The sequence below is a fragment of the Paramisgurnus dabryanus genome, chromosome 17 (assembly GCF_030506205.2).
Source record: "Paramisgurnus dabryanus chromosome 17, PD_genome_1.1, whole genome shotgun sequence".
NCBI classification, from domain to species: domain Eukaryota; kingdom Metazoa; phylum Chordata; class Actinopteri; order Cypriniformes; family Cobitidae; genus Paramisgurnus; species Paramisgurnus dabryanus.
Genome location: NC_133353.1, coordinates 10,390,332 through 10,524,263, shown reverse-complemented (window position 1 = coordinate 10,524,263; position 133,932 = coordinate 10,390,332). Strand labels below are relative to the sequence as shown.

General features: G+C 36.5%; 4 protein-coding genes and 1 long non-coding RNA gene across 10 annotated transcripts; 2 read left to right on the top strand and 3 right to left on the bottom strand.

The window, feature by feature from the left end:
* Positions 1-53,654: 53,654 nt before the first annotated feature.
* On the bottom strand, positions 53,655-55,405 carry LOC135727359 (uncharacterized). The gene is made up of 4 exons (XR_010525269.2): positions 55,272-55,405; positions 55,002-55,080; positions 54,329-54,431; positions 53,655-53,912 (listed from the first exon to the last, which is right to left on the bottom strand). It is a non-coding gene; the product is annotated as an uncharacterized lncRNA (long non-coding RNA).
* A 15,378-nt stretch (positions 55,406-70,783) lies between these two features.
* Positions 70,784-83,791, top strand: cdk1 (cyclin dependent kinase 1). Of its 2 annotated transcripts, none has more exons than XM_065297383.2 (8): positions 70,784-70,913; positions 71,444-71,483; positions 71,654-71,810; positions 72,855-72,978; positions 73,061-73,231; positions 77,705-77,868; positions 78,126-78,267; positions 83,286-83,791. In XM_065297383.2, exons 2-8 carry the CDS (start codon positions 71,447-71,449, stop codon positions 83,397-83,399), a joined length of 909 nt encoding a protein of 302 aa, XP_065153455.1. In that variant the 5' UTR covers positions 70,784-70,913; positions 71,444-71,446; the 3' UTR covers positions 83,400-83,791. The 2 variants fall into 2 exon arrangements, with proteins under 2 accessions (XP_065153455.1, XP_065153454.1); XM_065297382.2 differs by having other exon boundaries at positions 70,785-70,913; positions 71,435-71,483.
* Positions 83,792-88,854: 5,063 nt separating this feature from the next.
* Positions 88,855-99,778, bottom strand: tmem26a (transmembrane protein 26a). Of its 4 annotated transcripts, none has more exons than XM_073812334.1 (6): positions 99,345-99,778; positions 97,152-97,215; positions 96,514-96,597; positions 92,739-92,947; positions 90,418-90,497; positions 88,855-89,951 (listed from the first exon to the last, which is right to left on the bottom strand). In XM_073812334.1, exons 1-6 carry the CDS (start codon positions 99,533-99,535, stop codon positions 89,647-89,649), a joined length of 933 nt encoding a protein of 310 aa, XP_073668435.1. In that variant the 5' UTR covers positions 99,536-99,778; the 3' UTR covers positions 88,855-89,646. The 4 variants fall into 4 exon arrangements, with proteins under 4 accessions (XP_073668435.1, XP_073668436.1, XP_073668433.1 ...); XM_073812335.1 differs by having other exon boundaries at positions 96,514-96,594; XM_073812332.1 differs by having other exon boundaries at positions 97,152-97,248; positions 99,345-99,776.
* Positions 99,779-107,814: 8,036 nt separating this feature from the next.
* Positions 107,815-111,420, top strand: LOC135727361 (Schwann cell myelin protein-like). 2 transcript variants are annotated; one of them, XM_073812440.1, is made up of 8 exons: positions 107,815-107,898; positions 108,037-108,090; positions 108,310-108,660; positions 108,926-109,255; positions 109,541-109,837; positions 110,748-110,838; positions 110,921-110,939; positions 111,033-111,420. In XM_073812440.1, the coding sequence occupies exons 2-8, from the start codon at positions 108,039-108,041 to the stop codon at positions 111,108-111,110; spliced, it is 1,218 nt and encodes a 405-aa protein (XP_073668541.1). In that variant the 5' UTR covers positions 107,815-107,898; positions 108,037-108,038; the 3' UTR covers positions 111,111-111,420. The 2 variants fall into 2 exon arrangements, with proteins under 2 accessions (XP_073668541.1, XP_073668540.1); XM_073812439.1 differs by lacking the exon at positions 107,815-107,898 and having other exon boundaries at positions 107,966-108,090.
* A 2,297-nt stretch (positions 111,421-113,717) lies between these two features.
* On the bottom strand, positions 113,718-125,734 carry phyhipla (phytanoyl-CoA 2-hydroxylase interacting protein-like a). Its single transcript, XM_065297384.2, has 5 exons — positions 125,386-125,734; positions 118,541-118,734; positions 118,116-118,290; positions 116,915-117,032; positions 113,718-116,571 (listed from the first exon to the last, which is right to left on the bottom strand). The coding sequence occupies exons 1-5, from the start codon at positions 125,483-125,485 to the stop codon at positions 116,034-116,036; spliced, it is 1,125 nt and encodes a 374-aa protein (XP_065153456.1). The 5' UTR covers positions 125,486-125,734; the 3' UTR covers positions 113,718-116,033.
* Between the last annotated feature and the right edge of the window lie 8,198 nt (positions 125,735-133,932).

The following is a 133,932-nucleotide window of genomic DNA, read 5'->3' as shown; positions in this document are numbered from 1 at the left end:
ATCAAGGAGCAACTGATTGTAGACATTTAAAAGATCTGATAAATAAGAAGGCGCCACCCTGTTTTAAATCTTAAAAGAAATAACAAAATCTTAAAATCAATCCTAAAACAAACCAGTCGAGGGAGCATAAAATTGGTGTAGGCTAATATGCTCACACATTTTTGCACCAGCTAGGAGCCAAGCTGCTACTTTTTGGACCAACTGTATAAGCGATGAAGAGACTGACTGGTCCAGTCTCTTACAAACTTAGTGAGTGGTCACTTTTGGCTTGCGCTCGGTCTGGCCTGGTTCTCTATGCTCTAGAACCACTGTTTTGCTACAAACATAATTCAAAATGGTCCATTTACCCATCAGACTGGGCAAACAGCCAAACACGTATTTAATCGAACACAATTTTAAAAGAAATACAAACACATGCATACTGTACAGTGTACACACACACTATGCCACCAGTCAAAACCTTTTTATTCATCCATTTAAACTAGGGATGCATAATGATTAATCACGCCTAATCTATGGTAGAATAAACGTTTTTGTTTACAACATATACTGTATGTGTGTGAACTGTGTATATAACAATTAATTTTATGTCTAATGTCTAATTTTTTAAATAAATAAATAATATATGTATATATATATATATACATATATATATATATATACATATATATATATATATATATATATATACATATACATATACATATATATATATATATATATATATATATATATATATATATATATATATATATATATATATTATCCGCCAATATTCCAGTACTTTTAGACCACAGCACAATGAAGTGACCACACATATCCTGAAAAGCTTTATTCATAACTCATTAGCACAACACAAGGAGAGGGTGTTTCCTTTTGCCAGATTCACAGATGTGATCACCATTTACTCATTAGCTTATTCACAGATACCACGTGAATTTGTTTTATTTCTCCCAAGTGTACTTGTGTTCCTGTAGCTGTGGTTTTCTGCTCCCTGGGGACCATGTGCACATCCCCAGCTCACAAGTATCACCAAAGAGACCATTTCCACTCACATGGGGGAATTACTCACGACGCAATATGTACTGAGCTGTTGAACCGATGACCTCTGCAGTTAACCACCTGCACAGTAGGCTACACTACAAATCACACACATGCATCCTTAGCATTTCCTGTCTGATCATCCCAAACATCAATTACATCAGACAGATCAGATCAATCAAAATGAGTGACATTTTTTACAATAAAAAACAAGCACAAAAAAAAAAACCCTAAACTAATCTAAATTAAAACTATCAGATAAAGCAGTCGTTATGACTTGTTACAACCTCTGCGTGTTAGGTCGACAGTTGAAAAGTGTTGCATACAGAAATAAGTGAGCCTTGGACCAGTTTAAAGGCGAGTGCACAATGTTTGAAAGCCAATGTTGATATTTGAAATTACCTAAACATACACATACATGTAATTTAATGCCCTTCCCGATCTAACTATTAGTAAAATGAATAATTTAATCGTAAATAAAAGGACATGATAACCTATTGACCTTTAAGTGGACGATTTCATCCGGGACGATCCCTCGCTCACGTGCACAGTGAACAGTACAGGGAGGATATCCTGAAGGCGACATTAAGCGAAGCGTTATGCTTGTTATTTACTTATTATTATTATTTCATAAGAATGACGTGAAGAGAGCATGAATAGCTTTTGTGTATACTGCTAGGTTTAACTTCTTGAATGTTAGATGCAAGTAACGTTGGCTACAGCAGCTAAACGTCTACACGCATACAAAACAATGGTGCATGCATGGTCACTCACTTTGTTCTTGCTGTTTGGAGGGGAAAGATTCACAGGCTTCGAGGGGTCTGGTTCTTGACTAAAAACCTCATACTATTGTAACACGTATAGTGTCATAAAAAGAGTAAACAGGCTCATATTGATTTTCTAATCTTCTGAATTATCCTTAAAATTGTTGTTTTATTATTATTTAGTAAAAAACAGGATTAGAATAGAATTATATTTAAAATATGACAAAAAATCCACAGTAGCCTGTTAACCTAATGTCTGGTGATATTATTATCACAAAACTGCATACTGTAGACTCGCACACACACAACTCTGTCTATATCGATTTTTCCGTCTCTGTTTGCAATGAAAATAAAAAATGATATTAGACTTAAAATGGTCTTTTCTATTCTGTTTAGCTTTTTTATGTGCATTCATATTGATATGTGTGTCAGCAAGGTATGTCCCATGTGCCGTTTTTATACTTTGAGCACCTGCCCCTCCAATGATTTCTGCATGGTCCTGCCTCTCATATATTGTGAAAACTGACAAGGTGTATTAAAGATCAAAAAATTATTTTAAACTGGGATGTATAATTATATTATAATATTGTTAAAATGTTTTTACACCTTTGCATACCTTTATCTTTCATATTAGACACCCAGATGTTCAAAAAGAACAGTCTGAAGCTGTTGTGTGTCTTGCAGTCTTCACTTATCGCCACTCATCATGGTATTTACAGTGGTGCTCTACCGGCCTCTTGTGGTTTAAATGAGAAAACCATGTAAAATGTAGCTACAATCTAGAGCAGGGGTCTCCAACCTTTTTGTGAGCAAGGGCTACCACAATGGATAAAACAATCTAGAGGGATATTTTTTATAATTATATACTCAAAACATTTTATTTTACTTGTTGATATGTTTTATCATTGTTTAAAATGTTAATAATTTAAACATAAAAGAAGCCAAGCTAATATAAAATATGCAATAAATAAATATTACAATTGAGACTATTAATAGAATGTGCTTTGGCGGGCACCTCACAGACTCTGTGCGGGCAACCTGGTGCCCACGGGCACCATGGTGGAGATCACAGATCTACTGTGAAATTTTTTTTGTTTCGATTAAAGCTTTGGCCAATGCAAAGTGTTAAATTATTAATGTATAGTACGCTCTTCACACTACTGATTTAACCGAATGGCAAACAACTGATACAATGTTAGCTTTAAATTATACTTGAATTATAACACTATATAATAATACATTTTCTCTTTAAAAGGCACTTTCATTAACTGAGCAATGCTTTGGGTTTGTCTGTGAAGCCCACCAGCCAATCACAGCTGTTGCAGAATAATCATAGAGAACCTTTGATATCTACACAAAAGGGTAAGAAAAAAGTTTCTTTAGACCATAAAAAGGTAAGAAAAAAAAGATTCTTTTAAGAACCGTTGACTCATTTTGGGATCCAAAAACCTTTCAACATCTTATTTTTAGAAGTATGGGCTAAGTAAAGCACGCGTGTCAGATGCAGATGTAAGCTGAACAACTGGTGGTTATTACTGTATGTTAATGCTTTCAAGATTATCATAACCTTTTAATGAACTTATTAATAATAAAAAAAATTAAAAACAGAGTTATCTCTTTTTGGAACCAAACTCTTCATTTTATAAGAAGTTACTATAAAATGAAGAGCGTGGTTCAAAAACGAAATAAATCCATTTTTAAAATTTTGGTCAAAACATTTTTATTATTATTTTATCATGTTTTTATTGTGTTTTATTGTGGTACTAAATAAACAAACCAACTGCAGTTTGATTCATATTTATTGGAAGGGACAATCAAAAAACAAGATTTTTTTAAACTTTTTGAAAAATGATTTTTCTCGTTTTGGAACCAAATTCTTAATTTTATAATAAGTTACTGTAAAATGAAAAGTTTGGTTACAAAACGAGATAACTCAGTTTTTAATTTTTTTTGTCAAAACATGTTTATTATTTTTTTATCATGTTTTTATTGTGTTTTATTGTGCTACTAAATAAACAAACCAACTGCAGTTTGATTCATATTTATTGGAAGGGACAATCAAAAAACGATTTTTTTTTTAAGAGTTTTGGAACCAAACTCTTCAAATATTTACAACTCTTACACAGCAGTCACTCTCTTGTTTAAAGGAGCATTTCATTAATCTTTATTGAAAGTATGTCATATTTGTAGTCAAAATGTAACATACATTTTGAATTTGGTGAATTTGACAGAGAAAAGGGGTGTTTGTTTTCTCACCCCCTCAACAAAGATATTGGACTTCCTTCTTTCAATGATGCAAAATGATGATTTTTACATCATTGAAAGAAGCGAGTGCGACACTGAAATCTGTATTTCTCCTGTCTCAGGGGCAACTGAGGAAATTATGCAAGACCATTCAAAAACATGACTGGGGTTCTAGCTATACAAAGCTTAATGCAAATGGGTGTGCCTTTAAACCAAGCAAACTTGGAACTGAGCATGAGACATACTATACATTTGCAAATACATTTTCAAAGTTTACATTTTCTACTTAATGTGGACATTTGAACACACATTTTCAGTAGGTTTGAAACTTCTGCACGGGTCAGAACACCTTTTTTGTAATACCTATTCATATCACTTTTACCCCAGTTTCGTTTCACAGAGACAGATGTAGTGTGTCTGTGTGTCGTCTCTAGTGAGATGCTCTGTGTTTGAGTAATGAGAAGGTTAAGTCCTTGCTACAGACAGACCTGCTTTTCTCTAACATTATACAGAAAGAAAATGTGTGGACTGCCCTTTACGCTCCCTTTGTTTTAATCTTTTCAAAAAGCAATCCAGGTCATTCAGCACATCTCTCTTTCACTCTTTTTCTCTTCTCCTGTGAGAGTTGACACGTGACATTAACTCTCTGGCTCTGTATGCTACCATAGTTAGCCCACATTAAAAATGTACACATATACACACAAAAACATCTATATATTCACACGTTGATGTGTAGAATGGAAAGCATTACCTTATTTCACCACAAGGGGACACAGTGAGCTAGAAAAGGTTATCGTTTTAGGATTATGCACTAAAATTAAAAAAGTACACGGTCAGAAATAAAGGTATAAAACTGTACCTTTTCTGTCACTGGGGCTGTACCCTAAGTCAGTGGTTCCCAAACTTTTTCAACGTGCGGCCCCCCTTGTGTACGGTGCATTCCTTCGCAGCCCCCCCAAAAGAAAATTTGTGACAAAAAACTGTTCTAAAACTCAACATTTTAATAAAAAAAAAAAACATTAAATTATACAAAAAAGTAGTGCTTTTGGTTAGTAGCCTTAATTTTTTAGGTTTAGTTACACAGAATTCATGATAAATTAATGTATTTCATAAAATGTCATAAAACTGGGGCCCCCCTGGCACCATCTCGCGGCCCCCCCAGTTTGAAAACCACTGCCCTAAGTTTCCATTTGGTTCCTTTACAGGAATACAAAACAGAAAAACATTTTGGAAGTAGATTACTGTACCTTTAGGACCTACATTGTTATAAAACAGTCAAAATATGTACCCTAGCTGTCAGTGGGGCAGCACCAATTAAAAAGGTAATATATGGACCATTAGGTACAGACATGTAAACATTTATTACCAACCAATATGTACCTTTGAGATACTAATATGTATTTTTCAGGTACTAATAAGCTCTCTTTGGTCCCAGTATGTACCTATGAGGTACTAAAAAGAAAGGTGCAAAGCTGTACTTTTTGAAAGGGTACAGCCCCAGTGACAGAAAAGATACAGTTTTATACCTTTATTTCTGACAGTGTAGGATTGCCTTAACATTTTTAATTTTAAAATTAAAACATTTAATTATATCCTAATTCTATTCGGTTCACCTAATAAATCGTCTACTGTTTGAAAGCAACTTTAATTTATTTATAATGCAGTTCTTTAGGTTCATATTTCTAATTTTAAAATGACAGAATTACTAATCCTAATTATATAATATTAATTCTCATTACCCGAAAAACCTACTTTTTGGGCTTCAAAGTTAGAATAAAAACAACACTATTAGCAATCGACTGAGTGGGTGGAATCACCGCTCAGGGAAAATCCAGATGAGCACTCATCCCACACAGTTACAGTAGCAACTGCAAGGTAGGATGGGAAAAATCACAGAACAGAAAAATGTAAATGTAAAGAATTGGCATGTAAAAGATCTTATACTAGCCTTTATTGAAAGTGACTTAGTTGCCAGTGTGTGGTAACCCATATTTGAAATGTGACCTCTGCATTTTACCCATCGAGGGAATAGTGAACACGCACATTGCAAGTTGTCAACACACGCGCACACACCCGGAGCAGTGGGCAGCTATCACTCCAGCACCCGGGAAGCAACTGGGTTTTAGGTCACTTGCTCTAGGGCACCACAGGCACAACCAACCAGTCGTGAGCCTCGAACCAGTAACTCTTGGTTACAAGCCTGACACTCTAACCATAGGCTACAACTTTCCCTATACTGTATATATCTGTGATCAGCTATAATATTGCTGTCACATGTTGATCAGTGTGTGGTTTATTAGCTCAAGCGGTCCACACATGAATCTATGGAATCCATCAGAGGCAGATCAAATAAATGGAGACAACATCCGTAAGTGCAACAGACCGGAACACAATAAAAAAGCAACAAAGTGCTGGGTTAAAACCATCCTCCTTTGCGTTAATGGCACCTTGCCTAAAATCTCTGATCTCAAGTTAGCCGGATAAATGATCCCTGCAAATGACTGCAATAAAAAGAGGCGAAGATCCTAAAACTGCACCCTGTAATTCTCACAAGTGGCCGGTTTTAAGCATCACCACACCAAATGGCAACATTAGTCCTTAGTGATATCAAGTGCTTTAAAAATGCTAAGCGGTGCTTTTTGCTTTGAAATTAACCTTTATTGTTAAAGTGGCAGAGTTTTTAATAAATCATGAGTGACGACCGTATTTGAGTGCAGTGTGAACTCAGTAACAGTGTGGGTTTAAATGACTTTACAGTTTTTTTCGATTGCTAAACGACAGTGGGCACAACTGGAGCTACATGTGCAAAACTCTAACTACAGTCTGCACTACCAAAAGTCACCTGAGCACAACTCTTAACATATGGCTCAAAACAGCTCCGTGCAGCCAAACACTAAACACAACCCTCACTGAGATAACACACACTGTCACTCACAACACACTGAGAGGAAAAACACTAACATCAAACACCAATACACAAAATACTAACTTTATATCTTTACAGTTTTAACAATTTCAGTGATGTCACACCAAGTAATGTTTTCTTTAAAGAATGATTTATTTTATTGATTTATCACAATATTTTTTTTAGAACATCATAATTTTTTAGGGTAAATGAAAATTAGCAGTTTGCTTCAGTTGTCTGTAGTAATTTACGGAATTACAGTAATGAGAAAAAAGGTAGAAACTTAAAGTACATGAAAGGTAATATTATATATAAATGAAATATATATATGAAATTGGAATTTATATTTATATGAAATTGCAATCAGCAGTGTTTGAAAGGCACAAGGCTGAAATCAATTGTGTTTTGAATGTGTGATTCACAGTTTTGACAGCAGTGTGTTAGCATTTGAACAAAGTGCTGTAAATCCACAGTGTTGTGCAGGTTGTGATTAAAGTCATGGAATAAGTGTGTAAAGTTTTGAAAACTGTGTTCAAGCAATGAAAAACGAACTAGAGTTTGGTCCACATGAACTGCTGCTGTGCAGACTGTAGTTAGAGTTTTGCACATGTGACTCCAGTTGTGCCCACTGGCGTTTAGCAATCGAAAAAAACTGTAAAACAACAAACAACTCTGTTCGTCAAAATCTCCCCTGCTCATTACTGATACAATTGAAGTTTAACCATAAAAAAACATTTAAATTGTGAGCACACCTGCACCTAAATGACAGGGTTGCCAGATCCACATAACAAAACATGCCCAATGGCCATTCAAAATTAGTCCAAAAGCATTCCAATGATTATAATCAGCCCAAATACCAACAACTAATTAATCAAATACTTCCATCTCTAACCAAAATAATTACATCAACCTGCTGAAACAGTTTAAAAGAAGCTCAATTCAGAACTCAGCCGAAAGGTCGCGGACCTGGCAACATAGCTAATCGATAACTCATCTGCTTGATATGTAAATGCTATTCTGATCAAGTGCACCTTTATGTTCTCTAACATATATAATCTCAATGAAAGCAGTACAAAGAATAATAAACATTAGATTAAATTAGTGAGTGCACGTTTTACAGCTTTCTGTTTTGTGTGTGTGTGTTTGTGTGCGTGTGTGCGTGTGTGTGTGTGTGTGTGTGTGTGTGTGTGTGTGTGTGTGTGTGTGTGTGTGTGTGTGTGTGTGTGTTTGTGTGTTTGTGTGCGTGTGCGTGTGTGTGCGTGTGTGTGTGTGTGTGTGTGTGTGTGTGTGTGTGTGTGTGTGTGTGTTTACCTGGTAATTATCACCAATTGTCCCCACAAAGATAGGAATACCAGTGTTTTTGTGACCTCGTGGGGACACTTTGATGTCCCCATGAGGAAACATGGTTATAAATCAAACAGAATGATGTTTCTTGAAAATCTAAGGTAGTAGAAAGTTTTCTGTGATGGTTGGGGTTAGGGAATGGGGTAGGTAAGGGGAATAGAATATACAGTTTGTATGGTATAAAATGCATTACGTCTATGGAATGTCCCCACAAAACATGGAAACCAGAATGTGTGTGTGTGTGTGTGTGTGTGTGTGTGCGTGCGTGCGTGCGTGCGTGTGTGCGTGCGTGCGTGTGTGTGTGTGTGAGTGAAACTTATCTGTGTGTGACCATATGTGTGTGCCCATCAGTGGGTCTGTATGCCATCTGTTTTCTTGTGCTGGCACAGTAGTTTCACTAAGCTGTCAATTTCACAGTCTTGATCCACACTCTTACAAGAGTGATATTTCACAGCGTCAGCTTAATAAACAACAAACAAAAACTTTAAGGTTATTAAAGAAATGTCTCATTCATAACGTATGACCTCAGCCCCAGTCCTCTGTACATGCATCTATACATGCATGTGTGCGTTTAGGCTGCCATTGCCTTCTTTTTCATATACTTTATGGTATTTGACTTTGGGGTCTGAACACACAGTTTTATATTACACAGTACACATACTCAGCTTAGCCGTGTCAATCTCTCTCTATCACAACTCTATCACGTTCGGCAGAGCGACGCATGAATCTTGTTCATTGCAAAGTGGGCATTTTCATCTACACAACAAAGTTGAGAAAAGTTCAATTTTATGCAAGTAATAGGCGAATTTCGGAAGCAAATATCAATGGGAGTAAAGCACTGGCGTTTACATCATCCATCTTTTGTCAGATACTGATAGGACGGTTATTTGTTTATAACTGTTACTAGGACAATCACAATTGGTAACGACTCCTAATGACCTCAAGAGACGAGTGACACAAAGGGCCCTATCTTGCACCCAGCGCAACTGACTTTGTCAGTGATGCATGTATCATTCATATTTTGCACCGGCGCACAGCGGGTTTTTCCCTCCACATACGCACGTCGGCAAACTAGGGAATGAACTTGCGCTCCCTGGGCGGTTCAGCGCAAAAAAGGAGGCGTGTTCCAGCGCAAACCATACCTGATGCAAGGAACTACACTAACCTTTTCCACTGGTGGCACTTGCGCTACCAACTTTTTCAGTTACTGGCGCAAAATATGATTTGGTCGGACATATTTTTTTCAAGTTATATTAAGGCGCTCTGGATAATAATGAACAATAATGAAACTGTATTGCATACAGATATGCCTTTTATTTTACTTGCCATCTTTTAAACCACATGCCGCCTTGTTTTCTTAAACGTTGCAGTGTCCCACAGATCTGAAATTTACTTGGTGGTGGTAGCCGGTGAAAAGGGCAATTATTACCCACTGATAATGGTCTACTATACATGTGATGTAGAACTAATAATGTGTACACAACACAATACTTTGATTCATTGAAAATTAATATTAATTTCACATTATATTTCATCAATCTAACCACCCCAAACTTTCTTTGCCATTAACAAAGCTGACACTGTTTGTCAAAGCACCACGAAAAGACTTACTGTTTTTGCACTGATATATGAAGCAATTAGACCCCTTTTATCAAACTCAATATAATACAATACTATGTATAGTATATTAATAGACAGTGCAGGTCTATAGATTATAAATGTGACTGATGTTATAATGGTTATAATTTCTATTAGAAAGGCACTTTTACGGCTTCTGCTCTATCTTTCTATTTCTCTCTTGCCGATTTAAAAAGCTTAATCCACTCATTATTTCAGATTTAAAAGTCTACTTGCTGTCCCGGTGACAGACTTTACATTGCTTTGCTCGTTCAGTGCAATTGGCTTGACATTAGCATTGCTTTTTGCTACAATCTCTGTCCAAACTTAATATGGATATGGTTTTAGAAAATATATGGTTAATTAATAATAAGATTATTAAAAAAATGTGAGAAAGAAAAAGCAGCGCGTGGTCGTAACAAGAACCATCGCCATAGAAACCGGAGGCACGCTGAAACTGCACTCGAGCTTTAGCGCAGTAGCGCTCATGGACGTTTTCCGATCGACTCGGGTTATAAACACAACATTAATCAGACTTGGGACCCAAAGTAATTAAACTAGGACCTAACCGGACACGACAGACCATTTAAAATATAAACCCGGAACCATACGAGTCCCGCGTCCTCAGTGAAGAAAGCCTCTGCTCAAGTTCAGAAACAAGGAAGACACTGCGCTTTGCGTCGCGTCCCACCCAATTCATTGAGAAACAGCGGAGCACGCAAACGCACACTGATAGGGAGAGATACGACGTGCTTTCACGCAAAATGAAGCCAACGTGTTGATGGCTCAGAGCACGTTATAAAACGTATTCTTAAGATCCACATTTCTGTTTTAATAAATGCTCATAGTAAATCATAGCATATTGTCTAAAACATTAGGTAGCACATTTGCGACCCATTAAAAATTAGGGTCGCAACGGCAGTTCAAAAGGTCGCATATGCGACCATTTTGGTCGCAGTGTAGCTCCCTGCTGATGCTATTTTGCAGTTTCAAAAAACAATTGCGCCACTGACCAGAAAAAAAAAACTAGTCTAAAGTCAGTTGCGCACTGCGCGTGGTTCATTATGCTATTTTAAGGGCGCATGCTTGACCATAATTTATAGCGTGCACAACGCGCACACACTTTGCTTATCTAATCTACACAGATGCAACAGTTATTTTTGCAAATCATAAATTGTTACAATAAAAAATATTAACACATGAGATAAGGGGAATCATAGTGGTGAGCATTGTGGTGATAGTTTTTATTTATTGTGTGGCTGCGTTAAAAAATTCTCATGCAAATAACGTTTAAAGTATTTTCATATTTGTTGTGTGGCTGTATTACGTTTATTTTATGTAAAGAATAATTAAAATGTTTTCATCAGAAACCTTAATGTATATAAACTTGATTTGTAAGAGTACTTTGGGGTTGGACCTTGCTTGCGTTTCTTGGGTCCGATTTCAAAGCCCCCAAACCCTTTCAGCAGTGAGGGTGGACGCAGCAATGTCCTCTGCTGGCGTCAGGTCCTGTGTAGAGGCAGATCCACCTACCGTTACACGGCGTGGCCGATTTATGCTGGCAAGCTTGGGATTCCCCCGTCTCCTGACATCATTGTAGCGCTTGGCGCAATGATGCTGATGCTAGCTGATGAGACAATTGTGGCTATTTCATCTCACGCCTGTTTAACCTACGCTGATTTGGGCGGGTTTCTCCTATCCCCATACAAAACAACTTCTCTGTCTTTGACTGCTCTTACAAGAACGTCGGTCTCCTCGGCTGTAAACCGCTCCTAGCGTGCGCCTGGTAAATCCGTCATAATAATAGCAACCCGCCATGGAACTTGCGCCCTTGCGTTTAAAGGGAATGTTGGATAGCGTTCTGATTGGTTTATTTGACGTTACGCCCAAACCACACCTATGAATAATGAACCTACTTCAGACCAACCCCTTATTGATTTGCGCCTGGCGCAAGAGTTATTTCTCCCGCCGGGAAAATAGCAACAGCGCCCAAGATCCGCCCACAAAGTCACTTGCGCGTTGCGCTTCGCACTTGCATTTCAGATCGTTAAAATAGGGCCCAAAGTGACAAAGTAAAAAAAAACTGTCCACGCAGCATCAGGCAGTTAACGTCTTTAGACAATTTTCTGATTCAGATTTCATGTCTCACAGGTAGATATTATTATTAGAAAGGGTTGATTTTACAAATGTAAAAAACTGTTTGTCCCCATGGTATGCGGCAAATGAGAATCTGACATCCCAGAATCCTCTCTGCCCTGCGGACAGTTTCTATTTCACAGAACTAAAGCTTCAGCTCTGTTAAACATTGAAGAAATGACACTGAATGGACTGAAATGTCAGTCTTTTCATACACCTGGTGCAATGTGATGTCAGGCGAGACACAAGTGGTTTCTATGGCTAGTTTCAGCCTGATGCAGTTATCATTTTCACGCTCAACGCCACATTGTTTATATAGCAAATGCACACCTATCTGTTTGCCCATGGGCATGCTGGTCTGAAAACAAGGTGTGTTCAGGCGCATTGTTGGCATGTTGAAATTTTGAGGCATTTGAAAACGATTGCATCATTGATCAACTAAAACCTGGTCTAAAGGCAATGGCACAGTATATTTTTTATAAAGGGTGCATTAGTTATATAGATGGGTACCCATTTGAAATAATGATAAATGCAGATCTGTTTCCTCTCTGGAAAAGCGTTCAGTCTGTGCTATTGCTAATTCCACCATGTAAATAGTGAATCTGCCATGGTGCAAGCGTGACTGTCTTTTAAAGGGAATGGGAGATAAGACTCTGACTGGTTTATTGCACGTTTTCCCCAAAACACATCCATGACTCATTAAAGGGACGCTCCACTTTTTTGAAAATATGCTCATTTTCCAGCTCCCCTAGAATGAAACTTTTAATTTTTACAGTTTTGGAATCCATTCAGCTGATCTCCGGGTCTGGCACTACCACTTTTAGCATAGCTTAGCATAATCCATTGAATCTGATTAGACCATTAGCAGTGATATTATGCACTGCCCGAAAATAGTCCCCTTGATAACTTTCAATAGCAGGGAACTATTTTCGGGCACTGCGTAATATCATTGCGCCTCCTGCAGTCATGTCACGGCAGCAAAATCCTTGATTATTACGCCGGAATGAGAGTATAGTTCCTAGCCATATCTGCCTAGAAAATCGCAACTTTTAATTTTTTGTCGATCTTAGTACAAGATGTAACTACAGAAGAGTCAAGTTTTAAATAGGAAAAATATTGAAACTCTTAACTCTAGGGGAGCTGAAAAATGAGCATATTTTCAAAAAGATGGAGTGTCCCTTTAAGAGAAATGCATAAATGTAATTGGCTGGCTCTACCTAGGTTATCTGCATAAGGCGATCTGATTGGCTGATGCAATCGCATTGGCACATAAAAAGTTGAGAAATGTTTAACTTCTGCCACGAGCAACAGCAGTGACGCGACGTTGACGGATCCACAATTCAGTTCGGCAATGCATGACGTAACCCATTAAAAGTAAATGAGAAGCATTAACGCTTACACATGTGTAAATGTACTTAGAAAATTAAAATAGGGGCCCCATGTCTGTCCTGATTCATCGTGGAAATTGACAAATAAAATAATATAACTGACATGGGGGCAGTTCATCTGTTTTCTCTTTATATTGTTTGTTTTTCTCATGATATTGCATCTTAGATTCAGTTTAGTACTGTTGTATAGCTTGTCTGGCTAATAATAGGGTTTTGTTCCCAGAACATCCCTTTGGTGTTCATCATAATGGTCTCGATTTTAGTGAGATTTGCCATCTTGTCATTTAGTGTTTTGCTGCGTCACAGATCAATTTGCTTATTTTAGGACACTGACTGTGACTCAGTGGCAGCTGGAAATAGTTAGCATGCACGGTAACAACAATCAAAGCGGGATAGAACAGCATTAGCGTACTAATTGCTAATCAGTTTAAAAGATCAAAGGATTTATTTTATCAGTAGTAGTGAAAGCAGAGACAGAAACATTTTCCTGCAGCTTGGTAGAGCAATTGCGTGGTCAGAGTAAGTAAAGGTTGTGGGTTTGATTCCCAAGGAACAAGTGTATAGTATGCATGTAAATGTTTAGCTTGCACTGTAAGTCACTTTGGATAAAAATGCCTGCCAAATGCATAATAAAGTTAATTTGCTAATCTGCATGTAGGACCATCTTAAGGTTATTCTGGATTCATAAATGCTGTCGGACGGTTCCGACATTGTGTGATTAAGCATGAAAGGCCATTGGCCTCTCCTTGCTTAACAAAATAAGCTTAAAATATCAGAAAATGTGCTGCAACAGAAGGCCATTTAAAGGTCCAGTGTGGGTTTTGCAGCAACTAGCGATGCAATTAGCAACAAATGCTAACAGAAACTACAGTAGCTGCCCCAGGACAGACAACATAGTGACGAAACGCTCTGTAGTACAGTTTGACCATTTAAGTGTGCAGGTCTTACGGCGTAGCCGTGACGGCTTAGGTTCTGCATCAGTTTTCATTTATACTTTTGCGTCGTTGTCTGCGTCGACGTGCAAACACGCGCGCGGACCGCTGGTAGGCTACGGATAGCCTACGCCGTAGCTACGGCATAGAACTTACGCATGACTATAAATTGGGCTTTAGGGGCTACTGAAGATACATGGTGCCGACTTGACCTCAACTACAGTGATACAAATATAATTTCTTATTAAAATGTCATTAAGTTTTAAAACTCTGATTAAATAGTTTTATAATGGTGTCATGAATATTCTTCAGTTCATAATGTTTTTTTTTTAGTTTAATAAAATAAAATTAATCATCCAATAATAATAATAATTAAAATTGTTAAAATTATATTTTATTGCATTTGGAGACCGGTTCAACTAAAATTAAATGAAAACAGTACAATAATGGGTTAAGCAAAGCAGTGTTGGGTCTATATAGCTGCAAAAACTGTTCATTGCGTTAAATAAATTAATTTAATATTTTGTTAGTTTTTTTCTTCTATGTCAGAAAACTGCATGAAAGTTCTGTTAGTTGTCAGTTTTTATGTATTGTGCAAATAGATAAAGTTAAGTATAATCTTTTGACGTGTCTGTTGCATTTTGTTAAGGTATTTAAAATTATTTGACATATTATTAACACTTAATGATATTTAAATGACAGTTTAATATAATATTAACCCATAACGTTAGGTAGTTTCTTGAGTTATATAATTATTTTGCTATGTCATGTTTATGACAAGTTATGTTGCATTGGTTTATGTCAAGTTGTCATAACAAAGACATTTCAAACCATCTTTGCGTCGAACAAATGACACTTAATGACAGTTGTCATAAATGTGCATAAAATCTCCTTCATGTTCATGACACGTGTTGTGTCAGTCTTATGACACCCCTTCAAGTAAAGTGTTACCAAAACGACTCATTCTGAGGTAATAAAAACAATACAGTTTATTATGTACACCAATGATAATATAGTATAAAGTTGTATATTATATTACATTTCTGTCAAGATATCCTTCTAAATGTCCCACATTGCGCCCCTTTAAAACTGGGCTGTCCATTTGAAATCTCATCATATTTATCACCTGTTAATGTATTTAATTTTTTTAGAAGTGAATGTTTATTATTATTTGTGTAAAAATAAATATAAAATCAAGCTTCTTATAATTCATACCTAATATAACATTTGTAGACACAACACAGGTAAAGATTTGTTAATAGTCATAATGCTGACAGAAGAAATTTTGCCTTTTAAAAAAAAAAACATCATCTGATCTGTGGCCATCATACTGTATCAAACACAGCAAAAACCTGTAAGACACAAATGACAATGAGAAGCTATTTTTAGTCCTACAGATTATCCTACTGACTAACTAAAAATAAAGCTTTTTAACATTTCAATTAGAGACAGTTTGATGAAAAACATAAAAATTAAGAAATGAGGAAAAAAATGAATCAAGTTTGTAACAGTAAGTGAAATAATGACATAACTGTGTTGCTTTTTTAGATTGTGTGAATTCAGGTGAATGTAATGAGATCACATAAACAAACATACAAACGCACACAAACAATCTGATGTTGTTAAAACAAATTGTGGGGTTCTGATCTGTATGATTGTTCAAATGTAAGAGAGAGACACAGGGCGAAAGAAAAAGGCGACTGCTGATCCTAAGCCCAAAACCCCGCCCTGGGGTCGCCAAGGCAACGGACACAGGAGAGTAACCAATGGCGACACAAATAGAGCACCATGAAAAACACTCTCACTAAGATAAGCTCTCATACACACACACACACACGCGCGCGCGCACATACACACACACACGCGCGCGCGCGCGCACACACACACACACACACACACACACTTACCAAATGCTAAGCACATTTCACACTATCATTAACAGCTTTAAATGAGAAATCACAATGCACTTACTCCCCCCATTCTCATTTTTAACCTTCTACACCAACAATATATTATCCAGACAACTCAAGATCATTTCTATCACCCTAGAAACAAACACATCCCAAAACCAGGTCAAAACTGTCTCTGCTTCCCACTTTCCCCCTTTATTTCCGTCTCACACAGTCTCCTACGCTGCTGTCTATCCATGTGTGACAGACTGCTTGTTTCAGCCCATGTGTCTGCATGTTTTCGGGTTAGTTTGCATTTATGTCTACTTAGACTTCATCTCATTTATTTATAACTACCAAGATGAATCTGAAGGCTTATGCAAGCTACAGTATGCGAGTTTGCAGATGTGTTTGCGTATTAAAATGATCAATAAATAATACATTTTGAGCACAAAGCTACAATGCTGTTCTTAAAAATGTTTACTAATGTGTTGCACTGAGAAAATAAGTAAATAGTAAATAAGCACATTTTAAGGTGAACTATTTCTTTAAGAAAGACAGATTAACATAAAACCCCCGAGAGAACAAATCATCAGCTCTGATGAGGAGATCCTCTGGATTACCAGAAGGCAATGGCACGCACATTAAAAAGCTGTTCAATTCTTCTGGTACATGCAGACATATGCAAACCCCTCTGAACAAATCTATTGCTACTTTTCATTCTCCAACAGTGCTTATTTCAGATCTCTGAGAAAGTAAAAAGCCCTTCACACAAACACGCACATGCACCAAAGTCTGATAATCTTAAATGAATAGCAATATTTCATTTGGGGCTTCTGACATGAACCTTTGATGATGACACTGAAGATAAATATCTATCCATCTTTCTCTCTATGTCTTCAAATTGCCTTTAATCACTGACCTCAAGTCAGTCTCTACCATAGCTCAAAGGCTAAATAAAGATGTGACTTAAATCAAAATCCCTGTTAAATTGATAGTTCGGTCAAAAATGATATTAAACCCATTATTTACTCACCCCCAAGCTGTCTGAGATACATATATCCATCATTTTTCAGACAAACACATTTTCAGTTATTTTAGAAAATGTTTTAGATCTTTCAGTTAATCAAAAAACTGAAAAAAAAGTGTGTTCAAGCAAAAAAAAATGTGCATCCATCCTTCACAAAATAAATCCAAATGGCTCCAGGATGATAAACAAAGGTCTTCTGAGGGTAATCTGCGCGGTGTTGTTGTAGAAATATCCAAATTTAAAACGTTATAAACGAAAATAACTAGCTTCCGGTAATGCCGCCATCTTAGTCACGTCCGCATTCAAGATGAGAGCGTACGAAGTTTATGGAGGGTTTTGTGCTGCTGTGTCCCCACCATTCGAATTTGTCATACGTCACTAAGAAAAGTTCGTACACTACGCTGATACTCTCTCATGTATACAAAGGAGTCTAAGATTGCGGCGTTACCGGAAGCTAGTTATTTTCGTTTATAAAGTTTAAAATTTGGATATTTCTACAACAAAACGGTGCAATTACCCTCAGAAGGCCTTTGTTTATCATCCTGAAGCCGTTTGGATTTCTTTTGTGAAGGATGGATGCACATTTTTTGGACTTGAAGGATGTGGCCCCCGTAACTTTACATTTGATTAAAGGCACACCATGGAACGTTTTGGCCACTAGGGGGTGCTAGACATGTTTTTTTACACGTCTAGCGCCCCTAGAGGCCACAAGCGCCGCAGCACTGTCGCAAAGGAAAGAAGACAACTCTTTAGGTCACAAAGTGTGCCTTCCAGCATGTCATATGAATATAATTTCATGGGTTTTATTTGATTTCAAACGCCAAAAGATTGCGTAGCTCACGTTTTCAAGCCAGTTTTTATGGTGGTCGCTTGGTTAAAGTTGATATAAAAAAAATATTGCCTCAAAGGGGAATCGAACCTAGATCGCCCATGTCCTAGGTCCATGATACCACCACGGCGCCACAGTGTCACATGATATAAGTCTCTTATAGCAATATATATATATATATATATATATATATATATATATATATATATATATATATATATATATATATATATATATATATATATATATATGCAAGCAATATAACATTACTAGTACAAAAGCATGAGGGCCAAGTCAGCATCGGTCAGAAACCCCTCCTCCTTCTTTAGTTCACACCAGCGAGCGAACGCTGGCCCAATATTGATCATCGTCCTTCTTTTTGTTCTGTCACTCTCCCGTTTTCTCTTTCTGGTCTCCTCCGACAAAACATTGGGTTTCTTTTTCTTAGTTGCTGCTTGGGCCATGACAAAAACATCAGGAAAATAAATAGCTGCGCTCTCACGTCCGAATTTGAGGAAGTGGCGTATGCCGTAAAGCAGATTTTTGTAGTTTTTTGTTTTGTGCTCGGGTTACTACCCGAAACCCCAAGTTTAAAAGTATGAGTAAAAGCGATACAGACCCCGTCAGGCTATGGTGGACATGTCATATAACCTATTTTAAGTCGATGTACCATCACAAGGGTCTTGAAAATATATTATGAAGGATGAAAAACTACAAAGTGTCACTTTAACTGAAAGATCTAAAACATTTTCTAAAATAACTGAAAATGTGTTCATTTGAAAAATGATGGACATATGCATCTCCGACAGCTTGGGGGTGAGTAAATAATCGGTTTAATATCATTTTTGGCCGAACTATCCCTTTAACATTTTTATTCCATCCATGAAGTGGTGGCAGATAAACTGATGTTTTCAGGGAATAACATTTGCCAGTGGTTCATTCATAATGGATCAATGTGATGTTCATACTGACATATTAAACATTATGATTTTTCTTTCTGTTCCCGGGACTACGCCTAATCAGTCAAAGCCACATTCTGTGCACTTAACGCTATTCGATCTCTCACATGCACACACATACACAAAAAGCTCAAAGAAAGATGAAGAGTTACGGCCCTCTCCTAAAAGCTCCATTACCACCAGAATGTAAGTGTCTGCAAGCATTTGGACATTCATGAATGTGTGCATCTGTGTTGACAGAGGAGATACTGAGGGTTTCTTGTAACTGAGCGATTCACCGCTACTCAGTCCAAAACTATACTGTAGAGTAAGTAGAGCCTTGGTGTAGTGCAGGGTATACACAGGTATACAAAGTATACCTACTTCCTTATTGGATGGCATGGAGTATACCCACTTCTATGTTTTAAAAATGGGGGCATAAAATTAAAAGTATACCCACTTCTCCAGGCACCACTACACTTCTGAAGTAGAGTACAGTACAGGAGTGCTATTTGTATGCACAAACCGTGTTTATGTAACCCCTTTTGCTCGTGTGGGAGTTCCTCATTAGTCCAACATAATACACCATTAGCACTGCCATTTCTTTTCCTCTAACTTCCCTTCTCTTTATGGGTGTGATCGATGGCTGAAGTACTTGTGCATTTGGTATGAGATGCTAAGTGATGGAATCTGGCCAAATGGTGGACTGTGGGCAAGAGAGTGAGTAGTGAAATATAGGCAGATATTTCTTCTTCATAGTCAGCTACATTAAAACCTTTAAATCTTCCTTCAGCATAATTTTATTCTGCTCTTATTCTCTCCTCTTATTCTCACTACATCTTTGACTGTCACTTTTACATGTAGCATCTGTCATATTTTGTCTATCTTTTCATTTAATCCTAGACTGATTTGATAATGGTGAAATCAGATCTCTGTGTGGGCTTTCCCATCTGTTTTCTTCAAACAAACATATACACTTGATAATAAAAGTTAAGGCAACTAGTGCTTGGAAGTCTTTACTTACAGTATGATTTTGCCTTTTGCATGTCGTTGTTACACCATAGGCATCGGAACTATTATATGTGGGTGGGACTGGGACAAGACGCAGTTATCATTTTTACATTCAGCATCACGTTGTTTGAATAGCAAATGCATTTGCGCCCATTTGTGCACCCATGGGCGTTCTGGTCTGAAACGAGGTGTGTTTGGGCGCATTGTTGGCGCGTTGCAATTTTTAGGCAACTAAACTACGCCATTGACCAACTAAAACTCGCTCTGAAGTCAACGGTGCAATATTGTTTTTGTTATTTAAAGAGTGCGTTAATAATATTTAAGGAATAATTGATGATGGCCATTAAATTATTTTGAAAAATATGATTTTTTTTTATGTTACCCCACTGATTTATTGTATATGATGACTTTGTACCTTTGGATATAATGAGATGAAAACCATTTTAAGTAATATTTAAAAAATGAGTGCTGAAATGCCTCTCCACATGTTTTTTTTTTTGCAAATTTGTAAATTATTCTTATAAAAATGTTTAGAAATTACAGTGATTATGCATCATACTTTATCAGCAATCAAAGCACTGCTTATTTTACTTATTACTCCATTACTGAAATAACGACGTTTAAAGAGAAGCTTTAATTACAAAAATAACCATTTCAATAAATAAATTTTTTACGTCAATCTTATACTGGTTGTCTTCTTTCTTTGCTTACAGTTTTTTTTTACAAACTCTGCCATGTAAATAGGCAATCTGCCTTGGCGCGAGCGCAACTGGCTTTTAAAGGGAGATGAGCCTCTTATTGGTTTATTGAAAGTTACGCCCATAACACACCCATTACTCATCATTACAAGAATAGGAACAACCCTTTTAGACTGTGCTCCAGGCGCATAGACCATTTTTTCCGTCGTTAAACTAGCAAAAGTGGATTTGGACACATCCTTAGACAACGCTATTACATTGTTAAGATAGGGGCCTAAGTCTTAAAGGGGACATTTCACAAGACTTTTTAAGTTGTCAAATTAATCTTTGGTGTCCCCAGAGTACATATGTGACGCTTTAGCTCTAGCTCCAGCTCCGTTTTTGGGTGTGTCCTTTAAAATGCAAATGTGCTAACTTCTGCACTAAATGGCAGTGTCATGGTTGGATAGTGGAGATTAGAGGGTGGTATTATCCCTTTCTGACACCACAAGGGGAGCTAAATTTCAATGACCTATTTTTCACATGCTTGCAGAGAATGGTTTACCAAAACTATTTCACATTTTCTGCGTTGATAGAAGCACTGGGGACCCAATTATAGCACTTTAACATGGAAAAAGTCAGATTTCCCCTTTAAACTCTGTTCTGTGTTTTTGCTACAGCTAGACTTCCATGCTGCTGTTTTCTCAAATTTATTTGGCCACTTGGCTCATTAAGAGTTCATTAAATTTAAACTCTATTTTGTGTTTTCATTAGCTTCGCATGCATTACTCCCGCGACACAACAACAAGGTAAACAAAGCTTTCAGGCTTTTTAGGCTGATATTTCCTTTAGACCTGACAGTTCATATTATAAATCATTATAAGCTTACTGTTATAATTTAGTAAGGTAAGGAGACAATATTTAACACTCAATATCTGAATTTTGTGCATTATTAGATTACAGCTTTAATATCAACAGCTACAGCAATAACTGCAACAGAACCCAGACTGTTAGCAAAAAATGGTCCCAAGCTGTCCCTAGGGCAGTACACTTTAAAAAGTTCCTAATGTGTACCATTTAGCTACAGATATGTACTGTATACATTTGGTACTAATATGCATTCTTTGGTACCAATATGTACTTCTGACTTAATAATATGACCTCAAAAATGTACCTTTTGAAAGGGTACCACCCCAGGCAGCTATGGGATCAATTTTTCTGGCACTGCCGCACTCAATTTCACATAATTTACAATCATAGCTATGAACACTATGATATAACCATTATGCATGGGGTGTGTCTCTAACCTCCAAGGGTGTTTCATTTGCACCTTCTCGCCATCATAGTAGAAATAAATGAAGTAAACTACATCCACAGCACACACACGCACATTGTGCTATATCCATTCCCAATAAACTCAAACATGTTCTGATTTATGGTTCTGGGCTAGTGTATAGCTCAGTGCTAGAGCATTGCGCGTTAGCAGCACAAAAGGTCATGGGTTCAAACCCAGCTAACACACATACTGATAAAAAATGTATGCACTGTAAGGGCTACTTTGGATAAAAGCATCTTCCAAATGCATAAATGTGAATGTAAAATATACAAATTTAAAGTGACCACACATAGGCAGGCTGGAAACTTGAGTCTGTCACTGGCGGAGCAACTGTGCATCAAAACAACTCATTATAAAGGCACAAACAGCTATGTTATTAGTGCTGGTTTAAATACACAGGGTGTGTAATGGAAAACCAGGTAAAGGTGTTACACACTGTATTTAAACTACTGAAGCCATTAAGTTAAAGCATAAAGTTAATCCGTCAATAACAGCTGCAAGGTGTGCGGGTACATGACTTCAACACACCTACAGTAACATTATCTTTTATTTCTTACATTTTTAACACTTTGTCCTTTGTCTGTTTAAAACTCCTCTCACAAATTGTTGAGTGGTTGAAGATTAGTGGGTAATGATTTTTGCTAGTAACCGAAGGTTAAACCTTTTGAGACCTCCCCTATCCCCAATGTGCCAGTGAGCAATTCACTTAACCCTGTGTCAGTCCTGAAAGACAGTTTATGTTGTAAGTTAACGTAGAAGGATAACGAATGAATGTAAATTGTTAAAAGACACCTGCTTTTTTGCCATTTTACTGTAAATTTGGCTTCAGCAATAATGTACAACGTGAAATAACACTGTAAGAGGTGCGAGGTATAGATACAGATGAATATTGACATATACTTATGTATAAAGAAAGCTATACAGTACAGCAATATACCTATGCATGCAATGTATACATGCATACTGTAGATAAATACTTTCCTGTACTGGAGTGTGTCAGGGGAAGTGTATTTAAATACTGAAGAGAAGTGTTTAAACTTAAATTTGCAGTACGGTCTGTACAAGGAGGTTGCAGACAATGCAAGCAGAAATACAGTATGTGCGTGATCTGAGCCAAAGTGCTTCATTGCTGATTAACCAAATGAAAGGCAATCTCAGTAGCCAAAATGCTTCATCAGCACACCAGACTGTTGCAGCTAATACTACATATTGTTTCCTAATAGATGCATGCACACACATCAGATAAATGTAAACTTGCACACATGCACACAGTACTACAATAGCACTTAAACATCCACTTGTCTATGTTATGATGAACTGTCAACTTTTTGTAAAACAGATCGAAGCTGTTTTAAAATGACTTCTAGCAAACACCTGTGACCACACATTTTATACTGATGTACCAAGTTCTTTCATTGCTTGGCATCCACACCCAGGTCAAAAAGACATAGTATTAAATGTGCTAAAAATATACTTAGTATACTAATTGAATTTTTAGTACATTTAATTCTTTTTGAACTACAACTGTAATGCACAGGCTCATGTGGCTTATTGCCCTTTGTCCGAAATTCCTTCCTTATTACTATGTAGTATGGAAAATTTCTATGTTTGGAATTAGTGTGTCCAAAACCTTATTATGCAAAAAGCAGTATACGAAAAATACTCAGATGGTCTTCTGCTTCCGCTGAGACTTCTCAATTTGCATAGGATAAACACTTTTGTATCCCATGAGGGCACGGGAGGCGAGCTGTCCAATTAAAAAGTTTATGAATTTAAAAATATTGGAAAACTATAAACCAAGCGATTGCTTTGATGCAGTGATCAAGTGATACAGTATACCAAAAATTATTCCCCATGATTAGATTGTACTTTAAAATAATTATTGGTAACATTTTACTTGAAAGGGTGTTCATAAGACTGACATAACAGCTTCATAATCATGACATGCCACTTGTCATTAAGTGTCATTTGTTCTATGTCATTTTTAATGCAAAGGTGACATTGTTTGAAATATCTTTATTATGACACCTTGACAAGACCAAGACAACATAGCTGACCACTTTTTACCAGTGATTAAAATTGAATTAGTTTTTATATTTGTATTAAGTATTAATAGTCTGTCAAATAGTTTTATAAAAGCGTCATGAATATTTTTCTTGCCCTCAACTACAGTACAAATATAATTTGTCATTAAAATGTAATTAAGTGTTAACTATTTCAAATATTCTTATAACAGCATCATCAATATTCTTCTGTTCATAATGATTTAAAGTTCCCTCCATGTGTTAGAGACATAAAATCAATTATCCAATAATATTAAAATGAGTTAAGCCATGCAGCGTTGAGTCCATATCATTAATTACAGTTAATTGCATTAAATTAATTAAATATTTTGTTAGTTTTTTCTTCTTTGTCAGACAATTACTGTACCCTCTGTATTGTGCACATACATAAAGTTAAGTATATTCTTTTCACATGTCTGTTGCATTTTTTTAATATATTTAAAGAAAAATATTCATGATGCTGTTTTGTAACTATTTGACTGAGTATTATCACTTAATGACATTTAAATGACAATTTAATGTAATGTTAGCCCATAAAGCTAGGTAGTTTCTTTAAGTTTGATAATTATTTTGCTATGTCATGTTTATGACAGATTTATGAAGTTATGATGTATTGGTTTTTGTCAAGTTGTCATAACAAAGACAGTTGTCATGCATAAAATCACTTGATGAGTGATTATGTAGAAAAAAATATATTTCTAATCAATTATGTTGATTAATATTAACTAGCATCCGCTCAATAGCCTGAAAGGTAGGGGAAATATATCAGTCCTCTAAGACTTGTCATGTGCCACTCTGTTCAGCATGGGGTCTGACATCTCTCTCTCTCTATTTCTCTCTCTTTCTCTATGACAGGTTTACAGTTTCTGTCATCTCTAATCTGTCTTGGGGTGCCTTTCAGCTGCTCTATATTTTTCTGGACTGGATTTTGGAACCATGTGTGTTGGATTCCCTTGCAGACATCGGAGAAGCTGAGAAAATCTGTCTGTTTGCTCAGTAGCAGGATTACGATTACAGAGAGAGCGAGAGAGAAGGTTTGGCTCGAGTATAAGAATCTCTTTTAACCTACATGTGCTCTACTGGCCTACCTGAGGAAGACCAGCGAAATTTAGAAATCTATTATTGATGGCCTGGCTTTAAATATGCATTATAAAACTGATGGATCTGACTCTAAATTGGATGAGCTATATAGTAAATGCAGATAAATTGACACCTGTGATCAAACATTTTATATTAATGCAAGGTTTCTAATTGCAAACATCCTGCATGTACTTACAGGATAATAAACTGTTTTTCAAATATTATAAAAGTTTAGGTTTTCCAGCAGTCAACAAATGCAAATGAATTCTGTGCAGTTATATTTAGCAAAGTGAAAATGTATGCATGTTGCTTCAGAGTGCATGATGTGCACGCCAACACATCTGTGGCTTGATGTGCACGTGAGAGCATACAGCATGTGTCTGCGCATGTGCAGTTTAGCAGACTGATGTATTGCCCTTCTCCTCACCCTCCTCTGCTCAAAGCTCCATGGCAACAGTTTCTCTATGGCTCTGTTATGATTTAGTGCCCCAAGCCCCTTTAAATACGTAGTCTCCATTCAGACTAACCCCCTCACCCCACCGGGGGTTACATCATCTCTCACTTTCATCCTCACTTTTTTATTCCCATGGATTCAGTCAGCATCAGGATCTGAATCTCTCTGCCTTCATCAAGAAGCTGTTTTCTTGATCCATATCTTACTAAAATATGTGCTTTTCCTTTCATCCATCCTTTCTTCCCTCTTTCTCTTCACTTCTCTTCCTGGCAAGTCTACTCTTTCTGCCTGGAGGTGTCTGATTTTCTGATCTCTCCAGCTAAAGGCTTCACAGCTGTGTTGCCATCAAACGCTAATCATCTTTGGAAGTCGCTGTGTGTTTGCCAGGCAAAAAAGACATGGTGGCAGAAATGAGGCACCACGCCCGATGCCAGCATCACACACAGTGAATACCCCCTACACACACACATATACATAAACAAATGGGTGCACAAACATTAATGCACATGTCACATACAAATGACAATCCACATAGTTGCAAAAACCTTTACTTAAAAAAAATGCACTTCTTTGGACAAGACAGTAACAGTAGTAAACATTGCAAAAATGAAAGTCATGATGTAAAAATGAAACTGAACCACTTATTAGGTCGCGCTGTGATCCATGTCACTGCCACATTCGGATTGTATTCAAGTCCAAGTACTCACAAGGGACCCAAGTTTGAATGTGAAACACATCGTCAGATTCATCTTGTGTGCACTTAGAAGATTTTGCTAAAACTTGACGTGGCGTTTAGCGGATTTTGGTATTTATGAATGGCCTGAGGCCGGGATTAGGATTAGGTTCTGTGGTTGTTAAACGTTCTTCATACAGCAATACAACGAACATTTTTATGGAGATGCGTATAAATAGCACGAAGTGTGAAACTTGTGCAATACATAAGCCTAAATTTCAATTTTGCGTGCATATGATATGGCAGTCCTTCCCATTCACTTAATACGGCACATCTTTTTGTATCATTTTATGTATTGGTTTCTCATTTTTTTACTATTTGATTCGTACGGATAACGACCCATGATTCGGCTCGCATGCGATTTGCGGATAAATACGCAGATTAAAATAGGGAAAGTTTATCATTTGCACGTGTTTCAAAAGCTTGCAAATGTTAACATTCAAGTGATTTTAAACAATTTAAACGCAGTTTTCTATATGCACAGATGTGTCAGTTCCAGCTCCAGTCGGACGTGATCATCCCTTCAAAGATCAGAACTCTTGATGTGTAAACCTTAGTATGAGACATAGCAGCGCAACTCTCTCTGTAGTCGATTAAAATACATTTGTTAAATACAGCAATGACAAACAACGTAACGTTTTTATGTGGAGCGACTGTTTATGCTACGCCATTTGCAATTCGCCCTCCGTCTCTGTGTGTGCGGGTGTTTAAGTGCACTCAGTAGTGCATACACGGAGAGACGCGTTTCAAAAATCAAGCAAGGTCACATACAAACAAATTGATTTCCTTTAGTATTCTTTTTCTAATAAAAACATTTGTTTATGTCTTAAGTTTATGTATAGATTAGGCAGAAACCAGGCTGTGCTTATCTTAAAGAGACAGTAACCTCAATTAGCCTACTTAAATCTGTGTCATTATTGTTAATCAAACAGCCCAAGACAAAGAGAAAATCACTTCTGTAGCTCTAAAAAATTATAATAATATTTAATTCATACAGTAAAGACAGTGTTATTGATTATTTAATTCGATTTCTGGATCTTGTGGTAATTTTAGACCTATAATTAATGTGCAAATTTGTTCTTATTTTAAATGTTTGTAATTTCTTTATTTGTTATTAGATTTTTTGCACCCATTTTTTGCTGATCCGAAAAATTATCAGATCCGTGCCTCAAAAAAATTTATGTGATCCGAACCTTAAGCACACCCCTACCCAATTCTAACCCCAACTCCAAGCGACCATGGCTTAAAAACAGACAAAAACATGGCGAAACCCTTATATTTTAAATAATGTCCTAAAGCAAATCCCAAATCTAACCCCAAACCCAAGCAAAATAGTTTAAGAAACAGAAAAAAATTGAGAAACCAATACATAAAACGACACAAAAACATATTTTTGGAACCCCCCTCCAATTTCATTATTCTTTAATTTGACAGTAGACAACATCGCACCGACACTGAGTGTGATCTTGGGTAACACCATAGCGACAAAAGACATGGGAGCTGTCACACGTGTGATGCTGTCTGTCTGTTGATTGGTCTGAACGCCTTGTTAAACATCAGTTTCTAAATTTAAACTAAAACTGAACGTATCAGTTCAAAGTGAAGAGCATGACGTCAACATATAAAAATATGCTTCTGATGATGGCTACCGCTGGTTTATGTCTTTGTGTCGGTCTGTCTTGTCTCAATCTCTCTTTCTTTCTCTTGTTTCCATGACTACAATCATTAACACATGGTTATCTCACAGTGTAGTAACAAAGCAGGCCAACGCACGCACATACACTCGCAAACCATTAAATCGCTCACAAAATGCCTTTCTTTGCCAAAACCTTTTACTAAAAGTGGGGGGAAATGATGCCTGTCTGCAGGGTAATGAAATATACTTTAAACTAATAGCTCGGTTTTGTTTTTGGCTTCTGTTTTTGCATTTAAGGATTGAAGACTACATACCATTTAACATTACTGAGGACATAACTGTTATGTTAATATAACTATATGACCCTTTCTGTGAAAATCCATCTAATATATTTTTTATTTTGTGTTTTTCTACATAAAATCATCATATATAATGTAAAGAACATATTTTCTGTGAAAATATAATACTGATATATTTTATATTAACCAAGTAAGACCAAGATTTAAATTAAAGTGAAATCAATGATTGAAAAAATGAGATTATATAGGACTTTAGCCTGGATTTTACAAACAAGGCCACATATGTACTTTATTGTGTATAACATGCCTTTAGTTTTTTAATCTTTCGTAATTATAAATCATCTCAACAAAGGAATCTCTAGGCACTATATGACTCACAAACACACGCAAGCATAGCCAAAAATGGAGGAGCCAATGGAAGAGAGAGTCAAATCTTTTAATTGTAGAGGTGTGTATAAGTGTAAGGGTGTGTGTGTTCCTTGGGGCCTTAAAGATACCATCAACCTCAAAGCCCAGAAGTACAGCTTTAAAGTATTACTGTCAAACATCAAACTGCACAAATACATACCAGACGTGTTGCCTTAAAAGTCAGTTTTGTATATGGTGTTGTATTTTAATATTTGCTTACGTAGTGCGTTCACAGTTGTTGTCTAAAGCACTTTTTGGTGTCCTAATGTTGTTTTCAAATTCTCCAAATACTGCATGATGGGACCTGTCAATCACTCTGCATTCCACATTACACAAACTCGTATATGGAGACACGTATGACCGCACTTAGTCGTAAACATGCACGCACAAACTTGCACTTATGGACACTCACTAAAGCATTCACAGGAGACGTAAACACAACTTAAATTCATCTTCCTAACTCTCAGGTTTGATAGATGGCCGTGCTGTCATGAATGCATGACCAATTGCACGTCCTTTCATCTCACACATGAACACGCACACAAATATTCAAAGACTATTGAACCTAACTAAAACTGTTTAACTGTCAGGCACCGTCAACCTTTTGAACTAAACCACACCCTCTACTAACCTTCTTTTGACAGCATACCAACAGCCATCAAAGAAAACATGGCTCACGGTTAAACACGCACCCAAATGCATGCACGCCCAATTTTGGTATAAGCTTACAAAATGTGTTTTTTAACCAAGCAACACATTTAATTAAACATATTTTTCTAAATGCTATGATTGACAGTCAACACAAATAACTGTAGAGTTTGCTTTGGTATAGCAATCTAGAGATCAATAGAAAAGCCAATACGGATCAATACAGAAAATAAAAAAACAATCAAAAACCAGGCACACACCTGTCCATTGGTTTTTCATCTCTCCGTGGATTTAAAGTATCTCATATTGCTTAATCAATTCATCATAACCCCATGAGCAAACAACAGGCAAAATAACCACAGCAGAAAATATTGCAATAACATCTTACCTTCTTTCCTTTCTTCTTGCGGTGCGCTGGTTTGGTGCTACTTTTCTCTTTGGCGTCTTCACTCATTTTGGGAACGCTGATCCTCTTAGACTCCCTGAGAGTCCCCCCTTATTCCACCATCCACTCCGATCCACATGAACCAGGTGGTGAAGTCCATTAAAGATCCAGTGATGCTGTTTGTTTAAGGGAGAGATGCTGGTAAGCTCACGCACGCACTTCAGTGAACTGTGTTCCAGAAGACTCGCCTTCTTTTGCTTGGTGTTCCCCAGAATGGGTGTGGAGAGATAGTGGAGAGTGAGAGAGAGAGATAGAGAAAGAGCGGGAGAAGAAAGGGGAGGAGGCAGAGAGACGGGGAGAGAGATAATGAAACGCTGATGGACCGACAGTTGGTTAGACATTTAGTAGTAGAACAGGGAAAGAAGATAAACAGAACACAAACATGTTCATGTTTTTATCTGTTAAGCACACCCACAAAAAGAGAGAGAGAGAAAGAGAGAGAGAGAGAGAGAGAGAGAGAGAGAGAGAGTATATGTTAAATAAGTGAAGAGAAGATCTAGACGAATAAAAATGAAATAATAAACAGAACATCAGTCCGATGGGAGATCAACTGAAGAACAGGAGAGAAAGAATGAGAGATGAAAGAGAGACACTGTAGATTGCTGCCAACATGGAGCTCATGTGCTCTTTGAGTATGTGCGCGCTTGCAAGTGTGTGCTGAGTGAAATATTAAATGTGACACCAAGACTCTGTGATGTGTGTGTGTACGTGAAGGGCTTGACCAGCATGCATCAGGTCCTTCCAGAAAATGAAGACTCCTCAATCTCAGTGCCAACAGATCAACTTACCTTGAGAGAGAGAGAGAGAGACATCAGAAACATTTATGTAGTGAAACATAAGCCATGTTTATTTTTAGTTTTTATATTAAAGGACACCTATGTTCCGATTCACAATTTTAAATTTCCTTTGGTGTAGGTGTGTATACATGTTTACGATATGCAAAAAGTACAAACCCCAAAGTAAATGATGACGTGAGTTATCATCTCCAACGTAAATCTCTTTTCTTGGACTACAACAAATACACGGCCTGCGTCCGAAACCCTGTACTACCATACTATATAGTAGGCAAAAAGCAGTAGGCGAACGAGTAGTAGGTCCGAAACCTCAGTATACATAAAAGGGTAGGCAGAATTACCGGGATTTTGCACTATTTCTGGCGAGATTCGGAGGTACGTATTCTTAAGTACTGTCCGAAACGGCCTACTTACCTAGGAGAAACAGTACGTGAACCGAGTAGTATGTCCGAATCGTCAGTATTCATAAAATGAGTAGGCGAGAAATTCCTGGATGCTCTACTGAGTCTGCCCAGATTCTGAAGCAAGCATCGGATGGACACTTATCTATCCCAGCTTGTCCATGATGTCATGGCAAAGCAATGCAATCGACATTACGACAGGAGACCAGCCAATCGGGTGATCTCGATACACAGGGCTGTTCCTCAGCACCCTGACTTCATGCACAGACCCAGGATTTCCTAGGATTGTTTAAGTTCATGCAGCATCACAAGAACCAACAGGTGGATGACATTAAAGTACAGCGAGAGTGATTCCAGAAATCATACGGAGAACTTAGATTTCGAGTCGTCCTCGCGGTATTGTGATGTCTTCCAACTTTCGGTTCTTGTGGTGCCGCATGAACTTGCTACGTCATAGGTCACATCATAACGTCAACATGTCGGATGATGTCCATACTAACGTGAATGTACGTACTGTGTTAGTCTTCGTTAAATAGCACTTTGATGTAGTCAACATATCAAAACCTTTGGCGATTTTAGGGGATTATTAATCTTCAGAGTTTTTAAAGATTTAACAGCACATCCGCAAAACATTTCAGAAACGCGAGATCAACAAACTAACTGGACATTAAAATAATAGCAGGCCTTATTAATTCCATTTATAAACATGTTGTTTCATATAAGTTGCCTATAAAGGCTATGAATGAAGGCTAATGAATTCTTTATTTCAAACAATTAAAAAATAAATTAAACAAAAGACAGCAACACATGAAATATCCATCAATAAAATAAAATATATAAAAATAAAAACAAGTTGTCAAAAGGAAAAGCCATTGGAGTCCATTTGCCAATATATCAATAGGCCTACATATTCTTAAAAAAATATATTTTATTTTTTATTTTGCCTTTACACTGACCACCTGCAGTACCCTCACGGACCACTAGTGGATGCATAAAGTTACTAAATCTTTGGCAATTTTACACTGCCAATAAAATGTTTTTTTGAACTATATATATATATATATATATATATATATATATATATATATATATATATATATATATATATATATATATATATATATATATAGCCGCAGAACAAATTGAGAGACCACTTCAAGATTAGAAGCCATAACATTCATCATATTCCGCCCTCGCACTGACCCATTTTTAAAGAAAGTAAATTTTTTAACATGACAAGGCATCTCTTATATATGCATGGATTTAGGTTACATCTTTTGTGTTAAGTAAAAGCAAATTATCTGTAACTTTAAAGAGTTCAGCTTAATATTCCATTGGTGATTTTCTGGCAGGTCCTTTTATTCCCATGGCATCCCTAAAACAATACTGGGAATATTAATTGACCATTAAAGGGATAGTTCTCCCAAAAATGCAAATTCTGTCATCATTTTCTTATCCTCATGTTTTTCTAAAACTGTATGAATTTCTTTTATCTGATGGACACAAAAGAAGATATTTTGATAAATATTGGTAATCACAAAATGTAAGCATTGACAGCTATAGTTGGAAAACTAATATTAAGGAAGTATTGTGATGACGAAGATATTTTGATAAAGTGTGGCAAGCACACAGTTAACGGTATCCATTGAATTCCATCATATTTGTGTTTTTTTTTACTATGGAAGTCAATGGTTATTTTCAGCTGTGTGCTTACCATCTTTTATACAAATTTCTTCTTTTGTGTTTATAAAAAAATTCATACATGTTTAGAACAACATGAGGATGAGAAAATGATGACAGAATTTTCATTTTTTAGTGAACTATCCCTTTAATAATAATAATAATAATAACCATCAGGTTAATTCATTTCCAGAATGCAACAAAACATCAAAGATAGTTAGAGAATCAAGGGTAATATTTTATTATACAGTCACTGAAAAACACACACTGATATCCATCTCATACATCCCCTAAATGTCTACTATTGATGCATAATTCTATCTCATGGCACAAAATGGAACAATATGTCCCATTGGATATCAAACAAAACAGGATTTTTTGGTAAAATCTGAGGCTGTCAGCAATATCGGCTCCATAGCAGTCTCCCTCTCTCCTTCACTTTCCCTTCTCTTCATTTGGATAAAAGATTAAAGAAAGAAGCATCAAAACAGAGCGATGAATACAGGGACAGGGTTGGAGGGAGGAGGGAAACTGGAGAAGAACGAGAGTTAGCGAGTGTGGAAGGAGAGGAGACGAAGTAGACACTAATCTGGTCACAGACTGCTGGGCTTGGCCAAGCAAAAGCTTCTAGGGCTATACAGTACATCACTGACAACATACACACACACACACATACACAAATGATCCACCATCCACAAAAACATGCATGCATAGTCTTTCTTTTTCTGTGGGATGCTGTGCGTCAGATTTTCTGTGGCACTGTGACTGACACATCTCGTATGAATAATACAAAATATATGTGCGTTTGAGTGTGATGCGCCCAGCTTTTGGCTGGGACGTGAGGGACTACCTCCAGTCAGCAGTGATCGATTCAGCTCTCAGGCACACACACCCAAAAATACATTGCCTTTTTGTTCTGCCCTCTGGTGGATGGCACCATAAATAATCTGTGTTCTGAGACTGAGGTGGCTGTCGCTCCTGTGATCAGCTTTCTGCGAGCTGTAGAGGAACTTGAAACAGCTTCAAAGACTGTCAAACCCAATCCTGGATCATGAACACAGAAGTAAATGAGCAGACATACTTGCTCTGTTCCAAAACATAGTGAACTGCCTACAGAGGCAACATTATGAGATTGCACAGCCAGCCTTTGAAAATGCTTTGCCAAAAGGTTTGCAAATGAATTAAGATTAATCCGAATGTACTTCATTTTGGCCAAGATCTGAGGCAGCATCTTGCTGAGAGGGCCAGCCAGATATTTTCATTAAAATATTTAAATGGTGCGAAAGAGAGAAACATTGATTATAAACTTAAATTGAAATGTAATTTTATTTAATACCACAATGTTTTTATTAAACATATTTAAGTATGTCGGAGCCAACAGTGTAGTGTACTGACATGTTGCTTTCGCACTTTCAGCGACCGAGTTCGATTCTCGGCCCGTGATCATTTGCCGATCCCATACCCATCTCTCCTCCCTTTACTTTCCTGTCCTCTCCTTACTCACTGTTAAATAAAGTCAAAAAATATAAATAAATATATATATTTATTTACACTTTTAAAAATGCTAGTTTACATCTATAGACAAACCAACACAATCTCATGCCAATCTGTACAAGGTGGCTCATTTGTATGTTTGATCTGCTTTCAAAACAGAGTTCTTCTAGAATAGATTATTTCTGATAACAAGCTAATAAATAAACAAGCAAAGTAAATTATCTTAGTTCAAATCATAGCTAAAGCATATCAACCATTACACTGAGCTAACATTACTGTCAGTGGCCGCTGGTGACTTCGAGGGCACACGATACTTTAGCTTGTCATTTGTGTGACTCGTCATGTCAAAATATGTGTTTGACGCGTGAACCATGCATCATGTGCCTTGTCAAAATACTGTATTTTCCGAAATAAAAGTCGCTCTGTAGTATAAGTCACATCAATCAAAAATGCATCATGAAGACAAGAAAAAAAACATATATAAGTCGCAGTGGACAATACGTTGCATTTATTTAGGAAATTATTTTACAAAATCTAAGCCAAAGAACAGACATTTAATCTGGAAAGGCAAGTTATTCTACTAAACAATAGCACACAGAACAACAGGCTGAATAGGTGTCCCTACGTTAACGTAATACAAACAGTTATTTACACGATACACAATAGCATACTGAACATACCTGGAAGGCTGAATAGGCTAAATAAACAGAACAAGCCAACACGGATCAAGTTTGCAGGCTTGTCATTCCACATCACTGAATCCATTGAATTACATAAATACAGGAGCAGCGTAGCAGACTCTTGCGGCTTTAGACGGTAATGTTGTCTCTTGGTTCATATATTACAAAATTTATTCATACTGACTTCGCACCTGACTAGAAGTCACAGAACCAGCCAAACTATGAAAAAAGTGAGACTAGTGCGGAAAGTATACATGTCTAAAGGGTTTATGATAAACTGATGCTTGCGTTTGCCAAAAACTCGCTTAATCTCATGTGTAATCAGAGTTTACTGTTAGTGTCTTGCGAGTATTTTGTGAACGTGAGTGTCTCTCTTATTATAAACCCTTTCAACGAGTGTGCACTAGGCACGTTTTTTGACAAGATGCAGGATGCACATGGTTCACATGACGCAACGAGCAAATATTTTGAAATGACGAGCAACATACATAGCAATTCATACTTACTTATAAGTTGCATCTGACTATAAGTCGCAGGACCAGCCAAACTATGAAAAAAGTGCCCCTTATAGTCCAGAAAATGCGGTAAGTGCCTGAAGCATACACGTCTAAAGGGTTTATGATAAAAGTGATGCTTGTGTTTGCCAGATACTCGCTTAAAGGCACACCGCGAAACTTTTTGGCCACTAGGGGGTTCTAGACATGTATTTTTCCACGTCTAGCGCCCCTAAACGCCACAAGTGCCACAGCACTGTCGCAAAGGAAAAGACAACAACTGTTTAGGTCCAAAACGTGCCTTCCAGCATGTCATATGAATATAATTTCATGGGTTTTATTTTTTCAAACGCCAAAAGATTGCGTAGCTTACGATTACAAGCCAGTTGTAAAGGTGGTCGTTTGGTTAAAGTTTATATAAAATATTACCTTAAAGGGGAATCGAACCCGGATAGCCCGTGTCGTAGGTCCATGACAAAAATATCAGGAAAATAAATAGTTGCACTCTCCTGTCCGAATTTGAGGAAGTGGAGGAAGTGACGTATGCCGTAAAGCAGATTTTTGTAGTTTTTTGTTTTGTGCTTGGGTTTCTATCCGAAACCATAATTTTTAAAGTACGAGTAAAAGCGATACAGACCACGCCAGGCTATGGTAGACATGTCATTCAACCTATTTTAGGTCGATGTACCAACACAAGGGTCTTGAAAATTTATTATGAAGGTTGAAAAACTACAAAGTGTCACTTTAATCTCGTGTTATCAGAGTTTACTGTTAGTATCTTACATGTATTTTGTCAATGTAAGCGTCTCTTTTATCATAAACACTTTTGATGCATGTGCAGCAGGCACGTATTTTGACAAGATGCATGATGCACATGGTTCACATGACGCCACATATATTTTGAAATGACAAGCAACATACATGACACTCCAAACACATATTTTGAATTTGTGCCCCTCGGAAGAGAAGTCGCCAGCCGCCACTGGTTACTGTGTAAAATGAATGTATGCATATGCGTATGAATATTAGCTACAGATCCTTAAATTTTTGTCTGGCTGCCAAATCCACACAGCAGTGATCCGTGCTCATTGTCTGCCTTCGTCTTTTGGAAACATTTGTATTTTTCACAAGGTATTTGTTCCAGAGATCAGTTTAGTCGCTAGCCAGACTGATAAACAAGCACACACCAAAAGTTAACTTTGGGCCAGGCGTGTAATCACTGCAACCAGTGTTGGGGAAAGTTACATTTAAAAGTAATGCATTACAATATTAAGTTACTCCCCAAAAAAGTAACTAATTGCGTTACTTAGTTACTTTTCATGGAAAGTAATGCTTGCGTTACTTTTAAGTTACTTTTGCGTTACTTTTTCTTACTTGATCTCTTTCAGGCCTTGTTTTTATGATCGCAAAAATGTCAAGCTCTGGTCTGCCATCTCTGTTTCTGACTCAAACTGTTTCCGCTCAGGCACACAGAGTGTGCATGATTCTACGTTAATATGTTCAGTTTAATTCAGTACATTATTTTATTTTTAAATTAAACTGAAAAGTAACTCGCATTACTTTTTTAAAAAAGTTACTCAAATATTAATGTGTACATTTATAAAGTAATGCGTTACTTTACTCGTTACTTCAGAAAAATAATATTATTATGTAATGCGCGTTACTTGTAATGCGTTACCCCCAACATTGACGGCAACACACGTGCTTCCGATGAAACCGCATAAATGGGATTACCGGGAAACATGTCTTGTTCTTTAACATCAACACAAAGCCATTTGATCGAAGAAGAAATCATGTTTACATCTTTGACAATGTTTCATCAATATCAAATAAATGTATGTGAGGTTCACAGCATAAAGTCTTCAGCTTAAGCAATTAGTGGAATCTAAAATATATAGTTTAATGTGTTTGCCATTTTGTTATAAACTTTAGAGACGTTCGTGAATGATGGCTGCACACATGTCTGTTATTGTGGAGACATGTGCACGCCCCAACATGACGTAATAAATACAAAGCGAAATGTTGTTGCTTTAAGTGTCAGTCATAACCTCTTGGACAGTCTTTGACCAATCAATATGCCCATGGTTCCCAAACCTTCAGCATGACATTTACCGAAAAACTGACATTTTCTATGTTAATTTAAACGAATGGTTGAGTTAGTTTATATTTTAACCAACCATGAGTTAAACGCAATTTTTAGTGTAGATAATTAAGTATTTTACATGCTTAATTTATCCAATATTAATATATAACTCGCTATTTTATGCCATATAAAGCATGTTGTTAGGGCAATTTAAAGATTTGAAGCATTTTGTAAGGTCAATCTAAACATTTAAGGCATGTTGTAAGGTAATTTAAACATTTAAAGCATGTTGTTAGGAATGCAAATCTAAATGAGTCTGAAGCTTACCTTGATTGCGACATCTTACAACATGTTAGTGCTGGAACGACATCTCTATCAACCGATCTGATTTTACAGATAAATGGGTAAGAAGAAAGGTTCAGGGCTTGATCAACATATTTGTCAACCATTTATATTTGGTATTAAGTACATGTTATGTTTCTAAAGGGTGTGGGGTAGACATATGGCACATTTGTTTGACAGAAATGTTGATCAAAGACGAACAGAAGATCCAGAAACACATCTTACTTTGTGCACTCGGTTTCTTTGTTTCTACAGTGAAAGAATGTGATGAATGTGTGTAATTAAATGCAGGTATGTGAAGGTTTGTGGTGGAGACACTTTTAATGGCACCACAAATTAGGGTGTTGCTCTAAACAGCAAGTACATCAGGTAATTATTAAAAATGTGGTGTGATTTATTATTATGATGTGCAACCTGTCAGACAAGAATCTTCTAGAACAGATAGACCTAAACATTAAGATTTGGATCATTTTGCTTAACAATTTTTACAAAATCTTTCTTACTGGTCTTGAAAATTTTTTTTTCATTTCTTTAAAAAAAAAAAAGAGTATCTGTCCCCACTCTCTTAGACTGTTTCCAGGATAAATCTTATTTAATCTGGTCATGTAAAAGCCACACCATAAGAAAAGTTGAACGAGCACAAGGTGTTTAAAAAGTACTACATTCCCATCTTTCTTTCATGAGTGTTGACACAGCCAGGCCAGTTGTGTGCACATTTCCCTTTAGTGTGCTGTTCTCATAGCTTGTGTTGCCGCTGACAGAACAGTTTAAATAAAACCCTCATTGACACAGTCGAATTCTGCTCAAGTCTTTTCTTTACGACATTGGGAAGCTTTGCAGTATGTAAATGCATCATGAATTTCAGCCCACTCAGTACGGTCACCTGGGCATCCCATTCGACAGTTGCCGTGACAACATGACTAATCATAAAACCAAGTGACACTCCATTCTGTTGTTCATTGGCCTTCGAGGCAGGACAAATGTGACTAATATATCCAAAACTAAATTATGTAATGTCAATGGATTTCCACAGACATTCAGATGCGTGGGGTTATAATTGCTCATCGTGATGCCCAGCAACCACAGACCGCTTCCCGTTTAATTTTTTATTCTTATTAAATTTTATAAATTTGTATAGTGTTTTTAATACATAGTATTTAATATATGGTATTTAAGTCTGCCCAGGGACAACCAACCGCTTCCGACTTTATAATATAGTATCTAAAATATAGTATATCCTTTATAGTATCAGCTATGTCTGGCTCTCTTTCAAAGGTTTTTTTCTCCAAAGGACAATTTTTCCCCAAAAAATAGTTTTGTTCTCCTGGGATTAATCTGACATTGGCTTAACTTAGAACTTTCTTCTATATGTTACATTACACCGCTTGCTAGTACTGCTTAGCCGCTGTACTTTGCTACTTTTGTTGTCCCTTGACTTTTCTGTGTTTCTCTTGCTTTTATTAATGTAAAGTGCTTTGGGATAATTGTGAAAAGCAACAAACAATTGACCTATGGCTAAGCCACGCCCCCAAACGCGATGAGCCAATTACAGTGCGCATGGCATTCCAATACGCTCGGACATTCTCTACTTACACAGCCATTGAAATGCATTGCAGTTAGTTAGTTTGCATTCATTTTTATATGTTTTTTCTTGTCATTTTACATTTTACACTACATGTATGCCCTACTCTCTTGACCCAGTGTTAGGTAAAAATGGGAAAACCTAGCCGTTGGGTTCAATTAATCTAGAAAATGTTTATCTTTGACCCAACAATGGGTTAAAACAACCCAGCATATTGGGCGGAAACAACAGCATATAAATAAAATATATGAAAATATCCCAGCATTGCTATAGACAAGGGGTGCCCAATCCTGCTCCTGTTGATCGACTGTCCTGCAAAGTTCAGCTCCAACCTAAATCCAACACAACTTAAGCAGCTAATCAAGGTCTTTAGGATCACCTGATAATTGAAGAAAGGTGTTTTTGATAAGAGTTGGATAGTCAATCACCAGGAGCAGGATTGGGCACCTCGGCTATAGACATACTGTAAAGACCAATAAAAAACATGTTGGCAGACTAATGTGAACTTGACTGTATCTCAGAGAGTTCTTCACTTTCAAAAACACTATCACCCCTAAAACAAACGCTTGCGCAAGACCACACCGTTTATGTCCTGTCTCATTGTTTGTGGAGGGGATTTGCAGTACACCAATGGGCACTACTTGGAACTGTCTTTGATTTTGCTTATTTCACTTCTTCTGCGTGAGTGCGTGTATCTAGAGCTTATTTCCCAAAGTGACCGTCTGGCTCTGCCTCAATGCTCTAGTGCCCTGTCAGCTCTGATAGAAACACATTTAAACTCCCTCTTTAAGACACACACATTTTCTATTTCTTCTTTTATGAACTTGCTCTTCACAAAAACTAATCCTCAATTGCTTTCATTGTATTAGAATTTGTCCATCTGTCAGCTTATATGAATGTCCTAACAACCAACCATGGTACCTTGTGAATGCTTATGAAAGAGTATGAATGTATGTTTGTGACTTTATATCTAAAGGATAGAATAACTTCAGCAACACAAAATGTATGACTACTACAGGTTTCATGAACAATCTGCCAATGGTCAGTCATACAGATAGTCCCACCTGGTACAGGCAATACATATACAAAAATATGCACAACTATACGTCAGATTATAAAACTTTAATGAAAATAACTGTGAACATTTGGTTTCATGTAGTGTGTCTAGAGGACAGGTGCTGATAGCCTCATTTACTTTTCTAATGCTGGTTCAAATATAGTTTGAGACATGGATTGGCCAATTACACAGTCTTTTGAGAGATTGAAAGGGAGAGGAAGAAATAACACATAATCGCAAGCCTGTCAAACTACGTTGCTACGGTGATCACTCCAACCCCATCACCATGGTTACACTCTCTTGCCAGCCCACTTGCACGCTTTTAGGAACCTGTGAATAATGTGTGATTCTCCTTTAACACCATCAGCCTGGGAGAGAGAGTCGTGTGAACAAGAGATAGATCTTACATCTTCTGGAACATCCGATGATGCAAGGGGTTAAAGCCACAAACCAGTGACTGTGCTTTTGCATTTCCAGGAAAAGAGATGTCATGGGTAACCATAGCAACAAGCATCACAAATAGATGGTGTGAGAAAAAATAACACGAAAGCTCCTTTTAGTTTCATTGGCATATTTTCGAACAAGAATGAGCTGATGCTTGCTTCACCATGGGGCCATCGAGTATTTCTAGTGACAGATTTGGTAGTTGATACATTTTATTATTTAGGCTAACATGAAGCTTGGCTTGCAAAATTTCCCAAATGGAATGAACGTTATGTGACGTTCCAAGCATTGTAATATGAAGCTCAAAAAACACTACGATGCACAAATTGTGATGGCTGGACAATGAAATAAGGCAAAATTTGGGCTGTCAGTGAACATTTCATCTTAGCCCAAAAATGTATGTCACAATTTGCACAAGGATGCAAAGAATGTGGCTCCAATTGCAAACTTTATTGAATTGTAATCCACAATCGTAAATCCATAAAACAGGGAGATGTTAAAAAACAGCCAACGATCCAAAAAAAAAATTCCATGAAACAACAGGAAAACCAACTGGAACTAGTGATGGGCGATTTCAAAACACTTATTCATAATGCCTCAAAACATTTACAAATCTTTTTTTTCAAATCAGTGGTTCGGAGCGTGTTTCATGTGATTTTAGAAAATGAGGCTTCATTACATCATAACTGTTGAGAAACATTTCGAAAATCCGATGGTTTACCACTAGGGGGAGTTTATCACAAATGGCCAGAGGAAGACACTACTTGAGTATTTTAGTTACATTTATCAAAGTGTTTGTCTTGGGAAAAAATTTACTTTACTAAAAAAGTGTTTTTTCGAAGAAAAACACGGATAAATACGAATACTTGAAAGTTCACTTTTATGTAGAAAGTAAAAATACTTAAGTAGTGTCCGCCGCTGGTAATGGCTTAATTAAATTAAATTATTTGTAGAAAAACCTTTGCAATTATTTTGTAAAAATTATTAAATGTTTAGACTGAGATCTTGCTTTTACAACATTTTCACCAGCAGTGTGTGCCAAATTTAGGTGTTTCGAGCGCTTTGAAAATGTTAATCATTTTTCAAAGCATTCAAAGTTTTGTTTCTCTGAACTGGGACTAGAACTGCAGAGTGACAAAAGCAATGAGTGAAAGCTGGGGCCCTGTCTCAAATGGTGCACTTCATGTGGACTTTCGGTCTTGTGGCCTTAAATTGCGCTTAGTCTTTATGTCCATAGGGTGTCTCATCTGTAATTTTTACGCTCCAAAGTATACTCATCAGCCCCTCCTTTGCATGCTTGATGCGGTCTTCGGCGAAGCCCACACTGCTGCAGGCTCCACGCAATTTACCTAACCAGAAGTCCTTGAGAAAGAGAAATCAGATGGTGGATGGGAGAAGTTGATGGGCAACTTATCTTCCTATTACCGGCCTAACACTCAAGTCTGTCTCAAAATACTACAGCGCCTATGGCCCTGTCCCAAATGGCACACTCCGGACTTGTGGACTTCCTCAGAGTACACAATTTGATGACATCATGTAGTTTAGATCAAGTAATGTAGTTGGGTACCCTTGACGCGAGTCCTGAGGGGGCACCAGAGTTTTAGGACTGACTCGAGCGTCACGCCGGAAATAGGAAAAGAAGTTGCCCATCAGTGGGAACTCCTCCCATCTGTCGTCTGATTGCTCTTTGGCAAGGACTTCTGGGTTGGTAAAGTACGTGAAGTCTGCAGCAGTGTGGGACCGCATAAAGAGTGCAAAGGGGGCGCTGATGAGCACACTTTGGAGGTAAAAATGACAGATGGGATACCCTACGAACTTGTAGACTAAGTGAGCACAAACAATTTAAGGCCACAAGACCAAAAGTCCACATGAAGTGCGTTTTTTGTGACAGGGCCCAGCCCTGCATTCCAGTTCGTTTTTTATGACCTTCCCTCGCTAACTTCCCTCAGTCTCGTTTACTCGGATGTACGTCATTCCTTACGTTGTACGAGTGCCCACTAATGCTGGAACACTTGAAGTAGGTTCTAATGGATCGCCCTAAGCCCTTGATATCATGGAAAGTGGAGACTCCATCATTTAAAGCGCGAGCTGCTGAAGTGACGTCACAATCGTGTTGCATTGTGGTATATGGAGCTGCCTGAAGTGTACATATGAAGTAGACTCGCTCCCTGTCTGTCCATACAAACTTCCCTCGTCCACTCGACGAAGTGGAACGCACTTCAAAATGGTGACAGGGATTCCCCTGGGAAGTGTTTAGAGAAGTTTGCAAGTGCGTGTCTACAACTCGAGTGGAACGCAGCCCATGACTGAGTTTAAATAGGCTGGGCTAACAAAGATAACTAGACACAGATGAGAGTGATTGGTGCTAATGAGATTGCAAAGGGTTATGGGAAATAGTGCAAAATGGTGTAGAATGCCCAAAAGGGGGGTGCCCTCTGGTGAGGCATGAGGACACTCCACCTGACGAATGTTACAGAAGGAAATAAAATAATAATAAAAAACAAATACCTATTAATCACTGTTGACTTTGCCTACATGATAGAATATCATTCATCTTTCAGGGTTATTTTGGCTAGAAGTGGGCTAATCATAGCCAAACTATATCAGGTCTATAGTTGACCTAATGAAATGACTGCTTGCTGAGGTTAAATCATAAAACCACCCTACCTGCAATGCTTTTCATGTGGAGGTCAAAGCGGCATGTGATGCCCGTGTTAAAAAGTGTGTTAAAGCCCTTACATGAGTCATGCGAAAGTCATTTCTCATAATCAGTGTCTAAACACAAGATTCTGCCTCCTCAGCCATACCACACACCTTTTAATTTAACCGTGCTATAATTCATCACAAACATTAGGGTAAAAAAATGCAAGCAGAACCCTGGCCAACTCGTAATGAGCAGAAGTTTTCAGAGAAAAGAAGTGGGTGGTCAATGTGGGAACCCTAACAAAGCCTTCCCAACCTGCTGACCTACAGCGAATACTACACAACTCTCTATCTCAGCTCTGAGCTACCTAATAATGCACTGTGTGTGAGTCCATGACAAGGGCAGGTGGATAATACAAGGACTAGGAAGGCTGAGCGCAGCAGAAGACAGAATGAAATCCACTGGTCTGTTCTGTCAAAGAGAGAGAGAAAAATGGAGATGAACGGAAAGGGGAGTCAGCTAAAGCTAGCTTGATTAATGTGCGCTAGCCAATGTGTTTGGTCAGGTCAGAGAACAGAATGGGGTTAAGACCTACAAACACACACACGGACCAGTGTTTAACAAGAGAAAAGATAAAACAGAAGTTAGACATCAAATAGAAAAAATTGGGGATCATGTACCAAGAACGCCAGATCCTACATGCTGCACAATGTTTCCTCTCTAACACACACTTCGTATCATATTTATCACATATGCACGTACGCACGGCGAAAGGAAACGCTGGAAAACACGCAACAAAACTTGAGCCTGCATGCATTGCATGCTGCGGGATTACTGAAGCGGAAATGACCTTTAAAAGAGGTCAAATGGACAAACCAATACGCAGAGGGAGTGAAAGCATGTGTTAATAGAGGTGTTGAAATTACTTCCGCTGATATGGGATAGTCAAAGCATTCAGAGAAAAAAGACACCAAACCACACAGTCATGCAGGCACTGAATATACACTAACTAGAAAGGCTCTCCAATGACCGTGGGTATGTCAATGCTGGCGTGTGAAAGAAAACAGCATGGGTAACAAAACCTGTTGAGCGGAAATGGACGCTGATACACACTGATGAATTTGTTCTGGGCATGACAGGCTTTCCTGAGTAGAGATGTTAAATGTTTGGAGGAGTTACACAGGTTTATTTTAGTCTGCTTGTCAGTAATGTTATGTAAGAAAGAACACCTGCTGTGAGAGCCTTTACATATTGACCACACACAAACCTTTTAATGTGCTGATATTTGTATAGCCTGCAGAAGCATTTTCCACTACAAAGACAATTTTGTGCAACATAAAGGTTCTGTGGATATTAAAGGTTTTTACATGAGATAAAAACATTTTTGGAACCTTTATTTTTAAGAGTAAAGTATAAGGCACATCAAAAAGGTTTCTTTTACAAAAACAATAAAACACATTAATTGTTTTTAATAACCCAGCAAGCAATTTTGAGTTACACAGACATCTAATAGTACTCCAAACACAGCCCAGACATCTAGGCTAAAGCAATTTGTGCTGTCAGTGAAAATTAAATAGATGTCTTATCATAGCCCAAAATGAATATCATACATCCATCCCAGACAGGGTTTAGATTAAAGGGATAGTTTACTGATTTTTTTTTTGTCAGCATTTTCTCAACCTCAAGTTGTTCCAAACTTGCATACAATTCTTTGTTCTGCAGAATACAGGGGAAGATACTTTCAAGCAGATCTGGGGCACCATTGACTCCCATGGTAGAAAAAAATAATACTATGCAGGGTTTCCCGCAGAAAATGTGTTAGTTAAGGTGGTAGGGTTGTGCCGGTGGGCGGGCCGGGGCGTGGAAATCAAAGGGGCGTACGTGTCATGATGAAAATATTTTTATTTAAAACACTCAAATTAAACTAAATTTTGAAGAAACTATGACAGAAAATGAACACATACTAGATTATTAATTAATTAAATGTTTTATCAACAGGCTAGTTATCCTCCAGACAGTGACGGACCATGTCTTTCTCTCATTTCGGCCATGTGGCGCGTGCCCGCTCGCCGTGTGAAGCGCGTCCACGCTATTCTCCGAGATGCACTTGACAGCCTTTTGTGCAACAAATTTTTTTTGGGATGACCTAGTTAAGGTGGTAGGGTATCCCAGCTTAGGTGGGCCGCCCCAACTGAAAAGTGCTGCGGGAAACCCTGCTATGGAGGTAAATGGTGCCTGTAATTATCTGTTTGGTCATACACATTTTTCAAAATATGTTAGTGTACAGCAGAACAAAGAAATTTATACAGGTTTGGAACAACGTGACGTAAGTAAATGATTAAAGAATTTCCGGGCCCTATTTTAAAAGGGTGTGTCCGAATCCACTTTTGCTAATTTATTGAAGGGAAGATTGGTTTGTGTGGCAAGCGCACAGTCTAAAAGCGTTGCTCATATTCTCGAAATGAGTAATGGGTGTGTTTTGGGGGTAACATGCAATAAACCAATTAGAGTCTCATCTCCCATCCCCTCTAAAAACCAGCAGCTCTCATGCCACGCTGATTCCCTATTTAGATGATGGAATTTATAAACTGAAAAATTAAGAAGATGAAAGACAACCAGTTTAACTAAACCCCTGGTCAGAGCCGTACACCACCCACTGGCAATATTTGAAAAATGCAAGAAAAGTGGGCAGACCCCAACGGAGATAGAGGGGACGAACTAAGCTCGTACCAAGTGTGTGGTGAGATCGTAACAAGGGCGTGGTGAGCTTGAACCTCCTTACGTCACAAGGTATTTTTTTGGACCCAACATCCAAAAGAAAAATTCAACTGCAGTAGCCACCGTTCAACCTGAAGAGGGCAGCTCTCAGACGTTTTTACACCATATATTGAAGAATTGAAACACTTTATATCCAAATGTCAAAAAACTTACTAAAATCAATGAACAGCACTAGTAAAGCATCATTCTTACAGATCATTAACTAAATCGTATTAAAAAAAACGTTTGTGTGCTGCTGCGCATCCGTGTATGATAAGCAAACGCACGTTGTCATCCTGTTTATAGGCATATATTACTAATGCACTAATTAAATAACAAAAAACAATATTGCGTCACTGACTTTAGACCAGGTTTAAGTTGGTCAGGGCGTAGTCTATTTTAGTTGCCTCAAAATAGCAAACCGCCAACAATGCGCCTGAACACACCTCATTTTCAGACCAGAATGACAATGGGGGCAAATGCATTTGCTATTTAATCAACATTGCGCTAAACGTGAAAATGATAATTGCGCCGGGTTGAAACTAGCAAAAAACACTTGCGTCCTGTTGTATGATAGGGCCCTTCACTTTTTGAGAACTATCCCTTTAACCCAGGACTGGACCTTAGTTATATTAGGACATTTTAGTAGTTTTTATAAACATACCTATCAAGAAACATTATTGCTATACATCTTGAATACAAAACAATGGCAATGATATACATTTTATGATGTGCAACCTGTTTTCAGTGAAGACAGCTTAAATATGGGACTAGACTTTAGCCCTGTCTGGGAAACCTGCCCCATTGCAAGTTATTTTGGGAGAAACAACAATTTTCAAGTTTTCTAAATTCAAGTTTATTTTGGCTAGTCAAGTGGGTTAGTCATAGTCGGACTATGTCAGAACTAGTTAACCTAGGGAAATGACGAAAGGTGCAGACCAGAGTTGTTCATTTATGTGCACAAAGTACTTTATATGTACTTTAGTATAAGAACGTCTAAATATTAGCTGTAAATACAAAAAATAAATGGTGCAAAATAGCACTAAAAGCTCATAATCATAAGGGAACAATTATTAAAGCAATAAGCCCCAAGAAGCAGTGGGTTACCAGTGCATTTTATAACAGCTAAGGGGCGTTGTTAGGCATGACGCGAAGCGGAGTACCTAAACCCCCTTAGCTGTTATAAAATGCACTGTAACCCCACTGCTTCGCGGGGGTTATTGCGTTTATAAAACGGTTACTTCATATGCATAACGTTAGTGGGATTTTATAAAATAAAACACAAATAAGCTGTAATTATATTTGTACAAATATTACTCTTCCACCAAACAAAGTAGTTCCTCAAAATCAAGTGTGATTGAAACAGAGCGCATGCCATTTCCAACTAACACAGACGCAGCAAAGACACAATGAAAATATGATTTAAGACTGTGGTGTTTATTTTATAAACTAACATTCATCTAATTCATACATTAACATTTATATCGTGCAACTGTTGAAGTGATGATCAAATATGCTTGGAAGCATGCTTAACTTTAACTCTTTCCCTGTCAGCGTTTTTTTTTTTAAGTTGCCACCCAGTTTTAGTTTAATGGCTTGCAGAAAAATTATCTTCTTTAAATAAACATAAAATATCAAATAAACAAACCTACCCAGTCTCACAAAGTTTCGTGATATAGTCACATATTTTTTGGATTCTTTTTTCGTGCTATTATCACGAAATTTCGTGTTTTTTCGTGATCGTATAACGAATTCCTGTTTTCGTGTGATTATCACGTATTGGTTACTCAACTGCTTTTTCCTATTTTTAAACCATTGTCGCTTCGGTTTAAGGTTAGATTTGGTGCTTGCATTAGAATGTCACTTTATATATTGGTTTATACAATTTTTTCTGATTTATTTTTTTATATGTCGCCTGGCGTTAGGGTTAGAGTTGGGTTTGGTTAGGGATGTCATTTTATGTAAATCTAACCCTAAACCGAAGCGACAATGGTAAGAAAATAGGACAAAACAGTTGAGTAACCAATACGTGATAATCACACGAAAACAGGAATTCGTTATTTGATCAGGAACAAACACGAAATTTCGTGATAATAGCACGGAAAAAATAATCAAAAAAATACGTGACTATATAACGAAATTTCGTGAGACTGGGCTGAAAAACACAGACCATACCGTTTCATCCTACCTTCATTTGTTCTCTTATCACCTAAGAGAATAATTCCATTTTTGTGAAGAACTTTTGTAAGAGATCAGATTCAAAGCCATCAAAACTGACAAGCTGAGTTTTCAGTGTTGAGTGAATGCGTTTAAGTTGAAAGTGTTTAAGTTGGGTAAGATCGCCATCTAGTGGATAATAGCGGACGTATGAACTTGAGTTAGAAACTCCTCAGACAACGTTTTCTCTTTATCGACGAGATGACTCAACAATATTTATTGACATTACTCTGGATATTGCCATTAATTGTGCAATTGTTGAAAAATTTAAAATATGATTAAAGACTGTGGTGTTTATTTTCATAAATCAGCACGCAGCAACAGTGGCGCAGTGATACGTATGTGATGCGGTCTGAACCGTGGGGTTACCGGGGTATTTTATCACGGCTTAGAACACTTTTCAAATAAATCAGAATGTAGAACCAGAACTGCCCGTTTTATAATAGCGCTTTTAAAATGGTCCCCCTGTAATTACAAGTTAAGTGAACCACGTTTGGTGCCATTAGAGTATATGTGACCCTGTGTGTAAAATCCCAGCTAGTCATTTTTGCGTACAGTTTTCTACATAAAATCATCCCACATAATGTAAAGAATTTAAATATTGGCTGAATAAAGGTATTGTCGAAGATTGAAATTAAAAACAATGACTATGAGACTTCAGCCTGGATTTCAAAGATAGGGGCACGTACTGTATTACACCCAACTTAAGGCAAATAATAGTTGTCAATATTTGTCAGAAAAACAGCATGCTGTGTATTCAAATTAACTTTTACATTAATTTAATTTTGTTATTTACATTTTTTTTTTTATTTACCCACAAGGGTGATAAGAAATTCTAGTCTCAATTGTGAGGCCAAGACAATACAATATTTCTATATATTACATTTTTATGCATTAATGAGAAACAGAGCAGAGAAAGTGAGATGCAGGATATCACGGTATATCTCATACACTTTAACCCACAGGCCATTTAATAAGATGGCTGTCATAATAAGGCTTGTTAGTATTATAGCTTCTTTACCTCAGGAACCTACGGATAAATGCAAATGCAGGAAACTCATATAAACATGCGTGGGGAATGAATGGGTGAGTGGGAGCAATAATATGCCTGTTAGCTAATAATTTCTGTTTAAGGTGTGCAATCATTTGTGTACTTTACTATGTGTGTGTGTGTGTGTGTATGCCAGATGAGACTGAAAACCAATAAGGTCACACTTGCTCAAGGTCACCCTGAGAAAACCATCTGATGGCAATCAAGACTCATCAAGACTGCCCTTCACTAAACCACACCTACTCTCACCCACTGCTCAACTGGGGATACAAAAACAAAGAGTGGTTGAGAAGGGAGAAAGAATACATCATGAAAAGACAAGTGTATGATTGCTGAAGAAATGTTCAGAGAGGAAATTCCCATGGCAACCATTGGAAACCACATGCTTTCACCATAGCAACTAAGCCTGGGCTGGAATGCTAATGTCAGAGTGTCTGCTGAGGGGAGGGAGGGAGAAAAAATGAACAACATTCAATACACAGTTCAGTATGTCCTGTAAATGTATATACTGCTATTTGTATAATAAATGCATACAGAACAGACATGTTAAGTGTATTTGATCATGGAAGATCATGGAATGGCTTAAACAATGTTTTTTTTTATAATAAGGCAATACACATAACCCAGTTAGATCACCTACATTTTTGTCCATTATCCAGATTTAACTTGGCATGTAAATGCCTTGTATGTTTACATTTTCACATCAAGACTAGCAAAAACCTAATTTCAAAACATCACACAGTTTTTTTTCCAATTCTGTATTGAATCTGTGTTAAAAGATCAAACATGAAGGTCATGTGAAACATTGAATCTAGGTGAGGGAATCCTCTTTGGTCCTGCTATTGTCCTACATATGACACATGCACACACACAGACGACACACACAAGCTCATTCTCACACGTTCAATCACAACCAACCCTCCCTTGCCCCAAAACCTCAGTGTGTCCTAAAAACTATTTGTAGCATTGCCCACTCTCCTGTCATTGGTTAACTAACCCCCTTTATTATGCCCTCCTTTTATTTATAGATGTCTGTGAGTTTCGTCGCCAAATTTCTACTTCTTCATGCATGCATGCTGGGGTGCGTTTCCCAGACAACGATGTAACTTTTTTTTTATTATTGAGTTGAATTGAATGAACAACAGACATCAATAAAACAAAAACTTGACAATAATAATACAAATACAGGGTATGCTAGGGGGAATTTACAATAGAATATTAAATAAAGTACACATTTTTAAAGTTTTCAGTGCCTTTTGCTTTAAAGAGAATCTTATAGAATCAATATACAGTTCCATTTCTTTTTTAAATAATAAATTTTTCCAGAGAATTTACATTTGTGAATATGAAATTTTGCTTACAGAATGATCAGATTAATAATGTAAACACTATTAGTATTATGATAGTCTCTTTGATTCTTGAAAATACCAAAAAGCACATATTTCCAAAATAATATAAAATCAACATCAATATTCTTAACAATAAACTCACAAACATTTTCCAAAAAGGGTTTTACAAGTGGGCAGTACCAGTATAAGTGAACCACAGTTTCTAAGCTGTGATTACAAAAAGTAAAATTTGTATCTATATCGCTTTTAAATTTCACAAGAAAATGTTTTGTTGGGTAGATCCTATGAATTAGTTTTGAATAAACTTCCTTTATTTTATTTGTTATTAAATACTGATTAGGAAGTAACCAAACCTTTTTCCAAACAATATCATCTGAGAACCGATTCCAGAACGAATGAACATAAGGCAATGATACAATATTTCTTTGAAATAAAGTTCTTAAAAATCTGTTATGAGAGTTAAACGACAAACATATCCTACCTTCATAGGTATTTACAATATTAGGTAGGGACCAACGTGTAGTATTTATTCTTGTTGTATATTTAAATAAAGTACAGATTTTAGGAGATATGGCATCAAAAACTTTGGCATAATCCTTTGGTGTTACAGGGATTTTATAAAAAGCCAAAAATTCGCCAAAAGTGAGAAGAAAACCATTAGAATTAAACAATTGATCTACCAGAATTATGCCATTCTTAAACGCTTATACACAATGTCCTTATTCCAGATATACCTATGCGGTGAGAAATTGTGCTTGTAGATTAAAGACCATGAAAGAAAAGCCTGGCGATGAAACTCAGCTAGTTTTACTGGTATTTTATCAGGATCGTAATTGCAACTAAGGAAAAACTGAAGGCCACCCAAGTTGGAAAAGACATAGGAGGGAATAAAATTCCAAATGGATTTGGGATTTCTGATGACAACGATGTAACTAGTTGCTGAACAACCATAGTACGATGCATCGTTGGAGAAACGAACTACCTTGTCACGAGTCACGACTGTTTCCCGAAAGCATAGTAACTTTGTCGCACATTCGTCGTTTGAACGATGTTGGTTTAACAACATAGTTGACGATGTCACGTGGGAGGTGAAATACTAATAAATCTGTGCAAATTGATTTAATGTCAGATTATTGCTGTAAATAACATATATTGCATCGGAAGACTGATTTTGTTATTGTGATTTAGTTATCTGGGGCCGGATTCACGAAACATTCTTACGAAGATTTTTTTCTTAAATGCCATTTTTTTCTTAAATTCAAACTTAAGAAAAAAGTTAAGAATATGTTGTATTCTCAAAAGTTCTTCTTAAGAATGTTCTTATTTTTTCACTTAGACGCGTATCACTGTATACGTATAAATTGGTTATCGTATTGGCGTTTCATCCACATGGATCCGGCGTTTTGGGAGACTGAATCCGCTATTTTTTGAAACCGGGTACTAAAGTGGATAAATCTGAAACCGACACCCTTGCGGTTTGTCTGTACAGCCAATCCATATATTTTGTGAAGCGAAAACGTCATCACATCACGTGTCGGAAGCGTCACACGTAACAGCAACAACAATAACGGCGGACTACGTGATTGTGTTCGTGCTACAGAAGCTACTAAAGCCTACTAGCTTTATTACAGCAAAACCTATTGCTTCTATGCAATTGTGGTGACCAACAAGCGATAATGGACAACACCATACGTTGGCTATGCGCATTCTCAAAGTCTTCTTCTCTGTGTATAGTGTATATCTGTGGCAGAATTACAGCACCCCATACTGGTCCGGCATATATACTACACCGCTTTCAGCCGGTTTCAGTGGTTTCGTGTTTACGGATTAAGGAAAAAAAATATCGGATAGGGAATGCACCGGCTTCGTGTGGACATAGCCTTAATTCACGCGCAAGTTCCCTCCTACGTCAGTCCTCCCAGGGATTCCCCAGGGTCTTAAAGCTTGTAGACTGCGCACATGCGCAGTTTTCAAATGCAGCGCTTTCATTCTGTTTGACGTAAAATAAAATTGTAATATATTTAGAATGGAAATGCTTCTAACGACAGGTCAAGAGCTGTCGTTCCAATGACACAAGTTAGCAATGCAGTTTGCGAATGTTCGTTTGAACGATGGTTTCGGGAAACACCAAATTGTTGAACAATGTTAGTAACGATGGAACTTAACGATGCTTTTGGGAAACACACCCCTGAACAGGAGCGAACAAGACGTCACGTGCACGTCACATGGATGGTAGTGCGGCTGTGCGTAATCACAGCTTCGCGGGTAAAGGAGAGGGGAGGGGTTAAGATCGTATTCTATTTAACACATTATACAAATGTATTTTATTTTTTTACATATGCTTTTTTCAATGTTCATTTTAATGAATACATATTACTACTTCTATTTAAATATAAAGATCTCATCTCATAAAAATTTAAAATCTTTTTCAGTTTGGGGGGGCCAATGGGGGGCAGTGACTTTGGGGGGGTGCAGCCCCTCCTGGACCCTTGGGGGTGCCACTGGCACTGTGACGAAACACAACCATGCTGGGAATAGCCAGGATGGTTTTATTTAATATGACTCAGATTGTGTTTGCATGGAGAAAGGAAGTCATTTAGACCCAGGATGCTAAGAGAGTTGGTAAATTATAACCAATTTAATTTTTAGATGCTTTTTCATATGTACTACTGCAGGTACATTGCAACAATTAGGTCTAATAGTATCATTTTTCATAAAGGCAAAAACAAACACAAATGTGCATTGCTGACATTTTATTTTCTCTGATTGTGGCAAGAACAAATAATCAATCTAATAATCTGTAATATCAGAGCAAAATATTTACGGATATGTTTATTATGTTTGATATATTACTGTATTTTCACAAAAACACAATGTATGGTCAAACATGTATATTACTTTTATTTAACTTTAACTTTATTTTGAAACTTATGTAATCAGAATCCTCCCCAGAAACCTCCAGAATCGTTTTTCATCCTCAGAATACATCACCTTCTCTGTTCCAACACATAAGATAAAAATTAAAATGATATCTTCTTGAAATTATATTGGGAAAAAATAATGTATATGCTGTATAACAATCTTTTATGACATACAGTTAATCGACTATAATTTAAAAATGAAATCTATCGAAATTATGTAATGTAGAGACTCAACCAATGGGATTGAAAACGTCACACTGTAAAATTAAAACTACAGTTTACTTTAGTAAAATTACATATGATCCATAAACACTCACAAACCACTAAACCCGCCCCATTACAATTTAAGATAAAAAAATAAAAAAATACATTTCTCAGCAAAACAGAAGCTATAACAACTATACTGCACTCAGAAGTGGGCCATATTTAATAGTCATAATTTAAAAGTGTCAACAGAACGATGTGCACACAAGTATATGACGCTAATGTACCTTGGGCAACACTTGGGCCCTGTGGTGAAACATACACAGGTGTAAGTTCCATCCTCCCAGGAAGTGTCATAGTTGTGGATAGCTCCATCCACGTCAACACATCCTGAAGAATCAATAGGAATGTTTTTAACTTAAATCTCATAAACAATACTGTTCCACTTTTTTATTAGGTGTCTTTAACTACTATGTACTTGCATAAGACAAATGTACAGTCTCCAAACTTTTTGTGAGCAAGATAAAACAATCTGGAGGGCTACTTTTTCGATATAATCTACTCAAAACCTTTTTGTTTCACTTGTTGATTTTATTTTATTGTACTTGTTGATAAGTTTTATCATTGTTTAAAATTTTAGCATAAATAAAAGAAGCCAATTTAATATAAAAAATATGTAATAAATAAATATTACAATTAAGGCTATTAATAGAATGTGCTTTGGCGGTCAACTCACAGACTCCGTGCGGGCAACTTAGGCACCATATTAAAGACCACTGTTATAGAGTATCTGCATTTTTATATTTTGATCCTCAGCCCACCCCCTAAAATGTACTCACATTTACAATGTATTAAATGTCTTTTCTTATATACAGTAAGTACTACATGTATTGAAAGACATAAAGTGGGACCCAAAATATAAACATTATTAACAAACATTAAACACAATCTTTTTGTTACCGTCATCCGTGAGGTCTAAATTGGGAGAGAAGCAGCCGTTACAGTAGAGCACTACTGTGGCCAACACAAACAGTTTGAACTGAAAGTGAGAACAAACAGAATCAGATATTAACAAAGAGATTGTTGTATACAAATATAAAATAGCATGTAAATAATTATTGAATAATGCATACACAGAACCGTTCCTAACTGTATCTATTCATACAGTTTTCTTTATCCTTTAATATTTTATCCTTAAGAAATCCAATATGAACCATAAAATGCAGTTACCATGTTGTGCAGAGATGTACCGAGCAATATGATATGCAAGACAAGATGAAGTTCGATTAAACACAGCAATTTAAGAACTTTTCACATAACCCTTTTCTCTTTCTCTCTCTCTTTATATATATATATTTTATGTGGGTGTGTGTGTGTGTGTGTGTGTTTATGTATATAACCACCACCACCCCTTTAATTGTCTAAGTTGTCTAATGAGATGCAATGTTCTTCTTGTGTTTGTGCACTCATGAGATGTTTTTTTAGTAGAAGTGAATAATGATTTATTGACTGTGACAGATCTTTAATTAAGCCTATGTAAATATACTGTAATGAACAACATCTTAATGTTTCGGTAACACTTTACAATACGGGTGCACTAATTAAGCATGAATTCTAATGCACAGATAATACTGAATTAATGTATTGCTAATGATTATCTAAGCTATTAATTAATGATAGTCTGGTTAAAATATTAGTTCATATATGAATTGTTATTAATTAAATATGTAATTGTGGATTAATTCCATCATCACTTCTTTTATTAACTAATAGTGTTAATTAATTTGTTAATTACCACAATGAGCCAAAGCCTTATATTTCAACTTCCAGATAATACAGGTAAACAAATATGCATTAATTAATTATTAATTACAGCATTAGTAGTGTTGTAATTAATACTATAACTAAATAATGAGCTAATAATGACGTGCCTCAACAAGTAAAGTCACAACATAATGATATATTTGCAAACCATTAGCTAATGATTAATTAATAATTAATGACCATCACTGGAGTTTATAAAGCTATTTATTAAACACTGGTTTCCAAAAACATTGCCAAAAACACATTTCCATAACACACTACATTTAGACACAACATTAAAACATGAAAAATAATAATATAAAATGAAATAATACAAAAAGAACCCTGATCAAAATTAGACAACACGTTCAAATACCTCACAGTTATCTGTGTTAATCTGGCACCCGTGCTAACACATAACACAAATGTACATTTTTAAGTCCAACCGTTTCAGTCTGTCAGTCGTAAATATTGGGTAGTAACAAACTCTGATAGAGAAAAAAAAACATGCACAGACAAATCCAAATTAAACCCTGTGGCTCGTGATGACACATCGATGTCCTAAGACACGAAACGATCGGTTTGAACAGTATTTATATACATTTTTAACCTCTTATACAATACTATCCCCAGAGCAACACGTGCCTTCACATGTCCGTTTTATTTATTTTTCACATCTCTGTCTTATTCATCTAATGTTTATGGTGGGTTGTGAAACAACTTTATAGGTGCATACTGCCACCTACAGTATCGGGAGCCCCGTATAGTTTATATGCGCCCTCACCCAATACAGTAGGTGGCCGTATGCACCTATGAAGTTGTTTCGAAACCCGCCATTAAACATTAGATGAACAAGACGGTGAAGTGAATGCACATGTTGCTCAGGGCTACGTTTCCCGATAATGTTGTCTCTTAGCGCGCTACGAAGACTCTTAAACCTTAGTTAAACCTTAACTACAGGTATACCTTTTGTAGTCGTGTTTCCTGAACTGTACCTTAGTGGGTTTCTTAAGGTATACTTTCTTACGTACGACGTACGACTGTCCATGGCGATGGTGCTGAATAGGTTGATATCGATTGCTCGACAATCAATAGTTCACTTTATGTAATAGGTACTTCGCTGCGTTATGAGAGAGCGGTGTTATTTATTAAAGAAACATTTCAGAAATTGTTCAAGTTACATTTATTAGGAATATCTGGTAAAAAATATTTCAAATTGCAAACAACTAAATATAAACCTTGTATATTTTATTTTATATCAAACCCATGCAAAACCCGCAACTTCATGTCCAAAAGTATCATGCATAAACTGCTCCAATGCATCCATTATTCCTTCACTTTAAAGGATAATTTATATTAGGGGTTCCCAATGCGTTGCACAGGGGAAGGTGGGTCGTGCAAGTCACCTGGCTTGGCTGTGCATTACACTTAAAATATGTAAAAACAAATTGTTGTTCATTAGTTCAAGCGTTTATTGTGCTTGTACACTGGATGCTCAAGCAGCACATTTACAATGCGGATAACGCTTAATGCACTTCTTAATTTTAAAAAGCATAAAAATTTTGTTTGTCATAGTACCTAGACAACTTTTTAGTTCTAGTTACCGAAACATGAGTTTGTAAATGCATATATTTACTGTAATATCATGTTGGGGTAATGATAATTTTTGATAATGATCATCTAAAAAAATGTAAATAATTCTGTAGAAAATATTTTTAAATCCTCTAAAAATAATGGTTATAGTAAGTTCAGACCTTTATCTAAGGTTGTTTTCACATATGTTGGTGCGCACCGTGGTGCGGCCTCGGAGCGCACCAAAATACATTGTATCATTTTTCAGTTAGTGCGGTCCGTGTTCACATATATATATTTTTTACTTTACTCGAGATGCCGCACCGTACACCATGTGACAACGGTCAGCGTTGTCATTGGTCTCTGACAGCTCTTACCGTCTCATGACCACCCCCACGTTTCCACGACAACCAGCCTGACAGGGAGAGCGCAGTTATCAAGATGTGGAGATAAACGATGCACGTCTTTGCAAAGTTTCTTTGCTTTAACGCGAAATTGCGTAGCTGTTCTATTAAAGCCTTTCTCACGGAGCCGTTTGCTAAAAAGCCCGTAATGTCACTATTTGTGTGTGGAGGACAGCTATGCATTTATAAAATCATCAGCTCAAACGTAAAGCAGACCGCGAATCTCTATGCAACGGACCAGGATAGGCTTGTTTGTTGTTAACCCACAATATAACACCCGGCTCACGTCACAACGGAAGCCCAGTGGCTCAAACATGTGGAGAACTTCCTGTATTTGGTTCGGCCCGAGGTCCAGCAGTGTTCACACCACAGGTGGGTCGCCCCAGAGTTCGGCAACAGCCGCTCCGAGACCACCTGTTTAGAGCGGTCTCGGAGCGGCCGTTTAGTGCGCACCCGAGTGCGGCTGTTGTGTTCACACTGACCCAAACGCACCGTACTCGGAGCGACACGTCATTTGGGCCGACCTAAAATTGGCTTCAATGTTTTTTTTTTTAAATCTTATGCTGGCTTCTAAAATCTGGATTTCGTGAGAATCACCCGCATCAGTGCCCTTTGTTTTGCCTCAAAATGCACACAAGTAATGTTTTAGTAAGGCATGTTTGTTAAAACTAGTTATATTTCCTAATTAAACTAAGGTCTAGTCCTGGCTTAAGCGTATACCCGTCCGGGAAAACACCCCACAGTGTTTTTTTTTTTTTTTTTTTTTTTTTTTTTTTTTTTTTTTTTTTTTTTTTTTTTCACGTCATTTTTTTTTTTTTTTTTTTTTTTTTTTTTTTTTTTTTTAATGCTTTATTAACAATAACAGATAGCATGTACAGTGCCATATATCATATAATAGAAAAAAATCCACATGCCTCAACAAGAAGGAATAAAAAGGAAGAGAAAAAAAAAGAGAAAAAAAGAAAAAACACAACAGGAGGGTACATAGTTAGATATACATTTTAGAGAAAGATATTAATTATATTATAACAATCCAAAGGATATTACAATGTAATTGAATACAGAAAATATACCTTATAGGTCAGCACCATTTATTATAATTTTACCTTTAAAATTATGTGAAAATGTTAAAGGAGGAGCATATATTAAACAATTTGATTGCTTTATTATTTTTTGATGTTGACATCACATCTACAAATAATTTAATCTCCTTTTTAAGCACCATAAAAATAGGTTTGCCTTTTGTAAACTTGCATTTATGAATGTGAAATTTACAAAGAAATAAAATAAAATTTATAATGAACTCAACATCTTTTAAGGAGTGATTCTTAATAAAATAGCCCAAGATCACATGTTTGTAGGATAACGAAAAGGTTTTTAAAATATTATCAGCAATAAAAAACTCCACATTGTTCCAAAAATTTTGGGTATATTGACAAGACCAGAATAAATGAGAGATTGTTTCAGTGGGGCATTCACAGAAAGAACATTTCAAATCAGTATCAACTTTAAATTTTTGTAGAAATACCTTTGTGGGATAAACTCTATGAATTAATTTATATGAGATTTCTTTAATCTTATTTGTAAGGAAAAATTTTTGAGGTAATTTCCAGACTTGGTTCCAATTTACATCATTAAAAAAGCTGTTCCAGTAAAAAATAATATAAGGCGTAGAAATAATCTCTCTTAAAAACAAGGATCTAATTTTATAATTGTTAGGCTTTAATCCAGAGAAACATATGGTGCCGATAGAGGTATGTTCAGGTCTAGGAGGACAGACAGAAAGTGAGGGTGTATATACACTACTTTTGAACAGCATCTGTACACCTGCAGGTATTGCCTTAGTAAGCATCTTGAATTCTTTCAATGTAATAGGTATTTTGTATCTTGAGATAAAGTCTGCAAATGTAAATAAATTCCCTTCATTATTAAATAACTGATTCACTAATAACAACCCATTACTAAACCAATTATTAAAAAATAAAGACTTATTTCTATTCAAAATATTGGCATTATTCCAAATAAGAAAGCTATGAGGGGAGAAGTTGTGTTTATAAATAAGACTCCAAGAAGTAAGAACTTGTTGATGAAATTTAGAAAGTTTGATTGGAAGTTTTTCAATTTTATAATTACACATCAATAGAAATTCTAAGCCACCAACACGAGAAAAGATAAACCGAGGAATTATATTCCAAATAGATGAAGAGTTTTTAAGGTATTGTCTTATCCAATTTATTTTAAAGTTACTATTTAGAGAGCTAAAATCAATAAAATTCAATCCTCCTTTATCATATGAATTCAGTATTACTGATTTTCTTATATAATGAATTTTATTTTTCCACAGGAATTTTGTTAACATACCGTCAATTAGTTTACAAGTGTGTTTGTCAACAGATATTGACTGAGCGACATATGATAATCGGGAGATGCCCTCCGCTTTGGTAAGCAGAACTCTGCCTTTGAGTGATAGATCTCTTAACAACCAATGGTTCAATACCTTACGTGTCTTTTCGATAATTGGTGTAAAATTTGAGGGGCATCTAGTTTTATCATCTTTGATTATTTTAATTCCCAAATAATTAACACTATCTCTTACAGGAATATTGCAAATTGAGGATTCCAGACAATTACCAACTGGGAGTAACTCACATTTGTTTATGTTAAGGCGAAGGCCTGAGGCTTTAGAAAAGGGCTCAAGAGTCTCTAATGCTATCGCAACCTGGGATGCATCCTTTAAAAACAAAACGGTGTCATCCGCTAACTGACTTATTACCACTTCAGTGTCATCAACAGTTATTCCTTTTACCGGGCTTTCTTTGATATGCAAATTTAGAAGTTCAGTAACTATCAGAAATAGGTATGGGGAGATTGGGCATCCCTGCCTGACTCCCCGATTCAAAGTAAATCTAGGAGAGGTACCACTACTAAGTTTGATAGAGCTATTGCAGTTAGTATAGAGCATTTTAATAGATCTGCAAAAGAAGTCACCAAATCCCACCTTGTGAAGGGTCTGTAACAAGAATTTATGTTCTAGGGAATCAAAGGCTTTGTAATAGTCTAAGAAGAGAATAAAATTATCTTTACAAAAAAATTCGGAATAATCTAGAAAGTCTAAGACCAGCCGTATATTATTAAAGATGTGCCTTTTTTGTAAGAACCCAGACTGACATTCATCAATTAAGTTATTTAGAGTACATTTTAATCGTTTTGATAAAACCAAAGCAATAATTTTATAATCGTTATTTAGCAAAGTAATTGGTCTCCAATTATCAATTAACAAGGGGTCTTTATTAGGTTTTGAAATTAACGTTATAAGTCCTTGACACAAAGTTGGAGGAAGCAAGGCTCTCTCTATACTCTCTTTGAAGACTTCAAGCAAAAAAGGGGATAAAAGTTTGCTAAAAGCTTTATAAAACTCGGCAGTTAGCCCGTCTGTTCCTGGAGACTTATTATTTTTCAACGAGTTAATTGCATCAGTAATTTCTTGTAAACTAAGAGGGGCTTCACATATATTGAATTCTTCATTATTAATTTGCTTAACATTATGTAATGACTCCAAAAACTCAGTAGCTGATTGTTGACAAAAGTTAGAAGCATACAAGTTACTATAAAATTCAGAACAAAAATGAGCAATAATTTTAGGGTCCTCTACAATATTACCTTTAATCCTCAATTTTTCAATGTGATTATTTTTAGCTTGCTGCCGTTCAAGTCTAAAAAAATAAGCCGAACTCTTTTCGCCCTCCTCAAGCCACTTCCTTCGAGACCTAACAAACGCTCCTTCAACCTTTTGTTTATAAATCTCTTCTAACTTAAGTTTCTGTGCAGTAAGTTCTGCTTTATCGACTTCTGATAATTCTTCTACCCTTTTGGAAACTAGAGTAGAAATTTTAAGTAAAATGCCATCCTCATTAGCTTTCCTCTTTTTAGCAAACTCACTACAGTATTTCCTAAAAAAAGAACCTACTTCAAATTTGAGCAGTTCCCAATTGCTACAATAATTTTCTTCAATCTTTGCTTTATTCCAGAAAGTCAATATAATTTTTTTTATGCCAGTGATTACTTCTTTATGTTGAAGTACTGAATTATTTAATTTCCAATATCCAGACTTTTGAACTAAATTTGCAGAAGAACTAAAGGGAATACTTATTGAGATAGCCTTGTGATCTGAAAATGGAGATGGTATTATATCAGTAACAATATTAACTAAATCCTTAGATGTAATCCAATAATCAATTCTTGACTGACTAGATAAAGAATTATTACTCCAAGTAAAACATTGTTGTGTTGGGTGAGATTTTCTCCATGTATCAATTAAAGAAAATGTCTCCATAAACGTAATTACATAATCAGGACTTAGCTTTCCAGCCTGAGGAGGCCATCTATCTAAGCTGTTGTCCAGAGCGACATTAAAATCACCTCCAAAGATCAGATAAGAGTTAGGATATATGGCTAACATATGAGTCACCCGTTCTCCTAATCTATCAAAAAATGCAGTATTTTCTCTTTGTGAGTTGAAACCATATACATTAATAAGGATACAGGTTGAGTTTAACGTTTCAAGGGCAAGTAAAATGTAGTGACCAGATTTATCACACTCAGAACTCAATATTTTTCCTTTAAAACGATTTTTCAAGATACAGACTCCAGCAGAGTGAGTAGTGCCGTGAGCGAACCATAAATCTAGTCCCCATTGTGACCTCCAGAAATTAACATCTTGAATATCCGAATGGCACTCTTGCATAAAACAAAAATCTGTATTAAAGCGCTTCAAATGCAAAAAAATAGCTTTCCTCTTAACAATGTTACGTAACCCTCTAACATTAAGAGAAACAATAGATAAAGACATAAACCAAAAAAATATAGAAAATAGAATGTTAATCCAGAAGATTCCTATAAAGAATTATAGCAAATCTTAAACAGTTAGAACAAGTAAATACCAGGATGAGAACAATCCCTTTTTGTGCAAAGAGAAAAAAAATTATATATATATATACACACATTTTACCTTTTCTTTTCTTCTACGTTTTACGTATTATTACCTCTTTTATAAATTTACAAATAAAAAACATTTGAACTGGAGTCTCAGTCTCATTCAAGTCTTCAAACAATATAAGGAATATCCTCCCTATAGAACGGTGAGGTTTTTATTCCCCTTTGTCTTTATTTTTTAGATTGCCTCTTTTATGATATATAAAAAAAAAACGTATGAACTGGGGACTCCATCTCATTCACGAAAAAAAGAGAGAATGAGGTAGAGTACCTCTGCACTGAAAGAGGCAATAAACATATATTTTCTTCCATTTATTCACCTTAAAACCAGTCGGGCATCCCTCGTAGTTTAAGTGGGTGGATGAATCTCAACGCCGTCTACAAAAGCACGTCCACCAACGAAGAAAGCTTTCTTGTTTTCCTTGCGTGCTTTTTCTACAGCAGGCCATAGTTTCAGTCTAGTTTCTCTGTCGGCGGGAGACAGGTCCTCGGAGATCCTCAGGTGGTTGTTCTTTAGAAAGTCTGCGTCTTTGGCAGCACGCCAGACAGCATCCCTGAAAAACCGTGATGTGAACTGAAATATAATTGCTCTAGGAGTGCTGCTTCCAGCTTTGAAACGACCGAGGCGATGAGCAACATCCACGACGTCGGGAAATTTGTCTTTATGCTGTGGCAAGAGACATTGACATATTTTGATGACCTCGTGACGAACATCCTCTCCATTTTTCTCTTGAATCCCCTGAATTCTTAAATTCCATCTACGGGAATAGCCCTCCAACAACGTTAGACGTTTTTCATGGTCCTCGGCAGACTTTTCAGCTTGCTTCAGTCGAGGTTTCATGGCATTGACGTCTGCGCAGATAAACTCGATCGTTTCCTTTAACTCTGAGATTTGTTTGGTGTTGACACTGACTTCTGCTTTCATTTCATTAATTACCTGAGAATTTTTTTCCACCAACTTCTCTAAAGTGTCTGATCTGACTTGGACCAGCCGAGAAAGGTCTGAGATCTGCGAGAGGATGACAGATGTATCTTTATCCACAATTCTGCGTTGTTTGGGGGCTGGTGATTCACAGGGAGTTTCGGGGAGACACGGAAATTCCTCTTCTGCCAGCATAATATCATCTGGATCATTACCCTGTTTAAGATAATCGTGCAAGTTGTCTTCAATTAAGTCGTTAGAAGAGATCTTCACAGAACTATCAGTCGCCTGCAAACAGCTGCTGTTTTTAGCCAGGTTAGCATGTGCAGTTGGTTCGGACTTTCCAGCTTTCTTTCCAGCACTTTTCCTTTTGTCTGAGCCACCCATTGTGGTCTTGGTGAATCACCGTAATATCAATGTGAGTTATCTTTCAAAATTTTCTTTGCAATAACGTTACGAAGGGTCTGTTAAATGATTAGGATTGCGAGCTCATCAAAACGCGTGCGTTCAAGGAGCCATCTTGCTTCTCCCCCACCCCACAGTGTTTGGCTTGTGTATTTAGAATTGTGTTGTATGCTCAAGGCACAAAATATACAATGATCAGCACAAACAGTGTATTTCTATGTTGCAAGTGCACCAATATTTAATATCCAGCAGTACGGGCCAGATATTCTCTGAGTGTAACTATGCAAACAAAGCAGTGGCATGCCAAAAAATAAAGATGAATCCAGCAACCGTTGATGGGAAACATTTACTCATACGTGTTTCAGCTCTCAGGGTTAAAGGCCTACACATATAATCCTGTTTTTTCCCTTTTTATAGTTTAAATATGAAGCTGCAGACGTTGACTACATTGGTATTTCCATTTTCAGTTGTGACCCACCAGTAAACGGCTGATACAATTGTATAATACAACAAAAAACTGCACTCCACATACAATGAGTAAAACTCTTTAGTGCTGTTCTTTGTACTCACATTCGGTGACAAAAATGTTGAGCATGGTGAGAACAACAGTGTGTCCACTGAACATGTAATCTCCACATGTATGTACACCAGTTAAAGACATGCCAAACCCAGTCCAGATGTCCAGTGCACGCTGCACTTTTGCCCAGGTATCACCATACACCTGTAACACACAGATATGCATATTCAAGTCCACATGTGTACACAGAACAGATAGATGATCGGTAGGCTTAACTGTGTTAGTTTGTGGTGGTTTAGGGATAATTATATAATTAGTAGTTTATCTGTTAATGTTTGTCCTTGAGTATGTACACACTGATAGGACAGTGCTTTATCAAAGTATCTGGAACGTACTGTAAAAGTAAATGTAGAGACAAATTTTGCGATTAGGGGTAGATAACTTTAAGCCTGAACATATGCATATTTAAAATGATTTGCTTACAAATCTTACGAACAACAGAATGCCCTTTAATTTGCGATTTACAACCGAATACAATAAATATATTGTGAATAAATAAAACTTTTCTGAAAGGGAAGGGTATGCATGCATACATAACTGATGACAAAAAAAAACAATCGAGTTTTGTACATTTCTTTTTACAAAGGTACAGATGCAAATAAGATTAGTATTTGATATTCCCAGTGCGACATTTCTTCAGAACTGCAAACAGAAATGTTAAGATCAACATGCTGTAAGGCCTAAAGCTGATAACTACAAAAACAACTCACGGATTGCAAATGCTTTAAGACAAACTATGCAAAATAGAAAGAGAGAGAGCATGCAAGATAGACTGAGGGTGTGTGTGTGTGAGAGAGAGGGAGAGAGGGCGAGAAAGAGAAAGAGTGCGTACGCATGCTTAGTGAATGAGACCCATTGGTTCTCAAACTTTTTCGGCGTGGGGCCCCTCTTGTGTACGGTGCATCCCTTCATGCCCCCCAAATAAAATGTATGACATAAAACATTCCCAAACTTAAAATTTGAATTAAACAAAACACATTAAATTATACAGTTAAGTGCAGTTGGTTAGTAGCCTTATTTTTCTGAGGTTTAATTACACAAAATGTATGGTAAAATAATGTATTCATAAAATGTAATTAAACTGGGGCCCCCAGGCACCATCTATGGGCCCCCAGTATAAGAACCACCGGTTTATTACAGCTTGGGGGAAGGACAGTTTGGTATCTCCAATTCACCTAACTTGCATGTTTTTGAAACCCGGAGCAAACCCACGCTGACACAGGGAGAACCATGCAAATTCCACAGAAAAAGGCCACCTGACATAGCCCCTGGGGTTCGTACCGGGATCTTCTTGCTGTGAGGCAACAGTGCTACCCACACTGAGCCACTCCGAAATAGATTCTTGCCCGTCATGGTTAGTTTACTAAAAAGCAACTTTTTGTCATGTTAGCCCAAAATGTTATGTCAAAAAACAGCATATTGTACATCTCTAAAAATAAAACATATGAATATGCCAAGGTACCCTGAAGCTAAACTACAGCTTTGCATGTTTATGTTGATATTCTCTCACTTGTTTAGTGCAAAATATCAAACCGGTCACTCAAGAGAGGAAAGGTTTGTATACGACTGAAAGTTCCTCACAGAAAACTTTTTTTTACTTTATAAGATTTACAATAAACTAATACTATATATTTTATAATTTTTTTCTGTAATTTCTTAATTTAGTATTGACTCCGTTTGTGTTTAACTCTTTCGCCGCCATTGACGAGATATCGCGTCAATCAAGAGAAAACGCTTCCCTGCCAATGACGAGATTTTCCGTCTTTCCGCAATACCGCTATTATCCACCAGGTGGCGCCCGCAACTTTTTAAACCCGGAAGTATTGCCTTATGGCAAGCGGCTGCATGTCCGTGTCTGTTTGAAAGATCGTTCTGAATGGGATCTCTATGAAAAGTCCGTCACATAAATGGAATTATCTCTGCTTTTTGCTCAAAATGTGGTGTTTTTGCAGAAACCTAACCATATTCAAAAGATCATTTAAAGAAGAACATTTTCTGGAAGGCATTAAACTTTGGTGAAAATCATGAAAAACGCTGGCGCTGGCTGACAACTTTTTTTTTTAAACGCTGGCGGTGAAAGAGTTAAATATATTTGAATATGTTGCCTGCTCTGAGTAAATTTACAAAAGAGGACTTCTTCTAAAAGATCTGCTTTTGTGTTTCAGAGAAGTTTGTAATGACATCGTCTCCTAAAATGATATTCACGTTGACACACAGACACACCAGATTTGTGTATGGTGTATCTGAAGGCTGTGTTACAGGTTCATTCAGGTGACATAATATGTCTGTCTCTCACCGCCATCAGTGAACATAAAAGGAAAACACCACCGTCTTTCAATATTTTACTATGTTTTGTAATAATAATAATAATAATAATAATAATAATACCTTACGCTTTTCTCAGTAAGCGCTTTACATATGAACAGGGGAATCTCCTCAACCACCACCTCAGGCACAGTTTGAAGTTTGAGAATGAGGGGGAGTAGTCAGGAGTGATGATGTTACTGTGCACTGAGGTCAAAGTGCTGCAAACTAAGTGCTCTTCCGCCATACAATATAGTTCTCATTTTTATCTGCTTAAAAAACAAACGCTTTAATTTGTGCCACCATACTTACTTTTGTAACCACTCATGTAACAGTATTTAAATAGGGAAAACATGGAAGTGTTTGGTGGCTTCCAAATTCATCCCTGTTTGGATCCTAAGGAATGAATGGGACTATTGGCTAAATGCGAACACATTCACAATGGGCTGTACAAAGATTAAGTGCATGCATTGAAAAAAGATAGTTATTCATTAATTTGTCTAAGTTGAGGTAAGAACAGTAAAAAATCTCATAAGTTATGCTGTCCTAGCATCATTCCTATTAGATATTTACCACTTTGGGAAAACCCTATTATACCTCATGGCATTGTTGATAATTCCTTAAAAGCATGGGTAAATAATGGTATAAAGATATTAAAAGACCTGTATCACAATGATTTTTTTATGAGCTTTGAATTACTATCCAAGACATATAAATTATCAAAACATAGTTTTTTCAAATATTTGCAAGTTAGACACTGGGTAAAAGAGATCACTTCCCAGACTTTTCCTAAGATTCCTATATCATCACCTTTGGAAAATATTATGATCAATAAAAATGTCTCCTCTCCAAGAGGCATCGTTTCTACAGGATATAGCACAATAACAACTAATTTTATGCCATTCGATAATGCAGGTTTGAAGCAGAGATGGGAAACAGACCTTAATTGTAAATATGACCTGGAAGAATGGGAGAATGTTATGGAAAATATGCAGACACTTTTAATATGTTCTAAACATAGACAAATACAATTCAATATTTTGCATCGAACATATTTTACTCCTTATAAACTTAATTTGCTAAATAATAGTAAATCTTCTAAATGTCAAAGGTGTAAAACATCTGAAGGCACCTTGCTTCATATGCTTTGGAACTGTCCTGTACTGAATGATTTTTGGGAATACATAATTGGTAATACTTCAAAGATTATAGGTATCCAAATTAGTAAAGATCCTCGAATTTGGATATTAGGAGATATTGATTTAATAGGTTGTTCTCATTATAAAAAGTACTTTTCACTCTTAGCAGGAACTGCCGGAAAAAAATGTATATTAGTGAACTGGAAGTCGATTCAACCCCCATCTAGACAGCAATGGACAAATGAACTTCTTTCATATTGCACCCCCGAGAAAATTCTTTTTAATGTTAGGAAATCTCCAAAGACTTTTGAAAAAATCTGGAACTCGTTTCTGGAACATTTACCTTCACTTACTGCAAATGAAAATTAATATTATTAATGTTTTTTTTGTTTTTTTTTTGTTTTTTGTTTTTTGTATAGGAAAAAAAATGAAGATTATGATCTTATGTGTATATGTTCTTTACATGCAATCTAAAAGAAAATAAAGCTTTAAAAAAAAAATAAAAAAAGAACAGTAAAATATTGAAACACTGTGGTGTTTTCCTTTAACAGGCTTGAGTTGTAACATGGGCAAAACCTTTTTAATTCCACTGATCTCTGGAAAACTTATGATGCCCTATAATGGATTTTGGTATTCAGATATTTTTAAATAATGTCACTGTAAAAATGATTGCTGACTAGCTCACTGTAAATTATTCCTTAAATGTAAACACATAGAATTCTATTGTTATGCAAAACTTTTACTGTATACATCAATGAAAAACACACCCATTATACATTTGTTTCCTCCCTTTTCATACATTCTTAGGGCTCCTCAAAACAGATTTTTAAAAGTAATTTTCCTTTAATCACTTTAATTAAAGTCTTCACCTCTGAGAATTTGGATTTGAAGAGATTTTATCCTAGAGACTAAGCCTCCTTATTTCTCTATAATTAGACTGGCTGGTTATGCTTCATTGGCCTTTGTTAGCTTGTTACTTGAGGGGTCTGAAACATGTAACATATGGAATGTAACATATGTAATAAATTTACATTTATTGTGGTGGATTTGTGCCGTAACATTTCAAATATAATACATATGCTTATGATGTAAAACTATATGTCCTTCACGATCATAGGAAGTGTAGGGGAAAGTGTAATTGATGTCACCCTGAATTTCACAACAGCGCCCTCACTGTTAGACGTCTGTTTTACACTTTAGTAAATAAAGTCCGACTGTGCCACCATATGGTCACATAAAGAGTTGCACTTCTGGTACTTTTTTCACTTCTGGTGCTTTTATCCAGTGGTTCTTAAAGTTTTTCGGCATGCGGCCCCTCTTGTATGGTGGCCCCCACAGCCCCACTTGTGCCCTTCGTGGCCTACCCAAATAAAATGTATAACATAAAACATTGTAAAACATTTTGTTTTTTTTTTAATAAAACAACAGTTATTAAAATATACAATGCAGTGCCTTTTTCTAAGGTTTAATTACACGGAATTCATGATATTTTAATGTATGTTATAAAATGTCATAAGGCCCCATGGCACAATCTCAGGGCCCCCAGTTTGAGAACCACTGCATAATCAATGGCATGAAAAGATGCCTTTAATAAAGCATTCTAACACTAATGTGGTAAAGCCTTTTAATAGGTCCACTTTAATTATAAATAGTATAAACATGCTGCTATTTTTAAACAAAAGTTTAATGGATAACAGATCAGGCCTGGTGTCAGTTCGTTATATAATCCAAAGCTCACAAACTTATAACCAACGCATATTATATAAAAGAAAGAATTAAAATTCATTTACAGCAGTTACATTTATGTTTTACATAAGTTACATCTTACGTGTTGAAAAGAACACTTTCTGTCGATGATTTCCAAATGTCAAAAATTATGAGTGAGTGTTATTTAATATTGATTTATTATTATAGACTTATGGGTTTGCTAAGTACATGAAAACCATTTTGATTTAAGTAATTGTGTGGTATTTCATTTAACTTCACATATCATGTTTGTTGTTTTTATATGTATTATTGTCTGTCTGTTTATTACATAGACTGTAAAAAGGTTTATTACATATCAGAAAATATTTTGAATTTATTTTTAAAAAACTGTTCACTTCTTTGAACTGATCAATAATCTTTCAAGGCAACTTATAGATAAAATTGAGACATGTTGTCCATGTTTACAGAAGGCAAATATTAACGTTTTACCTCAATAGCAAAACGAGAATACGAAAAATATCAATATGAAAAAATCTGTTTTCGTAACTGGACCAGTTTGAACAAACAAGACATGGTTGTCTTTATGTGGCGATGCGCAGACTCAAGTAGGATGACTTCAGAGTACCGCGAGAGCGATTTATAACCTGTGCTGAAGTAAAAAAAAAAAAAAAAAAAAAAAAAAAAACCTGTGCTGAAGTTCCGAATTCCTCTCGCGCTATTTTGATGTCATACGCTGCACATTCTGCACAGCACACATGCGCACACATTGCATTCATGCTTCCGTCACGTCACACGGTCAGTCCGCCTCTGCTCCCGCTTCAAACCGCCCTACCATCTGATTGGCCTGTTTGAAGGCCCACGATACCTCTGATTGGTCGCTTTTGAATTACGTCTCAGCGGCCAGTTTGAACCGAGGAACTTCATGTGCAACGAAACACACAAGGCAACCGCGAGCTCTTTCCTCCCTCAGAGACTTTACCAAGACATCTGAGGAAAAAGAGAAAGAAATCGGACATTCATCAATATTGCACGTACTTTCAAATAAAGGTAAGTTTTATTATATAGGCCGTTAAATAATATATTTTGATTATTTACACTTTTCAAACCCGCATAGGCCTAAAGGGCACAGACTCCTCCTGGGAACGTTAACTAACTTGTCAACTTTTTTTTACAGTTGTATATATAATCAAACATACATTTAATCTTTTAACATATGTGGTTGATTAAGTTCTGTTGCTGGTTAATGTGATTAAGGACTGTTAGTTTTACTTGTGTTTTAACTGTCGCATCTTGTGGTCACGTCGATAAATAATTAACTAAACAAACATGTTTCTTTATTATATTTTGTTGATGTTTGTCATGATGTGGCTAACTGTTTACAAAACATCAGAAAGGTTTCTGTAAATTTTATACTTCTAGATTTTAACTACAAAATCTTCAAATGTTCAAAAAGGAAAATTAAGTAAGTTAGGTTTTAGTTAAAGCAACAATAGTTACAGCGTACATGGCTGTTTATGTTTCATAATATCAATGTTTACCTTAAGGGATACTTTTGCTTTTTTATTTAGTGTTGCCAGAAAATGGATGACTATCTGAAGATAGAGAAAATTGGTGAAGGTAAGTTCAGTCGTTTGTCATTGTATTTTAGATTAATTATTTGTAAAACATTTGAGCATGACCATCTACTTTGGTTGGCCATTGTTTTTAGTTTCATTTACTAACAGTGTGCTCTATATTTGGGTCATAGTATTGCATTTTGTTAATCAGTTTTTGTGTGTGTTACTTAGGCACATATGGTGTAGTGTATAAAGGGAGGAATAAAACCACTGGACAGGTGGTGGCCATGAAGAAGATCCGTTTGGAAAGTGAAGAGGAAGGAGTGCCAAGCACTGCAGTCCGAGAGATCTCCCTCCTCAAAGAGCTCCAGCACCCCAATGTTGTACGGTAAGACTTTGAACACATTAGCAGAGCACAATTTTACATATTTACAAGAGTCTGATCACTGTTAGCATTTTGCTTTTAAATATCATCCTTCATATTGTCATGTGAGAGTGTTGTGACTGCTGTCAGACGTGTGCAAACAAATCTTTAATGTCATTCGTCGTATTAAAGGAATAGTCTACTCATTTTCAATATTATACTATGTTATTACCTTAACTAAGAATTGTTGATACATCCCTCTATCATCTGTGTGCGTGCACGTAAGCGCTGGGGCGCGCTGCGACACTTCGATAGCATTTAGCTTAGCCCCATTCATTCAATGGTACCACTCAGATATAAAGTTAGAAGTGACCAAACACATCAACGTTTTTCCTATTTAAGACGAGTAGTTATACGAGCAAGTTTGGTGGTACAAAATAAAACGTATCGCTTTTCTAAGCGCATTTAAAAGTGGAACTATATTGTATGGCGGAATAGCACTTTTGGGAGTACTTCGACTCGGCGCAGTAACACCCTCCCTCTCCCATTATGAGAGGGAGAAGGGGAGCGGACTTTTCAGGCGAGTCGAAGAACTCCCAAAAGTGCTGTTCCGCCATACAATATAGTTCCTCTTTTAAATCCGCTTAGAAAAGCGCTACGTTTTATTTTGTACCACCAAACTTGCTCGTATAACTACTCGTCTTAAATAGGAAAAATGTTGATGTGTTTGGTCACTTCTAACTTTATCTTTGATTGGTACCATTGAATGAATGGGGCTAAGCTAAATGCTATCGAAGTATCGCAGCGCGCTCCAGCGCTTACGTGCACGCACACAGATGATAGAGGGATGTATCAACTCTACTTAGTTAAGGTAATAACATAGTTTTATATTGAAAATGAGTAGAATATTCCTTTAATACTTTACATTTGCTCACAATTTTAAAGGGGAAGCATTTATTCCTTTGCACAAAACTAGTGTCACCAGTTTAAACTGGTTTTCAGAATAGCTGGCGCAGACTGGTGAATTACTACTATGATCACTCACATATGTCTTCTGGTTTCTTCCAGCCTGCTGGATGTTCTGATGCAGGAATCAAAGTTGTACCTAGTTTTTGAGTTTCTGTCCATGGATCTGAAAAAATACCTGGACTCCATCCCATCTGGCCAGTATATGGACCCCATGCTGGTGAAGGTGAGAAGAATTTTCTATGCCTATAGGGCAAGTTTTTTTTCTTTAAAAGATTGTTATCGGTAAGTGTTTGTTTTCTCTGTAGAGTTACCTGTATCAGATCCTGGAGGGCATTCTGTTTTGCCACTCTCGGAGAGTTCTGCATCGTGACCTAAAACCTCAGAACTTGCTGATTGATAATAAAGGTGTGATCAAGCTGGCAGATTTTGGGCTGGCACGTGCCTTTGGAGTCCCAGTCAGGGTGTATACACACGAGGTATGTACACAACTAATCCCAAAATAATGGGTTTTCACTAGGGATGCTCCGATCGATCGGCCGCAGATCGGTATCAGCCGATAACGGCATTAAATTATTTGATCGGTACTCGCTAAATTTGCCGATCTTTCTGTTTACTTTTGTCATCATAGGGCTCCTGAATGCAGCTGCAATTAAAGCCCTATTCGGACGAGATTAGTTTTACAGGGGGACCTCTGAGAAAATCGTGCTTCTCAGAGGTCCTCTGTGTTTTTAATCCCTTCCGGGCCATGTCTGTGTTTTTCTTTGACGACCTCCGTAAGAATTCCAGAGCAATTTATCTACTGTTTTTCGCCGAACTCAGAGGTCCTCTGAGAAATTTAATCCTGTCCGGATGCAACTGTCTGTGTTTGCCCGCAACATCTTTTGAAAACGCGGTTCATTTCGTGTTTTGACCAACGTGATCTGCCGTAAGGTCTTACTAATGCGCGTATATTGTATTTCCTGAGTCCTGTTCATTCAGATATGGATGTTTTTAAGCATTCGGCAAAATAAAATAATTAAATCAAGACGAGCTGAATATTAAACACTGTTAAGACTGGCCACTGTAATATCATTAACGTTATAAGAAACTCCGTTCAAAGTTGTTCAACTCCGGAATGGTAATGTTAATTAATAAAGATAATAAATTGTTATTAATCATTATTTCTTCATTTCTTTGGGTTTATTATAAGCAGACAGGTATATAAAACACGTAGGCTAACGTAACTTTAGGATTTGTATATTTTATTTTGATTTGTTAAAATTAAATTAATAAATTACATTCTGTCATAATTTTACATTTAAAGCAAAATATTAAACATTACAAACACGCGTTTCCAGAGCACGTGCTCTGCAACGCCCAAATGAAGAAACAGACACTCCCATCTCTGGAATACCCTGAGAATTTTAATCCCGTCCGAATCGATACATAAAATCACAGACGTCCTGGGGGAAACGTTGAAACTCAAACGTTGTTTGGAAAACTAATCCCGTCCGAATAGTGCTATAGGGCTCCTGAATGCAGCTGCAATTAAAGCCCTATTCGGACGGGATTAGTTTTACAGGGGGACCTCTGAGAAAATCGTGCTTCTCAGAGGTCCTCTGTGTTTTTAATCCCTTCCGGGCCATGTCTGTGTTTTTCTTTGACGACCTCCGTAAGAATTCCAGAGCAATTTACCTACTGTTGTTCGCCGAACTCAGAGGTCCTCTGAGAAATTTAATCCCGTCCGGATGCAAATGTCTGTGTTTGCCCGCAATATCTTTTGAAAACGCGGTTCATTTCGTGTTTTGGCCAGCGTGATCTGCCGTAAGGTCTTACTAATGTGCGTATATTGTATTTCCTGAGTCCTCTTCATTCAGATATGGATGTTTTTACGCATTCAGCAAAATAAAATAATTAAATCAAGACGAGCTGAATATCAAACACTGTTAAGACTAAACACTGTAATATCAGTAACGTTATAAGAAACTCCGTTCAAAGTTGTTCAACTCCGGAATGTTAATGTTAATTAATAAAGATAATAAATTGTTATTAATCATTATTTCTTCATTTCTTTGGGTTTATTATAAGCAGACAGGTATATAAAACACGTAGGCTAACGTAACTTTAGTAGGATTTGTATATTTTATTTTGATTTGTTAAAATTAAATAAATTACATTCTGTCATAATTTTACATTTAAAGCAAAATATTAAACATTACAAGCATGCGTATCCAGAGCATGTGCTCTTCTGCAACGCCCAAATGCATGAAACGGACACTCCCATCTCTGGAATAGCCTGCATCATTTTAATCCCATCCGAATCGGTACATAAAATCACAGACGTCCTGGGGGACACGTTGAAACTCAAACGTTGTTTGGAAAACTAATCCCGTCCAAATAGTGTTAAGAGACCATTTTTCACGTAGTTCGAGCATTTTTACAACCCGTTGCTTATGTGCGACGTGCAGATTTGGATTTCTCTCTTTTCCTTTACACAGATATGTGTATTTTCTATGAGGACGCACTCCGGCCCTAACAGCGCAACGCGTCTTCACGTCCCCCATCAAACAGCGTATACAACACATATCCATCACGGACAATTGAATCCTCATGCCAAAATTTTATTATTTGCATGCGTCTTAAAGTTTTGAGCATTAAAACTTTCATTTTCCTCACAGCTGCTCTTGTCTACGCACACACAGCAGCAGATTTCATCAGTGCACGTGTACAGAGTGATCTCTCTCACGTCTTAAAGCTACAGTAACCTAATTCATATCTATAAAATCTATGAATAAAATCACTCCCTGCTCTTCACTAAATAACTGTTGTACTTCATACAAATTTTTGTATATTTAATTCATACAGTAAAGACTGTGGAGTGTTTTATTTTCATTACTTTTAACAGACAAAAGCCTTTTTAAAGGCATTTTAAATTTCTCTTTGAAGAAGAAATGTTTGTTGTGCTTATTTATTTGATTATCTATTAAAAAATAATATACATAATTTCTGCCAGTAATATAACGAAGGCGACATCTGTGGTATTACTTTATCTAGAAAAAATGTTAACAGTTCCAGACATCAAAGAGCTTGCATATCAGCTTGAAAGATCGGCATTGGTATCGAAAGACAACAAATTGGTTGTGACCTGCAAAAATCCTGATCGGAGCATCCCTAGTTTTCACCGACACTGGGTTGACATGGTGATCTGAAGTTTTTATATTTATTGAGCAACCAGTTGCCTGTTAACATGAAGATGGTTAAACAAACTCAGGGTTATAGGATTAGTTTAGAGTTGGAAAACCAAACCAATGCGATAAGGCTGCTTATGAAACCACTATGAAGCACCTTATCAACTCTCGCTGTCAACTCAGGCTTTGATCTTAAACTTATGATTAATCCGCAAGCGTGTGCACATGAAAAAGTGACATTGGCACCAAAAAACCAATCGCTTTTAACATGGACAGATCATGCGCACATATTATATAAAGGGATAGTTCACCCCAAAATGATAATTTTATCATAAACCACTGTGTCATTCTAAACCACCAAGTGCTCCAATTTCAGAACACATTTTTGATGAAAACCGGGAGGCTTGTGACTGTCCCGTGGACTTCAGTTAGTTTCACAATTCTTTTCCCCAAAAAAGAAAAAGATATCGGAAAAAGGTCCATGTTCCATCAGTCATTCAATAATAATATTATGAAGCAACATGAACAATTCTGTGCGCGTGTTCAAAGGCCGTTCACGAGCATGCTGTGGCAGTTACCAATGTTTTTTTCCTGCTTTTTTATTTAAGCTATTATACAAACATTGTTAACAATACTTAAATAGCCCATATAAATTCGCAAATTACAATGCGTATTTGTGTCTGTACACTGGCAGCTACGTAAGCAGCATGCGCCATAGTCAGGTTGTGAACACGCTCCGAACAATCAAAGAGGATAACAAATTGTTGAATAAAATAATTTGTTTTGTTCTCTTTGCGCACAAGCGTTCTTGTCCCTTCAGTTCAAGAATTGTGAAACTAACTGAAGTCAATGGGACAGTCACAAGCCTCCCGGTTTTCATCAGAAATATCTAAAATTGTGTTCTGAAGACAATACGAGCACTTGGTGGTTAGGAATGACATGGGTAAGTGATTTATGATAAAATTATCATCATTATTAGGGTGAACTATCCCTTTAAGTATAAAAAAACTATTGCAGACACAATATTATATACTGTTTCACATAGTTTAACAATTAATAGTATTTTTATAGTTAACATACGCTAATACAAATGGTGAACAATCGACCAAAACATGCGTACTACACTTACTATAATAAAACTATGGTTCATTTTTCTAAGGGTTGGGCCGTAAATGTATACAGGAAAGAAACAAGAACATTAAAACTGTGAATTAGGCATGTCACACTCGTGTCACTGCTCACAGCTGATTGGCTGCATTTTTGTGCGTGATCTCTAATCCAGAACATAACCTGCCTCGGAGCTGGTTAGCCGTAGCATAAGTTACTATGCTTAAAGCTCAGGATACACTGCACGATTTTTGGCTATCCCAGACGAAATATTGCCATCATGAGACAATCGTTGTTTCTGTGATCGTGGCTCTTCATCTGTTGTCCTATGTCGTACAATAAGAAGGGTTCAAAGACGTCTGTTTACCACTAGCGCATGCTGGTGACGTTGCGCTAATGTGTGATGCAGCTGTCGAAGCCTCCTGTAAAATAGGAGTCATCATCGTACAGTCTACATGCTTGTCGTACTCAAGTTTAACCGCTCTTTATGATTTGTCTGATCGCATACAGTGAAATTATGCATATCTATATGGGTGCCATTTTGATGTATATCTATAGGTATAATTCTCTGTAAAATGTTAAGTCGTAATGCACACCAGTGCATTAAAATTACTGTCTGTGAATGTGGCTTTAAGGGACAAGGGGTTTACTGGTTGTTTTCAAATCAATGTACAGGTGGTGACATTGTGGTACAGAGCTCCTGAGGTCTTGCTGGGAGCCTCACGCTACTCCACACCTGTAGACGTCTGGAGTATTGGTACCATCTTTGCTGAACTTGCAACCAAGAAACCACTCTTCCACGGAGACTCTGAAATCGACCAGCTTTTCAGGATTTTCAGGTGCACACAAAATGGCCATCTGGCTAATGCACAAACAAGAGAACATTACTCATTTGGTTAGCAATAAAGTCTCAGTTTAGGCTGGTAAATGCAGATTTGTCCCCATTTAAATATACAGTTTGTATTTACAGTATAGCAGGTGATAAATTCAACTACTTGTGGCAACAAAGGTTGTTTTTTTTTGTTTTTGTTTTTTAATTCGGATATATTATAAAGTAAATGTATTTGTTGTTCTGTGATTTTATTTTCATGTTTAGGACTTTGGGAACCCCAAACAATGAGGTTTGGCCTGAAGTTGAGTCCCTGCCAGATTACAAGAACACTTTCCCAAAGTGGAAATCTGGGAATCTGGCCAACACAGTAAAGAACCTGGACAAGAATGGCATTGACCTGCTTATGGTAACGTCCTCACATACTGACATTCTATTTAATTATTTGAAGAGTTTTTCTAAAACGCAATCAATCCATTTTGACTAATTTCAGTAAAAATGTGTTTTCTATACCAAGAAAGTGACAAGATGAAAACCACTATTTTCTGTAACAAACTTTCACATAGCATCTTTAGGTTAGAAAAACAAAAGAAAATTCAAATCCATAATTTGATTTTCAATGATTTATTATAAAAACTGATTATTTTTTCCACAAAATGCAATAGATCCATGACAATTTTTTTTTCAAAATGCTATAAATTTATTGAATTAATATATAAATGTGCATTCATCTTTGCCATGTTATATTCATTTAGTTGACTAGTGGTATACACTGATTAAACATTAAAGGGGCCATGGCACAAGACTTTAAGATGTCAAATAAATCTTTGGTGTTTCCTAGAGCACATGTGTGAAGTTTTATCTCAAAATAACAAATAGATAATTTATTATAACATGTTAAAATTGACACTTTGTTGGTGTGTGCAAAAATGTGCCGTTTTGGGTGTTTCCTTTCAAATGCAAATGAGCTGATGAAGTGCAAACAATGATGGTGGTTTGTTGCAATTGAAACTCAATTGTGCTGTGAATTATTTTTTTCTCCCTCTTTTTCTATGCACTAAATGGCAGTGCTGTGATTGGATAGTACAGATTAAGGGGGCAGTATTATTTTAATAAGAGCTCCTTATGACATCATAAAGAGGGCCAAATTTCAACAACCTATTTTTGTATGTGCTTGTAGAGAATGGTTTACCAAAACTAAGTTACTGGGTTGATCTTTTTCACATTTTTTAGGTTGATAGAAGCACTGGGGACCCAATTATAGCACTTAAACATGGAAAAAGTCTGATTTTCATGCCATGGCCCCTTTAATGGCCTTAATCAAAACACTCACTTTGTCATATTAAGAACACTGTCATTGCTGCTGTTATATTTGGGACATCGTCGCTGATTTTTTTTTTTACAGCGATCAGCTGTACAAAGAACAATTCCCGCACACTATCTGCTTGCTGAAAAAATGTATTTAATGAAAGTTGCGTTGCAACGTTTCGATCAACTGATCTTCATCAGGCAACTGCAATTGTTACAAACATCATCAAATATAAATGGACAAATGTCCAATCACAATGTAGAAAAACAAATCACATGATAGGTGCATCATTCAAAATAGTCACATGATTACATCTCAATTCAATAATCTCATGATATCATTTAATATATGTAACCCGATACACAACTCATATGTAAGTCTAATACACAATTCAAAGCATCACATTAAAAAGTGCTTCATCATTTAACCCTAAAGGTGATAAAGTTTGAAGAGTATCGATCCAATAGAGTTCACGTCTCAGTAATAGTAAATCAATATCACCACCTCTAGGTGGCATATTCACCTTTTCAATTCCACAAAAGCGTAGTGAGGAAACATCATGATTAAGTGCATTAAAATGGGTCGCTACCGGGTAATTCATATCCTTTCTTCTGATTGAACTTTTGTGTTCACTAATTCTTAGCTTAAGTTGACGTGTTGTTTTTCCCACATATCCCAAACCACAAGGACAGCGTATCAAATAAATCACGTGTGTAGAGACACAAGTGATTACTGACTTAATGTCAAACTTTTTTCCGGTTCTAGGATGACTAAAAAAAGAAGTTTTGAAGGTGTTGTTACATTGTGCACAATTTCCACAGCGATAATTTCCATTAGGTAAAGGGCTGATTAATCTCTGTGAAGGACTCGGAGTATTCTTCTGAAATTGAGCATGTACAAGACAATCTTTTAAGTTCCTAGCCCTTCTAAATACAATCAATGGGGGATCTTGAAAAATGGCACTTAATTCTGAATCGGAAGACAAAAGGTGCCAATGTTTTTTGAGGATCGATCTAATCAGATGAGATTGAGAAGAATGGGTAGTAATGAAAGTGAAAGAATGTTTTTTAGATAATTTGGTCTTCTTTTTTAACAACTCAGAGCGTGTCTTAAGGAGAGTTACATTAAAAGCTTCGTCAATCCATTTAGAGGGATATCCCCGATCTAAGAATTTATTTTTCATAATTAAAGCCTTCTCTATGAAATCAGTGTCAGAATGGCAAATTCTTCTTAGTCTGAAGAATTGACTTTTTGGAAGGCCCTTTTTCAAAGCGATAGGGTGAAAGCTGTTGGCTAAAAGTAATGTGTTGCGATCAGTGTCTTTTGTGTATAGAGTCGTAATCAATTTCCCATCATTTTTCAAGACCCACATATCAAGAAAATGTACTTTTGTGTCATTGATCTCACAAGTGAATTCCAAATCCTCGATAAAGCTGTTCAAGATAGACACAAATTTACTAACATCATTTTGATTGCCCAAAAAAATACAAAACACATCATCAATATATCTGTACCATTTCAAGATCTGAGAAAAATATGGATTTTTTTCAGGATTACACACAAAACAATGTTCAAAATGACCCACAAACAAATTAGCGTAATTGGGGGCAAAAATCGAACCCATAGCTGTACCACTTATCTGAAGATAATAGTCTTTATCAAAGCTAAAATAGTTATATTTCAGAACATATTTAGCCATATCGATCAAAAAATCAGTCGGAGGTGTAACATCACTCCGTGTAGAAAGATAATACTTCAGGGCATCTAGTCCCTTCTCATGTGAGATGTTGGTATATAGACTAGTAATGTCCAAAGTCAGTAACAGAGCATTCTCAGGTAAATCATGTAATTCAGAAATCTTGTTGATAAAGTCAGTTGAGTCCCTAATGTAGGCAGGTAAGGCCTGTACATAAGGTTTGATGAAATAGTCCACATACTGAGCTCCTTAGCTCCTTTATCTCAGTATGTGGACTTTTTCTCAGATCTTGAAATGGTACAGATATATTGATGATGTGTTTTGTATTTTTTTGGGCAATCAAAATGATGTTAGTAAATTTGTGTCTATCTTGAACAGCTTTATCGAGGATTTGGAATTCACTTGTGAGATCAATGACACAAAAGTACATTTTCTTGATATGTGGGTCTTGAAAAATGATGGGAAATTGATTACGACTCTATACACAAAAGACACTGATCGCAACACATTACTTTTAGCCAACAGCTTTCACCCTATCGCTTTGAAAAAGGGCCTTCCAAAAAGTCAATTCTTCAGACTAAGAAGAATTTGCCATTCTGACACTGATTTCATAGAGAAGGCTTTAATTATGAAAAATAAATTCTTAGATCGGGGATATCCCTCTAAATGGATTGACGAAGCTTTTAATGTAACTCTCCTTAAGACACGCTCTGAGTTGTTAAAAAAGAAGACCAAATTATCTAAAAAACATTCTTTCACTTTCATTACTACCCATTCTTCTCAATCTCATCTGATTAGATCGATCCTCAAAAAACATTGGCACCTTTTGTCTTCCGATTCAGAATTAAGTGCCATTTTTCAAGATCCCCCATTGATTGTATTTAGAAGGGCTAGGAACTTAAAAGATTGTCTTGTACATGCTCAATTTCAGAAGAATACTCCGAGTCCTTCACAGAGATTAATCAGCCCTTTACCTAATGGAAATTATCGCTGTGGAAATTGTGCACAATGTAACAACACCTTCAAAACTTCTTTTTTTAGTCATCCTAGAACCGGAAAAAAGTTTGACATTAAGTCAGTAATCACTTGTGTCTCTACACACGTGATTTATTTGATACGCTGTCCTTGTGGTTTGGGATATGTGGGAAAAACAACACGTCAACTTAAGCTAAGAATTAGTGAACACAAAAGTTCAATCAGAAGAAAGGATATGAATTACCCGGTAGCGACCCATTTTAATGCACTTAATCATGATGTTTCCTCACTACGCTTTTGTGGAATTGAAAAGGTGAATATGCCACCTAGAGGTGGTGATATTGATTTACTATTACTGAGACGTGAACTCTATTGGATCGATACTCTTCAAACTTTATCACCTTTAGGGTTAAATGATGAAGCACTTTTTAATGTGATGCTTTGAATTGTGTATTAGACTTACATATGAGTTGTGTATCGGGTTACATATATTAAATGATATCATGAGATTATTGAATTGAGATGTAATCATGTGACTATTTTGAATGATGCACCTATCATGTGATTTGTTTTTCTACATTGTGATTGGACATTTGTCCATTTATATTTGATGATGTTTGTAACAATTGCAGTTGCCTGATGAAGATCAGTTGATCGAAACGTTGCAACGCAACTTTCATTAAATACATTTTTTCAGCAAGCAGATAGTGTGCGGGAATTGTTCTTTGTACATTTTGAGACTTTTTGTCGTCTTATCCTACGCACCTATCTATTGACTTCAGGTGTGCGACGCTAATTTGTTTACAGCGATCAGCTGTAAAATGTTTTGGTCCTGCTCAATTTTCATTAGCTTTGCGTAATATAATGGAACGTTTTTTATAAGATCCCCTGGGGTCGATGTTTAAGCATGACAGAAGCTTGGTGCTGTCGGCAGAACAAGCAACTGGCATTTTTCCATCTCCCGAGTGCCTCTCGGGTAAATTATTAGATGTTGATGGCTCTTTTCCGTCCCAGAAACCACCACAGGTTTATCAATGCCATCAAAGTATTACTTTGTTTGTTTGTTTGTTTGTTTGTTTGTTAATCACGAAGTACAAAATGGCATACGAAGTACAAAAGTACAAAGTAAGGAAAAACTCGGATTCTGTGAGTAACTCGCTGCCATTGTTGTTTACAATGTGTGGAATGGTGCGCTGTGATTTGTTGAGCGGATTCGTTGCATTCACAGAAAAGTAGGAGTGCCGTTTGAGTTTTGGAAAAACGGCAGATATTGTAATTTGCCTAAAATTAAGAATTTACTTTTAAATACTGACCTGATACAATACTGATTTTGGCGAGAACTCTTTTTTTTTTAAATTGTGTTTATTGCGTTTTGGAACAAAACTCTTCATTTGTTTTTATGTCCCTTTTGTCCTCACATCTTTATTTTAATTGTCTTTTTTTTTAGAAAACGCTGATTTATGACCCTCCTAAGAGGATTTCAGCACGGCAAGCAATGACGCACCCATATTTTGATGATCTGGATAAGAGCACTCTTCCCGCCAGTAACCTCAAGATATAGATACACCTCAAACTTGATCCCCCTGTTCGTGCCCACACACACATAATGATGCAGTGTGAGTTTAGGGGTTGAAGTGAATTAACTCTATGGAGATCTGGGAGCTGATGTGTAAATCCAGAATGTTAGTGTTGGTTTGATTCTGGAGGTGCTGATTCGCTCCTCGAATCTACAGAAATGCAATCTGAGTCCTTTGACACGCAATAATTAGCCTTAAGTTTGTTACTTGGGTGGTTATCTATTTTTGTTTGTCTGGTTTTTGTATGTCTTTTTCCTATCCTCTTTTATATGTTATATAAAACGCCCATTTTTGTAAATAAAACCTATTTTTTGTGGACCTGAAGTAAAATATTCAAAGAATAAACAGGTGTTCTTAATAAAGACCACATTGTAGGATCCCATTTTGGACTTGTGTCTTTTGTTTTCATGTATGTTGTGATAAAAGAAAATATGTTTTGTGAAATAGTTTAATATTTTATATAAAAATAAGAATAGATTGAGAAAGACGGCTCTCATTACTGTTGTGTAGTGTGGGTCTTTAGAAACATCTTGACCTAGCGGAAATGAGCTCAGTGTTTGATATAGGATCATGCTGTCCAGCATTCAACACTGCTTTGAAAGAGTTTTGGAGAACAACACTTGTCTCTTTCATTCAGCATGAAAGCGTGCTATTCTCCTGTTTTGGATTTCCACGGCCTTTCTTTTGACCTGAAAATATTGTTTGGTATTTGTGGGTATTCCCCATGACTATGCATCTGTACAATAATCTGTAAGCTGTTAAATAACAGCATTAGTTAAAGAGACTATTGATGTTTTCTGCTCTAAAACCCATAGTCGCTCTGTAAACACAAAGAAATCTTTCTTTATACTCACTCCAAATGTGATCTCACTGCATGATGTAAATGAGTGTGTGTGCCTTCACAAAATTAATATTCAAACAAAACTACACACTATACTGTTGCTGACCAGTTACAACTATGACAATTTAGTATTAATGTACATTACTGTATATCTTTACTCTGCTCTTCGGAACGCTTTGGTCTGATTGGCCAGTCACTGCATTTGCAGATTTTAATATCCCCCCAGTAAAACACGGTAAAGCCACGGTCACACTAGACTCAGTGGTGACCAACCCTGTTCCTGGAGATCTACTGTCCTGCAGAGTTCAGCTCCAACCCCAAACAAACACACCTGAACCTGGAAATCAAGCATTTCAGGGCTACCTAAAAATTAGAGTCAGGCAGCTAGCAGATAGTGAGGAGATGTTTACTGTATGTAACAAAAATGTTTTATGGCCTAAAATGCGCGAATTCCCTTAGAGCACCTTTAAGGTGATATGGAAAGTTTGTCGAAGACATGTATTCTCCATGCAATCTGCATAAGATGCACATTTAAATTGAAGAGCTTTTAGAATTCAACACGTAATAAAAATATTAGATTTAATCTTTTAGCGTTGTTATTTAAAAAATACATTATATAGAAATTATATTTTTAAAAATATAAAAACCAGCAATACTAGAAAAAAATATTACTCTGTGTGAAATAAGTTTCCTTTAAATCAACAAAGTTTTGTCTTTAGAATGTCAATTACAATGTGATGCGTGAAAGGTTTGCTTAGTAATTTTTATCTATTATATCAAAGATGTTACCCTGTCCCTTTCCTGTGACAAGATCATGCCAATGACCAAAAAAACTTTTTTGCACGTATTGCCACATAGCTTTATCTTCTTTACTACCCTTTTCTTTGCAGACTCAGCAGATGCAGACTTTCAGTTAATGTGGACTCCTGCTAGGTCTAATATTGCTGCAGTCAGAAATCAGTTATATAAAAATAATGACATTGAAGTAGACTTATTTAGGTGCAGGTAGTTTCTATGTGCATTGCTATCAGAAAGTTGCACTTTATAATCTTTTGATTTAGATTAACATTCACTTACTGCAAATCATACTTCATTTATTCTTGGTAACTGCTGAAAGTGTTGGTGTATTTATCTGCAACTGCACAAAAAAGGGGCAAACACCATCTTATAATAAATTACAAACAAAAAAGAGCCAAAAGTAAACTGGCTTTCCTCGCAAAAGGATAAAAATTGACATTATATTTGTTAAAAATTCAAATCAATATTTAATCCATTTGTATTCTATTTTTTTGCAATTCCCAAACAATAAGGGAGGTCATACAGTGACTTAAACTAAAAGCTTCATATGAAATCATGAGATAAATGAGAAGATTTCTGAAAACTGAAAAGAGACAGTGGACTTATATGGGCGTCTCTTCATAGATCTCCAGGAAATTGAACGAAGAAAGTTAAGTGATGTCATCAGTGTGTTTTTGATTTAAAAATAAGAGCTTTTTGTTAAACGGTAACACCAGTGATACAACTCCAGGAGACCACTACTTTCATTATGTATTTTATAATATTTCTTTAGCATTTTGTCTTTTAATGTAATTTACATCATATATTTGATAGTTATGGACACATGATTGTATTTTAAATGGAAGAAAACACAGTTTTTGATCTCAAAATAAAGCATTTTCCCTCTGTACATGACTCTGGGGATGAGCACTTCTGTGGTGCTTGGAATTCTAATTAATTTATAAAAATCAAATATTGCTACATTGATGGCTCAAGAAGGTGTAATTGTTCAAATAACATATTGTCTCATTTAAAAAAAAAAACATTTGTAACACTAATGGGTGTTTCAAGTGTAATATTTCTGTAAAGGCTAGGGACAGAAAAATGGACATTTCCGTAGAATGACCCAGGTCTTAATTTGGTATGTACACCGGTTCCCTAGTTTAAGTTTTCACAGCTATTTCCTGTTTCCTTTGTTGGTTAAAAATAGAAATCGCTAACTATGAAAAGCAGCAATAAAGTAATGTCCTAAGTGTTTTCTGGCTCTGTATCAGCAGATTTCTGGTTTTGCGTTAATTGCGTTAGAAAGATAGACTTTAAAGGCACCATGAAATGGAATTGGCGATTGTTTTTTTTCCCGTGGTGACGTATATCCGAGTGAAAACGGCTTTTGAAATGAAATAAGGCAGGGCTGGATTTGAATTCGTCCATGGAGAACTGTTTGGATCATTTAACTACCCTTTCGGGTTGTTAGTGTAAAAAAAGGCCCCTAAATTAAACAACTTTAAAAAATGTATTAGATTAATATTTTTTTTTACATAAATCTGGTAATCAACCTCAGTTCTGATCAAAACTACCAAATGTTTACAAAATTTCCATGATTTTAACTCTTTAATTGTCAAATTCATAAGTGATGTCACTGATTTGGGGGGAAAAACACAAGTTAACCGATTTTCTATATAAAAAGTGCTTTTTTTATTTTTTTACAGTTTTACAGGCTTTGATGCATTTTTAGTTTTTGTGCAGCATCAGTTTTTATTGTTTGACTCCCTCATTTACTGTTTAGCCCCATTGACTTCCATTATAACAACATTTTTTTGATTGCAGAGCCATGACACCTTATTATTCTTGATTCTTTTTTTCCTTTTGCCAAGAGGTCAAATTTGTCATTTTTACTGTTGATCAACATGTGGCACCATTAACCCTTTAGTAGGTCTGTGCAAAAAACAAAGCTTAATTTCTAGCTTGTACATTGAGTTATATGGAGTATAACAGCATATTAGCGAGAATGTGTGTGTGTGTGCGTGTGTTAATAAAATCTTTTCTGCATTAGATTGTGTGCACGTGTGTGTGTGTTCACTATTTCCAGCAGGATTTGCAGCATATCACTTGGTGCTCTCTGCAAGTGTGTCCACCACAACAGATGCAAGTGCTGACTGTTCACAAACACACACACACAAACACACACACACAAATATGCTGTTATACTCCATTTAACTCAATGTACAAGCCAGAAATTAAAGGAATAGTCCATTTTCTTAAAAGAAAAATCCAGATAATTTACTTACCACCATGTCATCCAAAATGTTGATGTCTTTCTTTGTTCAGTCGAGAAGAAATTATGTTTTTTGAGGAAAACATTGCAGGATTTTTTTCATTTTAATGGACTTCAATAGAGCCCAACATTTAATACTTAACTCAACACTTAACATTTTTTTTCAACGGAGTTTCAAAGGACTCTAAATGATCCCAAACGAGGCATAAGGGTCTTATCTAGCGAAACGATTGTCATTTTTCACAAGAAAAAAAAAAATGCACTTTTAAAGCACAACTTCTCGTCTAGATCCGGTCGTGATGCGCCAACGTGACCCCACGCAATACGTCATGACATCAAGAAGTCACAGAGGACGAAAGCGAAACTCCGTCCCAGTGTTTACAAGTGTGTTGAAAGAGGACCGTTCCTACGTTGTCAACTGATACTAATTAATGTCTTTGTGTCAGTTTATTGTTTACAATGGTCCGCAAATGTGCGTTTTATATATGTAACACGTGACCTCCCTTCGTCACTACGCATTTACGTTAGGTCACGCTGGACCGGATCTAGACGAGAAGTTGTGGTTTAAAAGAGCATATTTTTTATTTTTCTTGTCAAAAATGACAATCGTATTGCTAGATCAGACCCTTATGCCTCATTTGGGATCGTTTATAATCCTTTGAAACTCCGTTGAAAAAAAACTGTTAAGTGTTGAGTTAAGTATTAAATGTTGGGCTCTATTAAAGTCCATTAAAATGAGAAAAATCCTGCAATGTTTTCCTCAAAAAACATAATTTCTTCTCGACTGAACAAGGAAAGACATCTGTTTTTTGCACAGGTCTTCTAAAAGGGTTAATGGTGCCACATGGTGATCAACAGTAAAAATGACAAATTGTACCTATAAGCAAAAGGGAAAACCACCAACAAGCAAGAATGTATGATTATAGGGTGGTATGGCTTTGCAATCAAAAAATTTCATTTAATAGAAATTAATAAGGTAAACTGATTAGGGAGAAAAAAATAAAAACTGATGCTGCACAAAAACTAAAAATGCATCAAAGCCAATGTTTTTACCCATCTCTGACAAGCCCAAGACTATGAAAAGGGTCAAAAAAATCCAGTCTACCATCAGTTTTTATATTGAAAATCTGTCATTTTGTGGACGTTTTTTCGTCAAATCAGTGACACCACTTATGAACTTGGCAATTAAATCATGGAAATGTTGTAAGGATTTGGTAGTTTTGAACAGTACTGAGGGTGATTAACAGATTTTGTGAAAAAAAAAGGAAAAAATATTAATATGATACATTTTTACAGCTATTAAATTTTGTGCCTTTTTTGTACACAAACAAATTTGCCCATGGTAGATTGTTGAGTTTTTTGAAAAATGTCAAAGCATTTTTTCAAAATGTCAATATAAGATTTGTCACCAAAAATCATTCAATTTGCTGAACTACAGAGAAAGTTGTGGCAAAATTAAGACATAAATGGCCTCAACGACCCATAAGGGTTAAAGTTGGGTTGTGTTGCTAATTGCTGTGATCTTTTCCCGGACCCCGCCCACCTGCCATACCATATGACCAGAAGTAAAGAAAGTTTGTTTTGAGGAGGGGAGATTTGCATTTTTGATTAAAGATTATCAGGGCTCATGAATTTGTTTAAATAATGAAGCTCACGCATTAGTCATTTATAAAAAATATACCACAATATTACAAAACAAATGACAGTTTTTCATTTTAATTTCATGACGACTATAAGAAAAGTCTTGTTTTTTCTCATAATATAAAATAGCCATTAAAACCCAAGATAACAACGAGAGTCTACTGTACTGTCTTTGGTCTACTGTATGAATTGTCACATGGCAATTGCTGATTCCAAAAATGCAAATAACTGATCTCAGATCAGAATAACCTAACAACTATCAGAAAGTCATATCAGGGTGCGCATGTTGAAAAATAATCATGCATGGCAACACCCATACACACATGTGTGCTACAGATAGTTGTGTTCCAATGTGTTTCCTTGTTAAAATTTGAAAAACAAATGACTAAAGAATTTACTTTGACACTGATATATATATATATATATATATATATATATATATATATATATATATATATATATATATATAGCCTATAAAAATAGTAAAACACTAAACAACATACAAAGCGCTTAATAACAAGTTCACAAATTTAAAACGGGTACCCTTTAAATACACATGTAGTAGAATATATGGCCCTGTTTTGACAGAAACACAGTCCATTAAAGGTATAAAACTGCTCTTGTAACTGTGCTTCTAATATGTTTAAGCAATCCATCTTCCACATTTAACAAGATCCCTTGCTATTAGGGTAGTTGGTTATAACCCATTGTTTGTTGAGGGAGAGGAAGATGATGGTTTTGGTCTAAAATCTTGACATAAAACAAAGAGTCTGTAGAGAGTCAGGATGACCACTAGAAAGTTCTTAATAGTGAAGAAGAGCAACATTTGGTGGAACACATAATATTGTTTCATCACAACAAACCGCACCACAAGAAAGGGCCCATCCTGGATAAACAAACTCTCCACGATGTTCCAAATATCATTGCTGTGTCTTGACAATAGAAAATTACAACAGCCGTCTCCATCGTTCATCTCTACTGAGTTCTGTGGTGAAGTAACAACTGTAAAGTAACATACAAGGAAAAAAGTTGAACAGAACATTTGAATATGAAATCCTTAAAACAAACAAATGTTGTGTGAGTTCATTTTACAGTGGTTAGAAAAAGTCTGGGTATGAACTGCTCCTGTGTTTATTCACAGTTTTGTGATTTTTTCATAATGAAAAATCTAAAGAATTAGCAATGCAGATTTATTTTCACAGGTTCTGACCATGACTGTAGCTACACTGAACTCCTAAATCATAAAGATTGAGTGAGTTTAAAAGAGCTTGCTATAGTGATCCCGGTTAAAAAAATATTTTTGCTGGACCAGGATGAAAGATTAAGGATATCTGAGCCTTAAATACACCAGTATGCTCCTCTATTCAACTGAAGGATGCTGAACTATGTTTTGTGGATTGCACAACACATTTTGTGGGACTGTTAATTCAAAGCACATTTCACCCCAATTCAATAGATGAGCACTGACCTGCCAAATGGGAGGGAAACTGTAACATACTCCACGTCCAAACAGCCAAAATTATATACACCAGCTCTTGGTTTATCTCCCTACAACACACAAATACAGCGTACAATGTGTGTTATGGTTTGTATAAAATAATTCATTTGTATATCTATCCCTTAGAAGACATGGAAATCTATCTAAAGCACAAAAAGTAATCATCATAATTTTATTACAATGACCAGATTATCTGACGTCAACAAACAATCAACCTTAAAGGGGCACTCCACTTTTTTTTTGAAAATGTGCTTATTTTCCAGCTTCCCTAAAGTTAAACATTTGATTTTTACCTTTTTGGAATCCATTCAGCTGATCTCCGGGTCTGGTGCTAGCACTTTTAGCATAGCTTAGCACAATCCATTGAATTTGATTAGACCAGTGGTTCCCAAACTTTTTCAGCGTGCGGCCCCCCTTGTAAACGATGCATTCCTTCGCAGCCCCCCAAAGAAAATTTGTGACAAAAACTGTTATAAAACTCTAAAATTATACAAAAAAGTAGTGCTTTTGGTTAGTAGCCTTATTTTTTTAGGTTTAATTACACAGAATTCATGATAAATTAATGTATTTCATAAAACTGGGGCCCCTCTAGCACCATCTCGCGGCCCCCGGCCCCCAGTTTGAAAACCATTGGATTAGACCATTAGCATCACGCTAAAAAATAACCAAAGAGTTTCAATATTTTTCTTATTTAGAACTTGACTCTTCTGTAGTTACATCGTGTACTAAGACCAACGGCCAACGGTTGCGATTTACAGGCGATATGGCTAGACACTATACTCTCATTCCGGCATAATAATCAGTGACTTTGCTGTCGTACCATGGCTGCATCAGGCGTAGTGATATTATGCACTGCCCGAAAATAGTCCCCTTGTTTACTTTCAATAGCAGGGGACTATTTTCAGGCACTGCGTTGTATTGAAAAATATTGAAACTGAATGATACGGTAAAAAACGGTAAAAATCAAATGTTTAACTCTAGGGGAGCTGGAAAATTAGCATATTTTCAAAAAAGTGGAATGTAAAATGAACAGGTGAAATCATAATAATAACACATACATATATTTTAATAGAAAATCAGCCATCCATCAATAATAAAGTGACACATACATTTATGCATTTGTTATACACTTTATCCAAACCAACTTTTAGTGCATTCGAGCTATACAAGGTGTCAGTATTATATTTCCCTGAGAGTCAAACCCCTAACCTTTGCATTGCAAATGCAATGCTTAAGTCTAAATTATGGGTCAAAAATATATCAAATATTTCTATTTCTGTCAAATTTGACATTTTAAAAACAATTTTTACCAAAAAAGACCTGACAACACTCATCACTTGCATCCAGACACAGCATTCATCAGTACTAAATACACATAGCCATAAAGCTGGCTTTATAGTTGTGCGTAGGTCTGTAGCTCTGCGTAGCCTGAGGTGCACAAGCAGCTCTCCAAAATTTTGACAACACGTCCGTTCTGCGCGGCCCGTTAGAACCCTTCCCATCGGGTCAAAAAAAAATCTGCGGCCCATTTCTTTACGGCCATTTCAGCTTGCGACGGTAAGAACAAAGATGAGCCAAGTTGAGAAGTGATTTAACTTAAACTGCTACAAAAGTCGCTGTCTCTTTACCCCCATCAGTGATGCGCGGTTTGATCCAAAATGACCCAAAAATATTTTTTATGATATTCAGGTCGTGGTCGGTCGGGTCCTTTGAAATAAAGATGCCAATGAATTATTTCAAATTATTACTTTTTAAAAAAAATGCAGGCCAGGAAGTGGGTCGGGTACAAAATATTTAATTTTTTTGCAGTACCAGTTGCAGGTGGATTAGTTGAAAATGTTGGTCGGGTGCAGGTTGTTTATACATTGACCCGTGCATCACTGACCCCCATCACTGCTGGTCTTCTCAAATCATGTACAATAAGATTCTTCTTTTTTGTGGGTTTACTGGATAAGTTCCTTCTTCTTCGGCCGTTGCACTGCTACTGTTGATTACATGCGTGGATACTGCCAACTAGTGGTCTGCATGTGTAATTGCACATCAACGCGGATAAGTATAGAATGCAAACCGACGCGAGGCTACAGCGTAAAACTTACACAGAACTATAATGAGCTAATTATACAGTTAAGTATAATAAACAATACAGCCAAAACACTAAACAGAGCACTCATCATGCATCAATCATTCAACACTTGATGGCAACAACCATATCACACAACATTCAATGCTACATCAGACAACACCAGTATGTGATTCAGCCAGGGTTTTGACGTACAACAGGAAATACCCACTTGACATCGGAAAGCGTTTCACTGGTGAACTCCAGAATGTCTCCCGCAGTGCCAACAAAAATGAGCAACAATTGAGACAGCTGGTCACGAGTTACTCCTCCCCCTAGTGGGAGGAGCCATTTTCCGATGATGAGAAGGATGAGTACAAATTGATGAAGACCAAGGATCCAGTCGTTTGGACAGACTTTGCTGAGAACATGCTCCAGATGCTGAAAAAGACACCAACAAATATTATGCATGCAGACTACAGTCACTATATAAATTTTTACAGGTATGCACATTTCTAAGCAATTTACTGCATTTTAAATACCCATTGTCATCTATAGCAGTGGCAGCTGGTGAGTGCTCTTCCGAGGGGCGCAAATTCAAAATATGTATTTGGAGTGTCATTTGTGTTGCTCGTGTTTTCAAAATATGTGTTTGTTGCGTCATGTGAACCATGTGTATATGGTGTTTTGTCAAAATATGTGCCTGCTGCACATGCAACAAAACCGTATATGATAAAAGAGACGCTCACAAAATACACACAAGACACTCCCTTTACACTAAAGTCTGATTACGCATGAGATTATGCGAGTATCTGGCAAATGCGAGCGTCTTTTTTTATCATAAACCCTTTAGACGCATCTGCAGCAGGCATTTATTTTGACAAAACACATGATGCACATAGATTCACTCGACGCGCCGAACACATATTTTGATATGACGAACCACAAACATGACGGGCTACATACATGTTGTGACGAAGTTCACATCGTGCGCCCTCAAAAAATGAAGTCACCGGCCACTGATCTATAGCCTAGTTTCCATTAGAGATTTGCAAAAACTTATTTTCGAATTGTCTAGAAAAATTGTCTTTCTAACATGTGAGGTGAGGTGACCTGTAAATACGGAAAAACCTTTCCATTTCCATTGTCCATTCCGTTTCCATTGCAGTTTTGCGGTATATTCCTTTATCGAATCCCCCCCCCCCTCTAAAAAAACACCTCATGTTTCGGTTTGGGCATATTTTCATTTCTGCAATTTGAAGAGAAATGGAAAAGCAACTAATTTATGTGTTATGCACTTGGTATTACTGGGGCCAAGCACCTCCAATTCAGCTACATGAATATTTTATATCCAAGCTATTAACTTCCATGATGATGCTTTCAGGCAGCACGACTTGCTCTCTTCTGTGTAAATCCCCATATGATAAGTATGGTTTCAGATTTGCAGTTGCTTCCTACATGTATGCCCTCTCATTCATGATTTCTCACACACATTGGCATGATTTATTCTTAGTAAGCTCAATGATTCAGATTCAGCAGACAAAGTTCAGAGAATAGGGTAGTGTGGTCTGGTAATCACAGGGCTTGAATGATCAATATTCTGTTTATAATCAAGGCTCTTAATGGAAAAACCCTCAGGTTTTCCTGGAATGAATAATCTAAATGAGGCACTGTATACATTTAGTCAGCTAAATTATGCAATTGACTTAAATCATGTTCGTGAGTGAAAATGAGGAAATAAGATTTTCTGTCCATGCTCTTTTAGTACACGTCCAGCAGAAAAAAAAACATATTAATTAGACATAGGTAAAGACAGAATTAATAACCAGAAAAATAATCTTTAACTTACAATGAATGCCAACAAGCATCCCTGACCTCCTCTGTGAAACAAAAAACGGACAAAGCAGAGGGTGATGGGATGTTCAAGCGTGCTAAATATTAGTGATAGTCATGGCCAAAAGTGACATGACACCCCTGGAATTTTTCCATAGAAAAGTATTGCAATTACACATGTTTTGCTGTACACGTTTATTTCCTTTGTGTGTATTGGAACACACAAAAAACAGAGGAAAAAAGCTAATTTGATATAATTTCACACAAAATTCCAAAAAACGGGCCGGTCAAAATTATTGGCAGCCTTAGCATAACATTTGGATGCACACCCCTTGGAAAAAAATAACTAAAATCACTTGCTTCCTATAACCATCAGTAGCTTTCATCAGGGTCCCTTTTCCTATCACTAATTTTAAGATCTCTCCACAGGTGTTCAATGGGATTTGGACTCTTCAGAAGTCTCCTGCACTTTGTTGAAATCCATTTCTGGGTGCTTTTTGAAGTATGTTTGGGGTCAACGTCCTGCTGGTAGACCCATGATCTCGGACGCAAACCCAGCTTTCTGACACTGGGCCCTACATTATGACCCAAAATCCTTTGGTAATCCTTTATGATGCCTTGCACACAGTCAAGGCACCCAGTGCCTGAGGCAGCAAAACATGTTTGAACCTCCAACATACAGGTATTTGACTGTAGGTACTGTGTTCTTTTCTTTGTAGGCCTCATTCCATTTTTGGTAAAAAGTAGAATGATGTGCTTTACCAAAAAGCTCCATCTTGGTCTCATCTATCCACAAGACCTTTTCCCAGAAGGATTTTGGCTTACTCACGTACATTTTGCCTTGCTTTTTATGTCTCTTTGTCAGCAGTGGGGTCCTCCTTGGTCTCCTGCTATAGCGTTTTATTTCATTCAAATGTTGACGGATAGTTTGTGCTGTTACTGATGCACCCTTAGCCTGCAGGACAGCTTGAATTTCTTTGGAACTTGTTTGGGGATGCTTACCCACCATCCGGAGTATCCTGCATTGCAACCTTTCATAAATGTTTCTCTTCCATCCACGTCCAGGGAAATTAGCTAAAGTGCCACAAGTTGCAAACTTCTTAATCATGTTGCCCACTGTAGACACAAGAACATCGAGATCGCTGGAGATGGACTTGTAACCTTGAGATTGTTGTTATTTATCCACAAATCAGACCGTTCTCTTCTCCTCTTTCTGTTCTCCATGCTTAGTGTGGCACACAAAGGCACACAATGCAAAGACTAAGTCAACTTCTCTCCTTTTAATCTGCTTTTAGGTGTGATTTTTATTTTGCCCACACCTGTTACTTGCCCCAATTGAGTTTAAAGGAGCATCACATACTTGAAACAAACTTATTTATCACTTATTTATTTATTACTTATTTATAGTAAGCTCAGTATTGCTCAGTTAACTTAAATAAACCAGGCTTATGTATGCAGCCTGCATATGCGACCTCCAGAGGCAGCCTTCGGATCGAGAAATAATTTTGTCCAGCCCATTTTTGGACTTTTGTTTGAAATTATGTCAAATTTGCGTTTTTCCTCTGATTTTTTGTGTGTTGTTTTACACATGCAAAGGAAATAAACATGTGTATAGCAAAACATGTGTAATTGCAATAGTTTTTTGTGAGATAAATTTCAGGAGTTCCAACATTTTTGGCCAAGAGTGTATATCATGACACCTATTTGATTGTAATACTTAAGAAAGATAGAAATACTCAAGAAGAGGGATTAAAAGGCATGACATAGCAGGGCATGTTACATTCTGAGAAAAACTGTGTTGAGGGCCATATGTACAGGAAAAGGATTACATCACAAATTAGAAGCACATGTTAGATGTTAATGTGATGTACGATATACATACAGTAATGTGCAAAAGTCTTAGGCCACCACCACCAGACTTGTTGTTTTAGAAGTTTTAATTTCCATACATATCTATTTTATTAAGATATAAACAGAAAATAAAGGAAATGTGTAAAAAAAAAAATGTTCAGGACTAAATGATTCTTTAGGCATCGTCTAAAGTGTGACATCTCTTGGCACTAAGACTTTTGTACAGTACTATACATTACAGATACATTACAATCAGAGTGCAGCACAATGATGCTATAAACAATTACAAATTTAAATAAAATAGATGTTTTTTTGAACATTACCTTTAGAGTTTCATTACTCATAGTGCTGTTGGGGGCCGATACTATGTTCATGAAGTTATCCCAAGAGTCCAATTTCTTGCACTGCTAAGAAGCAAAAATAAAGTTTAGTTAACAGGAAAAGGGCTTTAAAAGGGCATTAGCTCACTTTGATTTAAAAGAACCTATGCATAATATCAACAGCGGTTAAAGGAACAGTCAGCGCACCTAAACATTTTGTCAATACTTTTCTTGCAAGTCATTGCAAACTCATATATATTTCTATTCTTCTTTTTTTACATTCCTTGCATTTAAAATAGTGTTGAAATCCAATAAAACCTTTCTTTGTGTTCTGCTAAAGACTGACATATATGGTAAGTAAGTATTTTAAATAATTGACAGTAGTACAACTATACTAAATGACTTTAATAAGATGGGCCCTTAACAATACTCTCAAGCACAACACTAAACACAGATCAATCATCATGCATCAACAAACACTTGATGGCAACAACCCATCACAACACTACTGGGTAGTAGTATGCAGGTTGTGGTATGTAAGTCTGTTTATGTAAAACAATAGTGTTTCCTGCTGAATTCGAAGTGCCTAGAGTAGGCTACTGCATAAACAGTAATGCACATTAGGTAACACAATAGGGTACCTGTGGGTCCCCACTCTTGTTCCACTGATGATGTAACTCTAGAATCCAGATGGAGGGTATAATACTGATGAGAAAGAAGAAGATGGGTAGAGAAAACCTAAAAGAGGGTGTAGAGAAGTGGCTTTATAGATGCACAGTAACTACAGCTTACAAAAATAGACTCTTTAAATCCCAAGTGATCAAATAGCCTGCACACTCATTTTGGGAATGGAAATGGTGTTGTTCCTCAGTGGTTCTAATGCGTTAGCAACTCTGAAAGTTTATCAAAATGGTTTCCCAGCATCGAAATGTCTGGTTGTTGAGTTTGGTTGCACTAATATTATACTAATATACGTATATATGTATCTGGCCACTTTATATTTGGTCATCTGCTAACGTTTTCTATCCACTCCACTATAGTATACGGATCTGGTAGCTGTGTTGAAAAAGTTGATAAAGTCATATTAGACTCTGAAGACAAACTGGGATGAACTGATGAGCAGAGCAATGAGGGTCATAGGTGGAGGCCTATCAGATACTTTCACATTTAGCTACATACACAAACGAGATATCCTTTGTCTGGCAGGATGTTGGTGATTTGGGTGGATATGGGAAGAGGGGGCTGTTTTTAAGGAATGTCACGGCCCAGCTAACAAAGAAAAGTTTAAAGAGCGTTCCTTGAACATTTTCAATGTTCCCAAAAACGTTCTGCCAACATGAAAAGTCTCCAGTTTTAAGAATGTTTCTTGGTTATCTGAACGGTAGAGAATTGTTACATTCTATCATTTTCAAATGTTATGACGATGTCATGTTTTAATGTTCACAGTCACACAATGTTTATTTTTGGCTTGTTATATAAATGATAGAGAAACATTGCATTTATAATTTTCGAACTTTTATAAAATATTATTTCGAAATATCGCTGTAGAAAACAATTCACTTATTAGGTTTAGATGTAAATGTTTTGTTTCATTTAAAGTCACCATTATGGTGATAAGTGTTTGTTTTAGTTAGAATATTGACTTTTAGCTTACTAGTTTTTCTCTGGCTGCTATAACTTTGTATGTTAAAATCACATTTGTTATGGTTAAAAGAAGATGGTAAAATAGTATGATGGTTGTAGTTAGTATCTGATGGTAATGCTCAACATTTAGTGATTTAAGTTACTAATTCATTGCTTACTCACTCATCAAAAGTATTTTTCATTAATAATGTGATACTACAGTACAGTAGAATTTGTCAATCTTGGGTATTTTTAAACACTATGCACATAAAAAAGGAACCACTGTGTTATTTAGTCACACAAAGAATCAGAGTATGAATCTCACAAATCATGGTGACAATTAAATGATTCATGCTGCAATGCATGCTGGGTATCAACAAATGCACGCATGGATAAATAATGAACTTTTTACCATTTTCTTTGTCACCATTGTTGAGATTTATATTTTGATTCTTGATGTTTGACGTCCCAAGTACATAGCGGTTAGTTTATGTCCATAGTTTCTAAAACTCCTTAATGACACACTGCTATGAGATTGCTAGATCTCATATACATTATTTACCATTATGTACCAACAACCACAATTGCACCATTTAAATTATCATAACAAATGTGTTTTATACATACATAATTAATGCATCCAGAGAAAAACTAGCAGCAAAACGTCTTTGACCAAACACTGATCATCACCATAATGGTGACTTTAAATGATACAAAACATCAACATATAAACCTAGTGTTTTCTACAGCAAAATTTTTACTGCACATTTAGAAATAATGTTTTATAACAGTTTTAAAATAATAAAATGAAAAGTTTCTCTATCATTTACATAACAAGTAAAAAAGTAAATTTAGAAAGCTATTGTTTTAAACACTTTAAAATGTCAAAACGTTTGAAAATGATAGAATGTAAAAAACATTCTAACGTTCAGAAAACCAAGAAACATTCCTAAAACATAAAAAAACTGGACACTTCATATTGGCAGAAAGTTCCTGGGAACATTGGAAAAGTTCAAGGAACGTTCTTAGAACTTTTCTCTGTTTGATGGGATACACTTTCAAAGAAATTTTGATATATAACGTGGTGCTGACTGAGTAGATTGATTAATTTTTGATTAATACAAATATGCAGATTGTGGTGCTGTAGGACCTACATTATTATTATTATTATTTAAATCTGTATAAAGTTAAAGAGAAAACATGAAACTTACCATTTGAACTCTTGCCCTTTTCTTCGTTTTAAAGTAATGATCATCTCCACAACCAGAGGAAGAAAAAGGATAGTTAGTAACCAGTACAAACGGTCATTTTTTACCATGTTCACTCTCCAGACTCCGATGAGAGCGGCCAGAATGAATAAGGACCTGGTTATAATCGCGCACACGAATTTAACCACGGCCATTTTCAGCCAACAGTGTCCCGGGTTTGTATGTTGTAAAATGCGCTTGGGTCTCGTTAAGTACCCGGTGTTTGTTGAGGAATCCTCCCACCAACGTCAGTATGAGTTACAAAGATACAGTGTTTGTCAAAGGCGCTGTGAGGAGAAGCACTGAACATTTTAGACACGACTTTTCACTAAACACACGTTCAATGCTGATCTGAAATCTTTACCGTGCAGCCAAACAACATTTCAGTAATCCTCAGTAATTCATTTTCAGTAAAGTTTCGTTCCTGGCGAAATCTGTGAAACTTCATGTGACCGGTAGAGGGCAGGATTCACCAATCACTTCACTATAGTTTCCATAGTTACCCTTATGAAATGTATCATAGTTTAACTGTAGTACAGTTTTATTTAAAGTAAAACCATTGCAATCATACATTTTTATAACTGAAGTTATAGGAATAGTTGAAGGAAATCTGCCAAAAAACATGGGTACTACATTTTTACTATTATATAATAAACCAATAATGGAATAACCAATAATAATATAATATTATTAATATTCCTATGTGTCACAAGTTATCACCTGGACAACGCCATAAAAGATGTTTCTGGTGCTTTGTTTTTTTTTTATTTATTTACATAATTTAAAAACATGAAAATGTGAATTATAGGCTACTTACATTTTTTCTCAGTTGCTTTGGTGCATTTCTCACATCACTATTTACATTTGCACAACAGTTAATGCAGTTCTCAAAACAATTAGTACAAACTGCAAAACCTAGTTGATAACCTGCAAAAATGTGTCACTTGCTCAAAATAGATAGGACATTCCTCAAAAGCAAGTATTCATTTCAATGAAAGTGTCAGTGTCATCAAAATGAAAAGTCCTGACACCATTGTTTATGAACAAGATAGTCAAATGGCTTAGTCATGTTTTCATTATGACAGTTTCCTCTATAAATGTTTTCTAATGCAAAACGTCAGATCTTGGTGACACTATCTGAAAATGCTCAAGACAGCACTATATACTATTTGCACAGCTATTTGAAAAATAAAGTAAAGTTACACATTACTGTATTGAGTGAGGTAACTGAGTACAAGACACTGAATATGTATGTTTCACATTTTTACAGCATATGCTCCTTGCAATTCTAATTTATTCACAGCATTGTGCAAAAGAAAAAAAATACATCCTTATTTACAACAAACATAAACTCCCTTTGGGTAGAGCTGTGCACAACTGTAAACAATAGTGCAGGACATATAGGAACTGAACATACAACATACATAGTATTGTAATCATTCTTGCACATCCAGACTTTCCTCTCTGTCTGGCCACATCATTTCAGAAATTTTTCAATTTAGAAGACATTTTCAGGGGGGAAATGGTTAAAAAAAATATTTTGACAACTAGTTCAACAATTTTGTATGTAACGACTCAAGCAATGAAATGAGGACTATTAGTTTTATATGGAATGACTATTCAGCATTCAAAATTATAGTTAATTTTGACTGACATGATGACATAAGCAAATGATAATGTTATAAAACAGCAGAGAATTGTATGAAAGCAATTGATGCATGTACAAAACCATTTGCAATTTGTTGGAAGGAATGAGAAACTGCTACTATGATGTGAACAAATGACTAAATGTTGTGGAGGTTGAACTAACTGTTGTGCAAATGTAAATAGTGATGTGAGAAATGCACCAAAACGATGAGAAAAACTGTATAATTATACATACTTAAATTTAATTATATGGATTGTAACAACACAATTAATTTAACAAAGTATACTAATGTGCTGTAAAACTGTTTGAAAATGTTACAATGTTTTAAAAATAAACAATTTCAGAAAAGAAATAATGTAACAACAACAAACACAGGTTTAAGACACAGGTTAGAATAATCATGCTGTTAATTCAACTGCATTAATGTAATGGCTGCCTTGCAGTGTCTCTGCACCCCTGACAGTGACCTTGAAATTTAAGGATGAAACAAAATATATAAAAAAACATTTTTTAAACCGTAGAAATACTATACATTTATCCTCTATTCACTTTTTAAGGCACAATAAAAAAATTAACTCTTTCTGTACACGTAGTACGGAAGAGGATTAGGGCCACTGGTGAAAAAAATATTTGAATTCTGACTTTATTCTCAGAATTCTGACTTTAAACTCAGAATTCTGACTTTAAACTCAGAATTCTGACTTTAATCTCAGAATTCTGACTTTAATCTCAGAATTCTGAGAATAAAGTCAGAATTCTGAGAATAAAGTCAGAATTCAAATTCTGAGATTAAAGTCAGAATTCTGAGTTTAAAGTCAGAATTCTGAGATTAAAGTCAGAATTCTGAGATTAAAGTCAGAATTCTGAGTTTAAAGTCAGAATTCTGAGATTAAAGTCAGAATTCTGAGATTAAAGTCAGAATTCTGAGAATAAAGTCAGAATTCAAATATTTTTTTCACCAGTGGCCCTAATCCTCTTCCGTACTTAAACAATATGTAAAACAAATTATGTAAAATATAAAAATACTTGGTATATTTCATACACTTTTATTTATTAAACAAACAGTTTTAAAAATAAAAGATATGGAAAGAAAGCTTTATGACAGCACTTTTATTAGAACTGTGAGTGTCTTCATGTACGATGACCTCTGTTGACTGGAGAAGATTAATTTCAGTTTCTTTCTCTGGTTCCTTTATCCTGTTCTTCTCCATTGATCTCCTGCACTTTCTTAGTTTATGACACAAATACTCAGACAGTGCTACTAGCACCCTACAGCCACTGATGGTATTGAAGATTCATCTAACGTGAGCTTCTGATTACCTTTTAGAAGAAATTACAGAGGCACCATTTAATGACATTACAGGAAGTAAGGAAGATTTTGTGAGAATCATATTCTGCTGTGTTGCTTTTGTAATGTGTGGATACACAACATACCTTTATTGAAAATCTGAAGGATGACCACACTTCTAGTCCTGCTTGTGTCTTTGTCCTTCACAATTAATGTTTCAGAATCCAGTTGTGTGATGATTTTTATGATGAAAGTGTAGCAATGTGCAGTTTTTGTAATGACTGGTACATGTCATCAGATATTCCTCTACTTCCGCCGGGCGCCGGTTTTCAGCGTGGAAGAAAACCGCTAGCTGCTGGCTTATTTGAAAAACATGGAGCTTCCATTGGAACCAATTGAAAACATACGCTGGCCATGGGCGTAAACGGTTTGGTGTGCACGCCCCCTAACACTAGACATGTGCTCTAATGGAAAAGAAGAACTAAAGAATTATCACTGTACAATTCAAAAACTACAAAAAAGTGTAGAATTTTTGTATTATAAAACAATACAACAACAACAATATTGTTATTATTGTAATTATTACAATTATTACATATTACACTATTAAACTTATAAGTAATGTTATTGGAAGGCAAATAATTATGTTGATAACAAGGTCGTTATTTACCTGTTATAGTAAGATTAATCATTGCTGCGGGTCTGTCATTATTTTTCCTAAAGACAGCACACATTGGTACCGTCCGCTGTCACTATACTCTGTGTGAGTGATAAAGTTTGTAGTTTGTACAAAGAAAAATCTTTGGACTGGGTGGTGGGGAAGAGGCACGAGGGGTCTGGGCAGGCTTAGGAGGCACACAAGGAGCAGATCCAGGGGAGACAGACTGGGGCAGGGCAGGTCCGGGCATGACAGGGGGCACAAAAAGGGGCAAGGCAAGGTTCCAGGGAGAGAAAGGGGCAGACAAAGGAGATTGAGGGGCCGAGCCAGGACTCGTAGGGTAGGGGGAAGAGTTCAGGGAACACATGGAGAAAGAGGCAGATACAGATAGCGAGACAGGAGGTGCTGCAGCTGACAGTGGAGGTGAGACCCGAACCAAGACAGGGGTGCTGCAGTGGAAGTGAAACAGGGACCAAGACAGGGGGCACTGCAGCTGACAACGAAGGCGAGACAGGGACCAAGACAGGGGTCGCTGCAGCTGACAACCAAGGCGAGACAGGGACCAAGACAGAGGTCGCTGCAGCTGACAACGAAGGCGAGACAGGGACCAAGACAGGGGTCGCTGCAGCTGACAACGAAGGCAAGACAGGGACCAAGACAGGGGTCGCTGCAGCTGACAACGAAGGCGAGACAGGGACCAAGACAATAGGCGCTGCACCTGGCAAAGGAGGCGAAACGGGGACCAAGATAACACAGTCTCACCCCATGTCGTCAATATTTGACGACACTTGACCATTCGTCAATATGTGACGCGGAGGGTATACCTTTCGCGTCATTTTTTGACGAACTGGGGACTTCAATACTATTACGTCCGTTGCATTCTCTTCTCCTATTTTCTTACCATTTTCGCGTCGGTTTAGGGTTAGATTACGCAAAATTAAACAGTGTACGCGAAATTAAACAGTGTACGCGAAATTAAACAGTTGTCACCTGGCGTTGGGGTTAGAAACAGTTGTCACCTGGCGTTGGGGTTAGAGTTAGGTTTGGGTAGGGATGTCATTATGTAAATCTAACCCTAAACCGACGCGAAATTTGTAAGAAAATAGGAGAAGAGAATGCAACGGACGTAATAGTATTGAAGTCCCCAGTTCGTCAAAAACTGACGCGAAAGGTATACCCTCCGCGTCACATATTGACGAATGGTCAAGTGTCGTCAAATATTGACGACATGGGGTGAGACTGGGTTGACCAAGACAGGGGGCGCTGCAGCTGACAACAGAGGCAAGACAGGGGACGCTGCAGCTGGCAGCGGAGACGAGACAGGGACCAAAACAGGGGGCGCTGCAGCTGGCAGCGGAGCCGAGATGGGAACAAGACAGTGGCGCTGCAGCAGACGGTGACATGGATGCAGACTCATGGGGAGCTGCAACAGACAGAGGCATGGAGACAAACACAGGGGGAGCTGCAACAGACGGAGGCATGGAGACAAACACATGGGAAGCTGCAGCGGACGGAGGCATAGAGAGAAATACAGGGGGAGCTGCAACAGACGGAGGCATGGAGACAAACACATAGGGAGCTGCAGCGGACGGAGGCATGGAGACAGACACAGGGGATGCTGCAGCGGACGGAAGCATGGAGACAGACACAGGGGATGCTGCAGCGGACGGAGGCATGGAGACAGACACAGGGGATGCTGCAGCGGACGGAGGCATGGAGACAGACACAGGGGTTGCTGCAGCAGGCGAAAAGACTATGGCAGGGTGCAACTGCAGCTGGCGGCAAAGCAGCGAAAGCTGCAGTTGACTGGACAGCAGCAAGCTGGAGCTGTGGCATGAGCCCTTGCAGAGACTGAGGTGGAGGACTGGAAATCCCCTTCTTCCTCTTCTTCTTCCATGGCAAATGGGGTAAATGGATTTTCTAAATGTATTAATTAACTAATTATTAATTCTTATTCATTTAAATTAATTTATCTGTTTTGTAATCACTTAGGATACTTCTAAGCTGATCCGAATTTTTCCAGAAATCATTGGTTTATAATATTCTTACTCATTTAAAGAACATTAAAGTTTTGGGTTAAACCAGAGTTAAGAGTTAATCTGCTGGTAAGTAAAAATTTTTATAAGAACTTGTTGTGTATGATTTGACAACACCAACAATGATGGAAGTAAATAAACAACGACTTTTGTTGCAGTTTGAGTTAAATCACTCCTCAACATAGCCATTCTTTGTTTTCACTGTCGCAAACGGAAATACCTATGACGCAGGTTTTTTTTACCTGACGGGAGGGTTTCTCTTTGACCAATCACAGCTCTTGCGGTCCGTGTAGAACTAAAGGGCGATTTATAGTCGTGCGTAGGTCCTACGGCATAGCAGCGACGGCGTAGGTTCCGCGTCGGTTTTCATTTATACTTGTGCGTCGCCGTCCGCGTCGACGTACAAACACACGCGAAACCGCTGGTTGGCAGTAATCACGCGTGTAACCACAGTAGCAGCAGAAGTCGTCACAGAAGAAGAAGCTAAGCAAGTTAACCCACAAACGAAGAAGAAATAGCAACTTGTTGTGTATAATTTGAGAAGACCAGCAATGATGGAAGTAAATAAACAGCGACTAATGTTGCAGTTTGAGTTAAATCACCCCTCAACTTGGCTCATCTTTGTTTTCACCGTCTCAAACGGAAATACTTATGACGCAGTTTTTTTACCTGACGGGAGGGGTTCTGGTGGACCAATCACAGCGCTTACGGTCCGCGTAGAGCCGACGCGCTGTTAGAAATTTTGTGAGGTGCGCGTCAGGCTACGCAGAGCTACGCACAGGCTACGGATAGCCTACGCCGTAGCTACGCCGTAGGACCTACGCACGACTATAAATCGCCCTTAACGCGCTGTTAAAAATTTTGCGAGGTGCACGTCAGGCTATGCAGAGCTACACATAGGCTACAGATAACCTATGGCGTAGCTACGTATATACGACTATAAATCGGGCTATAGAGTTTACGCACGACAATAAATCGGGCTTTATGAATCCGGCTTTATTAATTCAACTGCAATAATGTAATGGCTGCCTTGCACTGGCTTTGCTCCCCCTGCCGGTAACATTTGCAAATACACCGCCCCTTTATCTGCGCTATCCAACCCCATTTGCGAGAGATCAACTCACTTGCATTTTTAACATGATATAATAAAATATCTATATGGTATTTTGAGCTTGAACTTCACACACGTACTCTGGGGACAGAAAGATTTATTTGACATCTTAAAAAAGTCTTGTAAAATTTCCCCTTTAATGGGTTCCAATGGGTTCAGTCATAGGGAACAAACTTTTAGCTAACTAACTGATTGTATTGGTTATAATTACTGTAGATGCATATTTCTCCTTCTTGTGCACAATCACTGTAGGTCTGCTAATGGCAGCTAGAGGGCGCCTTTTTGTAACATACAAGGCTTTTGCATATACTGTAGTTATGTTTATGCATTGTAAATATTTTTTTAATACTGCCAGCTGTTTGCCAGGAACTTAAATGTATGTTATTTTATCATTTTTGAATAAAACTTTAAAATAACACCCTCATAAAAAGTATTCTGGGAACCAAAAAATTGTTGACGGAAGAAAAAGGTTGATGAGGATTTCTGGTTCACAGAATGCTTAGTTTGCATGAGGCTGTTATTTTATAGTTTTATTCTGTAAAAACAAAGTCTTGTTAATGTTTAATGTTCATTTGACTTTGATCAAACGGTTACCACTAAATAACATACATTTAAATCTACAGTAAGTTACTGGCAAACAGCTGCTTAACTACAGCAATTTTTTACAATGTGGCACAAATATGTGAGTTGAAAGCATTAATGTTCAAATAAAAAATGTATGAAAATTAACAGATAAACTTACACGACTTTTGTGAATTGGCCTATATATCATCTTAGGCTGATCACTTCACTTTGTCTTGTTCCTCGTGTTGGTTATCTAAATAAAATGGAGAAGCTGTACAGACCAACAAAACAAAATGCCGTGGATTAGCTTACAATGGCGTTTGTTTTGAGGTTTTCTCTGCATCTCCTCTTCTCCATACTCATGTGCTCTAATGAGGTCGAGAGCTCATTTACTTAACACAACAGGTGTTCGACAAGAATTCCAAGAAAGAATGTGTATATAGGTTTAAAAACTGTATAAAAATGTAAACTGATGTGTCAAGTTTTTAGAGTAAACTCCGCTTTCACTTAGCATGAAACTGTAGGATCTCTTAAACCTAAATAAAATTAAATCCTAATTTCTAATTTTAAAGAAATTAGTCTTTTAACTTCATTCTGCTAAAAAAAAAACGCTCAAGATGTGTTTAGTGCCAAAAGAGGTCACACGAACCACAGATGATGCCTAAAGAAGACATTTAGTACTGCAATTTTTTTTAAACATATTTCATGTATTTTCTGTTTGTATCTTAATAAAATAGATTGAAAAATAAATATGGATGGACATTAAAACTATAAAACAACAAAGCTGGTGTCGGTGGCCTAAGACGTTTGCACAGTACTGTATTTATCATTATATTTTTAGGTTTTATCTCATTGTTACTAACTATACTTCCTTTTTAGCCTGTTGTCTACTGATATGTCTTTCTAGTGCCTCACCATCAGTTTTCCCATGTGTCGTTCCATTACAATTAAACTTTGCACATAAGCTCATAGATTAAGGTTTATCCTGGTACATTAATACTTAACTGATAAATAGGGAAGTTTTTAAAAATATTGAAGTTGTCATCAAAAGAGAAGTATTTTTGAAATGTTAGCATGTTGGATATTGTGTGACTGATGCTGTTCGTCTCACATATTGAGATCATTTTCAGCTGCTGCAGGAGTCTGCTTAACATTACTGCGCATAAACAGGAGATTCATCACTCTCTGTTCTGAGACACATTGAAGATATTAGGTGGTCATTCATGTTATTTTACAATTAGCTTGCAATGATGCCAATTACTTTAAGAGTGATGCTTTATTCATTTTTGCATGTTCACATTGTGCTTTTCATATATTTTGTGTTCTGTTTTTGTGTTTTCTTTAAATGAAGGGATGGATGCATGGACAGCAGAGAAAATCATTCTTCTCAGTTTTCTCTTGAATGGTTTGTTTATCGGATTTTTCCTAAACCATTATGGCTAAATTGGGCTTTAAAAACTGTATTTGAGATTAGATGTCTATTGATAACCCTGTTAAAGATAACCTGCAAGTTAAATAGTAATATTTGATGAGTAAATGAATGTTGTACCTACACTGTTTTTTGCTTTCTGTGTTTGATTGATTTTTATTTATTCACATATGTTTGTGTGTGTGTGTGTTATAGGTGTTGGGTGTATAAACCCACATATCAACTTACCAGAGAAAATTGACGCTTTGAGTGGATCTTGTGTGCTTATAAACTGCACGTTTGATGCCAACATCACAAGACTTAATAACTTTAATGCTCAAGTAGTTTGGAGTATAAATAATACTCGCAGTATAGTGCTTAATTCCAGTATGTTGAGCCCTAACCCATTTTTTAAAGGACAAATGCTTGGAAATTTATCGGAGAAGAACTGCACAACAATCTTTTATGACATTCGTTCAAATCTCAGTGGTACATATAACCTCACAATCATTAATGGAAGTGGAAAAACGAGCAATATGTATGCAAATGTAACTATAAATGTATTTGGTGAGTAACTTAAGTTTTTGTTTGTTATTAAGATACTGTTCATAAAAATGTGAATTCTTTATTCTTGCAACAAAAATGTTCGATAAACGCCAGACTAAACTTTTTCTCTATCCACAAAACAAACAAAAAACTCTTTTCCATATTTTAAGACTGGTGACTTATACTATATTAGGTTTGTTTCAAATGCTGTTAAAGTTATGGCATTAATACAGCTTAAACTTTTTGGGGCCATTGCATTAATAGCATCTCTATATGTATATTTCAGAGTCTCCTTCTCAACCCACAGTAAGGTTATATACACAAAAGATGGAACTAATGCAAATCATGGAGGTGCCGGAGGGGAGCTCTGTAATTCTTCGTTGTTCGGCTAAGTCTCTCTGCTCCTCTTATCCACCACTTCTCACATGGAGCTCCTACCCCATACTTCCCTTCAATGGGAGCAGCATACCGCAGGAGAATCAAACTGAGCTCATCTCTGATCTGAACTTTACTGTTACTCCCCTTCTTCACAGAACCAATTTTACCTGCACCATCACCTACCAGCTACAGGACAAGAATAAAACAGCACAAAACTATTTCACTTTATATGTTCAGTGTATGATTTTATATTTTTTATTGTTTTGATATATTGAATATATATTATAAGGCTATTTGGTGTGTGTGCAAACCTTTGATAAAAATATTTATAAAAACTTTTTTAAATGTATTATTTATAATTAAATTAGTTGGACAAATAGACAATTGTACCTGATGTCAATGAAAATTAAAAGCATTAATTTAACAGCAATAAAGCATATAATAAACCTAAATGTGAGACTTTAAACAAGAATGTGCATTAAATAATTTAAATCTCAACTCTTTTTGTTTCTCTCTGTTTTAGATGCACCCAAAATATCTCCCTCATCCGGTTGTAAGGGTACAGATGTGAGAGTCTGTTTCTGTGAGGGTCATGGGAACCCTTCTCCTAAACTGACATGGTATCTTTCTGAAAGTCCTGTCTCTAACTCCTCATGCACATCCATCAGTGAAGAGCAACTGGGTAGCACAGGCTTCAAGAGTTTCTTTACCCTATCTTGCATCCACACAGCCAACCCCACTGTGCTGTGTGTAGCTACCAACATTCAAGGCAGTGCCAGCCAACAGTTTTATCTCGTTCCACCCTTTGAAGAAACTGCACGTGAGTTGGCTAAATAATTGATTTCACATTGTTTTGAATCTTTGAAATGGTCTTGCTCAGTCAGTAAAAGATATCAAGATTATATTTTCACAGAATCTTCTTTACATTATGTAGGATGATTTTATGTACACTCTCAGAAAAAAGGTACAAGAAGGTACAAAAGTTGTCAATGGGGCGGTACCTTTTTTATCAGAAAGTAGGCCTACACTTTTGTACAAAGGTACATATCATCAAAGGTACATATTTTTTTTCCAAATATTAGGACCTTTTTAAAAGGTACTGTCCCAATGACAACTTTTTACCTTTTTTCTGAGAGTACAAAAACACAAAATCACAAAAAAATTATGTTAACCCAAAATTGTTGGGTCAAATATAAACATTTTCTGTGATAATTTAACCCAGTGGTTGGGTTTGTCCAGATCTGACCCAGCGATGGGTTAAAACTAGGGCTGTCAAAAGATTAATCGTGATTAATCACATCTAAAATAAAAGTTTGTGTTTACATAACATATGTGTGTGTAATGTGTATAATTATTATGTATATATAAATACACACACATTCATGTGTTTATTTAAGAAATTTTTGCATTTATATACTGTATAAACATTTATATAATTTATATTATATAGAAATATAAATATTTTATATATAAATATATCCAATTTTTCTTAAATATATACATGACTGTGTGTGTTTTTATATATAAATATTAATTATACACACTACACACACATATGTTATGTAAACACAAACTTTTATTTTAGATGTGATTAATCACGATTAATCTTTTGACAGCCCTAGTTAAAACCTAACATTCCTTTTACAGGTATTTTAAATGAAACCTTTTTATCTCTGTCTACTGTGTCGTACATTTGCTTTAGTTTCTTGTGTGTGTTATGCATTTTTTAGAAAGTGAACAGAAAACACTCCAGGTCCTCTTAGCACTGATGGTTTTTCTGTATGCTCTGACTGTTGGAGTTGCCCTCTACAAATTTAAACAGTAGGTTATTAAAAAAAAATAACAATCAATGTATACCATACATTTAGACAATTCTTAGTCGAATTAATTTTATTTTTAACAGGATGTCCAACAAGCTCAAGGTAAGTCTTATTTATATATAATAGTAAACCACCACAAAAATGATGACGATGATATAGACCTAGATGATCTGTTTAAAAGTGTTTTTCCTGCAGGCTAAAAGAGAAGCAGAATCACATGTCCCCTTTGAACTCAACGCTTCAAACAATATCTATGAGAATGTGAAAATTTAAATACAATTTACATACAATTTAAAACATGTAAAATGTAATTTTCCTCTAGGCATAAATGTTTCAGTAACTTTGAAGTGGGAGGGGCTACCTGCAATAGAAAGTTTTGTTATTGTTCATAGATGTACTTCAGCAAATCTAAATCATGATGCTTTGAGAAACAAGTGTAAAGGGATGCAAAAGCATGAATATGGTGGAAATGATCGGAAGAAGCATTTTCAGAGAGTCCAAACTGTTCTATTTTTTTTTTTTGAGTATTTTATATTTGACAATGTTTATTGATGTAATAGATTTGAGGCTTATTGCAATCTCAAATTAAGCACACGCTACTATGAAACAAATAAAACGAATTTAAACATTATTTGTTTAATCAATAATCTATAATGTAATGTAGGGTATGAACGCAGGTAATCTAGACATTGAATTCTGCAGTCTTTGGTCCAAATTCTGCCACCTACAGGCTTTTTAAGTGAACTACAGGATATTATGCCAAGAACACATAGGAAATATCTATTACAATGGCACTTATTTACTTATGCAGTAATAAAAATAATTAATAAACATTATAGAATTTAGGAAATACTTCTCTGGTGCTATTGGTTTAGAAGAATCCCCCTTTCATATGTAAAGAACTTTGGGTGAAAAGCGCCAGGCCTATATAAATGTAACAAATTATTATTAAAGAAAATCTATGCACACACCCGAACTCGAAGGATCTTTATTTAACACAGGACTGCCAACACTGAAACATTCAGAGGTGCGCAGAATGAGGGAAGTATGACATCATAGTACCGCGAGAGCAAGCCGAAATGTAAAAAAATGGTCCACATTTACCATTGTTCTCGAGATACTCTGATGTCAGTCTGCGCACCTACCAATAAGGTGTCAAGGTCTGGATGAAAAGAAGACATGCCGGATTTCAGGTAAGCAATATTGCTTAATGTTTGCTGTGACAGTTTTTTTATAAATAGTAAATAATAGTTTGACATCTGTAAACATTAATATATTTATATACAGAATATAGTAATATGGTCTTGACATGCTGCTTCAGTTTAATTCAGAGCACGAGAGCAGGCTGTTTTGGTGTATTTTGGGTGTGACGGTCCCTCTATTAGCACCAAGCAATCACAAATCATCACTTTATGCTTCTCCTCTTTCTCAATGGATGAACTGATTCAAATCTGCAGTTAAATAGATTTTACAAAGAGCAGTCATTAGGCTTTTAAGAACTTTTGGGGCACTTTTATCAGGAGTATAAGTAATAGAATTAGATAAATAATGAGACAAAGCTCAAGACTACAAACTCAGAAAAAGCTTTTTTATTTTAAATTCTAAAATCTAACTGGATTTGTATTGTAAACCTTATTTTCTGCACACATTTTTCAACAGTTTAACAAAGAAATAGCAAACAATCCAAACTAATATCAAATAAGTTACTTTTATAAAGAACGTATATCATAATTTTATTTAATAATCATTAAGTAAATAATAATATAAATAATAACAACCCCAAGATGCCAAGCCTCTATGCACCCTCTCCCCCTGGTAAATTTCACTCCAAACTGAACTCAAAAGTTGGAAGTCCTGTTTAACAGCCACATGTAGTTTTCATAAACATGTGTCTATACCTTGATTGGGTCGTTCAAGTGTGCATGATTAGAGCTGGAGCTAAATTCTGCAGGACATCGGCACTCCAAGACGTTGCCTGCCCTGAACCCAACATTTCACTGGATTTAGGCCGTAGTGGTATCCCATCTAACCAGAACTGCTGTTTAGACCAGTGGTTTTCAAACTGGGGGCCGCAATATGGTGCCAGGGGGGCCCCAGTTTTATGACATTTTATGAAATACATAAATTTATCATGAATTGTGTGTAATTAAAGGCTACTAACCAAAAGCACTACTTTTTTGTATAATTTAATGTTTTTTTTTTTATAAAATGTTGAGTTTTAGAACAGTTTTTTGCCACAAATTTTCTTTGGGGGGCCGCGAAGGAATGCACCGTACACAAGGGGGGCCACACGCTGAAAAAGTTTGGGAACCACTGGTTTAGACCAACTGAGAGAGCATTGGTTGTGTTAATTAAAGTTTTCCTGAAAGTTTTTTTTATACTTTGTGGCGAATTGGTGTTTAAAGTGTTAAAACATGACAAAAAATACATTTTTTTCATTTTTGTGGGATTAATCGTGTTTAAGGTGTATTATTTAACACAGTGGTTTTTATACTTCGGCCCCCCTTCTGTATGGTGCATCCCCCCATAAAAATTATGACATAAAACATTCCAAAACTTATTAGGCTATTTGAATTAAACAAAACATATTAAATTATACAATGTAGTTCTGTTGGTTAGTAGCCTTATTTTTCTGAGGTGTAATTACACAGATTTTATGATAAAAGAATGTATAAATTGTCATTAAACTGGCCCCCCCGGTACCATCTCAGGGCCCCCAAGGGGGCCACAGTCTCCAGTTTGAGAACCACTGATTGCATGATTGTTTGACATACTACTCCAGTAATTAAGTTGTGTAATAGTTTTGTGCTAAATCTTTAAACATCACAGTTTGTCTTGTAATATACATCTAACCTGTAAATGAATGATACTTCAAAAGCATTAAACAGTATTATTTTTATTTAATGATTTATACAGATGCCATACTCATGTTGCAGTCCTTTAAAGGAAAACACCACCGTTTTTCAATATTTTACTATGTTCTTACCTCAACTTAGACAAATTAATACATACCTATCTTTTTTCAATGCGTGCACTTAATCTTTGTACAGCGCGTCGTGAATGTGTTAGCATTTAGCCTAGCCCCATTCATTCCTTAGGATCCAAACAGGGATGAATTTAGAAGCCACCAAACACTTTTTCCTATTTAAAGACTGTTACATGAGTAGTTACAGAAGTAAGTATGGTGGCACAAAATAAAACATGGCGATGGCGAAGAGCACTTTTCGCTATCGCCACATTTTGTTTTGTATTGAATTTGAATATCAAGCACCACAAACACACATAAAAGTTTCACAGTGGAATTGGAAATTTAGCTTGAACTTTGTCTTTCTTAATTTGTTCCTTTTTCTGCTGCAAAGTATGTTTAATTGAGAATACATTAAGTTTAATCAATAATTAGTTGTAGAGTATGATTTAGTACAATTTGGAAAATAATTTCCCGCCTCCTCAGAGGGCAATGAATGAGACAAACAAATCAATTGAACTCAAGGGTGTATATGAGCACTGTTTTATGTTCAAACAGGAACACACACATTACACAGAAACACACACACACATTCCCCAAAAAACAGCAAAATAATAACATAAGAATAGAACTATGTTTTACAAGTAAAAACAGTTAAAGGAGAACTGCGATCAGAGTAAAAATGAAAACGCTGACGGTACAGGACAGGAGAAGGTTTAAAGGACCACATTTTAGGCTCCAGTTTCATATTACTCCAGTTCCATGTTTTCTGTTTAGCACTCTAATGCAAGCATTGAAATACAGGAGTGCATAGGTGTATATGCGACAGAACAGCTGTAAGCAAAAACTGTGTTTGAATAAAGCACACGTTCGAAGACCATGGCTGCCTAAGCTGTCTTTCTTTGAGAAGTAAGACACTACACATGTAGCATGCAGATGCTTGGCAGAACATCAGAAAGTAGACGTTTTTAGTCACATCCAGTTCTGGAGACCTTTGTTTTGTTGATATACAAGTCCTCATGGGAGTCCAAGAGTGCCACAACCAGGATATACATGGAGTAGAAGTCTCCGAAGTAGACGTGTTTGTTGGGGTAAGAAGAGTCTTGACTCACATCAATAAGATGCACTTCTTTTATTCACCTTTTTTATTAAAATACAGAGTTTCTAGATGTTTACTGCAATTTTCAAAGAGTGCTTCATACCTGTAATGATTTGAAGGAGTGTGTGGGGTGTCGCAATGGGGTGTCTAACCTAAGACACATTGGCACTTCTTCGTCTTGTATTCCTTTTTCAATTTTTTTATGTTATGTTTGCATTGCACTTCTTTGAGGGTAGATGAAGTTTCCAGAAGATGTTTACAATGATATAATCCCAGTAAAGATGTATAGGACTGTTGTTTGATATGGTGTGTCTAACCTAAGACACACTTAGGTTGGCTGCTCTTCTTGCTGGACGTGCGTTTTGACTCACGTCAGTTAGCAATCCAATATAGGCATGCATGCCGGTAATGATGCAGATGTTTCGTATGACATTGGGTGTCCCACCTAACACACACAGACTGCTTTTCTTGATGTATTTCTTTTCTCTTTCTTTTTCGAAATTGCATGGTTCTGTGAAAAGAGATGGAGTTAAGATGAAGAAGGCGTTAACTGCAATATAGGCCTCCAAGCAAGTAAAGATCCAGAAGTGTCATACAACTTCAGATGTCCCAAGACACACAGGCTGCTCGTCTTTTATTCTTTCTTTATGTGTCTTTTTTGTCTGTTTTTTGCATTGCACGGTTCTTTGAGGGCAGATGGAGTTCCTAGAAGACTGCATTAAAGGTCTTCATGCCGGTAATGATGTGAATGAGCAATGCAGAAGTTATGTATGACTTTGGATGTCCAACCTAAGAGAGTTTTGATGACAAGAACTAAGAGCCAGTATGGGTTGAAGGTCATCACACATGGTTCAAGATGAATATGAATATCAAGCACCAAAAACACGCATGAAAGGTTCACAGTGAAATTAAGAGATTTTGGAAAATCAGCTTGTACTCTTTCTATTATTTGTTTTCTTTTTTGCTCCATCTTTTCTTCCGCACAGTATTTTTTAAAATTGAGAATACATTAAGTTTAGTCGATCATATGTTTGGGAGGCCACCAAAGATTTTTAGCTCCGCATGGCTGTGTTTAGTTATTCCAGAGCCATTTATCTGTGCCTGATTCTGTTGCGTAGCGTGTGCGTTAAGGCTAACGTCCAACGCTAATGTTGCAGGTCTTGCAGCTGGGGTCTTTCTTGGCATTGAGAGTAGACAAGCTCATCAGCTGGTGACCGCTGATGTGAGAGACGGTCCCCAGTTCCAGTGGGACCGGCTCGGTATAAATCAACTCCAGGATCACATCCTGAGCGTGCTGAAATACCACACGCCCGTCCTCCCCACACACGCGTGTCAGGAAGCGGTTGTTCGTCACGTCAAGCTCCGGCAGGCGTTCGCTGCAGTACAAGTCTCCGTGGGAGCCCCGGGGAGCAAGGACCAGGATGACGTAATGATACGCAGTGTACATACAGTAAAAGTCCCCAAAGTAGAGGCGTGTATCGGCGGTGAAAAGAGTCTCCGCAGGCACCTGGATGCGAAAGCGTCCGTACGGGGAATCATGTGGAGGCTGACCAGTGTTGAACTCGGTGTTACAACTGAAGACAATCCCTTCGAGTTTACCACTGAGAGGTGAACCATGACTGCCACTGTTATCCTTTACTGAGGGCATCATTCGACCACCAAGCACCTCTCTGTGAGAAAAGGAGAAAGAGATATGTCATTCATTCTTTTTCATATTTTACATTTAAATTATGAATGCAGCAAAACAACACATGTTACAATAAAGAAAAATCTACTCAATAATACTATATTGTTATATTTACTATTGTACTGTAATTTTCAAGTCCACAAACATATAAAAAATTGTCAACAGTACCCCACAAGATGGCACCCCTTTCTATGTAAAACTAAACTGAAGCTTAGCAACAAAGCAAGTCTCTCTTGGTGTTTCTTCACCAGCATTACTTCATCTCTCACCCTCCCTCTCGAACATTCAAGGCTTAACTGTACCAAGGTATTTTATTCCTGAATCACCTGCAGTGTTGGAAGTACTCCTCATGCTGATTCCTGTAAAACACAGAGAACGTCAGCATCCTGCCAGCGATGACCTCAGCTTTCTGAAGCAACTGCGTCAGATGCACAGAGGAGTAATCTGCAAACAGTAACACAAATGTAATTATTGATCATCATTAACTTTCTCAAGCAGATCAATGCTAAACACTCAAAATCTGCCTAGAAGAATAACAGTTTGTATTCTTTGTTATTGTATAATGTTTTGATTTTATATTAATATGCAAGTGGACATTTTGGGCTTAAATATGTAGAATCTTAAATCTTAAAGTCACCATGAAAATTAAATTAATTTGTTTTTGAATATTGTGTGGTTTTTTTTTACAAATTACTTATCTGTAAGCTTCATATTTAAAAAAAATGCATGTGCCCTCATAATCTTTAATCAAAAACGCAAATCTCCTCCCCTCCTCAAAACAATCTCTCTTTTCTTCCGGTCATATGGTATGGCAGGTGGACAGGGTCTGGGAGAAGATCGACTTCAGTTTTGCAATAATATATACAGTATGCTTTTAATTTATTTAAAGAGGCCATGACATGAAAATCTGACTTTTTCCATGTTTAAGTGCTATAATGGGGTTCCCAGTGCTTCTATCAACCTAGAAAATGTGAAAAAGATTAACCCAGTAACTTAGTTTTGGTAAACCATTCTCTGCAAGCACGTGAAAAATTAGGTCATTGTATGTGGCCCTTCTTATGATGTCATAAGGAGCTCTTATTATAATAATACCGCCCCTTAACAAGTTAATCTGCACTATTCAACCACGGCACTGGCATTTAGTGCACAGAAAGAGAGAGAAAATAATTCACAGCACAATTGAGTTTTAATTGCAACAAACCACCATCATTGCGATCAGTGTTTAAAGGACACACCCAAAACACCACATTTTTGCTCACACCTACAAAGTGTCAATTTTAACATGCTATAATAAATTATCTATATGGTATTTTCAGCTAAAACTTCACATGTGTACTCTGGGGACACCAAAGATTTATTTTACATCTTAAAAAAGTCTTGTAACATGGCCTTTTTAAAAACTGTAAAGTATGTATGTTTTCTTTATCATACTACAATATAAAATCTGTTATAATATATAATCAATCTATTATTACTAGTTTAACTGACTATTAAAAATGCTCTTTACAAATGAAATGTGTGGGCTACCTGCTGTACAAAACTCAACAATGTCACTCCATTCTGATATAGAGTAGTCTCCATCGGTCTGTTTGGATGCAGTTTGCACAGCAACGGAGTACTCTGTTCGTGGACTCAGGAACCAATGCCCTCGTACTGTCATGGGCAACGCGACTGCCTTAGCAACAAGCTTAGTTGGCACATCCTGAAAAAAAGACAGTCAATAAGAAATGATTGACCATCCTTAACCCTACACTCTCTCATAAGTCATTGCAAAGCATTTGTATAGAATAAACAAGCATAGACCTTATAACTTAAGCAGAATGTAAAACTGCTGAAAACGTCACATGACAGCATTGTCCTTAGCAAAGTAATACAAAATCATTTGGATTGATTATCCGTCCCTATTAATGCAAATCTGGACATAGAAGCTTAAAATGCTTATCTGTAAGTACCTTGTGTTTGAATTTGTTGGAGTTCTTGTTCTCCTTTTTGTTAAGATCGATGAAGTAATGTGTGATCTTCTCTTTGGTATGAGGGTCCATGTCCCAGCAGATTTTAAAAGAGTCACAGGTGATGTTACTAATCTTTATGTTGCGAGGAACAGGTAACTCCTCCATTACTACCACACCACTGTCTTCTGCCTTGCCTAAAAAAGAAGGAAGACAATAAATCACTATGAAATAAGCACTGATGATCAAATATATTTCTTAATCTAACCTTAACCTTACAATGACAGATGCGTGTTTAGATGCTAGAAGCACACTTTACATAAAGTCTTGAAGGTACTGAAAGCTTTTCCATTCATTTAACACAAAGGTTTATAAACTGAGGGCCATGATATGGTGCCAGGGGCCCCCAGTTTTTTTTACATTTTATAGAAATGTAAAAATAAGGCTACTATCCAACAGCACTAACGTTGTGGGCTGGTTTTCCGGACAGGGCTTATCCTAGTCCCAGACTAAAATGCATGTTTGAGGTGCCTTAAAGGAAAACACCACTGTTTTTACTATATTCATACCTCAACTTAGACAAATTAACACAAACCTAGCTTTTTTTATGTGTGCACTTATTCTCTGTACAGCGCACCGTAATGTGTTAGCATTTAGCCTAGCCCCATTCATTCATTAGGATCCAAACAGGGATGAATTTAGAAGCCACCAAACACTTCCATGTTTTCCTTATTTAAAGCCTGTTACATGAGTAGTTACATGAGTAAGTATGGTGGCACAAAATAAAACTTTTTAAGTGGATAAAAAGTGAGAACTATATTGTATGATGGAAGAGCACTTAGTTTCCAGCACTTCGTCCTCGAGCGCAGTAATATTGACGGAGGTTTGAGCGAGAAGGGGAGTAGTAAGGAGTGATTATGTTACTGCGCGCCAATGAATGGGGCTAGGCTAAATGCTAACACATTCACAACATGCTGTACATAGACTAAGTGTACACGTTGAAATAAAATAGGTATGTATTAATTTGTCTAAGCTGAGGTAAGAACATAGTAAAATATTGAAAAACGGTGGTGTTTTCCTTTAATTTCAAAACGTCATGCACAAACATATCTTAACATATATCAGGGCCATTGTTTTGTTTCAAGATGAACACCATTAATGTTTTTGTAAGGTTTGTTTGTAAAAACTACTTAAATGTCCTAGTATTACTAAGGCCTAGTCCTAGATTAATCTAAACCGTGTCCAGTAAACCACCCCTTAATCATTTAGGGGTGGTTTTCTGGACAGAGATTAGACTAGAAATAAAAATAAATGTAAGAGCTGTCAAAACCAACTTGTACTGACTTTAAATACATCAGTGCCTCAAAATACACACAGCTAATCTTTTTAGTAAGGCATGTTTGTTATAACTAGTTATATTTCCTAAATAAACTAAGGCCTAGTACTGGCTTAAACTAATCCCTGTCTCGGAAACCAACCCTTAATGTTTTGTTTAATTCAAATTTTAAGTTTAAGATTGTTTTATGTCATGATTTTTCTTTGGGGGGCCACGAAGGGATGCACCCTACACAACACTGATTTACCCCAATAGGTCAGCAAAGACATAGCTGTTGAGTGTGTTGCAATTTCTGCATGAGAGATTGTTTTGCCTGATAAAAAAACAAGTGAAAACCAGCATGGTCTGTCTTTCTACAGTAATGGCACTTCAGTTTTCAAAATGCACTCGCTTTAACAACGGGTGCAGTTTCCATGGAAACAAATCAAGGCCATTAATCAATGTAGCATAATTTAAAGCAGGAAATGGGCTTTTTTACACTGGTGGTCTTAAAACCTGTAATACATTATATCTAACTAACACATACAAGTACAAAGTTATAAAGCTAACTGAAGATAAATGTATTTTCATAATAAGTGGTATGGTCTCTAGCTACTGTAAGAAATAAACAGGTATATGTTTTTATAGATTAAACAAATGTACTGCTGTAGTTTTTGACAAAGGCTGAATTTTGAAAATTTAGAGGTTAGATTTTATTCCTGTTAATACTTTCAATACTGTACAAGTCTAAAAAGTCTAAAACCAAAACAAACAGGAGAATCCAGACAGAGCTGAATCATGTGAGAGAGAGAAGATAGGAGAGAAAAGTAGTCTGGCTCCATATCAGATATGGGCTAAAAGCCTCCTGTGGGACCACAGTCTATTTAAAGTTATACACACAGATGAATCATCAGACATTAAATAACCTTAAATACATCTCAGTAAAACCTGACCCATTCTAAATGTCTCCTAGCAGTATTACATAAACCAATAGTCCTAACTAAATTCCACCTAAAATTCTACACACTAACAAATTCAATAAACTGCAATCAAACATGCAAGATAAAAGATAATTATGTTCCCAAAAGACAAAAACTATGCAATTCTACTTAATAACTCTTGCTTCTAACTGCAAACATCTCTATTACTGTGACAGAATGCAAGCTGAGCAGTGTTTGGATTGTTTAATGAGCCAATGACCCGCTACAAAAACACCCTAAAATTACCATTGATACACACAAAGATGATTGTTAAACACTTATAACTTGTGTTCTACAAAGACTGCAGGAGTCCCCAGCTAGTATTCAGTCTCAGTTATGAAGAGTACAAATTGTAGACAAACATAAAAATTGTAGGCAATACGACTTAAATCTTAAAGGCAGGGTCCATGATCTGTGAAAGCCAATGTTGACATTTGAAATCACCTAAACAAATAGAATCTGGACCTTCTGTTGATATCCCACACTTAACAAACCTACACGTTATAATGACTGGCCAATCAGAATCAAGCATTTCAATGAGCCGTGTAATAATAAGCAGTAAATCATTACACCACTTTAATTATACAGAATGATAAATATGATTTTATTACAGGTGACTTTAAAAGCAGTCTGCATCTTAATTATGCAATCTTGCTGGAAATGTGTGCTCTTTTTATAACAATTATGTTTCCAAGCCATATGATACACCTTATGAGCCTTATGATACACCAAAAAACTAAGCACAGTAAATGCAGGAATACATCAGGCATTACTATCAGTGCCTTGCTCAAGGGCATAATGCTATAAAGGTTCTCTTAGTAATTTCTAGTTCACTGGTTGCCTCCAACTTATTTGCAATAATGTCATCATAAATATTAGCAGTTATGGTAAAATTTCATGAATATAATGTATATTATTAGAATATAGTTTCACTAAATGTTTCTGTTTATATTTGGTGCTAAGCCTCCTGCTTTAATGAATCCACAAGGCTGTTCAAAGTTCAGGTACAGATTCAGGTTTTTAGTTTAATCAGATTAAAAGACTTGTTTTCTCAGCTAATATGTTAGCATTCATTTCTGGCATGATATGTACACTCTTAAAAATAATGGTGCAAATAAAGGTTCTTCACGGTCAACCGATACACCCTATAAACAAACGGTGCTAAATAGCACTAAAATTGGTTCTTGGCTCGTAATCATAGAGGAACCATTTTTAGTGCTATATAGCACCTATGAAGCCCCTATTAAGAACCATACAGGGGTCATATAGCACCACTATAGCACCAGATATGGTTCTTCTATACACTCACCTAAAAAATTATTAGGAATACCTGTTCAATTTCTCATTAATGCAATGGTGTAATGGTGTGGGGGATGTTTTCTTGGCACACTTAAGGCCCCTTAGTGCCTATTGGGCATTGTTTAAATGCCACGGCCTACCTGAGCATTGTTTCTGACCATGTCCATCCCTTTATGACCACCATGTACCCATCCACTGGTGGTTACTTTCAGTAGGATAATGCACCATGTCACAAAGCTCAAATCATTTAAAATTGGTTTCTTGAACATGACAATGATTTCACTCAGTGTCGGCGCCACGAGCGGGCCCTAGGGGGCATGGCCCGGCCACTTGAGTCACTGTGCCCCCTTACTTCTCAAAATAACAATGAACTTAATAATTTAAAAAAATGTGCTGCAAATACATTTGGTTATACAATGAATACTGATTAAAATTCGGAGTATAATTAATAAAAAATAATAATTAAAATACTAACCCACAATGCAATGCTAACATAGTCAGCCAGTTACATACACGCAGCCACTGTCACGTTCGGGGGCTCAATCGCCATGCGTGAGAACTCATTTTCTGTCTAAATAATGTATACTTGTAAGTCTTGGCATTTGAGCAAGACGAAGAAATTTCGCGACAAATAAAAGGACCTTCTTAAAAAGTTGAAAAAAGTCCTCTCGTCGCCTGCAGCTCTTCTGAAGGTAAAACGCATAGTTCGTTAGATATGTCAGTAACATTGTTTTCTTTTGCTGTTATTTGGTTATGTACTGGTCTTTATGATTTGCGTGAGTTATCCAGTCTTGCACTTTAACGTCTTTATAAGTTATGGTTTTACTATAGTGAGGGATTTATTTAACAACTTGGCTGGCTGTAACAATCCCGCTAATTTCACGGCTAGTTGCTATATGATTAAATATATAGACATAACATTTTGATTTGATGTCTTTTATTAGCTTATTTTAAAGAAATACAAACCTTCTGGGAAAACGTTTCCAGACGCGTTAAAACAAGTAAAAAGTCAAAAGACGAACGTTCGGTTTAATCATTGTAAATACAATCTCATATACGTGATTAATTATGCATATTTATTCTGTATTAATTCGTAACTGTCTCTGTTAACGTGACTCGCTCGCAGTACCCGGGTTAGGCTGTGTTTCAGGCGGTTGTTCAAGGAATAAAATACCTTTGAATGTTGCGACTGGCCAATCAGTACCAAGCATTTTACAGTGCCATGTAGTAATAATAATAATAAAATAATAAGATGAACCAGGTGCCCCCACAGTAAAACAGGAGGCCCGCTCATTCTGTATTCTCTGGCGCCGACACTGATTTCACTGAACTAAAATGGCCCCCGCAGTCACCAGATCCCAACCCAATAGAGGATCTTTGGGATGTGGTGGAACGGGAGATTTGTGCCCTGGATGTGCATCCCACAAATCTCCATCAACTGCAAGATGCTATCCTATCAATATGGGCCAACATTTCTAAAGAATGCTTTCAGCACCTTGTTGAATCAATGCCACATAGAATTAAGGCAGTTCTGAAGGCGAAAGGGGGTCAAACACAGTATTAGTATGGTGTTCCTAATAATCCTTTAGGTGAGTGTACAGTATAGCACAATATGGTTCTATACCAGTGCTACACAGGTATTACATCTGTGTTATATGGCACTTAAAATGGTTCCTCTATGATTAAGAGCCAAGAACCATTTTAGTGCTATTTAGCACTGTTTGTTTTGAAAGAACCATTTTTGGTTTTCCAAAAAATCATTCTTCTTAAAATAACCATTTTTCTAAGCATTTTATGGTCTAAAAACTTTTAATATCTACTACAAATACTCTTTTGTGAAACAGAAACGTTTTTTGGATGTTAAAAGTTTTTTATTACACCATACAGCCAAAAATGTTTATTCTATAAATCTATAGCATTATGTAGCATATATGTATCTTTGAGAGTGTCCTGTGTGAAGTATCTTTTTTACTGCATTTTTTACCCTAATGTTAGAATAACCATTATCTAGAAGAATAAACATCTATAAAAGACTTTAAGTGAGCTAAAAATCACATTGCTCTGTCTAGTTAACAGATAAGCTGTCTGGCAGATTTCAGAGAGTAATGTTTATCTTCATCATTCACTTGTGCCTTGCGTAAGTCTTAATTTTGCAATTAAACAACATAAAACAAACACTATTGTGTCTAACTCAAGAAATAAAAGACTTTACCGCCTGCACAGCACTTCATTTAAGCTTTTTAATGCTGATTCATGCAGAGACGATAAAAACATCTCCTCCCTCGCTAAAAAAAAACTGGTGAGTCATTGTACTAGCCCTAGAATTACCACGAATCCCTCTAAAGGATGCCAAGTTTCCTATTTGCAAATTGTTGCTGTAATTCTCAGAGATAAAAGGTATGAAATGTTTAGGAGATAAGTAAAGTAAATCCACTCTCAAAAGCACATTCCATACTTCAAAGGTAGAATAACTCTGATAAAGGCAAATAGCTACGCAGACAAAATGAGATAAAGCAGCACCCACATGCACATACAGTACAGTACATGCATGGATCAGACTGGCTGGGGGGCTAACAACGTGTGCAGCATCACGCCTATACATCTTTGAATGTCACAGCAGGTTCCTCCCTTGCACCTGACTTCATCATTTGCCATTAAGATCCGATACACTCAAGATATATATATATATATATATATATATCTTTAGGTATGATCAGTATTTACCAATATCAATTCTATATAAACATATGGGATTTTAAATTGTTGAAGCAAAAAATCTTCACATTTGTTCTCCCTCATCTAAAATGTAGTTGCACCCTTGCATGCATGCAACATCTTTTGCCATATTAGCAAGCTTGAATTATTATTATTTCTTTCAAATTTGTCTCTTCTGTACATGTTAACAGCAACGGGTTAATCTTCATGACTAACAGGTTATGAGACAAGATTATAAGAGAAAAGTGGGCAGTGTCCATGGTGCTGAAGCTAAGCCCTCATTCAAACACATGCATAATGTAGACAGAAAGGATTTAACTATGCGATACCACAACCACACACAAAGACTGTCGTGTTTCAATGAAAATGTCGATGTTTATAGACGTGACAGGCGAATTGAACCAGCAAAACCTCTTAAAATACCCGTTAAACTAACCGGGCGCTAGATGCGTTCAAAACCAACACACTTTCATTTAAATGGCTTATTATTAAACGGGCAAAATGCATAATAATGCTGTGACGTCCAAGTGGTTTCTTACCGTCTCTCTCACACAGCTGGAGAGACTCCAGGCTCACGTTCTTGACCATACCCTCGCGTGGGCTCAGCGGGCTCGCGTGAGCCAAACCCGGCGCCTCCATGTCTTCGGAGGAGTGTGGATGGATGTCCCTCTGGAAACCGCTATAAGGAAGATGAAATTATTTTAGTTCGCGTGTAAATATAAATGTACGCGAGTTATCTCGCGAAGGCTGCGTTTACGGTGTCCGTATTTGCAAAAACGGATTATCGCGACTGAACAATTCAGTGACGGGTTATGTAACGGTCCACGCGCCCGTTAATTCTCGATTTCAGCACCCTCTACACCCCCTATCAACCTCCCCCCGCCTCTCCGCGAAATGCTCCTTTTTCCTCCGTCTACTTCACTGACGTCAGCAAGAGCTCGCGCTCATGTCCTTATTTGGGCCGCGTGCTAGTGCGCTGCTGTTGTGCAGGTGCGACCAGCGCTCGCGATGGGCTGCCAGCACCAGCAGGTTACATGACATTCCCAAAACAAAAAACACAAAACTAGGCAAGGTAGTTTAACATTAAAGCAGTGGCTTTAATCCGAAGCAACTAAGCGGTACATTTTCTGCTTAGATAGGGAAATGTTTGTTTGATATAGCCTAATGTTAAATAATGTGGTATTTTTTCCAGTGTTTCTCTGCTGTCCTGTCCAATCTGGGTAATGTTGAGGAGGAGGAACTGGAGGGTGGACTCGGAGTTCATATAATGTTTGTGTTTATTATGTTAAGAAAACGGTTATAGGACAACTTCGACAGACACTCTGTCTTAACACATTACACTTACAGTACAAACTACATCATCTCATAATACAGTACATCCCTGAACAATAGGCTATACATTGCGCCTTTATTATACATTATCTGTAAAAGTACAGGCTGAACTAAATATTGAAAATAATAACTGTTACTGGTATTCTGAATCTGCACTGTTGACCGCAGTTATGTCAATTTTAAGCATACATGAAGCATGATAACACCAATACTAACAATATGTGGGAAATTGTAGCAAAATACTTAAATGAAATAAGCAGTATGTGCACTAGACTTTAAGTCTGGCTGTGTGAGTTGCCCCAGTGGTCTAATTTCAGACAGAGAGGCAGCGCTGTTACCCAGTATTTATTTTCTATTTACTCCTAGCTGAAACACAAAACACAGAATATTCAGAGCTGGTTCAAAGTCTCCTCACATCCTGATAGCAGTCACTATGTTTAGTTGTTTAAATGTATTTGTAAAAATGTATGTCATCTGTGAAAGGCGTATAGGACCGAAAAGTGTTCAACCAATCATAGGTCTCTGTCCGAACGAACGTTGCCTTATTTGTCCCATATCCGTAAGTGTAATTTGAATGCCACTGCGCAGCCTGTTCACGCAAACACCATACGTCATCGTAGCGTTCACGTCCCGTCATTCATTCATGTAAGAAGATTTTAGAAATTAGTATTCATTATTTAAATGAATGTAAGCAGGTGAATTTCCATTATGTCTTGAATGTGCGCATGCAAATGATCTTAAATTCCATGTGGGCTGCAGGGCTTTGGAAATTGATTCAGGAATCCTGGCATGTTTCAGCCTCCTCTTTATGAGCATCCTTAGAGAAGAAAAGAGAAGAGAGCAATTAAGATCAAGAGGGCAAGTGGGCTTAAAATAACAAAAAACATATTAAAATGATTTGTGGGTATCACAGATTTTCAATGTAATAAGTTGACATGACGCAGACTCCTCAACCTGCTCATCATTGCCTCTAAAATCTAAATTCCTTCTGGCAGCGCAGTGTTTGATGGTTGCCAGAAGCTGAGATTTCTGCTTGGCACTGGTCTTTTTCATCCTGGCGTTATGAAGGTCATACAACACCCTGGAGTGAAATAAATGTATTTAATTTGTATGAAACTAGCATCTTACTGATCAGTTTAGATGAGGACAAGTTTGATATACGTTGAGTGGTTTGATCAGTACTGGACTTGAACATTTCCGATCGAGGCTCATTCTTCCAATATTTCTGCTGATTTGTGACATGTTGAGGAGGCACTGGAGGGTGGTTTATGTAACTTGTTTTCCCAATGCTCGGAAAACTGTTATTGAACCAGAAAGTGCTCAGGTTTAGGACAGCTAATACCCACAGTCTATTATGAAGAAACTGCCTGATGATCATCCTTATCATTAACTTGCTGATGTTTGGAGGCTCATTACTGCAATGAATCAGCTGCAGTATTTCATGCTGAGTCAGCTCATCTGAACCGGCATCCATACAGCTTTGTGCAGTACCACATAAATGTTTTACACAACTCCAACCATGTTTAGCCTTTGATTTTAATGAGTACATATCTTTACATACCAGTCCATAGCAAAGAGCATCTGCATGCCAACATCCACTTTGAACAAATTATAATAAAGTTTTATTCAGCATTATGTCATATACATTAAATATGCATGCTACAGACATGTAGTAGTCTAAACATTTATCATTTTCTCTTACCTATGCCGCTTCCCATGTTCAGGTATGTAGACAGGATCTCAGAAAGGAAAGATAAAGGAAAACTGTCACTGTTGGAAAGGAAAGCAGCTCCAAAATTTTGCTCTCCACCACAATCTGTAAGAAATTATGCACATGCATTGTAGAAGATGTTTGGACGTACAGTAAAGATTGTGAAAATATAAGAATATCCTACCTTTGGATACAGCTGTCTTATCTGCAGAGGATCTGTCCTCAGAACATGACATTGTTTTTGAAATAATATATAATTATATTTTCTTTTAAATTAAATTTTCTTACCTCTGAGAATAGCTGTATCCTGCTTTGCAGTCGGCAAATCAGACTCATTACTGCCCTCGGAGTATGTGCAGACTGCAAACATGACAGATTTTCTAAAACATAGGGCCTCGGTGGAGAGTCTTGAAAGATGGGCATGACCGACTTCTCTTTGTCTTCAGAGTGGTCATGGTGGCGCTATTCTGAGTCGCAGTGGCAGAAGACTCAGAAACCTTTGGAGTGGCTGAAAACTTGAAGAACTGCTGAGCCTTGATGTCAGGTGACAAAAACAGTGCATAAGTGTCATTGGATGGAGTCACACTGGAAGAAGCCCCAGAGACCTTCTCAGTCTCAATCTCCAGAGACACCAGTGAGGAGGAGATAAAAAGAAAAAAACAAGATTTTCTGAAAGTACGGCACAGCTTTCCTCTTGTCTTTCCTTTTTTTTCCTCTGTAAATGTTTCTCTGTAAACCCCTTTTCTTTGTTAATACTTTGTGTGACATTTGTTCAATACATGCAAATTACAAATGAGGGAACATCTTAATTAGTAGCATTAATTAAGTTATTTTGGTAACACTTTATTTTACGACCCGCAAAGTACCGCGTAATTAAACCGAATTTACAGCGTACCTATTTGTAACAACAGGGTAGGTAACCTGTAGGTATAAGGGAATAATATTTTAAGTTTGGGGTAATAAGGGGGTAAGAATATGAAGAATTATAAATTATTTATACTCTAAGTATTTTATAACAACAGGGTACCTATTGTAATATTACGTGGTATGACTTAGTCAAGTCTATGGGGAAATTATGTTTTATTTATTTTTTATTGTGAATTTTTCATATTGACTACTGAATGTTGTATACAGTCAATGTCTACGAGCCACATCGGCAAATAAATATAACAGCATATCACTTTTATTTTAGTAGCCTATATTACTTGCTTTTAATAACAAAAGTCCAGCTGATTTAATGTGGTTATCTTTTTTTTAAGGTAAGTACAATACAAATAGCAACTTATTATTTACCAGGAAACTCCTACATTTGCGGACATATTTGAAGTGGTGCTTTGCAATTTATTTACTGTAAACACAAGTATTTTAGCCAAATATAATTTATGAAATGGCAAACCAGAATGAAACAACAGCAGATATCAGCTCCCGCTAAAGCAAAAGACGACTACATGCGTAGGTTACTGCGCAGGTGTAGAGCGCGCGGCCATCTGCAGGAGGTTTGCTGGAACGCGATCCTGAGGTGAAATTTCTTTAAGAGGTTTTAAAAACGTTCTACACTGTGGAGTACAGCTGCGAGTGATGTGAGCAGGATCCTCATGCTGGATAAGGTGACTGGTTTTGTTAATACATGACTCACGCATTTCAAACAATGTTTTTCAAGAAAGTTGCTAGCTAACGGTAGCAGGTTAGCTAGCACATAAGTAAGCCTAAAATTTATAAACGTAACTGGCTTAGAAACTGTTTCTGTCAAGGCACAGTGAAGAAACATTTACTGAAGGCTTTCATTTATGTTTTTTATATGTAATGCAGAACAGCATTTGTGAGACGACATCAACTCAACCAGGGGCGTCATGCACCAATTTTTTTTAAGGGGGCACAGTGTCAACAGCTCACAGAAATTTGTGCATACACAGACATCAAACGAAATATTATAGAGCTTTCAGTCTTTTCCATGGCACTTACATTTCTAACAATCTGAAAACCCCTGCTTTCATGCAAAAACCTCCAAAATAAAAGTGATGACTACTTTCATATCATATACTATTCAATCGGAATAATGACACATTTGCATCATATTCTAGGTATGTGACAAAAAAATATAAATACTAGAAAATTCATATATAATTATAACCATATGATAGATAATAAAAAGAACTTTAACATGGTTTTTAAATTATTAAAATCGGATAATTATTAAGAAAGTTATGGAATTTTTTATCTCGAAAATTAGGTGGCATTTTTGTACCCAATTAAAACAATAAAACTATGAAAAACTGTGACCTCTTCCGCTTGACCAAACACTTTAAAATATCATTACTTCCTCATTTCTTGGTCTATTTGCATAATTCAAACACCACATTGTAGGTAATTAAAAGCCCAACAAGATTAAGATGACATCTTTTTAAAAGATATATAAAAATGTTATTATTTTTGATTAACCACTAATTAATGAAACCCAGAGCATCAATCCACGCATATCTTTCCATATGAAATCAAAGCCCTCTCAAATAAAATTGCTGTATTTTTATATATTAAAGAAAAATTTAATTGTTTCTTTAATATTTCTTAATTGACTAATAATGCTGGCGAGCAATTTAAATGGTCAGATATTATTAATACATTAATTGATGATTATGTTATTTATCATTCATAAATCAATAAATGCATGCATGTTGCATGCATGTATTTATTTATATGTTTGACAAAATTATGCCAATAATGTAATCTAGAGAGTCTAATCCTTCGTTCTGTATGATTACTTTGAAAAATACTGCACGGATTGATGAAAACGGAGAAGTTTTGGAAGCCAATATGATTGAATGGGCGATTCTGCTTTTGACAACAACGTCACTTGCGGATCTTAAAAAAGCACATGCGAATGTTACAATCAATCCCAAACTTCACCTAATTCAAGTTAAATGTATATTCTATCAAAAGTATTTGGTTTGAAACAAAAAAATACTCGCCTTCATAGAGGATTTAAATGTCAAACACGAGAGAAATTTTGCTTCGCTTATAACTTTCTTCTTACGACAGCTGTCTTGGAAATTCGAACGTGAGAATCAACGTGAGGAAGTAATTTATGTCACTAGTATATGGGCTTTAGAGGTATTCACAAAGCAAAGATATGACAGATTTCCTAAGTCACCAACGTGTCTGGCGCTGAATACCTGCTGGGAACACAGCCGTGGGAACAAAGCGCTCGTGCGTATTACGTCATTTTGTCACATACCTACATATTCACATCTGAAACGGCATGTTTTATTTAAGTCTTAATGGCTTGTTTAATTGTGTCATTAATGCATTTTGCACAACAACTACATTATCATATAAAATTAATGTAATTTTAAATCCATAAAGTATATAAACAACGAAAATGACATAAGCTATAGCCACGTGATTGATTTTAATGTTCAATAATGATTTTAAAAAATATGTTTAGATAAAATTATTAGAGGAACGGATTTTTGCATTAAATTTTACCTCATGTGAGCATGTGAGATTCCGCGCCCGCGTGAACTTTGGCGAACTTTGGCGTTGTGCCAAGAAGATGAATCTCTGCTAATATAACGTTGAGACGGTCACATTTAAAACCATACATTTTCTACACAGAGAAGGTTAACTGCACATTACCGTACTGGGGTTTGGAAATTTTGTGAGCGTTTCTAACACGTTTTAATTCCTCAAATAGCCAAATGCAGCAGCAAGCCAGCAACTTCAGAGAGCTCGTGAGCGCGCCCAGACACTGATGACGTCTGCGACTGCGCTCTGACTGCAGCGCCAGCTGCCGCCAGAATAAAAGTAATGTAACATGATCAAAACACTATCAAAACGGCGAAAATCTCCGAAAAGTGACAAGGATGCAGCACAGAATGTATAATATTGTGCATATTAACAGATTGAAAGTCAAATAACAGATTAATGGACGCTTATTTGATTTTGAGGTTGGATGAAAAATCCATTGGCTCAAAAAAACCAAGGGGGCAGGTGCCCCCTCAGTTTGAATGGGCATGACGCCTCTGAACTCAACATCCGAGTGGACAAGAACACCAACAGAGGAAGCCAAGCCGCAAAAACAATGAAAAATTGTCATGACTTTTTATTTTAAATAAAAGTTATGTGATAATAAACATTAAGTGTTGGCTTAATTATAGTGTTTTAAAGATGTTTTGAAATAAGTTGTTTTAAAATAAAAATAACAATATTCTGTATGTTTATGGTATTTACCCTATAACAAGAGGTGAACAAAGCACCACTTTAGTTTACAGCCCGCAAATATGTGAGTTACCTGGTACATACACAGAACAAGCGGGGAATAAGCCCCACTTTAGTTTACAGCCCGCAAATATGTGAGTTACCTGGTACATACACCGAACAATCGGGGAATAAGCCCCACTTCAATTTACAGCCCGCAAATATAAGAGTTACCTGGTAACTCCTGTATACATATACAGATCAAAGAGGTACAAGTTGCTATTATTTTTATTGTGTGTTATATTTTATTTGCCGACGTGGCTTGTAGACATCAACTGTAGGCTATACAAAACACTTCATCAGGTAAGTAGCAAATATGAAAAAAAAAAAACTATTACACATAGACCATATTACCCATAGACGTAAGTCATACATACCACGTTATATTACAATAGGTACCCTGTAGTTATGAAATACTTAGAGAATAATTTTCCATATATTCTTACCCCCTTATTACCCCAAACTTAAAATATTATTCCCTTATAACTACAAGTACGTACTGTAGAGGTACTCTGTTGTTACAAATAGGTACGCTGTAAATTCGGTTTAATTACGCGGTACTTTGCGGGTCGTAAAATAAAGTGTTACCGTTATTTTTTAAATAGGCATAGTGCAAGAATGCATTTAAGGTACATTTTACACCATTTTCATTTATGGACATCCACAGTAGAAACCAATTCTGGCAAATAAAGCAAATTATTATTGTTATTTAAAAATTCTGAGGATAGAACAAGATATACTTTTGTAAACCATTTATATAACATTTCAGCAATCATTGCTCAAGATTGTTAATTATCTGAGATCGTTTTAGATTAAACAAAGGATCTGAATAGGACATAAAAACTTAATTTACCGGATATGCATGTTGGCCATCAGGTTACAAATGGCTGTAAATTTAAAACCCACAATCCCGCAAAAACATTCTCATTCCTGATGAGGCACATATCGTACTGTATTAAATCAAATCTGAGTTTTATCACATAAGTTATTAGACATTTATTTTATTATTCAATCATATTTACACCTCCATCACTCTCCCTAACGAAAATGTTAAGGGAAATTAATTATGGCGCACCCTAGCTGTGTAAAAACTGTACTACAAATCTAAATGTCTTTGAGTTTAAAGGAGACATATCATGAAAATCTGACTTTGTCCATGTTTAAGTGCTATAATTGGGTCCCCAGTGCTTCTATCAAACTAGAAAATGTAAAGAAAATCAACCCAGTAACTTCGTTTTGGTAAACTATTCTCTGCAAGCATGTAAAAAAAATAGGTCAAAGACATTTGGCTCTCTCCTTGTGATGTCAGAAGGGGATAATACTGCCCCTTAATCTGCACTTTCCAACCACAGTACTGCCAGTTAGTGCAGATAACAGCTCATTTAAAAGGACACACCCAAAACAGCACATTTTTGCTCACACCTGCAAAGTGGCAATTTTAACATGTTATAATTAGTAATCTATATGGTTTTCTAAGCTAAAACTTTACATACGTACATAGGGACACCAAAGATTTATTTTACATCTTAAAAAAATCTGTGAAATGTCCCCTTTAAAAAAAGAAACCAGACTTTTATCTTCTTTAGGCATCACTACTTCTTCCTCTCCAGTTTTGATATCTCAAAGAGTTTAAGATTACACCTATAAAAGTCCCTGGTAACATAAATAATGTTAAAATGTATAGCTTAAATGCACTGTAAACCAGTTTGAATAAAAGCATCCACCAATCGCATAAATATCAACTAAATGATCTACTTCTCAAAGGATTAAACCGTGTGATAAACTAATT

What these genes read in the sequence shown, in the direction of transcription:
- LOC135727361 (XM_073812439.1), top strand. Translation starts at nt 107,976, where the DNA reads ATGTTCACATTGTGCTTTTCATATATTTTGTGTTCTGTTTTTGTGTTT. An exon ending in TGTAACTATAAATGTATTTG is followed by an intron (nt 108,661 to 108,925) that starts GTGAGTAACTTA and finishes TGTATATTTCAG; the next exon opens with AGTCTCCTTCTCAACCCACA. An exon ending in TTTCACTTTATATGTTCAGT is followed by an intron (nt 109,256 to 109,540) that starts GTATGATTTTAT and finishes TCTCTGTTTTAG; the next exon opens with ATGCACCCAAAATATCTCCC.
- cdk1 (XM_065297383.2), top strand. Translation starts at nt 71,447, where the DNA reads ATGGATGACTATCTGAAGATAGAGAAAATTGGTGAAG. An exon ending in GATAGAGAAAATTGGTGAAG is followed by an intron (nt 71,484 to 71,653) that starts GTAAGTTCAGTC and finishes TGTGTTACTTAG; the next exon opens with GCACATATGGTGTAGTGTAT. An exon ending in CAGCACCCCAATGTTGTACG is followed by an intron (nt 71,811 to 72,854) that starts GTAAGACTTTGA and finishes GGTTTCTTCCAG; the next exon opens with CCTGCTGGATGTTCTGATGC.
- phyhipla (XM_065297384.2), bottom strand. Translation starts at nt 125,485, where the DNA reads ATGGAGGCGCCGGGTTTGGCTCACGCGAGCCCGCTGAGCCCACGCGAG. An exon ending in CCAGCTGTGTGAGAGAGACG is followed by an intron (nt 118,735 to 125,385) that starts GTAAGAAACCAC and finishes CTTCTTTTTTAG; the next exon opens with GCAAGGCAGAAGACAGTGGT. An exon ending in GAGTACTTCCAACACTGCAG is followed by an intron (nt 116,572 to 116,914) that starts GTGATTCAGGAA and finishes CTTTTCTCACAG; the next exon opens with AGAGGTGCTTGGTGGTCGAA.
- tmem26a (XM_073812332.1), bottom strand. Translation starts at nt 99,535, where the DNA reads ATGGCCGTGGTTAAATTCGTGTGCGCGATTATAACCAGGTCCTTATTC. An exon ending in AAAGGGCAAGAGTTCAAATG is followed by an intron (nt 97,249 to 99,344) that starts GTAAGTTTCATG and finishes ACCCTCTTTTAG; the next exon opens with GTTTTCTCTACCCATCTTCT. An exon ending in GAAACGCTTTCCGATGTCAA is followed by an intron (nt 90,498 to 92,738) that starts GTGGGTATTTCC and finishes TGTGTGTTGTAG; the next exon opens with GGAGATAAACCAAGAGCTGG.